General features: G+C 33.0%; 8 protein-coding genes and 2 long non-coding RNA genes across 13 annotated transcripts; 6 read left to right on the top strand and 4 right to left on the bottom strand.

Moving 5' to 3' along the window:
- Positions 1-6491: 6491 nt before the first annotated feature.
- Positions 6492-32651, top strand: LOC105217042 (protein I'm not dead yet). Its single transcript, XM_029043350.2, has 15 exons — positions 6492-6627; positions 6895-7016; positions 28162-28201; positions 28270-28408; positions 28541-28657; positions 28714-28862; positions 29002-29116; positions 29178-29251; positions 29703-29828; positions 29903-30235; positions 30299-30393; positions 30461-30547; positions 30695-30888; positions 30954-31091; positions 31438-32651. The coding sequence occupies exons 3-15, from the start codon at positions 28185-28187 to the stop codon at positions 31576-31578; spliced, it is 1725 nt and encodes a 574-aa protein (XP_028899183.1). The 5' UTR covers positions 6492-6627; positions 6895-7016; positions 28162-28184; the 3' UTR covers positions 31579-32651.
- Positions 32652-44907: 12256 nt separating this feature from the next.
- On the bottom strand, positions 44908-51714 carry LOC105217045 (catalase). Its single transcript, XM_011191851.3, has 3 exons — positions 51527-51714; positions 46363-46884; positions 44908-46296 (listed from the first exon to the last, which is right to left on the bottom strand). Exons 1-3 carry the CDS (start codon positions 51581-51583, stop codon positions 45355-45357), a joined length of 1521 nt encoding a protein of 506 aa, XP_011190153.1. The 5' UTR covers positions 51584-51714; the 3' UTR covers positions 44908-45354.
- Positions 51715-51754: 40 nt separating this feature from the next.
- On the top strand, positions 51755-55309 carry LOC114804548 (uncharacterized). Its single transcript, XM_054228830.1, has 3 exons — positions 51755-51896; positions 52012-52128; positions 52206-55309. The coding sequence occupies exon 3, from the start codon at positions 53158-53160 to the stop codon at positions 54385-54387; it is 1230 nt and encodes a 409-aa protein (XP_054084805.1). The 5' UTR covers positions 51755-51896; positions 52012-52128; positions 52206-53157; the 3' UTR covers positions 54388-55309.
- A 943-nt stretch (positions 55310-56252) lies between these two features.
- Positions 56253-66555, top strand: LOC105217041 (uncharacterized). 3 transcript variants are annotated; one of them, XM_011191849.3, is made up of 5 exons: positions 56253-56367; positions 58762-65181; positions 65240-65368; positions 65578-65981; positions 66053-66555. In XM_011191849.3, exons 2-5 carry the CDS (start codon positions 58779-58781, stop codon positions 66260-66262), a joined length of 7146 nt encoding a protein of 2381 aa, XP_011190151.1. In that variant the 5' UTR covers positions 56253-56367; positions 58762-58778; the 3' UTR covers positions 66263-66555. The 3 variants fall into 3 exon arrangements, with proteins under 3 accessions (XP_011190151.1, XP_054084704.1, XP_028899180.1); XM_054228729.1 differs by lacking the exon at positions 56253-56367 and adding an exon at positions 56400-57071; XM_029043347.2 differs by lacking the exon at positions 56253-56367 and adding an exon at positions 56402-56539.
- An 8186-nt stretch (positions 66556-74741) lies between these two features.
- On the bottom strand, positions 74742-76190 carry LOC128921801 (uncharacterized). The gene is made up of 4 exons (XR_008471106.1): positions 75780-76190; positions 75339-75716; positions 75107-75277; positions 74742-75042 (listed from the first exon to the last, which is right to left on the bottom strand). It is a non-coding gene; the product is annotated as an uncharacterized LOC128921801 (long non-coding RNA).
- Positions 76191-76491: 301 nt separating this feature from the next.
- LOC105217040 (serine/threonine-protein kinase tricornered) lies at positions 76492-81863 on the top strand. Its single transcript, XM_011191848.3, has 6 exons — positions 76492-76710; positions 79168-79681; positions 80016-80225; positions 80286-80392; positions 80458-80942; positions 81007-81863. Exons 2-6 carry the CDS (start codon positions 79217-79219, stop codon positions 81099-81101), a joined length of 1362 nt encoding a protein of 453 aa, XP_011190150.1. The 5' UTR covers positions 76492-76710; positions 79168-79216; the 3' UTR covers positions 81102-81863.
- Positions 81864-86730: 4867 nt separating this feature from the next.
- Positions 86731-91983, bottom strand: LOC105217039 (deformed epidermal autoregulatory factor 1). Its single transcript, XM_011191847.3, has 4 exons — positions 91622-91983; positions 90740-91403; positions 89119-89669; positions 86731-87381 (listed from the first exon to the last, which is right to left on the bottom strand). Exons 1-4 carry the CDS (start codon positions 91748-91750, stop codon positions 87208-87210), a joined length of 1518 nt encoding a protein of 505 aa, XP_011190149.1. The 5' UTR covers positions 91751-91983; the 3' UTR covers positions 86731-87207.
- Positions 91984-92430: 447 nt separating this feature from the next.
- On the top strand, positions 92431-97535 carry LOC105217038 (tudor domain-containing protein 3). The gene is made up of 5 exons (XM_011191846.3): positions 92431-92585; positions 92639-92741; positions 92808-93392; positions 93499-95061; positions 96815-97535. Exons 1-5 carry the CDS (start codon positions 92551-92553, stop codon positions 97121-97123), a joined length of 2595 nt encoding a protein of 864 aa, XP_011190148.1. The 5' UTR covers positions 92431-92550; the 3' UTR covers positions 97124-97535.
- On the bottom strand, positions 97083-99363 carry LOC128921802 (uncharacterized). Its single transcript, XR_008471107.1, has 2 exons — positions 98738-99363; positions 97083-98658 (listed from the first exon to the last, which is right to left on the bottom strand). It is a non-coding gene; the product is annotated as an uncharacterized LOC128921802 (long non-coding RNA).
- Positions 99364-102343: 2980 nt separating this feature from the next.
- Positions 102344-121696, top strand: Pnpla2_3 (1-acylglycerol-3-phosphate O-acyltransferase Pnpla3). 2 transcript variants are annotated; one of them, XM_011191844.3, is made up of 8 exons: positions 102344-102970; positions 116132-116814; positions 116877-117043; positions 118371-118479; positions 118541-118629; positions 118980-119091; positions 119158-119302; positions 120532-121696. In XM_011191844.3, the coding sequence occupies exons 1-8, from the start codon at positions 102811-102813 to the stop codon at positions 120816-120818; spliced, it is 1752 nt and encodes a 583-aa protein (XP_011190146.1). In that variant the 5' UTR covers positions 102344-102810; the 3' UTR covers positions 120819-121696. The 2 variants fall into 2 exon arrangements, with proteins under 2 accessions (XP_011190146.1, XP_054086165.1); XM_054230190.1 differs by lacking the exon at positions 120532-121696 and adding an exon at positions 119523-119662 and having other exon boundaries at positions 102345-102970.
- The last annotated feature ends 200 nt before the right edge of the window (positions 121697-121896 follow it).

The raw sequence follows: 121896 nt of genomic DNA, 5'->3' as shown, positions 1-121896 counted from the left end.
CCCTCCCCCTACTAATTTTTTTGTACATATCTCGGAAACTACTAAAGGTATATCAAGGAAACTTTCTAGAGTCGTTTCTCTTAGGTACTACCTTATACAGTCCAAAAATGGAGGAAATCGGATTGTAACCCCGCCCACCTCCCATACAAAGGTTATGTTGAAAACTACTATATAAACTACTATACTCAATAATGAAAAATAACGCCAGAAACACTAAATTTCACATAAGAAATGGCAGATGAAAGCTGCACTCAAATTTTTTTACAAAATGGAAAATGGGAGTGGCATCGCCCACTTATGGGTCAAAAACCATATCTCAGGAAATACTTGACCGATTTCAATGAAACTTGGTTTGTAATAGTTTCCTTACATGCCAATGATATGTTGTGAAAATAGGCCAAATCGCTTCACAACCACGCCTACTTCCTATATACCAGAATTTTAAGACGATCTGAATCGTTTACATTACAATATATAAAGTAAGCACTAGTAAAGATATCGATGCAGAACTTGCAAATACTACGTTTATAGTGTGGCAGCCCCATTCTAAAAATCGCCGAAATCGGACCATAGGTTGTCAAGGCCCCATATATCGAACATGAGGACCTCGGTACTTCTAACCTAATATTAGGGTTTCCAACTTTCAATGGACTTTATACAATATGTATGACGAATATGTGGGTCAAATTGTGTATTATATAATATTAATAAAGTTAAATAAATAAATTGCGAGAGTATAAAATGTTCGGTTACAACCGAACTTAGCCCTTCCTTACTTGTTAGTATTATGCCCTGGTCGAATTGTGCAATTTATGGAAGAAAATTTGTATTAAATTTGACTTCTATTGCCAATTCAAAAGTTCGGGTTATGGAGAACTTCATGTTAATAAAGTTTGAGTTATGGAAGTTCAACTGTTAAAATACATACACGTACTATGTGTATGTGTAGACAAAAATTAATAAATATTATATGTATATATGTGCATATAATATAATATTTCAATGATATAAGCAATTAAAGCTAAGGAAGGCTTGAACAGCTTATTTACAATGCACACAATGCATTACTACTACAGTATCGAATTAATCTATTCTATTCCATGTCTATTCTGTTAAACAAGACATTTACAGAGGTAGTCAAAATGATTTACACATCGAACGTTTTTTACAAATGTCACAGAAAATGTTTTTTCTTTTTGTTGTTGCAATGCAATAAAACGTAATGTTGTTGTAAAACTTGATCTATTGCTAACGAACGAAGTTAGTTTGGTAAGGATAGCTGTAGATAAGACAGACAGACAGACAGAGAAATGGGCAAATGAACTGATGACTCGCAGTAGTCAAAAGTATTTACACAAATTATTTTTGCGTCAAAAGTATTTACACACCGCAATTTGACCTTTGTCCTAGGATTTTTTTTGAACAAGATTACTGATTGGCTTCTATTGCATTCATGACAAACTAACACAGCCTTAAAATATAAAACTTGGTAAATAAAATGGCGAAAACAAAGGAATTAACGATTACAACTTGATCGAAGACAGTTACTAACTTTAAGACTGAATTTCGACATCGGAGTTAGTTAAAATTTATAGATATTTTAGGAATAATTTTTATAATGTTATTAAAAAGAAGGAGAAGAACAATTGCAAGATTACGAAAATTAAATTTAAAGAGAACTGGGCAGAAACCTGCCATGACTCAAACAAATGTAGAAGATAAATAGGAACTGTCATACAATGATATGCATCGAAACACCATATTGCACGAACAGTCAATGATGCTAAACTGCTTAGGACTTTAAAAAATATTAAGATAAACACCTACGTTGTACATAAAGTGGTCAAAATGAATACATTAGTCACTAACAGCGTTGCCGTTTTGATACAATTGTATCTTCTAAATTTTGAGATTTGATACTTTTTTGTTCACAAACGGCCTATTTTGATACTGTTCTGCTGATAGAATTTAATTTTTTGAAACTATGAAAATGTTAAACTAAAAACAAACCTATTCTGTGGCTGCTGAACTGGATTTTTTTAGATTTAAGGGGAATTGTGAGTCAAAAATGGACTTCTTTTGAAAATTAGTTTTGAACTGAAAAGTCACCAATAAGGTTTCTATTATTTTTTTTAGAGTTTATTGTTAATCATAATACAGGAAAATTTGGAAAATTTTTTTTATGACTTTCAGTTTTCGCTCCATGAGCAAACTGCTGTGAAATAAATTTAAATTAAAAAAAATTATGCTATTTGCAAAAAAATACTTGAGTGTCTTAACTTAACCGCTGATGTAGAAGATCCCGATGATTTCGTTGCTGAATTTAGAATGTGGAAAAGGTTAAAAATCTTTTCTTCAGATTATATTTTCTAACTAAAATTTTGAATATATTTTCAGGAACTGGTTAAATCAAACAAAGAGATCCAAAACTTTTTTAGACGCGTTGAATTGTTGCGATGCAAAAATTTTCAAAAAAGTGCATCGTTTTTTAAAGATTGGAGCAATAATCCCTATATCTGTCGCTTCAAATGAACGCTCGTTTTCCTCACTTCGCAGGCTTAAAACATATTTAAGAAATAAAACTGGAGAAGCACGCCTGAACGGAATGGCTCTATTGAATATCCATAGAGATATAGACGTGACGGAGGAAGAGATTTTAAATGTTATGGCCCAAATTAAAAGAAGATTAGACTTCAATTTCTGAATAAAATAATGAAACATTGTCTTTTTACCTAAAACCACCCCCAAATTTTTTTCCTGCGTTCGCCACTGCTAAGGAATAAATCAAGGTTTACAACCATATAGCATTTTGTTACCCTGTAACAACAACAACAACACGCAAAACCTTTTTCTGTGAAATTTGTAAAAAAACGTCCGATGTGTAAATAATTTTGACTACCTCTGTATATGTGAATATGTACAATAAGTTGGAGTGATAATGTATGGAGAAATTTTTTTTTGTTTCTTAACGGCATAGCTATGAAAAGTTGCCTTTTAATAATTAAAACAAACACCCAAAATAACAAACATCTGGCTTAATGATTTGAGGTGCCCCAGTACGATCGAATATTAAAAAAATTGAATTTTAAGCATTTATTAAGAAAAATATTCTCTTACATTACTCAAATACTATTTACACATCAAACTGTTTTTTTGTATTGAAATAATGCATTTGTTGACGCGATAGCAGCCTTGCCATAATAAAACCATCTCGTTTGTTTTCCCCACAAACTGCACTCGATGCTTCTGTACTAACTTGATGCAGCGCTCCACAGCTTGGGTGTGACATGTTCCAAGACCTTTTGACAAGGTCTTTCAAGGTTTAATCAGCCATATTTAGTTCAGTATCACAGTCTCACCACATAATAATTTAAATGTAACATTTGCCATCGAAGTTGAATGCAGGTACTTTTGCGATCATTATCTGATCTTGCTTTTACAATTCATTGATATGCAATATACATATGTACCTTATAACCTATCTGTCGTCATCAACCATGGCAATGAGAAGATTTTCTGTGTAACCAAAATATCCATTTCGAATACTTTGTCAACGATTGCTTTCATATCGGAAGTGGAATAACAACTAAGGTTAATGGTTCAGCTCCTTTGATGCACAAGGAATTACATTTTATTGTAAAACACATAGTTTTTCCGTCTAAATGTAATAAAAGATGGCGAAGTGGTAACTCATTTGAATGCAATAGAGAGATAAACCCTGATAGATAAACCACTGCGATGACCTGTTGAATAACACCACCTTTGAAACCTATATTCTCTACAGTTCCATCGCTCCCAACAACAACAGCTAATTCACTCAGCTTTATCGACTTGGATTTCAAATGTAATAATATAGTGTTTTTAATATTCAGAATGCTCTCTTCCCGCTTTGTCTTTAGTGTCATTATTGTTTCCTCATATTTCGATCAAATGTATTCATATTGGTATTTGTTTGAGTGCTTTTTTTCTCACCCATAATCACAAATTTCAGTTAAACAATTAATTTCAATATATTCAATATTTAAATAGTATTTTGTAATTTTTTTATTGAAAAATTCCGAAAACTCAGCCGTTGGTGCTACATCTCACTTGACGTCTCAAAAAAGCTCTTGCAGTGGGCAACATAACTCATTATTGGTTTTCCTAAATTCAATAAACCAAAAATATTTCGATAGTACATGGATAGGTCTAGTTTTTGAATGAAGGAAAAAATAAAATATTAAAATTAGTATTTTTGACAGATTTTTAACAAAAAACTTAATTATTTCCAAGATGTGTGCAAAATTTGAACAAGAATTTAATGATTTCAATTGACAAACTAGGCCTTATGGGCGGAACTTCCAACTATTTAATGAGACAAAAAACCCAAATTTTGAAACTCATTAAGTAGGTTAGTAGTTATTTTCATTTGTTTGAACTAATCTGATTCTAAGCTATATTTTTAAGACTTTGTCCACCTCCATTGTTATTGATATATTTACTTTTTAATATGATACCTATCAGATATAAATTATAATTAAACTGTCATGACATGAGTTCTTCATTACGTTATTCTTCCATGATATTTTCGTAATTAAAAAAAATTAATTTAAAATTGTCATTAAATAATATAAACAACTTATGGGATAGAGTATAATGACATGTTGTATTGCATACATAGCAAAGTATAAATACTTATGGAAAAACCTCCTTAATACATATCTATACTATATAAAGGTTAGCTAAATTGTCACTTACCTACTAACCATTGTAAAGAAAAATACTACTATGTATAGAATCCCACATATGTTCGGCGAAATTAGATAAACAAACCTATTTTGAGAACCATTCAAATCATTGCAGAAATAACGAGTTTTTAGAAATTACAGCTATTGATTTTGTATAGTACCCGTACACAATACTTTTTTATTTATTAAAAAATTGTTTTAAAATTACAAAAATGTGCATATCAATTTTTGGTTGCAATTCAAAAGCCTTGGTTATTTTGGAGATAATTGATATCGCAGGCAAATCACCTTGAGGTAAATTTTTCTGGTTAACTGCATATGGCATAATATCATATATGTATGTATGTACATATATATGTAGGATATACTTCATCTCCTTGAACGTCGAACTGTGACAACCTATTATCAGTGCAAATAAAACTGATTTTCATATAAGTTTCTGCTATATAATATGTACATATATATTACTAGTATGTAATGCTGTCAAATAATAAAATCTGCAATTTGACCAAAATGAGTTAAGGCAATGAGCAATGAGAAATATAAACTCAGTACCCGTACTTAACCGAAGTATAAAAGAAAATTGTTGTGAATATTAAGTAATGAAAAGTAATTAAATTCGTTTATGGTTTTAATTTAACATTTTTTTATTGCTCAACAAATCAAATCTATGATTTAACTTTATCCAATAACTATTGTACTAATTAGGGTTTTCCACTAAGTCAAATGCAAATGCTCATTAAGAATCGCACAGATACTGCACTAAAATTTGTTCATGACTTGATTTTCAAAAATCATTACATTTTATTCGATTCATTTTTTTCATGACTGTAAAAGGCGTTCGGATTCATCTGGAAATAAATAGATATTTGGACTTGCGTAAATAAATGCCAATACCTTTACATTCATCTTTGATCTGTAAGTCTACTGTCTCCATTTCAATCAATAAATAGAGCTGGCTTACTTTTTCAACTCTTGATTTCATTTAGATTCCTTGGTTTGGTTGGATTAAGGTAAATCTTGTACGGAAGAGATCACATTTTGTATACATATCTCGTGAACAATTTTTTTATATAGGTAATTATAACATTTAAATAATTAAGTTAAAACTAACTAACATTTAAGACATTCTAAACATCCAACAAGTTCTGGTTAGACGAAAAGTCATAATTATTAGCTGTGGCAACGTGGTGTGAAGGAGTTCCAGAACGAAGGAATGTGCTTTATAGCACTGTTTCACGAGGAAATATATAACATTTCACAAAACACCTGTCCGCTATAAATTGCAGAATCAAAATTATCAAGGGCTACAACATATGGATATTGGAAATTTTTGGTTCATCTGGTATAAGTAAGAACATATCTTGATGCATTTATTGACCGTGTATTTTGATAACTTAGAAAAATGAGATATTTAATAATTTGTGGACAATAATTACCAAAGTTCTTACTTTCCTGCAGGGCATATATTCGAAAATGCGTAGTCGTACATCAAAGCAATACTAAAATAACGTAAAAATTTCTCAAAAATACCATTTTACTTATGTATTTTTGAATAAATACATATGTATGTAAATATGTCGCTTTCAAATACAAATATGCACACACACGTCTACAAATTCTTATGCGAAAACAAACAGAATCATAACGTTATCAATGTGACTCGAATGTATACTATATGCATTTGATTTCTTTGGCAGCTCTTTTGTGTACGATTCTCGCGCGCTCTCGGAGCAACAGTAGTGACAGCTGACGGCGGCAAATGCCGCTTTAATGTCATACCTCCACTGCTGGTTACACCAGTGCCACCAGTTAGTACTTCGCTAACTATCATCGTCTTCGCAGTCGTCGATATTGGCGTCGACACCGGAGCAACGCCAACATCGGCCATCACGTCCGCGTACGTTGTCTACCTGTACTTTTATCACGATTAGCTAGTAGTTTGACATTTGGTAAAATATTTTCCACGTTCACAAATATTTCCCCGATTTTCGTGTGTATACTCAACACAGAAATATGTAAAATATTAGGGACATTTTGTTGTTTGCATTTTTCTATACAATTTATTCGAAATAAGTGAAGCACTTTCAGTGTTTTTTTTTTGGCGCATTCGGTGTTGTCATTTAAGTGAATATAATTTTCATATTTTCTCTCTCCAAAATTCTAGTGAAATTGCATTTCCTGACGTCCAACAAGTTGGTCGATATATTGTGAAAAAGTGCAGTGTTATTTTGTGTGGAGAAGTGCACTTTCGTTTGCACCAATAGCGACGCGTCAAATTAGCGGCGGGTAAGTACAGATTACAGGGGAAAATTCTTAGTGTAATGACTGGTAAAATTGAGGAAAACGTGCAGTTGGTCTATAAAAATATATGTATGTAAAAAAGGTGTTCTTAGCGGTGGGATGTGCGTGTTGGGTGCCCGAGACAGTGTTCAATTGTAAAATATTTGTGTGTGGCAATAAATTCTTACTTGATGAAACAGAAGAAATACTGAGCAGTGGTGAGCATTTTCAACGAAACGTTTATGGTTTTTTCACTTCATATACTATGTATACTAAATATGCCAAGTGTGAAGCTTTGTTAAATTGTTCATATGTATATGTCTGTCTTATAACAAATGGAAATTCTACATCGGTCCCCGTAGTTAATGTGTAATAATTAGTGTTAATTAATTGATTCGACCACTTTATATATAATTGAAATATTATTTTGCATTTTTAGCCTCTATTATTTTATCTTAATGAATCACATAATATGGCACGTGTATATACACATGCTGGCATATAACCACACAAACAATTATTTTCACATATATACGTGTATACGTGCATTTTGTACAATTTAACATATATGTATGTATGTACATATGTATGTATATACAGTAGTCCCTGCCTATTTGAACCTGCGGCTCGGTCAACAAAAAAAGTTTGCATACAAAATATTCAAATGTTAATTTCCATACACAATTGAACTGTGTAGAGTGCTTTTATCTTATGAGCAAATAACCATAACTTTAAATTTAACACGCTCAGTTAGATGGTTACTACTTTATATACAGATATTTGTAAGAAAATACACCATAGATCGTTAATGTTCATATTTGTACATTTGAAAGTATCTACATGTGAATACACAATTCTCCGGCTATATTGAAAAACGTTCTGCGGTAAATCGTGGCGTTAGCAATACGTAAACATAAATACATATGTACTACAAAAGTCAGTATATACAAGCATATGTTAGGGTGAGGGAATTTTTTATTCTTTATTTCTTTGAAAGTAGATAGCTTCCAGTTTAATATTTTCTTCCCTTTAGCGTGGCAAACCACAGTTATTTTTAACTCTATAACATAGATAAAGAAAGTTATACCAAAAACAAAATGCCAAAAATATTCCAATTTATCAAACAAGAGTAGAGTCTTTGACAAGTATAATTGTCACGCTCTTTTAATACCTTTTCGCGTTTCTTAAACATTGCAACTGAACTGGAGAAATCAAAGTTGCTTCTTAAATAAACGGCAAGTTCATGAACCTGCTAGTTCATAGCTGGTCACGTACATAAAAATCCACCAAATTGTGTGAAATTGTGTGAAAGAAACAAATTTGCCAGCAGCAGTAAGAAATAAGTTCATTAAAATCAGCTGTTCGCAGTTGTTGAAAATAAAACATATATTTCACGGTTTGAGTCAAAAATATTTTAATAATGGAACCGTATTTTGAATGCTTATTTACTTTTCTATTTTTTTAAATATAACCATAAGTGCTCTATTTGTCTCTACTACATAGAGTTTCCATACCCATGTGTCAGGTGATTAAATGGGGGCTTGGCCCTTGCTTGTCCTTATCTGAGGACATCAGCCATAAGCGTTGCAATCTTTTTCATAAATAAATACCCTCCCCAATGCTTATACCCATTTGTGCATCGTTTACATATTAACAACAAAGTAAGAAGCACATGGTGTGAGTCGTTGAGACGGCTAAAGTAAACCACGCAATTATTCATTACATTTGCTTTGTTTAAGAGTTTTAATCATTATTTCTTTTTTAATTGGAATGATTTTAATCGTCATTGTGTAGTGCGGTACTTGCTTTCAATACGTAGACATTTCCTACTTATTCATTTTAGCTTCATAAGCTCTCGTAACCCACAAGGCTTGATATCAAGATTAAAATCCACTGTAACGGCGTACAATTGGTGGTTTTTAAATTGGTTTTGTGTTGTAACTCTAAGTAAAAAATTTTAAAGAAGAGTTCAGTAATATGCTTTGACTTTTAGTTTAACATTTTTAAGGAATATTACATTTAGTAAACTAGAAAATCAATAAGAAAACAAAAGTCTGACCGTGATAAAATGTTCAATTAAAGTAGGACTGAGAAATTTCAAAAAAATATTTAGGCAATTTTTATCATTCCACAACTGTTTCAATATTTATCAACAATAAATAAACTACTAAGCTACAAAATAAAATTTCTTAATGGAGGCGTAAAAGCGTTTAAAATATACTTCTGTGGTTAAACAGTGGATAAAATTGCTGAAACTTTACAAATCGGGTCAAAACATATGTATGTATGTATGTAAATATGTATAGTTTTACAGACCTTAAATGTTTGCATAACATTGCGTAAAGTCTTATGTATATGCATATACCCTGATATGTACGTAAATATTCAAGGTAATCTTTTTATAATTTTTGGATACTTATATTTATTTTAAAAATATTTTTGCTCATTCAGTTAAAAGTCTGAATTTTTGAAAAGATAATTTTTATTTAATTATATAGATAGATAAAGCTAACAAATCCCTTACCATATTCATATAGTTTGTTTTCAAATTATTTTTGGATTTAAGTTTGCCATGTAAAAGTTACTATCCATTTCAAACAATGATCACAAGACATTTTTTTTACATTGCGCCTTCATGAAAAAATGTAGTTTGCAAATACGATCGATAAAAGGAAAATGCGTATGTAGCTCCAATTACATCCTACGTCCAATTACATTACGTCTTATTGGCATAATAAATTTCTATAATATGCAATTATAAAATTATTTTCCTGACATTTCACGAGCTGATATTTTAAAATCAGATACATCTAAATGAATCTAAAAGAACCACAGTCAATTTGTTGATTCATTATTTTTTACTATAAATAACTCTTTCATATAAAAGTATATACCTTTATATACTTTAAGCTCAATTATCAAAGATATTAATTTATATGTGTCATCGATCTTACACATCAAAGAAATAATAACAATGCATATTGATAGCAAAGTCTTGAAATTTGAAAATATGTATATTCCAATAAAAATTTATCGTAATCAATACCAATATAGACATATTTTTATTTAAAATATTATTATGTAAATAGGTATATACATATATATTGCGTAAACAATTTTATTGATAATTGAATATTATTTTTTCAACAGCATGTGTCCATATTTGTTAGTGTTTGTGCATGTGTATTTCGCTGATTTCCGTCGTGTTTGTACTTTGGAATGTTTAAGAAAACATCGGTATTAAAATAATAATTGGCAATGAAAGTTCATTCTTAAGCAAATGCAGATGGAATAAATATACAGATTTGTATATAAACCAAAAGCATTCAGCATTTTAACAAAATAAATCGTGCCAAGTAAATAACTTAAGTTTTATTTTTTGCACAGAGGCGCTTACTTTCATTTACTCTTATTTGAAATCTTTACTAAATATTTTTTTATTTTTGTAGTTTTTTTAAAAATGTAGTTTGCAAATACGATCGATAAAAGGAAAATGCGTATGTAGCTCCAATTACATCCTACGTCCAATTACATTACGTCTTATTGGCATAATAAATTTCTATAATATGCAATTATAAAATTATTTTCCTGACATTTCACGAGCTGATATTTTAAAATCAGATACATCTAAATGAATCTAAAAGAACCACAGTCAATTTGTTGATTCATTATTTTTTACTATAAATAACTCTTTCATATAAAAGTATATACCTTTATATACTTTAAGCTCAATTATCAAAGATATTAATTTATATGTGTCATCGATCTTACACATCAAAGAAATAATAACAATGCATATTGATAGCAAAGTCTTGAAATTTGAAAATATGTATATTCCAATAAAAATTTATCGTAATCAATACCAATATAGACATATTTTTATTTAAAATATTTTATGTAAATAGGTATATACATATATGTTGCGTAAACAATTTTATTGATAATTGAATATTATTTTTTCAACAGCATGTGTCCATATTTGTTAGTGTTTGTGCATGTGTATTTCGCTGATTTCCGTCGTGTTTGTACTTTGGAATGTTTAAGAAAACATCGGTATTAAAATAATAATTGGCAATGAAAGTTCATTCTTAAGCAAATGCAGATGGAATAAATATACAGATTTGTATATAAACCAAAAGCATTCAGCATTTTAACAAAATAAATCGTGCCAAGTAAATAACTTAAGTTTTATTTTTTGCACAGAGGCGCTTACTTTCATTTACTCTTATTTGAAATCTTTACTAAATATTTTTTTATTTTTATATGATTCATAAATTTATTCCAAACAGTTTATGATCATTCAATAAATTTAGGTTAAGTTTAGGTAAAGAACTATGTACTAACAACACGTTTTACAAAACAAAGCGAGGCTGAATGTGACAATATATAGTTCACACATTGAACCGCGTCCGTAATAATATTCATAAGGCACTCAAACCTTCACAGCACAAAGTATTGCTGCCATTGAACATTGATCCCTTGGCAAAATGTTCAAAAAGCTTTTTAATGCACATAGAATAATGAACGGTTTCAAGCAAACGCATCGACAAGCATATATGTATGTATGTAATTACCGGTCACCTCATTAGAATTCATTATCAGAATTTCATCTCTTTTTGGAATATGCACATATGTATATGTATATGTACATATGTAGTTTGTATTGCATCTTTTAAAAGGGCAGTAAGGGCTTATAGTGTACATCACCTGTTTGAGCGGGTATGTGCATAGAGCGTATCTTTTATGCACATATGTAAATACGCTGAGGCAGTTGAACTTTCTCTATATTTGTATTTATTTAGGTTTTCATGCATATTTTTTTCAGTCTATTTACAATATACATACATACATATGTTCATATGCAAATAAGGCACACTTGCATATATTTATACATATATGTATATGTATGTAGTATATAATACAGATATTGTATAATATTTCTAAAGGAATACTTATATGTACATACATATGTATAAATCTTAACCCATTAAGTTGCATTCATACTACGGGCAGCGGTACCTAACCTTAAGTAGAAAACTCAAGAATAACTAATTTCACATTTATTGGAAAATAATAATTGTTGGAATCTTAATCATTAACGCTGAGCGTATCAAAGCAATAATAATGAAATAAGGAATCATTATCTCACATGAATGTCACTCACTTCTGTTGTCACATGAGGCCAGAGGTACACACGTAAGGCTGATGACCGATTGCTTCAGTATGCATGAAACACAAATGGTGATGATCGTCCGATTGGAAAATTTTAAGATCTTTTATTATCGCAATTTGCAGAATATTTTCTTATAATATATGTTTAATGCCGTCATCTAATTTAATCTCCATTTGTTTTTTTATGTGTAGATACGTGAATCATTAGACTAGACGACCCACATTTCATTTAAGATAACATAACTACGCAATTAAGCATACGCTATTAGCTGAAGGAAAATATAAGTATTTTATATACATTGTTAAGTTATAGAAATGCTCTTTTCGATGCTGATATTTATACTCTCGCAACAAAAGTTGCTAAAGAGAGTATTATAGTTTTGTCCACATAACGGTTGTTTGTAAGTCCTAAAACTAAACGAGTTAGATATAGGGTTATATATACCAAAGTGATCAGGGTGACGAGTAAAGTTCAAATCCGGATGTCTGTCTGTCCGTCCGTGCAAGCTGTAACTTGAGTAAAAATTGAGATATCTTAATGAAACTTGGAACACGTATTCCTTGGCGCCATAAGAAGGTTAAGTTCGAAAATGGGCGTAATCGGACCACTGCCATGCCCACAAAATGGCGAAAACCGAAAACACTTAAAGTGCCATAACTAAACTATAAATAAAGCTATAGAAATAAAATTTGGTATGCAGGATCGCACTAGGAAGGGGCATATGTGGATGTAATTTTTTTGAGAAAGTGGGCGTGGCCCCGCCCCCTACTAAGGTTTTTGTACATACCTCGCAAACTACTAAAGCTATATCAAGGAAACTTTCTGGAGTCATTTACTTTAGGTACTACCTTATACAGTCCAAAAATGGAGAAAATCGGATTATAACCACGCCCACCTCCCATACAAAGGTTAGGTTGAAAATAACTAAAAGTGCGTTAACTCACTAAGGAAAAACGTCAGAAACACCAAATTTTACATAAGAAATGGCAGAAGGAAGCTGCACTGAGATTTTTTTACAAAATGGAAAATGGGCGTGGCGTCGTCCACTTATGGGTCAAAAACCATATCTCAAGAACTACTCGACAGATGAAATATGAAACAAATGAAATTCTGTATATAATATTTTCTTGACACCCTGATGACACTGGTGGAATATGGGCGAAATCTGTGCACAACTACACCTACTTCCCATATAACTCAATTTTGAATTTCATCTGATTCCTTCACTTTATAAAATAAAATAAATAAAACTTTACACAAATACTGTATTTGAGCTGTGACATCACTTGTGGAAAAATTGTCAAAATCGGACCATGACTTTTCAAGGCCCCTGATATCAAACATGAAGAACGCAGTGCCTAAGGGTAATTTTTCACCGAAAATATAGGTAAATCTCTAAATAAATTGCGAGAGTATAAAATGTTCGGTTTCACCCGAACTTAGCCTTTCCTTACTTGTTTTTGAGTTGTTTTTGAGTTGTAAGGAAGGGCTAAGTTCGGGTGTAACCGAACATTTTATACTCTCGCAATTTATTTATTTAACTTTATTAACATTATATAATACACAATTTGACCCACATATTCGTCATATATATTGTATAAAGTCCATTGAAAGTTGGAAACCCTAATATTAGGTTAGAAGCACCGAGGTCCTCTTGTTCGATATATGGGGCCTTGAAAACCTATGGTCCGATTTTGGCGATTTTTAGAATGGGGCTGCCACACTATAAAGGTAGAATTTGTGCAAAGTTCTGCATCGATATCTTCACTTACTTTATATGTATATTGTAAAGCAAACGATTCAGATCTTCTTCAAAGTTCTGGTATATAGGAAGTAGGCGTGGTTGTGAAGCGATTTGGCCTATTTTCACAACATATCATTGGGATGTAAGGAAACTATTACAAACCAAGTTTCATTAAAATCGGTCTAGTAGTTCCTGAGATATGGTTTTTGACCCATAAGTGGGCGACGCCACGCCCATTTTCCATTTTGTAAATAAATTTGAGTGCAGCTTTCATCTGCCATTTCTTATGTGAAATTTAGTGTTTCTGACGTTTTTCACTTTTAGTCATTTTCAACCTAACTTTTGTATGGGAGGTGGGCGTGGTTATTATCCGATTTCAACTAATTCCATGGTGTGTGGTGGGTTACATAAGAGAACCGACTGCAGAAAGTTTGGTTTATATAGCTTTATTGGTTTGCGAGATATATACAAATAACCGATTTGGGAGCGGGGCCACGCCCACTTTCCCAAAAAAATTACATCCAAATATGCCCCTTCAAAGTGCGATCCTTTATTCCAAATTTTACTTTTATAACTTTGTTTATGGCTTAGTTATGACACTTTATGTGTTTTAGGTTTTCGCCATTTTGTGGACGTGGTAGTGGTCCGATTTTGCCCATTTATGAAAGCAACCCTCTCACGGTCCCAAGGAACATGTGTTCCAAGTTTCATCAAGATATCTCAATTTTTACTCAAGTTATCCGTGACGGACGGACGGACAGACAGACATTCGGATTTTGACTCCTTTCACCCTGATCATTTTGATATATATAACCCTATATCTAACTCGTTTAGTTTTATGACCTACAAACAACCGTTATGTGAACAAAACTATAATAGAGTATAAAAATAGATTTTTGGAGCCCATTCTTAAGGAAGATATTGTATGGTAACAATGTATCCGAATACAGCTTACTGTTTTACTTGCAAAAATATACTTATATTGTTAAAAGGTCAGTTACATTCAGTGCTAATTTTTTGTTAATAAGATCAATTGAATTCCGTTAGATGGAGTCTGTTTCCCGCTTATTGTTTGATATGAGTTGGTGCCGACTTGAGGGCTAATACATTTCGATCTTCATTACTATACACAACGTCATTTGTTTCTTTGTCGTTTCGGGCCATAAGTTAACGTATTATGGGTATTATATAAGTGGTGCTCCATATTTGGCATACTAATCAAGTTGGCATACAAAAAGTTATAAATTCTTATGCAAAGAACTAAAAATTACTGACGTAAGTAAACACATGCAATATACATACATATGTACTTGAAAGTCACCAGTTTTGAAAAAATCAGTTAAAATCTTGCGAATAGATCATATGTTAGACTAGTTATACATATGTACATGCCATTTTATTTTTTAAGAATTCGCAATCTTCCACAAAGAGATCGGTTTACAATCTTATCAATGTATGCGTTGACCATGCAATTAAAAGTGTTGAAAGTGAAATTACTGTTGGCTTGGCAACAAAAGAAAACCTTGATTTATTGATAATTCATTATAATAAACGAAACACTTTAATAGCTTACTTATTTTGCACCAAAGTCATTACTGATAGCGTATGAGGTGATATTTCAATCAGCGAAAATCTGCATGCTCAAGCAGCTGAAGTACATATGAATACGCGCGTTCCCAACGCAATTGCATAATACTTTGTGCGCTGAATTAAGGATGAAGAAATTGAAATAGAATTTGTATTATTTTCTTCTTATCTTAATGAAAAATAATAATTGAAACGAAACTACCAGTTAGTTGTTGTTATTTTTGTTAATTACTTTGATTTGGTTTTGACAGAACACTTCCAATAGGTATGACGCTGCTATTCTGCGTCTGAAAGGAGCTCACGCGCCATCAATTTATCTAGTGTTAGACCTCAAGAGCACAACAATCTGAGTCATATTGAGACGAGAGTGACATTGTTTTAAAGCTTTACAATTATCAATAAGGATGTTCAGACATTTGAGCCTTTTGGAAACTCATCACATTTCCGCAGTGGTCTAAGCGTTTAAATGACAATAAAACCCGGAAAGAAATTGCTGTAAATAATTAACACTGAATTCATTAGAGCAAACCGCATTCATTTCACATCTAAATAAATGAGTTCATATATAAAATAAATTATGAAATTCCACCCGGAGTGCGCGCTGGTTAATAAATAACTTGTGAAATGCCTTAATGCCAAAATAATCCATCTAAAAATAGTAGCTAAAAATCAGCTTGCAAAAAAGTAAATTCACACATCGTCATGTTGGTTCTCCACAGTATTAACTTATATATATATATATATATATGTATGTACATATGTCTGTGTATTCATGCGAAATGCTTAGTATGGACCTAATTGATTTATAAAACGTAATCTAGCATAGTTAAGTTATAAATTTCGAAGCACTTCTGGGCTTTTATATGAGTTTTTATGGTTTGTTAGCAGAGTAATGTTTGCAGAATAAAAACAGTAGATGGCAGATAAAAGTTACTAGAAATGGCATTATACCATATTTCAGTGGGTAATTACATAATTTTTAATGAGACTTAAAATTGCGCGATAATTTGTTGATAAAGATTATTGTTTTTTTTTCGAAGCTAAAAAATTTTTAATCAGTGTTTTTTCACATTTTTACGTTTTTCTAATCATTATGACTGAAATATGAATTCAAAATAGACAGCTTGCACTTTTCGAACAAACTTGCATCAGTCTTTTAAGCGCTAAATATATTTTGGCTTACCTCACATCAATAATTAATAGACTGATGTGCTTTGAATTTAAATGTTGTTTCAATGAACCTAGACCAAAATTTACAAATGCTACTGATCTAAGTTTTGCTTCATACGGTCTGACTTTTTAGATCAGGATTCTAATTATAATTGTGTAGACAGAGCAAAGTCCATATTTCAACCCAAGTAAACATACATATGTATGTACATGCATCAATGAATCAATACAAATAAATTCCAAAATAAATATGGTTGCTTCATATTTTTCAAGAATATTTAACACCGCCAACTGATACCAGGCATTTTAAGTTCTTTTCGAAAACAATCAAAAACATCGTGCCATAAAGCAATCAGTAGGTTTATAAATTTTGTTGATACGAACAATTAGGGTTATTGAAGAGGTCGTCATTGAGATTGATAACTCCACAGAATTGCGTATATGTCACATGTGTACTCGCTAATAAAAATTATTGTTTATTTGTGTCTTCGTCCGTATGACATACCGAACTGCTCATCTGATTCCGAAAAAAATTGTGTCAACAAATTATTTGCACTTGGCGGAAGGTTATAGGCTTAATAAAATTCCGATTTGTGGCGCCAAAGTCTAACAATTACAAAATTTATATTTACAACGTTACTCTATGTATGTATCATTAATGAATTTTAATTTTGATATCTTTGGTTTGCAAAGAACTTACAACATTTATAGTTGTATGTTGAGTGACAATACAATTCTTTATTTAGAGAAACTGAGGATGATGAACAATTTAAGTGTTAATATTTTTATTTATTAAAATTAGAGGTGTCAATGAATTTTCGAGTATGAGGAATACTATATCTGAAGCATTAAACATTCAGCGATCGATCGTTCGATCGTTCATGAATATTTGGATATGCAAAAGAACTGTTAGAAGTTTGTGTAGCGCGAGTTCATAAAGCACCATGATTTATATTCATTGAAAAATGTTGCAAAATTGTTCCGAATATCTTCCGTATTTATCACATACTTCGGGCTTCCTACCCCACGAATGAAGTAATCGCCGAGAATGAGACCTATTTTAAATAATATATTATGTTTTTCAAGTTTAATTACTAGTATTGTACATTGTACGGGGCGATGCTATAAATATTTAACCTCATAACGAAGGCTACCACGTAGGGATGCAAAGATCGTGAAAAGAAATATCGATGGTTCGATTGGTTTGGGTTTGGGTTAATACGAGAAAATGTGTGAAGATGTGAAGTAAAATTTGAATATAATACCTGAGACAAACATTTAGTACATATTGTAGTATGCTTCAGAAACCATATGTGTATCACCGGTGTTCCGAATTTTGTTTGAAAGCAAATGGTGTTCCGTAATACAATACAGTTCTAGAAACCATTGAAATTTTGTGGTGTTGTGAAATGTACTACAATGGATTGCATTGAACACACCGAAAGCTTTAATCTCTTCTGCCACAATCATCATTTTTCTGACATTTTGACATACAGAAAATAAATTAAATTCAAAATAAACTGAAATCAAAAAAAAAATTTCAAAAAAATATGTGAAAAATATGTTGAGAAATAATAATTATAATGGAAAATAATATTTTAAGATTGCTTGAAGTTATAACTAAATCAGGATCAATTTTCGTTATATATATTATATATATACATATATTATTTATAATTATATTTTGCTTGAATTCATTTGTATCAGCTGATGGATGTAAACATAGTACAATACTATATGTGCGTCACTATGCTGGAACATGGTTTCTTGAGCTTTTATTGTCGTACAGATTGTAGTACAGAAACCATATGTCTGTCTTAGGCATAAAACATCGCTGAAAGTAACATCGATAAATCAATGGCAATCGATGTCTTAAAAACATCCCTACTACCACGACTAACTGGAAACGGGAAAAATGGTCACAGATCTATACTACGGCGGAATACAAAAAACTTTTGGGGAAGAAAATGTGCTCTTCCACTGTAATGTGCTGAACACATAGAAGACGACAAGGGACGAGCGACATCTGACTAATATTAAAATACACGCGTTCTTATGGGCACAGATTTTTTGACAACAGCACGACTACGTGACAACAGGCTTGTAGTTGTCGTTGTCGCCAAATTAGAAATGTTTCTAATTTTGTCGACGACAATGGCCGCTGTAGAGCTGCCACTAATATGTGAAATGTAAAATTCTGACCTCATTTTGCCAGCAGAAACTTAAAATAAATCGCCAATTTTTACATTTTTTGCGTAAATAATTTCACTTTAAACATCGCTAATGTATCTCAACGACTTAAGAAATAAATATCAAATTGTCTCGAATTTGGGGTTTTCTACCAATAACCTACCCAATAACCTTTATTACATTAAACAAATTTTATGAACTTAATAAAATGTTATTCCAATTATCTTATAAAAGAATTTCATTAAGGACTCTATGTTACGTTCTACAACTTAAATAGCCAAAAAGGAGTGGATGATAGAGGTTCACCTATGTTCAATAATGTATCCTTTTAATCACTCAGATCTTCTTTTTTGAAAGGAAGAATCATGTAAGTAACTATTGTTAGGTTTACTAGGAATTCAATGCAATTTTAGCTGAGACAATTCAAAATCACCGTATATGTATATACCTCACATTAGCGTTTTACAATTATTTTATTAATATTCCCATTTGATAGCCCTTTAACTACTGTCATATTTAATTAATTACACACATGGGTATACATTTATAAGTATATATATTCAGTTCTGTCAATAGACTTTGCATACTAGTATTTTTATACAGATGTAAGCATTTCTCTAGCTTAATTGGTCTTTAAAATTGCAGTGAAGCAATCATTTTTTATTATGATTTATCGTACAACCTCACATTGACAACCTTATTGACTGACTACACGATTCGAAACCAGCTAAATTCCTTTCGCACCCAGCAGTTAATTAAGATATTAATGAGCCGCATCACAATAATACTTGGACTTGGTATATGGACGATCAGTTGAAGTTAATAGTAGGTGCTAATACTTTTAATTTGGTAACTGCACAAAGTAAAATTAATATATTTCTATTCTTGAGAAATAAATTGAAATGATAAAAAATGTCGATTTAAATTTATTCACAACTGCAAACACAATAACTATTTCGATAATTATTATTGAAAAGTTTTCCACACTTAAAAAAAATCGAGTTATTCAAGTGCTCCGAAACAGTTGTTTAGTATGTAGCTATACTATACCCGATTCGAAGTTTTCACAAGTACCAAAAGAAAAGTCATAAAATTATTCTAACACAGCACAGTGAGTAAGTCATCACATACACTCAGATTACATTATATCTGATTGCGTTCTAACTCAGAAGTATCTGAAAGGATATTTTATTTAACGAATCACCATAATCCACAAAAAATCTACGAGTTAGAGAGACTTCGAGATATAGAATTATACCCAGATTTATTTATTCTTTTTGCATACAATTTTATGGACATACGTTAAAACATGTATTGTGTATAGGGATGCAAATGATGTATTCGTGTTTATGAAACAACGATGATTTTGTCTAAAACCATCGATGTTTCGAATCTAAAAATATTGATGCATCGAGTATGTCGATGGTCAACAGAACACTCGTTTGATATTTCGAGCCATAATAAAGATTTGGCCCACCAAAATATGAAATGTAAACTGTCAAATTTATCTGCAAATACATGTACGGAAGGTTGAAGAGCAGTATAATAAAATATCCAATAGAGATGTGGGTTGATGTAAAAAGTGTGTTTCCGGAGTTGTATAACGAGGCTTCGTAATATTTACACATTTTGGCCACTTCAGTCCCGAGTGAACGACTGTTTTCTAAAGCCAGAACACCTTTCACGCGAAAAAAAATTTAAAATTCTGTTATTTATTAGCAGACACTTAAGTGTAAATAAAATGTATCAACTTAAGACGTAATAACTACTAAGTTTCATTTATGTATGCTTCTGTACCCCATAGCTTTTCATTCTAATATTAAAATACGTTAAAAATGTTCAAAAATTCAAGTTTCGATACATCTTTTTAATGACCGAAACATCGATACATTCATGATGTTTGCATCCCTAATTCTGTAATTTTTATACTCTCGCAACAAAGTTGCTAGAGAGTATTATATTTTTGTTCACATAAAGGTTGTGTGTAAAACCCAAAACTAAACGAGTTAGATATAGGGTTATATATACCAAAGTGATCAGGGTGAAGAGTGGAGTTCAAATCCGAATGTCTGTCCGGATCGGATAATAACCACGCACACCTCCCATACAAAGGTTAGGTTGAAAATTACTAAAAGTGAGTTAATTCAGTAACGAAAAACGCCAGAATAACTAAATTTCACATAAGAAATGGCAGATGGAAGCTGCACTCAGATTTTTTTACAAAATGGAAAATGGGCGAGGCGTCGCCCACTTATGGGTCAAAACCATATCTCAGGAACTACTCGACCGATTTCAATGAAACTTGGTTTGTAATAGTTTCCTTACATCCCAATGATATGTTGTGAAAATAGGCCAAATCGCTTCACAACCACGCCTACTTCCTATATACCAGAACTTTGAAGACGAAGCAGCCCTCTCACGGTCCCAAGGAACGTGTGTTCCAAGTTTCATCAAGATATCTCAATTTTTACTCAAGTTATCCGTTGCACGGACGGACGGACGGACGGACAGACGGACAGACAGACATTCGGATTTTGACTCGTCTCGTCACCCTGATCATTTTGATATATATAACCCTATATCTAAATCGTTTAGTTTTATGACTTACAAACAACCGTTATGTGAACAAAACTATAATACTCTCTTAGCAACTTTTGTTGCGAGAGTATAAAAACACATATGTTTTCTTTTCAGGGCTTGTCGTTAGTATATACATACATAATACACTACAAGCAATATAATTTGTTTAGTACAGGTGAGAGCAGTCTGAAGTTATAACAATTTAGAAAATGTACCAAAAGTAGAAAAATGTACCAAACCTTTCAAACGTTGATAAGTACACAGGGTTTCCTCTATTTGCTTAATTACAGAATATTTAGTGAAATATTTTACATCGTCGAGAATATGTATGAAGCGTTGTTAAAGGGCTGATCATCTGCAAAAGTAGATCCCACTTGGACAGCTAGAGCCAGTCCTTTGTCATACCGCAAACTCCTCAAAATGGATGTCAGAGACAATCAAGTGACGACAAAACGCTTTGAGCACTTTACGTATTTGTACAGGCAACTAATTTATAATCGGGGCAGTTCAACTGGTTCTCCGAAGTTTTACCTGCCATCTCAATCTCCCATCCTTCCATGCAACTTTGGCAACTTGCATTTGTCAGGATATTTAGCCTCACGGCATATAGCCCCGCCGGGCAGTGTTCAGTAAGGAATTCTTTCATTACGGCGAGCTGAACCTTGCTAAGAGCAAATAGCTCATCTCTAACTCCAGAGGCCCTATTATGTTAGTGGTAATATTAGTAAATTTTTATACTCTCACAACAAAGTTGCTAAAGAGAGTATTATAGTTTTATGTCACCAAGAAATGAAAGAGTTAGATATGGGGAGTTGAAATTCGGATGTCTGTCCGTCCGTCTGTCCAAGCAAGCAATAACTTTAGTAAAAATTGAGATATCTTGATGAAACTTGGAACACGTATTCCTTAGCACCCTGAGATTGGTATTGAAAATAGGCAAAATTGGACTACTGCCACGCCCACAAAATGGCGAAAACCTAAAACACACAAAGAACCATAACTAAACCTTAAATAAAGCTATGAAAGTAAAATTTGGTACAAAGGATCGCACTAGGAAGGGACATATTTGGATGTAATTTTTTTGGAGAAGTGGGAGTTGCTCCGCCCCCTACTAAGTTTTTTGTACATTTCGCGTAAACTACTAAAGCTATATCAACGAAACTCTCAGGAGTCGTTTTCTTCAGGCATTGCCTTATATAGTCCAAAAATGAAGGAAATCGGATTATAACCGCGCCTACCTAGCACTAAAAACGTTAAGTTTCATGGTAAAGATGGTACAGAAGAGTTGCACTCAAATTGGTATACAAAGTTTGAAATGGACGTGGCTTCGCCCGCTTATGCGTCAAAAATCATATCTCCGAAATGAAAATTGTCCATATACCAGAACTTTGAAGTCGATCTGATTCGTTTACTTTAGAATACATAAAGTTAAGCACTAGTGAAGATATCGGAAATAAACTTTGCACAAATACTGCATTTATAGAGTGGGATCGTCTTTGTAAAATTGGTCGAAATCGGATAATAAGATGTCAAGACCCCATATAGCGACATGAAGACCTCAGTACTTCTAATAAATTTTTAAAGCGAAAATATAGGTAAGCCTCTCAGATATTTTGAAGAAACTCAGAGGGAATATTATTCTTCTAATAATATGTCGCCAAAATGAGTGAAATCGGATCATAACCCATATACCTATATGCCGAACATGTGAGTCAAATTGTGTGTTACTTATTAAATCCAACAATATGTGGTCACTACCTTCTTAACTCTATCACATTATTTACAGTTATCAGCATCTGATTGGAAACACCGCCAATCAATGTGTATGCTATATTTAGTTTGTTTGCATTATTTACAGAACACACCCACTGCACCTAAGTTTTTTGTTTCGATTAATGAAGCAATTTTCAACACAATAAATTTGCAATTTTTATTAAGCTAACAACGGGTAAAAGTACATTCATATGTACATATATATGTATTATATTCAGTCATGTGCGTAGCTGATGTTCCGCCGGGCATCGGAATTCCTCCGTTGCGTAACCCTTTATGACGCGGCCATCTAAATACATTCAGTGATACAAATCTGACTGTCTGATATTTGTGTTGATATTAATTTTTTTTATTTCGCAAGCATAAATATAGCGACTGATTGTCCTCGCTGCTGGCGGTGAATGTTCTTAGGTAAGCGTTTTCCATCTGAGTTTTGTTATTCGTTAGCCCCTGGCGTCGGTTGGTTATATAATCATACAGAAAAAAATAAAATAATACAAGCATTTACTTATGTATGTATGTACAGTGTATTTTGCACACTAAATACTTTCATATAACATTTAGTTTGCGTACGTACGTACTGAACGCTCACACGGTATTAGAAACGTAAGCAGGTGTCAATAGATATGAACATCTAAGAAATATGTTTACCCAATATATCGAAGGGCGATACGACAACTATAATGGTCACGCGCTGCACATACATACATACACATATACATATAAACTAATGCACACAGTTTACTTTCCACTATGACTTATTCACACATGTGACAACTAGCACGAAACAAATAAATTAATATTATCGACGTATAAGTACATATAGTACATACACACATATAAAATATATGGACATAGTATATGCATATCAGAATTTTTAAATTCCATAGTTCTTTCAATTATCACCGAATGGATCCACGCATATGGGTTTATTTTGATTCATATATACATACGTGTGTATATACATTTGGGTGTGTATATTTGTTGTGCTATTTTTTTACCACTGATTGCAATTAATAAATTGATTTGTGATTGAAATAGTTGCCGGTCAATTGCCCAATTAAGGCGACCTTAATGAATAATTGTGGGAATTAAACTATATCAACACGTAAATCAACCCATGCGTACAGCTGTATGTATGTATGTATGTAATGCATATATGTACATTTGGTTAGTGTCATCTTACCGCCTTTATTTTGCATATTATTATTATTATTTATCAAACAACACATACATATATTGATGTATTTATGTCTCCGACAAACCAAAATAAATTTGGTTTGTTCACTTCCTAATATTTACGTGCAACAGTTTTTGTATTATCTGGTAAATTTTGTATCAGTCAATCAAAATTGTATAAATAGTTTCTGCCTTTTATACCAAAATATATTTTTAACCATTTTTAGTATTTATATCACTTACGAAATTATAATTATTTCTAGTTACACTTATTTTTATTTTACGAAAATAAAAAAAAAAAACAAGTAAGGAAGGGAATTAATATTTATTTAACTTAACTATTTATTTAACTTAATTAATATTATATAATACACAATTTGACCCACGTATTCTTCATATATATTGTATTATTATTGTATTGGAAACCCTAATAATAGGTTAGAAGCACCGAGATCCTCGTGTTCGATATATGTGGCCTTAAAAACCTATGGTCCGATTTCGGCGATTTTTAGAATGGGGCTGCCACACTATTAACATAGTATTTGTGCAAAGTGCTTCACCGATATCTTCACTAGTATTTACTTTATATATTGTAAAGTAAACGATTCAGATTGTCTTCAAAGTTCTGGTATATAGGAAGTAGGCGTGGTTGTGAAGCGATTTGGCCTATTTTCACAACATATTATTGAGATGTAAGGAAACTATTACAAACCAAGTTTCATTGAAATCGGTTGAGTAGTTCCTGAGATATGGTTTTTGACCCATAAGTGAGCGACGCCACGCCCATTTTCCATTTTGTAAAAAAATCTGAGTGCAGCTTTCATCTGCCATTTCTTATGTGAAATTTAGTGTTTCTGACGTTTTTCACTTTTAGTAATTTTCAACCTAACTTTTGTATGGGAGGTGGGCGTGGTTATGATCCGATTTCTTTCATTTTTGGACTGTATTAGGAAGTGGCTAAAAAAAACGACTGCAGAAAGTTTGGTTTATATAGCTCTATTGGTTTGCGAAATATGTATAAAAAACTTAGTAGGGGGCGGGGCCACGCCCACTTCCCCAAAAAAATTACACCCAATTAAAATAATTTTTGACTCATTAAGACTAAACAATTCTTTAACTATGCTGCACTTTTTTAATAGTTGTATTTGAAGAGAAAATCCTTCGTCCATCAGATAATAAAACCTTTCTTAATTTTCATCTAGATCAACTTACAGTAGAATCCCGATTATCCGGATCAAATAAAACCAGAGGTATTCCGGATAATCGAAAAACCAGATAAGCGATTTCAAAGCAAATCAAAATATATTTTAATTAATACATTTTTATTATGTAATTGGTTTTACATGCGTCGTTTAGATATAAAACACGAGCTATAACGATCGTGAATTATGTAATACCTTGATATATATGTATGTAATTTAAAATGTTGACTGAAAATAACTTGTGATTGAACTTTGACGTAATCACATTTTTTTCATTGGGGTTTCAAGTGTATGGGATCCGTCCGATTCATCCCGTCTTTCAAACCACTTAAAAAAACATCTAAAGATTCACAAGTCTCTTCGTGAGATGGTACTTGACATACATTTCTAGTTTCAGTCTCTTCTCTCTTCAACTTCCTTCTGCCTACTCTTCAAATCCTCAATGATTTCTCCATCAGAATAAACTTGTTTTTAATACATTTTTAAATTGGCAAGTAGAGCCGAGACGCTTGTTCCATTAACTAAGAAATATTCTGTTTAGTAATAAGACTACAATTTTGAGTTTCATTAAGAAGTTTGGAATAACCAATTCGCAGAGCGAGAGATCGAAGGAAAATTTTCAGGATAGCATATAATAATAATGTAGATTTCGTAGGGTATTTTTTATTTGTGTTTGTGGAGTTCATATATGAAATGCTCGATAATAATATTTATTTCACGACAAACACCGACTATTGTCAAATTGACCTTTTTATTTATTTTCTTTGTCTTTTTTCAGTAATTATCTCTGTTTGATTTTAATTCTTCGAGAGCTACGACTTTTATATCATTAATACCATACCAAAAGTTTGTAGAAACTGCAAGCAATAACTAAATATAACTACTAAAATTTTGACAATGCAAAAAAATAACTTTAATTTGGCTATTTTAACTAATATTGATAGTTCTTATCTTTTTTATACTCTCGCAACAATAGTTGCTAAGAGAGTATTATAGTTTTGTTCACATAACGGTTGTTTGTAAGTCATAAAACTAAACGATTTAGATATAGGGTTATGTATATCAAAATGATCAGGATGACGAGACGAGTCAAAATCCGAACGCCTGTCTGTCCGTCCGTGCAGCGGATAACTTGAGTAAAAATTTAGATATCTAAGTACACTTGTTCCTTGGGACCTTGGGAAGGTTGCTATTCTACTGCCACGCCCACAAGATGGCGAAACCCGAAAATATATGTATAAGGTGTCATAACTAAGCCATAAATAGAGTTATAAAAGTAAAAATTGGTGTAAAGGATCGCCCCAGTAAGGGGCATATTTGGATGTAATTTTTATGGAGAAGTGGAATAGAATAGATTTTTTTGTATATATACAGTGGAACTTCTCTAACTCGAATCATCATAATCCGCATAAAAACTTCAAGTTAGAGAGACTTCGAGTTATAAAAATTTTCATTAAAACAAAAAATTTTCAAAAACATAAATTTTTCTGTAAAATATAGATTTATACACAGTTTTAATTATTTACTTCGCATAACGTTTTATTTACATACGTTAAAACATGTATTCTTTAATTTTGTTTGTTGCACTTTGCTATTGTTTGGCTCTCGACGACTGTATCCAGTATGTTACATGATTAATGAAATACATAACAGTAATATCATACTTTTTGTTTGCGATATAGAGGGACTCTTTTTAAATGCCCTGACCGAAAAGTTCGATTTATGGAAGCAAATTTGTATGAAATTTGATTTCTAAACGCTCTTTCCAATACAAAAGTTCGAGTTATAGAGATCTTCGAGTTATAGAAGTTCGAGTTATGGAAGTTCCACTGTATTTCACAAACCAATAAAGCTATATAAACCAAACTTTCTGCAGTCGGTTCCCTTACGTACTTATTACTTAAAGTGCGTTAACTCACTATACTCACTATATAATATTTTCTTGACACGTGAAAAATGGGTGAAATGACGACTACTTTCCATACCATTTTGAATTTCATCTCATTCCTTCACTTTATAAGGTACATAAGGAACCAATGAAGATAGCGGAAAAACTTTACACAAATACTGTATCTGATCTGTGACATCACTTTTTCAATGCCTCGGATATCGAATATGAAGAACTCAGTGCTTTAGGGTAATTTTTCACCGAAAATATCGGTAAAACCTTTAGATTGTATGTTATCTATAAATCTATAGCAATAAATTACGAGAGTATAAAATGTTCTGTTGCACCCGAATTTAGCCTTTCCTAACTTGTTTATCAATACATGCATTATAATGTACCTATCTCTAATAATAATTTTCTGCGAAATGACGAAACTATTGTTAAATTATAAAAAAAAATCGAAACAGTATTTTATGGCTTTTGGCGGCAATCAAACCAAATTTGAGTGACGAAACACGGTCTAAACTGAGTTCGAGATTTGGTCGTTGTCTAACATACTATTTATGTCAGTTATTCCTGCAACTTTATCAATTACACAAATTAACTTTATATATGATTAGTATGAATTGAATTCAATATTTAATAATCTACTTTTCTTTTTTTAGGATAAGCACCTTGGAAATTATAAATGGACAAAATGGAAATGTAATATGCGTTTGTGTTTTCCTTTATCTCGAATAAATATCTAAACATCTATTCCAATATCTTTATAGCGAGGTGGGGAATCCTTCAACGCCCCGTACAACATATGCCGAAAATGCCATAAATTTCTTTTCGTTTCACTGGAAGGGTTTAGTCGTGTTCCTAACACCGCTTCTTGCCCTCCCTATTATGCTGATGGACAACACACCCGTAAGTGAAATAAAAAATTTATTCATTTGATATGAAAATTAAAAATTTTGATTAAAAAACAAGTATGCTTTATTTTAAATCATAAAAACATAAAAGATCTTGATTATAAAGAAAAAACTCCAACATTTTTAGGCATATCGTTGCTTGTATTTGCTCTTGGTCATGGCGATATACTGGGTTACTGAAGCCTTACCGCTTTATGTCACTTCTATGATCCCTATAGTCGCATTTCCCATTATGGGCATAATGGTAGGTGTTATTCACAAAAATGTGTCGTGATTGCTCATAATTCGTTTATTTTTTAGGGCTCCGATGAAACGTGTCGACTGTATTTCAAGGATACCTTGGTGATGTTCATGGGTGGCATTATGGTCGCACTTGCAGTCGAGTATTCAAATTTACATAAACGTTTGGCATTGCGCGTTATTCAGATGGTTGGCTGCAGTCCTAGAAGGTGTGTATTTATTTAGCTGATATAATCATTAATATTCAATAAACATATGTAATACGAAAGTGTGTTAAATCACAAAACGGCTTTAAATAAATAAAATAAATTATATATCACCTTTGTCATTTAAATTAATTATTTATAGATTACATTTTGGCCTTATTGCGGTGACAATGTTTATATCGATGTGGATTTCCAATGCTGCCTGCACAGCAATGATGTGTCCAATTATTCAAGCTGTTTTGGAAGAACTGCAATCGGTAATACTTGTTCAATTTAACTGTTTACTTAATATACTTATATATATTTGTATACCTATAGCAAGGATTATGCAAAATGACACAGGAGCCGAAATATCAGGTTGTCGGAAAGAAGAACAGTACCGCTGAAGAGGAGTGAGTTTCAGCCATTGATCATTTTTAATTTTTAGTATTATATTTAGTATTATATTATATATGTATGTAAATATATATATAATTAATATCAGGTATGCAGTTTGATTCAACTTAAAAGATAATAGTCTATATTTAAAATATTAGTCGCAATATCCATCCGTCTGTTCGGTCGGCCAAATTTGGTACATGTTATTCTCATTGAAACCGTGATGTTAACGATGGAAAATGGGCGAAACTACTCAACACAATTCTGAAGTCCAACTGATTCGTTCACTTAGCAATCTATAGTGCCTAATGTACCAGTGAAGATAACGGAACAAAAATGTACACAAACACTGGCATCACTCATTTAAAAAGTGTCGAAATCGGACCATAATAAAGAAGATTGCTTTTTTTTTAATTATATTATGTATTTGAATTTTATTTATTATTATATTTATTTATCTTCCAGACCTCCATACCCATCGAAAATGACATTGTGCTACTTCTTGGGTATAGCTTACGCTTCGTCTATGGGCGGATGTGGCACAATCATTGGCACAGCAACAAATTTAACATTTAAAGGCATTTATGATGGGTAAATAATGCATTTATTTGACATAGGTCTATAAACATTTGTAATGCTTATTTTTTTAACTATTCAATTTACAGTCGTTTCCCGAATTCCGCGGAACAAATGGATTTTCCCACATTCATGTTCTATTCGGTACCATCAATGTTGGTATATACGGGCCTGACATTTGTTTGGTTACAATGGCACTTTATGGGCTTGTTCCGTCCAAAGAGTAAAGAAGCTGAGGAAGTTAGAATGGGCCAAAATGGCGCAGATGTGGCCAAAAAGGTTATCGATCAACGTTACAAGGAATTGGGTCCAATGAAAGCGCATGAAATACAAGTTATGATTCTGTTCATCTTCATGGTGATTATGTATTTCACACGTAAACCTGGCATTTTCCCTGGATGGGCGGACTGGCTCAACGCAAAGTAATTGAGAGTTTCTAATGTAACTAAAAAATTTGTAAATATTTTTTTTTTTCATTTCCTCAGAGATATTCGTAATTCAATGCCAACAATATTTGTCGTCGTTATGTGTTTCGTTTTGCCAGCAAATTATGCGTTCTTGCGGTATTGCCTATGCAAGCGTAAGTTATTGACTTTGTTTGTACAAAAATGGACCGTCATGTTTTATTTCACTATTTTACTTAATAGGGCCGTTCACTACTGCTCCCACACCATCATTGGTCACATGGAAGTTTATTCAATCAAAAGTACCATGGGGTCTTATTTTCTTGCTTGGTAAGTTTGATTTTAAGGAAAATTTGAAAAATGTAAATGTATTACTTATCTAACGTACTTACATATATACGGTGTAAACATAATATTATGATGTGCTTTTTCCATTTAAAAAATCCTACTCATCTACAACCTACGTATATTACATAGGCGGCGGTTTCGCACTCGCTGAAGGTAGCAAAAAAAGCGGTATGGCAGCTATGATTGGCAAATCCCTTGTTGTACTAGAGGGCCTTCCCCACGCCGTTCTTCTATTGGTGGTAATATTAGTGGCTGTATTTTTAACGGCGTTCAGCTCTAACGTGGCAATTGCAAATATCATTATTCCTGTGTTAGCTGAAATGGTAAGCGCCCTGATTTGTACGAATTGATTTCACATTTTTAAGTTAAATATTTTTTTTCTTTTTAGGCTGTGATAATTAAAGTTCATCCTCTGTACTTAATATTGCCAGCTGGGCTTGCCTGCAGTATGGCATTCCATTTGCCAGTGAGTACGCCACCTAATGCTTTGGTTTCTGGCTATGCAAATATTAGATCAAAAGACATGGTAAGTAACGAAAAGTAAATCTGCTTTATTAGATAAAAATAATAATATAGTTTATATTTCAAAAGTATCAAAAAAAAAAACAAATTAAAATAAAAAAATATAATATAAGTAAGCACAACAATGAAAAAACTGCGTCAAAGTAACGCAGTTTTGAAATGCAATCTCAGTATTAATTATTTAAGATTTAATTACATACATTTAACGAAATCATGGGAATAAGGAAAACAATTAAGGAAAATTATTAAATATTATTTGTATTTATTGTATTTAATATATCTTACAATTATATCAACTGTATTTACATTAAATTTGTTTATTACTTAAATTTCATATTATTTCATTACAGGCAATTGCTGGTATTGGTCCAACAATAATCAGTGTGGTCGTATTGTACGTTTTCAGTCTTACGTGGGGTACGGTGGTGTACCCTAACTTGAATTCATTCCCCGAGTGGTTGAATGGAACGGTAGCAGCAACTGCCCATTAATCATCAACACTGCCGTTGGGGTACAGAATTTATGGTGTGCGATGTATATTATCTACTTTTTCAAAAAAATATTTAAGTCCCATATACAGAATGTAAAGTCTTTAATTAACTGAATGTGTCTAAGAAAGCATTAGCTTTTGATACTGTACAAACATAAGTGCCTGCATATTAATGTTTCCTCACAACAATTCTCAATTATAACAATTAGGGCAAGCACATTTGTAAGTAAGAACCTACTATATTGCAACAACTTTGTCTTTGAGATTTTCAACCCCTCAATCATTAAAATAAAATTTCACTTTAAAAGAAAATATTTCCTTAATAATTTTTGCCAATAGCAAAGCAACTAAATATATAATAAATATTTATAATAAATATTTTTATGAATCTGGATACTTAAAAGCAAAACTGATAACGATATTTGCATATAGTATGTATGTATATTAAATATTATAGAATATGTGTATAGAAAAAGTTGTTCTGGTAATTCTGCATACAGTTGTATTTAAATCAAAACGAAACGGAACAGCGTCAACAAAATTGTGAATTCTGAAAACCTCATATCAATGTTACTTATGCGTTTACACTGCATTTATAGTAGGAAGAATTGAAAGTACGAATAGTTTTATTAAAGAATAGTCAAATGTAAAAAACTATTATACAAAAACAAAAATATATACATATATTTAAAAGCAATGGATAAATAGTTAGAAGATGTTCGCAGCATTCGACACTCCTGGAATTGACAAAATACAACAAATATACTAATTATTGGTAATATATATGTATGTACGTGTTGGAGATATATGTATGTGGACTGTATATTTAAAAAATAGACTGAAAAATTATAATAACCACAATTTCAAATTGAAGAAAAGAATGGTGCAAAAGAGTGTTATATTGGAAGATATTGTTGTAATAAAAGTACACGACACAAAATTAATGTATTTTCGCACAACATTGTACTTATATATCTTTGATAAAAGTGTAAATTTGTAAGTGTTGTAATCGTTATTTATTCAGTGAGAATATTAAACAACAAATAAATGCACAAAAACTTGCTATTTTTCTAATTGATTGTTCAGAATTATTTCTCAGAATATCGGAGTACACGGACAAAATAGTGTGGATATGTAAGATATATAAAATGTAACTGTAAAACATCTAACACTATAATGCATCATTTGGCATGGAAAGAACTTATCCATTAATCCAAAATGATACACGTTTGCTGCCCTTCGCCTTAGTAGCATTTGTTTTACTGAATATGTATAAGTACGCAATCAAATTTGACTGCCTACTCCGCAATCATTATTCAATATTTGGTACCAGTTATTTGGTAATAAAAAATGAATTGGAATTGAAATCAAAACACAGCAAATATAAATGAGTATAAAGATTATTATTGTTATGCTAATTATTTTATTTACGCATGCCCTGAATCTCTGTTGCATAGATTTTTAACAGTAAACATTACTAATAAATAAGTAAGGACGGATCAAGTTCGAGTATACCCGCAAGCAGTCCCACTATACGCTATATTTTAAAAGTTAGCCTTGAAAATCGAAATATTGAAATACTTATTTATTGTGAGCCACTAGGAGAAGAGTTGGGTTCCATCAGGACACACATATTGGTAGTGATTCGATAGAAAAAGGCGTCCCAGGTCAGGCGCCAAGTGATTATTACCTGTTCCTGTCTATGGTGAATGGTGTTTCTTATGAAAAATTCGCCGCAGGAGAAACTATTAAAATTCGGCTGTCCCAGTTTTTTGACAATGGCAACGAGGGTTTCTACAAGAGTGACATTATTAAATTGTTTTCAAAAAGTTAACAAGTTGAACAAAACTGTTCATAGCTGACATAAATGGTATCATTCTAACTGAGCTAAATAAAACCGTTACTTTTATTCAAAAATAATAATTTTTGTACTATAATTTATTTTATTATCGTAAGAAATGATTGGTTCAACCTAAATATGAATCAATTTTTTTTTTATAAGGCTCAACACACATCCGATTAGTCAAAAACGTCTTGGACTAATACACAAAACATGTTTTGCTCTAGCGCAAACCAAGCGAACATGCGTTTTTGTCTCGTCTTGTTCTATGTGGGTTGTCGTATATGAAGCTATAGGATGTTGTGATGCACACAAAATCTCTATTTGAATACTTAAAAAAAGTAAAACAAAACATTGAATGAAGTGACATTCGAAAGTAAAAATTATCAGCCAAATATGACCGATGCCTATGCTGAATTTTTTGGGCGATTAATCGGTCGGACTCCAAATATAACAAATAGCTCGATACACCCTAAGTATAAAAGTGTTGGAATAATATATCTCAAATATTAGCTGACGTTATAAAGCCCCCGAATCAATAATAACGCGTCATTCCAGGTTGCTCTCCACCTCATCTTTCCAAAGGAGTGGAGGTCGTCCTCATTACTTGCTAACACCTACGGGTATTGCATCGATTATTTTCTCTAGGGTCTTTTCCAAAATTTGGCACATGGTGAATATTTGGTCCAAGGTGGATTTACCAGGACTAAAGTCTGATCTAAAAGCTCATTTTTTGAATTGAGCAGAGAATATTTAGATTCCAATAATCTCCATAAGCACTAGACATCGATGACCAGATTACCTTCTTGGTTCCTGCATGAGACTGATCCGGTCTTAAAACCGTATATAAGCCGCAACCTTGCCTTTTGTAATTTCGAGCATTACCCCTGCCAGTCATCTTCTAAGTTCATCATATACACGCATTTTGGTGAATGCAAACGCGTCTCGCTTCTCTCTTCAGGTCTCAGTATCTATCCCACCCCGCTAGGGATGCAAACGATGTATTGATGTTTTCGAAACATCGATTTTTTCGTCAAAAAGCATCGATGTTAGCCATCGATGTCTCGAATCTAAAAACATCGATGCATCGATGTCACTTTCAACGATGTTTTATGTCGATGTTTTATATAAAAATTTGAATTCACACCTTCACACTTTTTCGGGTATTAACTCGAAATCCTCTATTTGGATACGCTTTATTACATTGGAATTCGATTTTCGTAAAATACGGAGGATTCGTTAAGGGAATGTGCGCTTGGACAATACTGCGGTTACTTTTATGATTTATTTATTGAGTTAGATCAGAGATTCAAATTACTGCATTTTAAAGATGCTATGGCTAAAAGAAATATGTACATTTTTTTATTTCATAAAAAATTCAATGAATAGCGCTCATACAACGGAATCTTCGGATGACTGTGAAACAGAATACTCGTTTGATATTTGGAACCAGAATAAACATTTGGTCCACCAAAAGGTGAAATGTCAAATTTATCTACAATTACAGGGACGGAAGGTTGAAGAGAAAATGTATCTCGGCTGTTACCCCTACCAATCAGAAGCCATTAGAGTTTGGGCTGACATGAATACAGTGTTTCCGGATTGTATAAATAGGCTTATTAATATTTACACATTGTGGTCACTTCAGTGCCGAGAAAACGACCGGCAACTATCACGAAGAAGTAAAATCGAAAAGAAATGACAGTGAAAAAACTTTCCATGTCGTTAATGCTAAGTGAAATAAAAGGTATCAACTTAAGACGTACTACATTTCATTTATTTATGCTTCCGATTCTGTATCCCTTAGATTTTCACACTAAATTTAAAATAATTTAAAAAAGTTCAAAAATACATCGATGTTTTAATGGCCGATGTTTTTGATTTCGATGGGTTTTGAAGAAACAATCGATACATCGAACCATCGATGTTCCATTTCATGATGTTTGCATCCCTACACCCCGCACGGGGTATGGTCGATCGCAACGTTGCAATGTAGGCAGTCTGTTACACCACGAAACGGCCTCGTTGTACCGACTCTGTTTTTGGCCGATATCCAATTGTTTCTGCTGCGGCAGTACGCAGTGTGTTTGATATGCCGGCTCCTTATATCGAGTTGTTGATGAGTGCTCTCAGAGAGCTTTTCGACGTCGAACCTTCCAGGTGTTCTTTGCTGCACAGTGGCGAGTGCGTCTCTTCGCGTTTTAGTGATCCAAGTCGATCTTCCTTCTACCACAACATGATCGATTTGGTTGCGCGATTTTCGATCAGGCTACAGCCATATAACTTGTGCCACAATCTGGTACTGACTGTTGTGGCGAAATCTAGCCTAGAAATCGACAAACACGATTTTGACATCGTGGGATTCTAGGCGCTCATAGAAAGTCTCTTTGGTTTAAGATCTCAAATTCTTGCATAAATTTGAGTAATCCAAATACTTCAAATATAAATATCTTGAAAAGTAAACGAATCAAATGGAATTCTAACTTCACTTCCACTTTTTAAAACAATCTGAATTTAGTGTTTCTGTAGATACCATCTTATAATCTTTAGTATAAAATTAGATGTAAAAGGGAACTGTTCTAAGTAAGTCTGGTTGAAAATGCTTTAGCAATTTACGTGATACATATTAGAGTCCGACAAATTAATCGGCTTGGCATCGGCATCGACCACAAAATTCAGCATCGTCATCGGCATCGGCCATATTTGACCCATTCTGTCTACTTCTTTTGAATTACAGTTACACTAATTATACTCTCGCAACAAAAGTTGCTAAAGAGAGTATTATAGTTTTGTTCACATAACGGTTGTTTGTAACACCCAAAACTAAACGAGTTAGATATAGGGTTATATATACCAAAGCGATCAGGGTGAAGAGTGGAGTTCAAATCCGAATGTCTGTCTGTCCATCCGTCTCTGCAAGCTGTAACTTGAGTAAAAATTAAGATATCTTGATGAAACTTGGCACACATATTTTTTGGCACCATAGGAAAGTTGCTTTCGAAATGAGCAAAATCGGACCACTGCCACGCCCACAAAATGGCGAGAACCGAAAACACATAAAGTGCCATAACTAAGCAATAAATAATGCTATGGAAATAAAATTTGGTATGAAGGATCGCACTATAAAGGGGCATATTTGGATGTAATTTTTTTGGGGAAGTGGGCGTGGCCCTGTCCCCAAATAGTTTTTTTGTATATATCTCGCAAACCAATAGAGCTATATAAACCAAACTTTCTGCAGTCGTTTTTTTACCCATTTCCTTATACAGTCCAAAAATGACAGAAATCGGATAATAACAACTCCCCCCTCCCATACAAAGGTTAGGTTGAAAATTACTAAAAGTGGGTTAATTCACTAACGAAAAACGTCAGAAACACTAAATTTCACATAGGAAATGGCAGATGGAAGCTACACTCAGATTTCTTTACAAAATGGAAAATGGGCGTGGCGTCGCCCACTTATGGGTCAAAAAACATATCTCTGGAACTACTCGACCGATTTCAATGAAACTTTGTTTGTAATAGTTTCCTTACATCCCAATGATATGTTGTGAAAATAGGCCAAATCGCTTCACAAGCACGCCTACTTCCTATATACCAGAACTTTGAAGACGATCTGAATCGTTTACTGTACAATATTTACATATAGTATATAATATAAACATATATATAGTATATATATACTTTATAGTAAGCACTAGTGAAGATATCGATGCAGAACTTTGCACAAATACTACCTTTTTAGTGTGGCCGAAAATCCGAAATCGGACCAAAAGTTTTTCAAGGCCCCATATATCGAACATGAGAACCTTGGTGCTTCTAACCTAATATTAGGGTTTCCAACTTTCAATGGACTTTATACAATATATATGACGAATATGTGGGTCAAATTGTGTATTATATATTATTAAAAAAGTTAAATAAATAAATTGCGAGAGTATAAAATGTTCGGTTGCACCCGAACTTAGCCCTTCCATACTTGTTTTTTTTTTTACTTTCTTCCCTGCAAGACGGAGGTAACAAACTGCACAAACACAATCAAACTTTTTCAGCTGTTTACACATACAATTACTTACTTACATTTGTTTACAATTTTGAATTGAATTGGAGAAAGCTTTCGTTAGAAAGAGAAAAAGTATTGCCACTGTAAGCATATTGATATAATAATATGCTAAAAGAAGACAGATATGACATTAAAAAAAAAGAAAAACTGAAATTGAAGCGGCAATTTGGCCATTTTATAAAAAAAAATTGACGCTTGAAGAGGTAAGGTTATTTTTGGTTAAATTTTATTATTAATATTAATTGATTTGAATTTTTATGCAGGAGATTTATAAAAGTATTCAATTAAAAAGGTAAGTGTGATTTGTGTTTATCTAATAATTTGTGTGTTTTTACTAATACAGCTTTAATGAAATTGCAAGCAAAATCAACGCACAAAGACCGGGACTTGATACAAAAGAAAATGTAAGTTATTTTAAAATTATCTCAATTAATACCTAATTATTATTATATTTAAAGTGTGTAGGTCAAAAGTGAAAAAAAAATAAATGAATTGGGTATACAAGCGGTTGGTACCTAACTCATTTAAATAAGTGCTTTCGGATGTCAGGGTATCTGCTCTTTTGCAGAATTCTGAACATATTAACCTCAATGGTTAAATATAAAATGATTAATTAATATAAAAAGCTATATAAATATATAAAGAAATATACAATCAAGTGCTAAATTAAAGAATATTAATATTAAAAGAAAAGTGCTAATTATAAGAAGAAAAATAAATATTAAAAGCTTTGTAAATACTAGTAGCCATTGTATATTGCGTAGTTCTATTATGTATTATTTTCCATATACTCATCTTTCGCTTTGTTTTTCTATTTTAGGTGTTAGATACCTGGATGCTGGGATGGAATTTCTTGATATGTTGTTAGCAGGTTTGCGTAAGGTGTATCTAGTCCACACCCAACATTGTTAAAATAAATAAATATATTTAGATTAAGAATAAAATAAGATTATATATCATTTGAATTGTAAAATTAGAACATAAATTGCATAAATATAATAATTTATATATAAATGTAATTTTTATATTAATAACTTGTAAATGTAAAAATTTAATAATAAGTTTAACTGTTTAAGTTTATATGATTGTACTATCTTCATATATGATTTTGTAATGATTGAAAATGTAATAAAATAAATTAAAAAATGTAATAAAATAAAAAAATAATGTAATAAAATAAAAAAAAAAAACAAAAAAAAGAATTGTTTTTACCTGTTAGCGGAAAGATATAACAAATATAGGTAACAAACTGCTAACCAAAATAATGACCCGTACGGTAACAAATACTTCTGTTCTGAATAACATAGGGGTAACATAGGTGCTAACATATGCTTTAGCAGAGGTAACATATATTTTACATGCCAAATATGAAAATATATGATGCCAATAACAGACTGTTAGTTGTCAAAACATGACCAATAGGAGCCAAGTATAAGTGTCATCGTAGAACGGGACCACCTATGCAAAATGTAATTGGATAGAGTGAGAAGAGCATTGAACGAGTAGGGGCATAGTGTTACTTCTTTCCCACCCTTCGAACAAAAGTAACAGACAAATTAATTTTTGCTAATGTTTAGAGTAACACAGCTGTAACATGTTAGCTGAAAATTACCCGTCTTGCTGGGTTGATTTCTTAAAAGCCTAAATACATATTTCATATTTGCCTGAACCAATCATTTCCCACAATGATGATATTAAGTCTTCAAATTAATTATTTTTACATTATATTTATTGTTACGTTATTAATGATCCAATTTATTGCACAGTTTGGTTCAACAACTTGTTGAGATTTTGAAGATAATTTCATAATGCCACTCTTATAGAAACCCTTGTTGCTTTTGGCAAAAAGCTGGGACAGTCTATTTTTAAAAGTTTGCCTTGAGGCAAATTTTCATAATCAACATCATTCGTTATGGACAGGAACATGTAATAATCATTTGTGATATTATTTGTTATACTCTCCTAAAATTGCTAAAGAGAGTATTATAGTTTTGTTCACATAACGGTTGTTTGTGTCACACAGAAATAATAGAGTTAGATATGGGGTTATATATATATAAATGATCAGCATGGAGTTGAAATCCGTATGTCTGTACAAGCGATAACTTGAGTAAAAATTGAGATATCTGAGAGGTTGGTATACAAAATTTTAAATGGGCGTGGCTCCGCCCACATATAGGTCAAAAACCATATCCCCGAATCTACTCGACCAATTTCAGTGTAATTCGGTTTGTAATATTTTCCTTGCATCCCAATGATATTTATTATGTGAAAATAGGACTAATCGGTTCACCACCACAACTTCCTTTATACAAGAACTTTGAAGTCGATCTGAACCGTTTACTTTACAATATATAAAGTAAGCACTAGTGAAGATTTCAGAACAGAACTTTGTATAAATACTGCCTTTATAGTGTGGCACCCCTTTTCTAAAAATCGCCGAAATCGGATCATAAGTTTTCAAGACCCCATATATCGAACATGAGGACCTCAGTGCTTATACACTTTTTTTCACCGAAAGTGTAGGTAAGTCTCTCAGATATTTTGAAGAAATTCACAGGGAATATGTTTCTTCTAATAATATCTCTCCGTGCCAAAAATGGGTGAAATCGGGTCATAACTTCACCTAGCTCCCAAATACCTAATATTAGGGTTTCCAACTTTCGATGGACTTTATACCATATATAGTATATGACGACTATGTGGGTCAAATTGTGTATTATATTAATAAAATTAAATAAAAAAATTGAAAGAGTATAAAATGTTCAGTCACAACCAAACTTAGCCTTCCACTTTTGCCCCCGCCAACGTACTCCACCACAGACCACGCCCACCTCCCATTCAAAGGTTATGTTAAAAATTACTAAAAGTGCGTTAATTCACTAACGAAAAACATCTGAAACACTAAATTTTGCAGAAGAAATGGCAGAAGGCAGCTGCACTCAGTTTTTTTTACAAAATGGAAAATGGTTGTGGCGTCGCCCACTTATGGGTCAAAAACCACATCTCAGAAACTACTCAACCGATTTCAATGAACTTCGTGTAGAATATTTTCTTGACACCCCGCTGACACGTGTGTAAAATGGTTGAAATTACTTCACAATCACGACTACTTCCCATATAACTTAATTTTGAATTCCATCTCATTCCTTCACTTTATAATATATACACAACGAACCAATGAAGATAGCGGAATAAAACTTTACATAAATAATGTACATACATATATGATCGATGGAATCACTTGTGAAAAAATTGTCGAAATCTGACTATAATTTTTCAATGCCCCTGATATCGAACATGAAGAGCTCAGTGCCTAAGGGTAATTTTTCCCCGAAAATATCGGTAAATCTCTAAGATATCTTAATTTAATTCAGAGCGAATCTTTTTCTTTTAATAGAGTGTCTGTACCAAAAATGTGTAAAATCGGGTCATAACTTCGCCTAGCTCCCGTATACCTAATTATAGGTTTTTCAAAGAAACAATGGGCATAATACGTTATAAATCGGTTAATATGTGAAGTAGCTTAGCCACATTAAGTGAGCATATAATCTGAGATATAATGTACATATGTTGTCACCACCAACAATCAGTTCCGGAAGTACCTCACCCCTCATATACTATATTAATGATTTTCGTTATTCTATTGGATTTGCTCTGAATTACATTAAATTATCTGAGGGAGATACCAATATTTTCGGTGAAAAATTACCCTAAGTTACTGAGTGCTTCATGTACGATATCAGGGGCTTGAAAAGTCATGGTCCGATTTTGACAATTTTTTCACAAGTGATGTCATAGCTCAAAAACAGTATTTGTGTAAAGTTTTATTCCGCTATCTTTATTGGTTCCTAATGTATATATTATCAAATGAAGGAATAAGATGGAATTCAAAATTGAGTTATATGGAAAGTAGGCGTGGTTGTGAACCGATTTCGCCCATATTCCACCCGTGTCATCAGGGTGTCAAGAAAGTGTTATATAACGAATTTCATTGAAATCGGTCATGAAGTTCCTGCGATATGGTTTTTGACCCATAAGTGGGCGACGCCACGCCCATTTCCCATTTTGTAAAAAAATCTGAGTGCAGCTTCCATCTGCCATATCTTATGGTGGTTATTATCCGTTTTCTTTCACTTTTGGACTGTATAAGCAAATGGCTAAAAGAAACGACTGCAGAAAGTTTGGTTTATACAGTTTTTTTGGTTTGCAAGATATATACAAAAAAAATTACATCCAAATGTGTCCTTCCCTAATGCGATCCTCTGTACCAAATTTTATTTTTATAACTTTGTTTATGGCTTAGTTATGATACTGTATAGGTTTTCGGTTTTCGCCATTTTGTGGGCGTGGCAATGGTCCGATTTCGCCCATTTATCCAATACCAACCTCCTCAGGGTGCCAAGGAATATGTGTTCCAAGTTTCATTAAGATTTTAAGATTAGATATAGGGTTATATATACCAAAGTGATCAGGGTGAAGAGTGGAGTTCAAATCCGAATGTCTGTCTGTCCGTCCGTCCGTCCGTCTGTGCAAGCTGTAACTTGAGTAAAAATTAAGATATCTTGATGAAACTTGGCACACTTATTTCTTGGCACCATAGGAAGGTTGCTTTCGAAAATGAGCAAAATCGGACCACTGCCACGCCCACAAAATGGCGAAAACCGAAAACACATAAAGTGCCATAACTAAGCCATAAACAAAGCTACGAAAATAAAATTTGGTATGAAGGATCGCACTATGAAGGGGCATATTTGGATGTAATTTTTTTGGGGAAGTGGGCGTGGCCCCGCCCCATACTAAGTTTTTTGTACATATCTCGCAAACCAATAGAGCTATATAAACCAAACTTTCTGCCGTCGTTTTTTTTAGCCACTTCTTAATACAGTCCATAAATGAGAGAAATCGGATAATAACCACGCCCACCTCCCATACAAAAGTTAGGTTGAAAATTACTAAAAGTGGGTTAACTCACTAACGAAAAACGCCAGAAACACTAAATTCCACATAAGAAATGGCAGATGGAAGCTGCACTCAGATTTTTTTACAAAATGGAAAATGGGCGTGGCGTCGCCCACTTATGGGTCAAAAACCATATCTCAGGAACTACTCGACCGATTTGAATGAAACTTGGTTTCTAATAGTTTCTTTACATCCCAATGATATGTTGTGAAAATAGGCCAAATCGCTTCACAACCACGCCAACTTCCTATATACCAGGGCTAAGTTCGGTTGTGACCGAACATTTTATACTCTCGCAATTTATTTATTTCATTTTATTAATATTATATAATATACAATTTGACCCACATATTCGTCATATATGTATAAGGTATAAAGTCCATTGAAAATTGAAAACCATAATATTAGGTTAGAAGCACCGAGGTCCTCATGTTCGATATATATGTGGTCTTGAAAACCAAGTTTCATTGATATTGGTCGAGTAGTTTCGAAGAAATGGTTTTTGACCCACACCCACTTAAAATTTTGTATACCAATTTGAGTGGAGCCCTTCTGATACCTTCCTTATAATGAAATTTAAGGTTTCTGGTGTTTTCCTTTACTGAGTTAAAGCATTTTTAGTAGTTTTCAACATAACCTTCGTATAGAAGGTGGGTGTGATTAAAATCCGATTTGCTCCATTTTATGGACATTATAAGGTAGTACCTAAAAGAAACGTTTCTAGAAAGTTTGGTTGATATAACTTAAGTAGTTTACGAGATATGTACAAAAAACTTAGTATGGGGCGGGGCAACGACCACTTCTCCAAAAAAATTACATCCAAATATGCCCCTTCATAGTGCGATCATTTGTACCAAATTTTATTTCCATAGCTTTAATTATGGCTTAGTTATGGCACTTTATGTGTTTTCGGTTTTCGCCATTTTGTGAACGTGGCAGTGGTCCGATTTTGCCCATCTTCGAAAGCAACCTCCTCAGGGTGAAAAGGAATATTTGTTCCAAATGTACCCACATTTGACAATTTGGAACTTTTTAAAAAAACTTTAATATAAAAGTGTTGTGGCCATTTTCCTAAGCTTTGTTTTTTATAACTTAATCTTGAATATACATTTTATCAAAGTAATGCATTGTTTTAAAAAAATACATAAATTTCTCTAATATAGTTAATCTTCTCTAACTCGAATCACTATAATCCACCAAAAAACTTCGAGTTTTTTCTGTGAAATATAATATACGGGCCAGAAACCCGTGGTATCACCTTTGTTAATGTTAGCAAAGTTAAATGTGTGGTATTTACAATGCTTTTTAAGAACACCTTCGTCGCCCTACATATTCTTATGAACGTTATAGCCGGTGAACATAAATACACTTCCACTATTCGCTCACTTTGTTCCTAATTTATCAAATGAGCGACGGGTCGCCAGGTCGACGCCGTTAACCATTAACCATTAACCATAACATTAGGGATCTCAATAAGATTCGGCAACCAGAAAATTTCAATAAGCGCTTATAGTGTTCTATACATATCTGGTTAAATTATTAATTAACCCTAACCTTAATCAAAAACCAACTTTGGTGAGAAGACAATTCTAATAGCGTTGGGCTTGTTAAAAGAATTTGACTCGCTCAATTACACAGCGCAAGTATACATTACAAACTACATCGCCGCCGAAACCGAAGAGATGCATTACAAATTATCTGAGTGGTCGTCAATCATGAGTATTACTTTGAGGCGAACTCTAAAGCAAGAACGATTAAAAAGTAGATTCCACTATCTGATGGTTGTATAATAATATCTCTCCGATAACTATCTCGCCGATCTTTCTTGCTTCTTCTATATTGAGAACCTAACACTCTCCCCCTCTAAATCCGCGGCGACCCTATTCACCAACTGAACGAAAAAGTACAGGCTATACCCTTATCTCTTTGCTTATAACTCATGACCAATTTTTGTACATATTGAAAGTGTTTCTATTATTCTAACACTACCAACATATGTCCAACTTGCAAAGAGATTTCACCTTATACTAACCACCTCCTTGCAGTCCAACACTGCCGAACAGTTTTTGTTTGGGCGAATCATTATATGACTTTGATTTACACCAAATTTCATGAAAATTATTATATATAATCCTTGTTCTATTTAATCAAAAAATGCAATTTATACTAATGTTATCAGTTGTTCATCAAAATATATTTTTGTTCTTATATAAATTTATATAAATCTAACACTTCATGATTCCAATCCAATCCAATTAAATTAAATCAACTATGAGATAATCAAGAAATTACAAATTTTAAAATACAATATAAAAAAACAAATTATCAAATTTAAAAATTTCAAAAAATAATTCCTTTTATTAACTATGTCTACGGATTGCAAAGCATGTCTCCTAACTATTACTTGGTAACAATGTTTCAGACATTCAGCGTACATTTGTTTATATTGCAATGAAAAGCAGTAGTATTTTTTTTATTTTATGAATATTGAATTTTATTAAAAATGTAAAAAAAGCATACATATGTATATATCTGTACTTGTTTAAACACAAAATTTCATATAACAATATGATTATACAAGCATAAAGGGATAGCGATTTCAATTGATTAAAAAAAAATAAAGCCAACAAGAATTTGCTAATCTTCTCCAATAAGATTACAAATCGACAATTTGAACAATTTAACCAATAAACGGTATTACAATTTGAATTTCAAATAATTTTTCGTTTTTTATCCAATAAAAATAAACATTACAATTGTTTGCCCTTTGGCAGACTGTATCACAGCCCTTTATGTTTTAATAATATATCAAAAAATGTGTCTGGAAGCGACCCGTAACCTCAAAAAAGTTATGTGCATTAGCATTGAAAACATTGAAAATATTTGCAAAGATAATAATTAATTTCAGTTCTTTAGATTTTGGCCGATTTGGCCAAGTTAAGGCCTTCAGTAAGCATTCTACCAAAGTCAGCATGAACTAAAGTAAAGTTCTTAACAGCACGCTCCTGAATAAATTGACTGGCATTGCTCAAACTGTCAACAATGTTAGCTACCAAACGTTGGCGAGCTCTATCATCCAAAACATAAACCCAAAAATCGGTCACCTGGCTATAATTGTCCTCGGTGAAGCCGCTGGTGAAGCGATAAACCTCACCTTGCACAGGGCAACATGGCATCAAGCTCTTTGCACGAGCACTTTCGTCTGGTCCTGAGAACGAATTGGGGAAATAATTCGGAGCACCACCTTGATTATCATTAACACGCATTTGACCGTCGCGCTGATAGTTAGTAACACTAACACGATAAGGGCAATTCACCGGTATTTGCAAATAATTAGGGCCCAAACGATGTCTGTGTGTGTCTGAGTACGAGAAAAGTCGGCCTTGCAACATCTTGTCGGGCGATGGTTCAATGCCTGGAACCAAATGTGCTGGACTAAAGGCAATTTGTTCAACTTCAGCAAAGTAATTGGTAGGATTTCTATCGAGCACCATCTTGCCAAATTGGATAAGTGGGAAATCCTTATGGCTCCATACTTTTGTTACATCAAAGGGATTATATTTGAATTTCTTAGCTTGATCAAATGTCATCACTTGCAAATACCATGTCCAACTTGGGTAATTGCCATTCTTAATAGCATTGTACAAATCACGAATACTATAGTCTGGATCAGTAGCTGATAACCCTTGAGCGACCTTGGGATCGAGATTCTTAATGCCCTGATCAGTTTTGTAGTGGAATTTAGCATAAATAGGCTCCCCTTTACAATTAACCAACTTGAAAGTATGCGAACCATATCCATTCATATGACGATAACCATCGGGAATGCCTCGATCTCCAAACAAAAAGGACACCTATTAAACATATTTTAATATCATTAAAAATTATTAAATTTAATATTTATATTACACATGTGTTACCTGGTGAGTACTCTCCGGACGCAGAGTTAAAAAGTCCCAGAACATATCCGGATCCTTCAAATGTGTTTGCGGATTACGCTTCTGAGTGTGGATAAAGCTGGGAAAAAGAATTGGGTCACGTATAAAGAAAATTGGTGTGTTATTGCCCACCAAATCCCAGACACCGTCCTCAGTGTAAAACTTTACAGCAAAACCGCGCGGATCACGGGCGGTATCAGCGGATCCACTTTCTCCGCCCACGGTGGAAAAACGCACTGCAATCGGCGTACGCTTATGTACCTTCTCGAATACCTTAGCGGCACAATATTTCGTAATGTCATGCGTCACCTCGAAATAACCAAAAGCGCCGGCACCTTTAGCATGAACTACACGCTCTGGTATGCGTTCACGATCGAAGGCAGCCATCTCATCCAAAAAGTTGACATCCTGCAACAATGCCGGACCCCTTGGTCCCACGGTTAGAGTTGCATCCTTAATACCAACAGGATTACCAGCTCCTGTTGTAATTGTGCCCGGAGGTTTCTGAAATATAAATGAATTCAATTAGTACAATACAAATAACAACAAAAAGTATAAATACATTCGTAAACTTCAACGCACTAGACCTTTAGAACTGCGAAATTAAAATGTATTTTATATTTAGATATAATATGTGTGAATAGATGTTATAAATGTTGCAGATACCTGGAAATTCTTTACTAATTTTGAACAGAATTAAATTAAATAAATCTTAGTCCTATGTACAAAAGTGCACACACATAGACGGGGCGTAATGTACATATTTAACTGAATTAAGAATATTGTATTTGCTTACATTTAAGCAGAATGCTGACGAATTCATACAGTGTTGAACGATATATAGTATATGAATGTATAAAGCAATAAACTAAATAATAATCTGATTGTGTTTCGCATTCTGTTCTTTATTGTGTCTTAAGAATAAACTATATATATATGTGTTACAATTTTAAAATTCAAAATATCATACTAAATACGTATATTTTCGTAATGAAATAAGAATAATTTGAATGCGAAATAAGTCGGTTTAAAGATGAATTCATTTCCATTGCATATACATTCCGGTATATGTATGTATATTTACTTATGTGCTATGTAACGTGTGTGTCTAAATTTTTTGGAATATGCACACTAATGCACATAACACATACCTACTTTATGTGATATGTAAATTTGTGAAAAAAATGGTGATTAAAAACTCCTAACAACTTTGATATTGGAATTAACTGTACTAAGAGTTATTATTTCCATCTCCATATATATGTGTTGTGTTTGTTTTGTCACGCCGTGAGATAACACACTCAGATAACACATATAAAACATTGAGATAAGAGCGAAAGCGTTGTACACCCAAAGTATATACACATTTTTATTTCACACAGAAGTTAAAATGTACACACCTATGCATATATTCATGAATATGCCCCCCATGAAAGAATTATATACACATATAGATTACATATATAGTAAGAATTTTTGCATGTATTATAAATCCAAGCAGTAAACTGCACTATCTTGCTTTGACTTTGCCCTCTGCATGCATCTTTCACCAGTTCAAGGCTAGTAAACTTCGACATAAAAATACTTTAAAGTACTGAAGTAAATATCATCTAATAAGAATTATATTATATTGTGTATTTTTCAAACCAAACTTGTGATGATTTCTCTTCTAATTGCAGAAATGAATATGCGCATAAACAGTCTTAAAAATTTTTATATTTTTTGTGAAATATTTTTATTACATATTTATTATATTTTTAATAAACAACTACGTAATTGAAAATAAAATAAAATATTAATTAAAATATTTATATTTTCTAACTTATTGCACAAATCACTCAACACATACAAACATGAGTAGGCAATAATTTCATTTTGTTGAAATAAATCCATGAATTGTGTTTGGGAATAATTGAAAGTGAATAAATCAAAGTAAACAGCGGATTTACTGATAGCTAAAATGAATTTACAATTAATTAAAGTGAATGAGCATTAGCAATGCTATTGTGATATGGAGTTTGAAATTATCACGCTTTGTATTAGTTGTTTTCTTATTTCACCGCACTCATCTTAATGCTGGGTTTATCAACTTCGGTGCACTGCCGTCAGTATAAAGTTTATATTATAAAAAAATTGTTTTGTTATTTTCCCTTCGCTCAAAATTTCTAATTATCTGTGTTACGTATGTGCAAATGTACATTAAACGATGCAAATTGTATAAAGTTGTGAATGTAATTGAATAACAGTCGAAGGTTAAACCGCTGATAAACAGGTTGTATGTTGAAATTTTAAAATTTTAATTAGGTAATCTGCCATTCTTGGTCAATTCAATCAAATTCGTCCAAATGCAAATAATTAGCTCCAGTAAAACCAATTTCGTTCCGAATAAGTATTCACACATACACACATGTATGCATATACATATGTTTGAAAAGACGTGACTGCATTCGAAATTTCATTGCGTGCAGTGACAAAGCCTAAAATGCAAACAATTTTTCAATGCATATTGTATGTGTTAAGTAACTCCATTTGTGCATATGTGTTTCTAAAGCGAGTTCTAAAGCAGCTATTACCAACTGTATGAGACGAAAACTATTTTAACATACATTCCCTCTACCCATTTAGTTCCAACAGTTCTCGCACGCGTACAAATTCGCAAATATAGCGAAGTCACTTGAAAGGAGTTGTAGTTTCAGTCGCAACATAGGCACTGTACACCAGCTTTTCTACTATAGGCAGCCACTAACAACAACAACTAACAGTCAATGTGATTATATATAAACAACTTCATACCAGTTTTTACAATCGTGGAATGAAGTGCATTGACTTTTGTATAAACTGTGCCATGCTTCATTGAAGTTTACAGTACTCGAAGGTGCCTTTTGTGGTTTTGATTTGCGCATTCATTGGTACTGTGACTAGCCAATATACATACATACATACATAGGTGTACATTTTCTAATATTTATAAACATTGGAATTATTTGCTTTAATTTCAAAAGGTTTCACCAAATGCCTATATAATTTGTACTCGCGCATGTAAGAATTCAACAGGTTTTTGTTAACGTTGAAAAGTGCGCTTGCGTAAGTACATAAACATTTAAGAGAACATCACTTATTTCATATTAAACTAAGTGTAATACCTTATACTATATTAAGACATTTGAAATTATATTAATAAATACATATATATTAAATCAAGTCCAACTAATTTGAACATATGATAAATATACATACAGATATAAGTACAAGTGTACTTGCATTCAAAACCAGGAAAACCAATTAAAAGCTTTAACTCTTTGTTAACACTCAAAATCATGACTGGACTTTTTATTTATACATGTTCATAATTTAATAGTCCTCATTAACAACAAATGCAAAACGGTTCAAAACAAAAATAAAAACTTGCGTAAAGCAAAATTAAACAATATTTTTTGCATCCGTTACATATGTGCACACATATGTATATGTGGAGATATTACTGAAGCAAACATTAAAAAATCATTTTATGGATAACTCTTTTAAAACAAATGTACACAGATTATGTATATTTATGTGTATATACGTGTGTTCTTAGCGGGTATACATATGTATGTACAACCTCTGGCCTCTTGGGGTATTATTTGGGCATTACTGTTGTGTGTTATTGCAATAATAAATAAAAATAATAATCTACATTACTAAACTATTAATATATGACTTTCTGAATAAACTATTACCGGTGTTGCCGAACCTGTATCAAAATAATAAAGTAATTACATTATCGTGATAACATACCCCGTACATACATATATATTTTCATAATAAAATATAATCAATATAATTGTACAACTCTATTTCGCAAATTTTATGGCTACTAAGTTAGATGGAGATAACGTACAAAATACGTTGAGATGAAATATAAAATACAAAATGCGATGATTGTGATCGAAACCATTATAAAAATATGACGGCGTTACCATTTAAAAAAAAATACTGTTATTTTCAATACAAAAACATGTATAGTATTGCTCAAAAGACGGAAAACTTAAAACGTTTAAAAATGTGTGAAATTAGTTGACTAAATATGGAATGGTAGTGTTGTATGCGTATATTATGAATTGTGCAAGTCATTGCAAAATAATGCTACTAATAGAAAATAATTGCAAACAATTAACACTAGCAAAATCAACCGATAGATATATCAGATATGAAGTGAATTTTTCAGCTCACACAAAATGGAAAATAAATGTTTAAACTGCAACAATAGCGTAATTCATATTAAGTATTAAACGATTACATACTAACATCGGCATGTATGTGTATTTGGGCATGTAAGAAAAACAAAAATTTTAAATTTATATAAAAAATCTTATTTATTAATTAATAATACATATAATTTTAATGATGTTGAGCTTTACCACTTTTAAAAACTAGTATTAAGCAAACCTTTTTATATACTCGATTTAACTATCATTAACGTATGACTAATAAATTTGTTCTTACGAATATAAAATTGTATTACAAACATAAACATAATATCATTGAACTGTTAACTTAAAATATTTAAGTAGTTTTCAAATAAATAAAAGAAAATATAAAGTCTTAATATTAAACTAAATAAAAATATATCAAATATAAAAAAAATAAACTCTACAGATTAGTTATAACAAAATGTAAACATATGCTAAAACGCTTAAATTGCTTAATTAATTTTAAATCCATTATTTTAATTTTTTATAATCTCTGTACTAATTTCAACATCACGAAATATATTTCACAATATATGTATATTAATAAATTTTTAAAAAATACATACATATAGTATGTAGGATACTAATATTATAATTATTAATTATTTTGTATTCAAACCGAGCAAAACCAACAAAAAAAAACCTTTCCATAATTTTTAATAAAAATATCCAAAGTTGAGACGTTAATATAGACAAAAGAAAAAAATAGAATTAAATGCATATGTACGGTATAAGATAAAAATGCTACTAATTATGATTTAGCCATAGACTCCCTTTAAAAATTTGTTTTTCTCTTTGTTTCCACCCTATTAATACAATCCTAGTATCTTATATGTTTTTGTACTAAAAATTGTAAACATTTGTGTACGTTCTTTCAATTTCATTAAACCCTATCTTGCTACTAACACACTTACCGACAAATTATTTTTATAGTCGATTAGTTGATTTGTGGCTGCGTCGCGATTAGACATGTTTTTAAATATTAAGCTTGAACTGTTAAAAGAATAACAACAGCAAAACCGGCAAAAGGTGCGTAATCTAAATTCACAATTAATATATGCTTTAAAACCGTTCACACACGGAAAATGATATGCAGGTGAAAACTGGAAGCTCTTTTATACTTTCTGACAATCAATGACAATATTTACCAGGGTTATATTTACCCAAAACGGAGTAGATATGACTGTGCTGCCATATAGAAGTAATTTATTTTCATCTATTAGGCGTGGTTCGCAAATTCAATAAAATTTGTGTACAAATCTTTATTTTATATAACTAGTATGTGTAGGTTTGACAATGATTTGGTTTCGATAATATAAATTGATTTTCTTCTACTTTCATGCATTACAATCCTCATTAAAAATACGCACAAACATCCGAAAATTTAATATATTTAAAGTATTAGTATGGAAACTCCTACTAAACGTCTAATGAGAGAAAGAAACAACATATTTATGGAACTTGTAAAAAACTTGTAAAAAAAACGTCCGATGTGTAAATAATTTTGACTACCACTGTATGTATTTAAAAAGACTGGAATGTTTCTATTGTAATAGTGCTCTTTTGGTTTTTCAATATTATATTCATTTTCAGGAAAGCTGTTACACTATTCCCGTATAATTCATGTACATAATTTCTTGCTTTCTTATTGTAGTGTTATTATTATTATTGTAAACATGTCGTAAATCTATTGAATAAATTCATTTCAATATTCAAGATATCAACAAAGTTTTGAAGAATACACATATATCAAGAAGATAAAATAGTTAACGTTGAAATGAGGATAAAAATGAGGCGACAAGGTGTATAAGAACTCTCTTTCTTATCGCAAGTATTATTGGTGAGGGTTTAGAAAAGGCATCATATTAACTATAATTATTTTGTAAACTTGATCCAAATAAAAAATCATCAACAGAATATTGTAACGAAAATGGCACCAGAACAAACTAGAATTGACAATCGAAATCTATAACTTGCCAGATCTATCTAGACATCGATATTCGTAGTTGCCAGAATGTTCGAGTGACGATAACATGCTAGCAATCGACTATAAAAGGGCTGTCGGACTGGCAGCAAGACACAGTTCTTATAAGAGAGTTGTCGAGTGAGGACAATTCTAAGGAGAGAGTTGTCGAGCAAAGTGTAAACAAGTTATAAGTTAGAGTTGTAAAGTAGAGTATTGAGTACTAAAGTGTTAAGTTATAAGGAATTAGAAATAAAGATTAATGTATAGCCATTTAAGTGTGACTTTTATAAACTTTTACAATTGGTGTCAGAAGTGGGATTGACAAATAAAACTCCATAGGAGATAATGGCCAAATTCAGCGAATTAAGGATACCACAACTCAAAAGAGAGTTGGAACAACGAGGCTTAGCAACGAATGGTTTGAAATCAGAATTGCAAGCCCGGTTAAGAGAGGCAATGGAAGAAGAAAACATCAACGTTGACGAATATGTATCAGCTCAATTTTCTTCACAGTTAAAAGAGCGGATGTTGGAAGCGAATGGGTTATCCTCAAAGTTGGAAAAGTAGGAGGAGGAGTCAATGGATGTGACCTCAAAAGAAGCAGACGTGTTAACACAGCAGGAAGCGCACGAAGAAGCGAATGAGGCGCTTATGTCAAGACCTTTGGAAGCGCATGGAGAGATTCTGTTATCACAATTGGAAGTGAATGGGGTGTCTTCACAGCTGAAAGAGGAGGAGTCGATGGAGGTGACCTTACAAAGGGAGGAGTTGTCAACACAGCTGGAAGTGCATGGAGAGTGTATACCATCTCAGGTTTCGGCACAGGTGTGGACGCAGTTGAAGGAACAGGAGGTGCATAAATCGATGCAGGTGATCCCAGAGAAGACAGACGTGTCATGGACAAAAGATTGTGATATGAAGGAACAAGAATCTCAAGATGAAGCTCCAGTTGTGAAACATCCAAATAATGAAGAAATGTATGCAGAACCTCTATTCTCAAAGGCACAGTGGAACAGTTTCAAGTTGGTCGCTGGTTGCTTATATCGAGTGTGGAAAGGCAAAGGAGGATACTGCTCCCGATCTCTCGTGGTTGTTCGAAATGAAAGATCTCCTACAGTTTGCTACGAGATGCACAAAGGTCCAAGTGAAGGACACATAAGAATCACGGAAACCTTGGGAAGGTTGAGGAATCAATTTTGTTGGGTTGGTTGTCGTCAATCAATGAGAGATTGCATTGCAAATGAAGTGTCGAGTTCCAAGAGACATGGTCAGATGAAGCAGTACAGTTCCGGAACGCCATTGGAGCAATTTGCCATAGTTGTAGCTGGTCCATTACCTACCAGCAAATCAGGAAACAGGAATATTTTGTTGGTCAGGACAAATATGTGCGCAATTCGTAGTAAAGAGACTGACGAGATGGTGGACGTGGACATCAAAAGTTGGGAGATGTGCCAGAAGCTATGTGTCCGGAAAATATGTGAAGCTGCATCACATCCACGATTCGATATCATGGTGGAAAGATTCATCCGAAATTTGGAAGAGCATTTTAGAAAGCTGGTGGACAGGTATCGTCACAGATACAGAGGACGTCCATATATCCATGTTCCTGGAATCAACGGCGTAGACCACTGTGAGGATAATTTTTGGTTACTGATTGATTTAAGGTTTAGGATTAATGCTAATGGAGAAAGAAATGCTAAAGAGGACAACAGTGTCCTAGAAGACGAGATGAAAGAAAGAAATACTAAGGGTTTGGTTCTGGAAGTATGTCTAATCGGGACGATCAGACTTAAGTGGAGGGCAGTGTAACGAAAATGGCACCAGAACAAACTAGAATTGACAATCGAAATCTATAACTTGCCAGTTCTATCTAGACATCGATATTCGGAGTTGCCAGAATGTTCGAGTGACGATAACATGCTAGCAATCGACTATAAAAGGGCTGTCGGACTGGCAGCAAGACACAGTTCTAATAAGAGAGTTGTCGAGTGAGGACAATTCTAAGGAGAGAGTTGTCGAGCAAAGTGTAAACAAGTTATAAGTTAGAGTTGTAAAGTAGAGTATTGAGTACTAAAGTGTTAAGTTATAAGGAATTAGCAATAAAGATTAATGTATAGCCATTAAAGTGTGACTTTTATTTGACAATCCAGCGATCGAACTCAGGGTAGAGTTTCAGAGTAAACGGCAGATTTTGGAAATCCGTTACAATATCATAAAATAATTCATTTCGACTGATCACAAGTTTTAATATTTGAAGACAAAATTAAATTGGTTTATATGTTTGAAAAAGGAATAAACAATCTTAGGCGCCTGCTACACGTTCAGTATTTATCGTGATATTTCCTGTATCGCGATATTTATTGAACGTTTAGCATGCAATATTGATGGATCACGATCCATATAACAAAATATGTAAATATTTTGAAATCCAGACCGCGGATCGTGGATCGCGAGATAAATATTGAATGTGTAGCATATTTTGTGATTTACAAGTCCGAATTGGTGAAATACAACAGTGCCAAAATTTTAAAATAAACTTTATTCTAATAAATGAACATAAATTATACTGTTTACAATAGAATCTTTGCCAGAGCTATGCAACTCATCTGCCAAAGGTTTTTTGATAACGTCCAAATATTGGATACAGTAATAATGAATTGCTGTGGGAGCAAAAACAATAGCCAAACATGATTTTCTTAGGTTTTCTTCCGAAATTTTATGAAAAAATTTAAGAAAAAATAAACAAAAAAATTTTTTAATTATTTTTTTTGTATGAAAACACTAACAATATCTTATAAATATTGACGTAATATATATTGAACGTCTAGCAGTCGCGAAGTAATCCATCAATATTCAAAATAGATTGCGATCCAAATATCACGATAAATACTGAACGTGTAGCAGGCGCCTTAAAGGTAAATTTTTTAACTTACCAGAAAATGTAAAACAAAAATCGTTCCGCTCTCCATTTAAATTTTCTTCTATTATATTTTCATAGATAGACATTACTAACATAAACATATATTGTGTTTATGTCATGTTTGTTCCCAAGTTCGGCTTTAAAGTTTAGTTACATATAAATACAAAGTATTTCAAAGTAATGGTTTGGTATAATAACGAAACAATACCACATCAATTAGGAGAAACAACCCATAAGTTATTGAATATAAATTCAAACAAACAAACTATTGGGACCGGATGTCTATTTATAGAACGAACTGTGTTCGGAACGAACATGTAATATGCGAATATGTTTTTAAATTCATTTTAAGGATGAAAGTGTCATTGGAATATCAAACTAATTTGTTAAATATATTGAAAATTTTGAGTGAGATATTCAACCACAGCACTGTGCAAATTTATTGCTAATTTATATTTGCAAGATCCATTTTACTTAATAGTTTTAAAATATATGTAATTTCCTGAGTTGCAAATTCATCAACACTGACCAATTTCATATTCACCATACATGTCATGGTTGCATTTATTTTGTACCCCATTGATTGTAAGTTCTATAAATTGTACTAATTATTACATTGTTTCTTTTGAGAAAACTGTCAAAAAAGTTTTAAGAAATTCACTTATTTTGAAATGTTATTTTAATATTTACGATTGTTTTTGAGTTGAAGGCCATTTTAATTATGCATGGTTTTCAATGCCAAGTTCGACCAGGGTTGTATGGTGTGGAGTACGAAAGTATACATTGGTAACACTGTCGTCATTTTCATTTTTATATCTCGTCGTCGTTGTCTCGTTTTGTGAAAATGAAGCAGTGATTTTAAAGAAAAAGTAAAGATATCTTTAATATATATACGGATTTATAATATTGTTTTAATAATTGTAGTGGTACATATTGCTTGTGATATTTAGTTATATGTTTTAGAATATGAAATAAGTATAATCGAATGCGAATAAAACGTGAAATTCGTCGCCAAAGTAGGCCAAACAACAAGACAAGCAGGCAAGCACCCGATCAAAGAAGACAAGTAGAAGTAGAAATTTTTTGCTTTTGGTCATTGAATTTTCCTCAGTAGCAAGTTGATGCACAACTAAGCAAAGAAAAAAACCAACGCAAAGACAAATCAAAAGTAAATGCAAAGTAAAACGAGTCGTCGAGTTTGTATTGTAATTGTGTCGTGAAGTGAACGAAAAATAGTGCAAAGCATGGAGGAATTAGGAAAGTGGAAGTGCTCAACCATAATGTGTAAAGTGAATTCTAATTAAAAGAAAGCAAGAAGAAAACAAAAATGATTAGGCATTGGTTTAAAAACAAAATGACTAAATAAAAACCAATAAAGAAAAACGTTCTTAGGTTTTTCTTAAAATAATTTTTGTCAACATCATTGAAATATCGGTAATTACTTTTTATATTCCTTGCTGACAGCAAAGTTGCAATGAAAACCAAAACTTGTGTCAGGAACGGCTGGTAGCTGATTGGAGCAAAAGTAAAAGTACACAACAATAAAATCGACAAACTATATTATTGGAAAAGTGTAATGTTAAACGCTATAAATATTTTATTGGGAATAATCCTTTGTTTCAGTACACTGCTAACGTTTATATTTTTCGATAACATGTATGTATGTATGCGTACCACCTTCACAATTAAGCATCAAGGTGATGCTAAATTTTAGCAACTCTAATTGGAATGCACACTTGTTTAGATCTTCAATTATTTTTAAAAAGTTTTTATGGACACATGTTTAATAAAAACAATGACACTATATTCATACAATTCATACTAATTGCTCGAAATTTTTCACTTAAAAATGTATATTGTAATTTTTTGTGATCCAGAGGTCGTCGATTCATATTTTCGGATCAGATTCAACTATATAAATCCACTAAAAATGTCAGAGTAAAATTCATTTGCCAAATTATTTGTTCCAAATTGGTTATACATATATAAATATATTATAAGTTTTCTAAAGTCGCTTGATAAAAGGTTAGTTTAAATTAACGCCACCGCAGCCAAAATTTAATGATGAGTAAGTGCGAACATTAGCGCTGGTCAACCCAACATCGGGGTGTCTTTAGTCCTCATAGGCAAATACTAGCCAACGCAGAAAAATTTTTAGCGCGACCGAACCCCTTTTATTATCACACTAGCTGCGGTGGCATTAATCCGTAAGTACCGGTAATAGTAATTGTAATAATATTAAATAAATGTCAACTGAAAGTAATATATTTGGAATAAAAAAATTAAATTTTGAATTATGATATTGAATGAACGAGACATTTTTTAAATATAAAACAAGTTTACTAAATAATTAAATATTTTATAAATAGAAAACAAAATTGTATTTGATAACAAAAAGAGTTATTAAACATAAAATTAACGCGATGTTAATTATTAGGTAGGACTTCATTATTATTCCAAATCAAATATGCTGAAGAAGTTCTAAACGTCAGTAAAATGCCTGCCGTCACACAATAAAAATAATATAAAACATAATGGGTTCCTCGCTTTGGGTTATATTTTTAGTCTTGTTACCATAAATAATTAAAAATTAACGAATAATAATAGTAACGAAAAATAGAATACAGGTTTGTCATTAGATGGGAAGTAATAAATGTGTTTTTGATTAAAATTCTACATTTATATAGGTGGTTAAGTTTTCGTTCATAATTTGTATAGAGTTAGAATCATAAGAAGTGAAGTGTAAAAAATGTGATAAAAATACCTAAATACAAACGAAGAAAGCAAGTGAAATTCGAGCTTATGCAGCAACGAGCCACAGCGAAATAAGATACTGGTTTTCAATACACATACAGATGTAAATAGTTATAATACCTCGGAGACTTTTTTTCGATGGACAAACGGAAGAAAGTGTCGGAAGAAAGAAAAATTATACAAAAAACGATAAATGTCAAAAACGTTATTAAGCGTAAAACTAACAACATAATTACGAATATTATTCTTCTAATAATATAATATTATTTAAAACAATGAACTTAAATGTGTTAAAAGCAATATTTTATACTTTTTTCTCTCATAGCATTTATTTAATATTTAATATTACACCGATTTATAAAATATTTTTTTTACCTGTGAAAGTAAAGGATTAAATGTATAGTAGTAGTATGTACAATATTTTAGACCTGAAGTATTAGTTTTTGAAATAAGAAACCTAATCTTATAAGGAAATGAATATTATTAACTATATTTTTTTATTATTTAAGATTCTTTAAAGAATATTATGGATCCAAACAGACATCACGAGGTCATTAGTGGCAATGGTGAAAGGCAAAGTGCAATGTATTTTACTAGGGGAATCGATGAGAGTCGAACAAATACTCAATATTATTCGCATGAGAGAGTTATTGTTAATAATAAGTCTTGCATGTGCCCGAACATGTCAAATAATATTACGTGCAATGCATGTCCTTCGGCAGCAGATGGCACCTGGAATTCAGAACGTTCTTCAAGAGTAGATTTTCAAAATTCGGGTCCACCAAGAGAAAAAATCAATCAAAACTCAATATATGCTCATGATGGCAGGCAATTTTTCCATCCAAATACCAACATAACTTACGGTACAGAAGTGATGCCTACCAATAGAGGTATTGTAGGATTACAGCAAGAAAGAAATTCAGTGTCTAATAAAAGTTGTGCCTTGGAGTCGAATTATAATTTCAAGCAACAACTTCAGCATCAACAATCTCACCACCAGTCGCAGACGCCAAACCTTACACAAATGCAAACGCAATCGAATACAGCCAATATAACAAATTTATCACCGCAACAGCTACAACAAAAACATCATCAACATCTAAGTGCAATGAGTAATTATCCTAAAGCGAGTATTTATAATGATGTAGTTAGTTATCATGCAACTGTTCCCGATCACCGGTCGACAAAGACAACATTATACAGTGAGGCAATACCACACCAAAAGTCTGTTGCAACAACAGTGGAAATAATGCATAGTAACAAAATGGATCCTAGTACTATTATTAATCCAAGTAACTCATTAGCTTTGAAAGAACAACAAGGTAGTCCGAACTATGCTCGAAAATGTCCACAAATTTTTGCACACAGCGATCACAGCAATGCGCATACAGGTCATCAGAGCTTATATATGTCAACACCACAATTCAGCTCGGATAAATTTAATAATATTCATGCGCAAAGGAAAATTGTACACGAGTCGGAACTCAAAATTCATGCCTATGGTACAGACGCAGTGAAAGTGAACGAAATACAAATACCTTCTATGAATAATTATTCGCATCAAAGTAGTGGTAATAACTATCATCACAACATTCACGAGACAGTGCACACAGTACAACAACAACAATTAAATCTTCAGCACCAAGAGCCATTGATGAACAATGTCAGCCCACATTTGTCGCGAAGTCAAAACTATTATATGCAAGGTGCCAAGACCCAAGTATCAACCATCTCAGAAAAACCACCGATTACACCAAAACAGGCGCAAATCACAAGCCAGTATTCAAAAAACCAGAAAGCCTTACCATCACACTCCCAAGCGCAAACGTTAGCACTCCCTCATCACCCAGCGAAAACACCGACTCACGATATACTGTTTAAAAATAAAGAAGAAATGTATAGTGACTCTATGCTACATCAGAATAGTGGCCTATTTGCTAACCCATATAAATCGACCTCGCCTTTGGATACCTGTTGTAAGGACGTACCATCTCCCTATGGCAGTATAACTAATAGTTTTAGTGAAAATAATGTACAACATGGTTATTTTAAATATGGTAAGATAGCGAAAGAGACAGTTACAAAAAACAATTTATGTACAGAAAATCAAAATACTCCTCCACCTACGCCAGTACACCGAACGTCTGCCTATAAAGCTCAACCATATTTTTATGAATCACAGAATATAAAATATGATAGCAATGCGCATAATACAAATTATATGTCGCCATCTGTGGCTGTGGCAGCCTCGCCCTCTCCTTCGCACACAACGCCGCCTTCTCACATACAAATGCATCACACAAGTCTAACCCCACAGAGCCAATCGCAATCACCGCCGAATTATACACAAATAGTTCGTCAACAACATCATAATCCAGTTGAAATTCATCGTTCTTCCGTACGCACGCATCAGGAAAGCGCCGCTGTCCATTCAAATCCTCATTATTGTGGTTATGAAAGACATCCACAAAATTCCAAGCCAGTAACGTCTCATTCGTTGGCTATACAATCTTTACCACAGTCGCAACCAATGGATCCACAAATGCAAACTAAGCAAATTCCAAATCTGTCGAACCAAGGACAAAAACAAAATGCTCTAAAAAAATCTCAAGTTCCCAAAACTAATTACCGGGAGCTTATAAACCAAGTAGTTGCAATGAGAAGTGCTACATCGGAAAAGGAACAGGATTTACTAATCATTAAAAAAGCATTAAACTCTGCATCTGGCCCAACAGGAATTCCACCTGTGGATAAATTAGGTCAAAGCGGTCCAGGTCTGAGCAATGGTAGTTTATCTCTCTCCAATACTACCTCTGTGGCGGGTGCAACAGAAAATGGGTTTTTAATGGAAAATGCGCCCATGCCTTCACGCAATGTAACAAAAGTTTGTATTGATTCAACCTTATCAGAATTGCATCAGACAATTAAGGTAGAAGAACCATTAACGCCATCGCCTTTGGATTTATCGATGCGTACAGTGAAAACGAAAGCTGACTCTACCGAGTATCGATATAATCAAGCAATTTTAAAAAATCCACAAGCTGATTATAAGCACACCCTGCCAAGAGTAGATTTTACACCAAATTTTGCATTACACTCGCAGGAAAGATCAGGAGTATCTAAAATAATAATGAGTCAACAAAATCAACAGTTGTACAATTCATCGGATATTACAAGACCAGTAATAGTGCCTGTTGGTACCAAGGTCATTTCAGCACAACCACAAATATCACAGAATTTGAAGCAGTTCCCCCCTGAAAATTCTTCTAAAGTCTGCACAATCACACCACGCATCAGCGCAACTTCAGTCAGTAACGTTAAAACAAATTCTGTAGTATTTAAAAACACAGAAGAAAGCTTGCAGATGTGTCAGATGCGTCCCAGCGTTGTGGAAACAAATCCTTTTGCAACAGTAAAAACGATTAAATCTGAACCGATTTCAGTGATTGGAAATAATGTGCCTGTAACAGCCGAAAACTATGAACCAGCCATTATTCTGGGAACAATATCAAAATCAATTCAGACAACTAGTTCTGAACTCACTTCTGCACCAGCTTATTCTGGTGGTGTTATTAAAACTGCTGATCACATTTCTCCAGTAGATGTAAACCCTACGTCCAATGCAATTAGTACTGCAATATCAAGGGAACAGCGGAATCCTAATTATCTTGGTCGTAAGCGCCATCTTCAAGAATACTCAAATTCACAACGTAATGAACCCGTAGTTAAGCAACAAAGATATCAAGAGCATATCGTTCAACCAAATGCTGAACCAACACCTGTAATTTCCACTTCCACGACGGTTATAGCAATAAATGATCGAGTAGTAAATGAGGAAAGAGAACGAGATGCGAAAATCATGGAAAAGTCAATACAAGCCGAAATTGTTCCATGCTGTCAAAGGGAAAGCTCCATAATTATTAACAACAATGTACCTATCTGTAAAATAGAGCCATTAACGCCAACTATGGATACGCCACCGCCAACAATTCCACAACCTGTTCCAATTGTACCTATCAAAACGGAAGCAAATTTAATAATTGCAGCCCGCATTAGAACTAAAGCGGAACTAAAGGGTTTTACTTTCAGTACACCAATAGATGTACCCAGTACAATTAAAGAGCCCATTAAAATAAAAGAAGAACCAAGTATTGGTTCAACTTTTAACGCAGAGTTACCGTCCATTCCTGGTCTAAACGAAGAATTCGATTCGAATGGTCTCTTAGATAACAATTGGAATAGTAAGTGTACCGATTTCATGGAACAGTTGCTTACAAGTTCACAAAAGATTCATACCCAATGTCGATTTGGTAGTGTGAACATGGATATGAGGTTAGAGAGTCAGATATCTTCAAATGATATCAAAGGATTAGAAACAATGGATAAAACTATGGGAAAGAATACATCAAACGTTAGCATTGAATCAGCAGAAAGCAGTAAATCATGTGATATAATGGATGTAAGAGTCGAAAGTACCATGACGGGAGAACGTATTACAGGCAAATCCCCGGAAGGTCATTCATCGCAGTCAAATAATGTTGTTATTCAGAAAAAGATAAGTAAACAAGATAGAGAGAAAATGAGATTGCAGCAAGAAAAACGTATTGCTGCTCGTTTACAAGTGGAGAGTAGTTCGGAAAGTGACGATGAAATTATTAAAAGAAAATCGGATCGTTCGAAGAAACCACTAAAGAAAGTTAAAGCACGACAAAATACGCACACAGAAACAAATCAATTTTCTGACTGCGGTTGTGATTCTTCCGAGAGTAATGATAATAATGACGGCAAAACCCTTAACAAAGAAGCAACTGCTTTAGAAAACGATGAAACTGATATAAATATGAAATTATCAGCAAAACAAAAATTGCATAATTTGCAGGAGACAACGACAAAAACGGATTTAAAAGGCAAGTGCCCAAGTAATGTCATTAATAATATTCACTCTGTATCAGATGAATCAAAATCTCCCGACGATGCGCAAAAATTAGTCACAAAGTGTATTCGGGAAAAGGAAACGCAGAATACGAACATTGCAGACCAAATAGAAAAGGATATGGCGATAAAATCGGTGCAAAATAATTCTAGATATAAAGAAGAAATCGAAGGAAAAAAAGGTGAAAAAGGTGAAAAGAAACCAAAAGTGCATTTAAAGGTAGGATTAAATACAATGACACGCTCCAAACAGAAACGTGAAATGGAACTACAATTGGCAAATAGCAAAGTATTGCGCAATGATAAGATTATTCGAAATTCCACTACCAAAATTAATTCAATCAAACGAAAATATGTGCGGAAATTTGCTAACAATCAGAGCTCTACGTCGACTGTTGGTAAAGAGCTTTCGAACAAGCAGTGTGATCACGAGCTCTCAATGCGTTTGCGTTCTAGAAATGAGAAGTCAGTGAAAGGTGGCAAAACTGAAAAAGTACCTGGTTCCAATTGTAAGAAATTGAATAAGGCAGCGATTGCTATTCATAAAAGTGATATTCAAAATGGCAAGCCGAAAGATAAAGAAAGTCAATTGCTTTTAGAAGCTTACCGTTATAAACGTTCGCTTAAAATTCCTCCCAGCTTAATTACTATAGATCACCCACACAATCTAAAAATGGCTGCATCTTTACCGGATTTGGAGCGTGAACAAGATCCTTTACTATCCAATACTAATAGAAGTGCTAAATTTGCAAAATCGATCGAGAGATTGCTTCAGAAATCAACACCGAATATCAGCGGGAAGTCCTTATTAACTACTAAAACACAACAAGAAGAACAACTGTGTCATGAAAGGAGGTCAATAATTGATGTGTTGCATTCGCGTGTTATAAATACAAACGTTGCAGCCAGTACAAAGCCCAAGAGTAAAAAATGTGCCAACCTTTATGGCGTTTCGAGCCAAGTTCATAGTGATGTTTCACATAGTGCAGAATCTAGTTCAGTTACAGAACTCTTTTCTATACCTGTAAAAAAAGAGCATGATGAAGAATCTAGTGATGGAAAGAAACGACACTTTAGTATTTTTGAAACAACTGTGTTGAAAACTAAAACACGAACAGAATCTAAAATGCAACAACGAAAAGAGATTATTCGAGAGATTTTCGTAGGCGATGATCGACCAGCATCTGCTCCACCTGAAATTATATCCCAAATGTCTGATGGTAATGACAAAATGACATTCGAACAAAAATACGAACAATTCTTAAAACAATTAAACATTGTAATAAACGATTCTGTGTCTTGCTCAGTTTCGGCATCAACGTCGACCGCGAACCAACATATTAAAGATGAGGAAGACACCATAGCAAGTGTCGGTGTACCTGAAACCGACGATAATAAGTCACTAAACCCAAAAGTTGCCAACAGATCCACCCATGAAATAGATAATACCTCAACAGGCTTTAGAAGAAGACGACCGGGGAAGTACCTACGGCGTAAAGGAAGCTCCGGGTTTGATTACATTCGTAAAAAAAAGAAACCAAATTCAGCTCTATCCGGGAACCAGAATTCCTCTCAAAATTCGCAAATGTTAGCAAAACTAGAAAGGAAAACGGAGGATGAAATTTATGAAAAGAAAGTAAAGACCGAGAGTGATGTGTGTCGTGAAATAAATAAGTGGGTGCTAAACAAAAGCGTTGGGCAAAGTGCAATGCACAAAGCAGCACGTCTAGGTTATATAGATGTTGTTGTTTACTGCTTGGATCGTATGGGTATGAATCCAGATCAGAAAGATAATGCTGGTTATACACCGCTACATGAAGCTTGTACAAAAGGTTGGCTTGAAATTGCTAGGATACTCTTACAGTACGGTGCGAATCATTCAGAAGCGGCGCATTCAGGCATACGACCGTTACATGAGGCAAGTGAAAACGATCACGAAGAAATTGTGCGTTTGCTGCTTTCTTATGGTGCTGATCCTTTACTCGCCACATATTCAGGTTCGTTGAGATTTTGTTTTTGATATTTTTGATAATTATATAATTATAATTACAACAGGTCAAACGCCCTTAATGCTTGCTTCAAGCACTGCTATGAGGGATCTTCTGAACAATCACTTGAGTGATGTGCAAAATGTTGGGACAGATAAAAAACCTTGGCAGTTTAGGGGACCTTGGGATATTTTAGGTGAGTGAATCTCTCTTTCAACATTAAACATTTCTAGTTTAGACTAAATTCTGTAAAATTATATTATGTTGTCCATTTTCATATAGATACGATAATTCGTAGGTGGATTCAACGTTACGACTAAATCAAATATATATTCTATTATTATTTTATAATATATTTTATTTTATAATATACTTTATTTTATTTATATATATTGTTTATTGCAGATTCGTCAATATATGGTTATGATATATTCGGAGGAGCGCCGAATTTTACATGTGATATGAGCAGAGCTCTTAGAAAAAGTTCAATATCAAATTCGATAACGAACAAAAAACAATTAAATTCATTTGTAGAGGTGGGCAATAATTGTAAGACTAAAATGGAAAATTGTGCAGTCGTGCTTGACAATATTGATCGATTCAACTCCGTTCGATTGTACAATGACAACAAACCGGAAATTTTAGTAGAAAATTCAGATAGCGAAGGAGAGATGTTTGAATTTGAAGAAGCCGATATTTTGCTACCACCCTTATATTTACTCAAAGACGAAGGAACTGACAAATGGGTTTTATTGAGTGATTTGTGCAATTTGCTAAAGGTCAAATCTAAAGATACACTTTTGAATAAGGTAATTTATTAATTGGTTAAATACCATTCGAATTTTAGACAAATTTTATATTTCTTCATGTTCTTGTTTAGATATATCCACCATCTTCATCAGCATCTTCCGCACACAAAAGTCTGATGAGGGAACTGAAGATGTCAGATTTCTTGGAGAGAGCAACGTGTTTGCAACTTCTATGCGCTGGGGAAAAAATTAACATTTGCGCTTCAAAGGTTGTTTTAATTAAATACAACGATAGCGTTCGCAATTTATTAGGTGTAAAAACAATATTGATGAAGTTTTAAAAAAGAATTGAATAATTATGTATAAAGAACGTGATACTAAGGTGCTATACGGAAAAGTGATTGAAGGAAGTGTAGATAACCTGCATATTTATGTAAATGTGTTTTAATATAAAAAATGAGATAATCAATGATTATGAAGATTGTAAAGATTGTGACTAAAGCAAAAGAAAAGCATATTATTGTAAATGTATTTGTAAGAAATAGGCTATAAAAATTATGTTTATGACCAAAATTTAATTATAAAAGTGCATAATATTTTCATAATGCTAAAGAGATGCAGTTTTAATACAATATATATGCTAATTTTTATTATAAAAAATAACAGTTTCATTAAAAATACAAAGATACCAAACCTAGTTTATTTGTGTTCCCAAAAATAACTAGACGAGTAATAAAAATTTCGCGTTATATATGAATCAGAAGAATTGACTGTCGAAATTTAATCGATTTGTTTCGTTTATTTAATTCTCAAGAGCATTTTATTCATCGTATGTTTTTAGAATCCCGTAATAATTTGGACAGAGTATAACTGCCTTATGTTTTTTGTTTTGTTTTTTTTTTTGTCACTATAAAATAAAGATAATCAAAATGATCTTTCTTTCCTGCCATAAATCGAAATTTTCGACCAGGGCTTGATACAAAATGTAAACATTCACAATCGAGGCAGAATTTTAAACAAGTCCCTCAATATCGGATAAGGATACCAACAAGAAATATGATATTACGCTTTACACCCACCGATAGAGTTTGGCAGTGCCTTTTAGAGTTTTCGCGCGCTTACAGCAGTTCACTTGTTCGCGGTCCATTTATTTGTTACATCACCTGTTTCTCAATTACCTACATGAATAGTTATCCATGTTCTTCTCGTAATTTGGCTGATGAATTTACAATTAACAAGAAAAAACGACAACTTCGGCTGTACCGAAGCTAATATACCCTTCACAGGTGCATTTCTTTTAGTAACTATGTGTTTAAGCAAATCTAAAGACGTAAGAAAAAGTAAGTAAAAAAAAGAAAACATTTTACTAATTCTTTTTAGCCGGGTTGTTTGCTAGAAATATTAAGGTTATATAGTTAACCGATCTGAACAATTTCTTCGGAGATTATATTATTACCTTTAGCAGTAATCCATGTCAAATTTCGTGAAGTTAAATGCGAAAATTTTCTATACAAGCCATTGATTCCGATCGTTCAGTTTGTATGGCAGCTATATGCTATATTGAATCGATCTGAACAATTTTTTTCGGAGATTAAATTAATTAATATTTCTATGAACAATAACTAACACCAAATTTCGTGAAGATATGTATGTAGTAAAATGCGGAAGTTTTCCATACAAGCCCTTGATTCCGATCGTTCAGGACTGAAGGACTAGTTTGTATATATACAGACAGACAGACAGACGGACATGGCTAAATCGACTCAGTTTAACATACTGATCATTTATATATATACTTTATAGGGCCTCCGACGCTTCCTTCTGGGTGTTACAAACTTCGTGACAAACTTAATACCCTGTTCAGGGTATAAAAATAGCAGCTCATGTGATAGTTCTCTCGTACCATCTAATACTCCAGTACGAGTCTCCGATAGACCCGCTGCCATTATAGCTTCTTATTATTTCATCGAACGGTCGAAGTTATGTCATTGATCGTTCAAAGAACTAAGGTCAGATCAACTTTGCAAGAAGCGGACTGCAGTAAAATACTAAGTGGTTCGTATTTTGACGCAAGGAAGAATAAGACTTTTGTTCGTATTGATACAGAAGGGAAATTTTACAGAAAGGCATTTTATCGGAACAAGGAAGCAACTCGTATTTTGTTCATGTGACGTGTGAGTAGGAGACTGCTAAAAGTATTATTACATTTAAAAACTAAGTCGGTAAAGCAGAGTGAATTAGCTCTTGTAGGGTATTGTAGTGATAATAGGTTTCAAAGATGGTGTTATTCAGCAGGTCATCGCAGTGGTTTATCTGTCAAGGTTTATTTGTCACAGGACCTAAATGCTTTTCGGGCACCATTGGATTTCAATTACAAATTTGTCAAACAATGCGGATAGTCGATTACCGTTATACCTCCAATATTGCATGAAATAACTAGTGGACTGCTTAGTACCGACCAAAAGTATTTATACGAATTAATGACCGCTATCAGTAGTATTATATTTTCTTCATATTTAGCTAATATGGAACCTAAAACCCTTAATTATTCTATCAATCGTTGACAAAGTATCCCAACGAAATGGATATTCTCATTGTCATGTGTGTTGACGACAGATAGGTTATAAGGGATACTGCATATCGATGAATTGTAAAAGCAAAATCTAAAAATTCGAACGTTTAAAGTACCTGCATTCAACTTCGATGCCAAAGGTTACCCTGACATTATTATATGGCGAGACTGTGATATAACTGAACCACGTCTAACTTTAAATATGTCTGATGAAACCTTGAAAGACATTGCCTAAAACAGTCTTCATATTGTAACGGATTTCCAAAATAAATCGTTTACTCTAAAACTCTACCCTGAGTTCGATCACTGGATTGTCAAATAAAAGTCACACTTTAATGGCTACACACTAATCTTTATTTCTAATTTAACAAACTTAACACTTTATTACTCAATACTCTACTTTACAACTCAAACTTATAGCTTGTTTACACTTTACTCGACAACTCTCTCCTTAGAATTATCCTCACTCGACAAGTCTCTTATTAGAACTGTGTCTTGCTGCCAGTCCGACAGTCCTTATATAGTCGATTGTTAGCGATACATCGCCACTCGAACGTTCTGGCAACTACGAGTATCGATGTCTAGATACATCTGGCAAGTTATCGATTTCGATAGCCAATTCTAGTTTGTTCTGGTGCCATTTTCGTTACACTGCCCTCCACTTAAGTCTGATCGTCCCGATTAGACAACTTCCAGAATCAAACGCTTAGCATTTCTTCCCCTAATCTCGTCTTCTTGGACACTGTCGTCCTCATTAACATTCCTTTCTCCATTGGCATTAATCCTAAACCTTAAATCATTCCGTAATCAAAAATTATACTCGCAGTCGTCTACGCCGATGATTCCTGAACAGTAGGCCGATAAGCCAGGAATATGGATATATGGACATTCTCTGTACCTGTGGTGATACTGCAACAAAGAAAATTACAGGATTAATGTTTTAACGTACATATGTACTTAAAACTGTATGTCAGTAAATCAATAGAACTGTGTATAAATCTATATTTCTCAGCTTTTTGAAAAATTGTATGTTTTAATAAAAATTCTATAACTCGAAGTCCCTCTAACTCGAAGATTTTTTGTGGTGATTCGAGTTAGATAAGTTCCACTTTACATGTCAGTATCGGAATCGCAAAACTTTTTGTATTGATTGTACTTGAGGAAGGAGCTATCAAATATAATCTCCGTATTCCATCGAAGCGGACGACGATTAATTAAGTTTTTAAAGAGAACTGAAAACATATTTTGTTCTCGTATAACGTAAATGTAAATTTTCAACCCTTTTTAACGAAAGACCATAAATTTTTAATTGGGTTTATATATGGGCTTTGCGGTGATACGTAAAATGGATTGTAAACAGATATCAACCCCTCGATCCAAGGTTATCTGCACTTTGATTACATACAATTTTTACTTAAAATATCAATGTATTTCTTGGCATTCATTATTCCGGTTGTTGGGACAAGTTTTTCTACTCCAGCTGCAGCAAGGCATCCCCAAAAAGCAAAATAATAAAATGAGAATATTTCGGTTAAGATTATGTCATCTGATTACACACTGTGCATAATTGCATCGAATAAAAAATAGTAAATTTCTTTCAGAATTGTTTAATATAAAGTTGTGCCAACATTTAAACATTTGTCCCGCCTTGGGTGTTATGTATTACGAGAGTATAAAATGTTAGGTTACGCCCGAACTTAGCAAAATGTTACCTAAAAATATGAATGTTTATGATTTTATGTCAGTATTTCCCATTTACCCCCTATCAAGAATACCAAATTGAATTATAAGGTGTATTGAAGAAAAAGTTGATCAGCCCAAAAATTTTTTTTCTCAGAGGCGATATGGCAACTTAACCGTAACTAATGTTGATTGGTTGTTGATCATTATCGATGTGAAATACAGAGAACGTAATGAACTTATGCGAAAAGCATCTTGGAATCGTGTGTCGTGCATCGGTTTTGCTTGATCACTGTGCAAGTAGCGGCGCCGGTGCTGACTGAGATGACACTGGATGAAATAGATGAGGAGATAATGCCGTGATTGCCTTAATTATTAAGACACCATCCTTTGTGAATATATGAATATTTACATACAATACAATATGAATATTTTAGAATAAATTAAACTTAGAGTGGAACTTCCATAACTCGAACTTCGAACTTTTTAATTTTGCGGATTCAATGATTTCGTAGTTAGCGACATCTATTACCCGCGGAATGTATTTATACGAGTCGGTAAGTGAGTTCAATGTGATCGTAAATTTTATTTTCGATACGGATTCAATGATTCCGACGTAAAATTTTTCGATCGAATCGAACCATTTTTCGATCGAAACGGTTCAATGATTAGGCCCATTATGTATGCAGGATGGAGTCATATGTAGAAGTTCACGTAAATAAGGAAAGTTTCTGACTGTCATTCACTTGGGAGTGGCCAGGAACGATTCGATTTTGTATGTGGCTCAAGCAGCTCACGACTTCCGGCTTTAAGTGAGCAGGCGAAACCCGCTTATGTGGTTGTGCGTAGGGTTTGAGACCGGAATATGGTCGGAAGAAAGCATGCCCGACGATTGGAATCTCAGTGTACTCTGCCCAACCACAAAAATGGAGACCCCACAATCTGCGCCAATTACCGTGGGATAAGCTTCCTTAACATCGCTTATAAGGTTCTATCGAGCGTACTGTGTGAAAGACTAAAGCCCACCGTTAACAAACTGATTGGACCTTATCAGTGTGGCCTTAGACCGTGATTGCCTTAATTATTAAGACACCATCCTTTGTGAATATATGAATATTTACATACAATACAATATGAATATTTTAGAATAAATTAAACTTACAGTGGAACTTCCATAACTCGAACTTCGAACTTTTTGATTTTGCGGATTCAATGATTTCGTAGTTAGCGACATCTATTACCCGCGGAATGTATTTATACGAGTCGGTAAGTGAGTTCAATGTGATCGTAAATTTTATTTTCGATACGGATTCAATGATTCCGACGTAAAATTTTTCAATCGAATCGAACCATTTTTCGATCGAAACGGTTCAATGATTAGGCCCATTATGTATGCAGGATGGAGTCATATGTAGAAGTTCACGTAAATAAGGAAAGTTTCTGACTGTCATTCACTTGGGAGTGGCCAGGAACGATTCGATTTTGTATGTGGCTCAAGCAGCTCACGACTTCCGGCTTTAAGTGAGCAGGCGAAACCCGCTTATGTGGTTGTGCGTAGGGTTTGAGACCGGAATATGGTCGGAAGAAAGCATGCCCGACGATTGGAATCTCAGTGTACTCTGCCCAACCACAAAAATGGAGACCCCACAATCTGCGCCAATTACCGTGGGATAAGCTTCCTTAACATCGCTTATAAGGTTCTATCGAGCGTACTGTGTGAAAGACTAAAGCCCACCGTTAACAAACTGATTGGACCTTATCAGTGTGGCCTTAGACCTGGAAAATTTACATCTGACCAGATATTCTCCATACGTAAATTCTTTGAAAAGACCCGACACACACCATCTCTTTGTCGCTTTTAAAGCTGCCTTCGACAGCAGGAAAAGGAGTTGCCTCTACGCCGTAATGTCTGAATTTGGTATCCCTGCAAAAATTAATACGTCTGGTGGTGAACGAGGACAATACGAAATATCTCCTGTCGTCAAACAAACAGTCAGCGCATTCGTAACTGTTGACAGTCATAACTTTGAAGTTGTAGATAATTTCGTCTATCTGGGATCCAGCATTAACAGATCAATGTCAGCCTGGAAATCCAACGCAGAATCACTTTTGCCAACAGGTGCTACTATGGACTGCTACTATGGCAATTGAAAAGTAAAGTCCTCTCTCGACGAACAAAAACCAAACTCTACAAGTATTTCACCATTCCCGTCCTACTTTACGGTGCAGAAGCGTGGACGATGTCAACATCCGATGAGACGGCACTAGGAGTTTTCGAGTGAAAAGTTTTGGTCCCTTAAACATTGGCAGCGGCGAATACCGCAGAAGATGGAATGATGAGCTGTATGTGTTATTCGACGACATAGACATAGTCCAGCGAATAAAAAGACAGCGGCTATGCTGGCTAGGTCAAGTTGTTCGAATGGACGAAAGTGCTCCAGCTCTGAAAGTGTTCGATGCAGTACCCGCTGCTTGAAGCCGAGGAAGAGGGAGACCTCCACTCCGATGGAAGGACCAGGTGGATAGGGACCTAACTTCGCTTGGTATAACCAATTGGCGCCAAATTGCCAGAAGGAGAGATGCGTGGCGCGCTGTTGTGGACTTGGCAATAACCGCGTAAGCGGTGTCTACGCCATTCAAGAAGAAGAAGATTATGTATGTATATTCTATCTAATTAAAAACGCCTATTTAATCTTTTTTATATACAGTAGTTTTCCGAAATAATGAATATTCGTTTTAACGAAAACTGCTTATAACGAACAAGCAAGTTTGTTACATTGAGTATCTTAAATAATGAACATCGGGGATTTCTAAGTACTCGGTTTAACGAACAACACGAAGAGAACATATGTAGAAAGAGTTAAAAATCAAATTAAATCGTGGTAAAATAAAATTTTAAATATAATTTGAAAAAAATTCAAAAGAAATGTGCAAATTGAAAAATGCGAACGAGGAAAGTATTGGATTTGATAGAAAAACTTAAAATTATTGATCAGCAGCAATTTAAGTGGCACTAAAGAAGAAGAGAAGTGGCAAAGAAGAAGAATATCAATTTCTCCAAACTTATCGTATTGATTGAACTTCAGGATGGATCCAATGAAGCGAACGACGTTTGATCAAGTTTTGAAATAGTTAAGAATTTTACGAGTATCAGGATTGAAGAATTATTTTGATCTCGTATAACATGAATTTGCTTTTTCAGCACATTACTTCTTTCAATACAATATTTGAATTGTTCTGTTATGGTTTTTCTTTTTTTAACAAATAATTTTATAAAATAGTTTATCAAACTGCAATTTACGGATATTTAACTAATTTTTATTGAAAAACATATCTCCAAATGAGTACTCGAATTAACGAAAAATTCGATGTAACGAACAGATTTAACAATTAATGTGTTCGTTATTTCGGAAAACCACTTTACACTTTTCAAATTGGCGGAATGGGAAATTCATAAAACCAACCAATTACCAAATCCAATTGTCTGAATAACGGAAGTTATCCTGTCGAAAACGGAAAAGTGCAACATTTCCAGCTCTCAGGAACTTAATAATTTTGTTTTATGTATTGTCAACAAAAAATTAGTCTCTGTGTATAAAGGTTGAATTAAAGGTGCTATAACATAACGTCATATCAATAACTATAGTCATAACCGTAACAATATTTACTATAGTCGATTATTGGTTTCGTAGCCATAAAAGCATTTGTAGTTTTTGTTTTCAATTCGAAAGTGCCAAATAAATCAAATCAAAAAAAATATAATTTTCAAAAAACAAAAAACCAATTTTTATGGTTACCAGGAAAATCAAAATTCATTTGATAGTTCTGCTTATGGTTATGGGCATATTGTTATGGTAACCCATTTCAAACTGGAAACATTGTTGCCCGTAAATTTGGTTCAATCAGCTGTTTTATATGGATAAGGTTATGCACCTATAAGTAAACCTTCAATATTAAGAAAGAAATGAACAACCACACGTACATAATAGTTTAGTTACGTTTCGTCAATTTTGACTTAAGAAATTCAAAGAAACAGAAATCTCACCGATCTTTTGTAATTAACTGATATGTAGTTGGTTTGAAGGGAATGCTAGCGGTCATACAGACAAGTAACATGTTATCAGTAATTGCAGACGCTACCCTGCAAGACAGGGGAATTCTCCGGTGAAATGCCAGGGAGCGGTACCCGCAGTTTCAATGAAAGTTTCTATGCCATTCTTAAGGGCGAATTGACAAAAGTACCCGAAACTATTGTGTACGTGTGATCGTTCATCCCTCTCATGCACATTACATTCATCATTTAGCAATGTATATATACCTCTTGCACAATTTGGGGAATGGTATTGGTACAATCACGGATGAAAGACCCAATACTGCGAACCAAAACTCCACGTGCACTTTCAGTACTGCGACCCACAAAAGCCCAGAAACTACCCAGCAAGTCATGGGTACTGAAACTCCAACACATTCAAAGAAATGAAAGAAAGAAAGCCCAGAAACTATACTCTCTGTTTTCGATTAATTCTACCAAAATCCCAAATGAGAATTTAATAACAAAATCATTAATTATATTACATATTTATTGAAAATTGTATGCCATTTAGGTGTTTATTATTATATTTACTTTATACATCTATTATCGTACTACACTATATACATAACGTAACTATAACGTATTGAATAGTTGAACAATTTTTGCTTTTTGGACAAAGGCTGGAGGAAGACTGACAAATGTCAAATACCCCGTGCGGCCTGGAAGTGTAAGCTGCGCACATTATGTGAGGACTCTTTTGGTTTCTTTCGGAGTTTTTATAAGATCTGTTCTTTCATTAATTTCACTAGTACTAGATTCATCTGGGAGGAGGGTTTCTATAAAATATAAAGTAAAATTTGAATTTTTATAAAGTTTGTAATAAATGTTGGTAATAATTACCTTATGTTTCAGGAATTCTAAATCTAACACGGCACCGTTCAAGTCTTAACATCCATGCTCTTGCTGTAGAATTTCCATTGAACTAATTTCGGTGAATTTATGTCCTTGTAAAGCGATACAACAACGTTATGATTCCTCAATACAAGGTGAAAATTAATCAAAAAAGTCCTCCTAATTAAACATACAAAAAGTTTTTAAATTTCTATGAGCACAAACATTCACTTAAATTTACCCTTTAATTTCTGTGTTTTAGCTGCTAATGGCACGGCCAAGTAAGATCAAAGATACTGAAACTGCTTTGCCCTCTAGCTCATTGGCAAAACCCAGTTGACACACGTCGTGATAATAAACGGTTTCAAAAGCACCTAAACCATGTCGTTCCAATTCTCGTGCTTGTGTTGACCAAAAGGTTTAATTGCACGTAAAAAAGTGACATTAAGCGTAATATCTGGTGTGTGAATGATTTGTGTTCCATGTAGCAGCGTTTGCGTCCATAGTTTTGGATTTGCTTGCAGCACATATTCCATCGCTTCGAAAGTTCTACGCTGCTACAATAAGTGACACCAATAAGTTTGCGTACCTTTAACGCGCCATATGAGGTTTGAAATATCTGTGTGGAAAATTAATTAGAATTTAAGGCAAGATAATATTATTATATTCAACAATTATTTACGTATTCAATGGTTTCGCCATTGATGTTGACCATTGTTGGCTTCTATTGCGTGCTTCGAGTTGATAGTGCAATGAAGTATTACTGTATCACCCTCTTCAATTCCATATTTTGGCCTTAGAAAACTTTTATTTTACGTTTTAGTTATTTAAAAATGCGTGCTTCAATAATTTATACTTTAATTAGGCTGCAGATCACTCAATTAAATAAAACACGCAAAATAATACTTCACAAGCAGCCATGATATAGCTCAAAACAAAACTTGTTCAAACACGAGAACTTTGGTTGTTTCTTTCTATCATTCAGGGTTCTGTATGAGAGAAGAGTTGAGTTAAATGTTTCTGCACATTTTACCCTTTGTTGTGTATGTGTGTATGTAGTGGTGTTATTAAAATTTCTTTGAATGTGTTGGAGTTTCAGTACCCATGACTTGCTGGGTATGTTATACAAAGACTTGTTTGTTTTTATGATTTCATCGATGTTACCACTAGGTTTTTACATATCTCATTTTTACCGGCTGTTAATAATTTTATATTTACATGTAATTATTTATACTAATATTTAAACTGAAACATTTTTATATTTTCATGTATGAAAGCAAATTAGTCAAAACAGAAAATATTCTTAACAATACGTCAGAATTACGACTCAGTAGAATTATTTAGTAACATTATTTAATATTTCTAACTGGCAATGCTTTATGTTCGACTTTCGTATTTCAGTCAATATTTTCATTTTTGTTTCCAACCAGTAGTATTTTTCTTGTATTAAAAATTTGTAACAAAGTACACAAAATTTATTATTCAACGGGGATCTTTATAATTGGCGAAGCAATGATTTCATGGTAGCATTTAATAAGATCCAGAAAAGTGTAAATAATTGGAAAACTGATAGAACCGCTGGCGTAAATAACCATTCATATAAGCACTGCGAAGTAAGTATAGTTGAAATATGTTTTGTTTTCTTTGATTATGATGCAAACATAAGTGATCAGGGCCATTGAAAACTATAGGTATTGAAAAAAGCCATGAAAGTAATATACATATGTATATATGTATATGCTGCCGAAAGTCAAACATACTCATGTGCGTTTTGGTTAAATCATATACATTGTTTACAATGACACTAACATGTACTTATTTTCTTATTATTCTGAATCTGGAATTGTTTCACATTAAATTAGGCATGCACGATAAAAATGGTATAAGCAGTATTATTGCACATAAAACATTAAGACTGAATATATATTATCCGGAGTGAGAAATGTTATGAATGGTATAATTATGGATATTGAATCTCAATAAATGAATCACTATTTTATTAAAGTCCATGCCTTCGTAACAACAGACATATTTATGTATTTTGGAGATTTCTGCAAGTACATATATCAATCCAATTAAATTATCTTACAAAAAAGTTGCTAACTTATTGGATCTCCTTTATTTATGAAATTTTAATATCTCGAAGTCGATTTTAACAAAATATTCAGTATGTAATTATAAACATATTTAAGAAGGAATTTGTTTTTAACATAGGAAGGAATTTTTATCACTGTAACTAGCAGACCCGGCTACACGTTATTGTGGCTAAGGTATACATTAAATTAGTAAATCTTTCAATGCAGAGAAAAAATTCTTACGCATAAAGACGAAAACGTTATAGACGATAAATTTTTAAATTGATAACCATTATTGTAGACCGGTGTTAAGCGTAAATCATCACAATTTGTAAAACTTTGATTTTTTAATCGTATATTGGAGAAAGTAACAAATGACCAAATTTCATAGTTGGCTTTATCTTGGCTTTAATGACTATATTGATTACCTTCTTCACAGCCAGTCTTGTTGTTTTGCAAAGTTTGCTGTTGATTTATGTTACGCAGCATGATGACAACTCATACTACTTTTAATTGCAAGTGAGTGGATATAGTCCAGCAATTTAAAATAGTCTGTGGGGTAATTGAATTCGTCATCCTGGTTTTGTAGCTGTGTCAACTCTCCTTTATAGCTCTTTTTTTTGCGATTTTGCAGACTGGTGTTTCGTTGATTTGCAATTTAGGAGTAATTTCAAGGCCGAATTGCCGTTTGTCTGCCTACTAACAGGTGCAAAGTTGCCCCTATTCCTATTATAACTGGGCGTTGAAAATGAGTGAAATCGGTTCAGGAATTACCTCAACCCTCGTGTACTATAGATGTGATTTTCGTTATTCTATTGGACTTTATTTCAAATTGTGTGTAATAAAATCACATCAATAAATTGCGAGAGTATAAAATGTTCGGTTGTCTTTCCCTACTTGTTACAAAGTGTTTAGGGCTATCGACACAGCCTTATACAATTGAACAATGATACAAATATTTTAACAAAGCAACAATGACAACTTTCAAAATATTATTATTTTTTGTTTTGTTTTTTTTTTTTATAATTTTGTTGTCAATTCAAATAAAATCATCTTCTTGTTATCTTCCTCACAATTTTTCGATATATACATACCTACTTTCTAATCCTTCCCTGGCCTTCCATAAATATTTCAAAACTAAAATTAGCCAGTTCGGTTTGGCCCTTCTCGACTTTTTTCGAGACTAACGACACAAATTGTTTGTATGGGTGATTAGAAAATTGTGGATTTAAGACTTTTTCATGCAATTTTTCTAATTTTTCTCTCCGTAAGAACCATCCTGGTTCCTCTAAAAACATTCTAAACAAAGAAATCGGTTCAGCGGTTCTCGAGTTATGCGCTTAGCAACACATTTTGCGATTCATTTTTATATTATATAATGCTCAACAATTTTTGTTTGAATTCATGAGCATGATTAATTTCTGCAATTGCATTACATCATATTCTGTGTCGATAATACGATTAATTAATACTTTCACTTTTCTTTACGCCTTTGTTTATAGTCATATCAATACATAATATATTTTCTTAAGGTGGAGTCCGAAATGTCATACGTGAAATTTAACCGTTCATTGAAATATTTCGGAAATTGGTTTCCAACTCAAATTAAATTATATAATAAAGCAATGTTATAATGAACCCAATTGTAAACACAAATTTAGAACAAATTTTAACGAAATAAGGATATTACTTTTTATTATAAAAATGAGATGTATCGGATTGATTACCTACATGGAAATAATATAATATATTGACCTAAACTGTCTCTTTTGTTAATAAATTTTTATTGAAATATTTGAATATTAATAAACCTATCCATTTCAATTGAGAAGATTTAATAACAAATGTATCAAATACATCTATCATGATAAACCAAATATTATCAGCCATGACATAAGAAAAACGTAAATCAAAACGATTTTTAACAGCTGATTGTGTAGTTGTACATTACTAACTTATATTATTTTTTAAATGGTGTTTTAATACTCCTTTCAGTTACTAGGAAGTGTGTTAACTGATTGTGCTCATACAAAGTTTTCTAATAATGAGTGCGGACGGTTCTTCCATACGCTTCAGCGACCACACATTGGACAAAGCAACAAAAGCTAAAGTAACTCTAGAAAATTATTACAGCAACTTAGTAACTCAGTATGGAGAACGAAAGCAACGCCTAGCTAAATTAGAGGCTCAGCTGAAGGATGAAAGCCTAACGGAGTCGCAAAGGCAAGAGAAAAGGCTACAACATGCACAGAAGGAAACAGAATTTTTGCGTCTGAAACGATTGCGTTTGGGAGTGGAGGACTTCGAAGCACTCAAAGTTATCGGAAGAGGCGCATTTGGCGAAGTGCGCCTAGTGCAGAAGAAAGACACAGGGCATGTGTATGCTATGAAAGTGTTGCGAAAAGCAGATATGCTTGAAAAGGAACAAGTGGCTCATGTGCGTGCCGAACGCGATGTTCTAGTTGAAGCCGACCACCAATGGGTAGTTAAAATGTACTACAGCTTTCAGGTGAGTTAAGATATCAAAAGGAGCTTTTAGAAAATGGTAATTCTTAATTCAGCATCTTGGGCATATAGGTCAACACTGAATTGCTCTTTCCATAAGATTAAAAATGTAATTTCATTTTTAAATTTTCGTATTTATTATACCCACAAATTGTTTAATAATGTTTCTGAAGTTAATCCTACAAAAATGTTCAGTGCTGTTATATCTCAAAGGTTGACATAGCTATCCTCCTTCATATCTTTCGAGTGACTTTTGTTTTCATAGTTTTTAGAAATACTAAAGTACAGTATTTATTAACTAGAAAATTTATTGTTATTTTATTAATAAAACCAAACAGGATCCTGTGAATTTATATTTAATTATGGAGTTCTTACCGGGTGGCGACATGATGACACTTCTCATGAAAAAGGATACACTCTCAGAAGAATGTACACAGTTCTACATTAGTGAAACGGCATTGGCAATTGACTCAATCCACAAATTGGGATTCATTCATAGAGATATAAAGCCCGATAATTTGCTACTGGATGCCCGTGGACACTTAAAGGTAAATGTTATATAGATGTTTAAATATTTTTATTTTAAATTTAACTATAATATCATATAGCTTTCTGATTTCGGACTCTGTACGGGATTGAAAAAATCACATCGCACCGACTTTTACCGGGACCTTTCACAAGCGAAACCATCCGACTTTATTGGAACATGCGCTAGGTAGTTTCACTTTATAGTGTTCTATACCTCCTTACATATTTATTGATTTCAATTTTAATTTTTAGTCCAATGGATTCAAAAAGGCGTGCTGAATCGTGGAAAAGGAACCGTAGAGCTTTGGCATACAGCACAGTTGGTACCCCCGACTACATCGCTCCAGAAGTATTCTTACAAACTGGTTACGGGCCGGCGTGTGACTGGTGGTCATTAGGCGTAATAATGTATGAAATGTTAATGGGTTACCCACCATTTTGCTCCGATAATCCTCAAGATACATATCGAAAAGTGATGAATTGGCGGGAAACGTTAATATTCCCACCCGAAATACCCATATCTGAGGAAGCAAAAGATACAATCGTCAAATTCTGTTGCGAAGCCGATCGTCGTCTAGGCTCACAGCGTGGTCTTGAAGATCTAAAATCTGTGTCGTTTTTCAGAGGAGTTGATTGGGAACATATCCGAGAACGACCTGCAGCCATCCCCGTTGATGTGCGATCTATTGATGACACGTCCAACTTTGACGAATTCCCCGATGTTTCACTCGAAATACGTATGTTCTATACAATTTTATGTGCATATGTATTCAATATTTCTCATATATTACCTACTTACAGCATCTGCCCCTATACCTCAAGGCAGCGAAATAGCCAAGGATTGGGTGTTCATTAATTACACATTTAAGCGCTTTGAAGTACGAAATTTGGAATGAAATAACTATCTGCGAACTGCTACGTAGGAATGCTTTATTATATTTGAATCAATGATTTAATATCGAACTTGAATATTTTAAGATTGTATTTATTGAGTTTAATTAGACCAGTGTGCATAAATAATTAACTTTATTAATACTTAATTGTTATTTCATATCCAACCATACATGTTAGTGTAGCGGACAGTTTGTGATGATCATTTCAAATCATATTATAAGTATTGTTCAAAAAATGCCTATTTATCCAAGTTTTTTAAGTTGTATTCTATCGAAAATCTTTGTTTATTTTAGATACAAACATAAAAACAATTCTGACTCTCTTAATATCCTCTGCATGGATTATTTAAATGAAAATACTTCACTAATTAGTGCGCAATATTGATAACCGTTGAATAGATCCAGCATCATTTCTTTCAACTAACAAAATACTATTTGACTATGTTTAGCGCGATCCAATTGAATGTATAAACTTAATTGAGTATTTCATTTACAAATTCTAGATATATTAATACGTGTATTTACTGATAAAATAATATGGTATGCACTGCGTACAACCTAATATAAAATAGAGTTTAATTTGCGCTTTTGAGCTAGATGTTACGTATAAAAACGTTAAAAAATGGATTCACTATCGCAAAGAAATTTGAATTATTTTTGGTAATGCAGAGAAATAAACAATAAAAATATGATAACATAAATAACGCAATAAGCAACGAATATGAATTTGCAAAATAAAATACTAGTAATATTTTTTTAACTTTTCATCTTGACCTATATATTATATACAAGTAAGACAATATATATTTTATAGCGCGCCATTCCTCTCTTTTCCCTCGCAATTGCAAATCCCAAGTTAAACCAGGTCGCTCTCAAAGTAATTTTTCCAACGGAGTGAAGCTGCTTCCATCAGCGGGTACTACATCGAACACTTTCAGCAGAAGCATTCGGCGCTGCCAATATTCAAAGGACCATAAATCTTGCGCAAAACTTGTCTATCGAAAACTCTTTGTACCGTCTCAGTCTCATCGTATATTCGAACTTGAATAGCTGTTTGGATCGGAACTTGTTTTTGGATTTTAGTTGAAACCATGCCAGCACAAATGTGTCTCCTCGTACAGGAGAGTCAGAAAAATAGTGAAATATTGTTGATTGGCCGTAAAATAAAATTGAATGTCGGCCAACAAAGTTTTCGACATATTTTTTTAGGATTCACTCGAATGAATAAATAATTTTACATTGCGTTTTTGTATCGATTTAAAGTCGAGATCAAAGTAAAATTAGACCTAAGGCCGCCCTAACTTCACAGCTTAAGAAGCAGTATTAGCAAACGAGAGGACTTCTTAGGCCAGGTCTATCCCTGAATAAGAGATCTCAATGTGGAGATTCGACACATGGTAAATTGCCAAAAAAAACAGCGCACTATTTATTTTCACCAATGATGGTTTGCCACAATATACCCGACTCAGGGAGGAATGGTGGTCACACTACTGAAACCCAACTTGTCGTAGTAAAGACACTGAAGACCTTACCACTCCCGACATTTACTAGCCATCTGTGCTTCGCACAGCACCAACATTGAATTATAAATATTATAAGCAACAAAGGACAGCTAAAAATTCAGATTTGTTTACGCAAGCTATATTACATATTAAAGGTAAAAGTAGGTATATTACTCTAAATATAAAAAATATATTTTTTAATTAATTGCTTTAACATATTTATAAGAAGTACATTAAATGAAATATTAATTATATTATATCAATAATTTGTGTTTTTTAGTTCTATCGAAACATATTTTTTTCCGATTTACAAAAAAAAAATAATTCTAAGCCACCGTATGCCATCTTTACAAACCGAAAGTATTAGAAAAGATGCAACAGTACTTTCAAATTGGAAATATCTCTCCGCAGGAAACTTGCGGTCCATATTAAGCTCAGTACTAACTGATTCCAATTAGATCATTGGACAACTTTCCTTGGATTTGAAATTTTTCTTCCATTGTCTCGAAAGTATCGTTTCCGTTTCCTTAACATTTTCTTTGTATTCATGTACTATAACAGAGAGAAATTATTTAACGGTTGCAATAATTCTTTGTGTTAACTAAATAAGGACTTTGAGAGTGTTTGTATTTTTTATACTCTCGCAACAAAAGTTGCTAGAGTATTATAGTTTTGTTCACATAACGGTTGGTTGTAAGTCCTGAAACTAGACGAGTTAGATATAGGGTTATGTATATCAAAATGATCAGGGTGACGAGTAAAGTTCAAATCCGGATGTCTGTCTGTCCGTCCGTTCGTCTGTCCGTCCGTGCAAGCTGTAACTTGAGTAAAAATTGAGATATCTTGATGAAACTTGCAAGACGTATTTATTGGCACCATAAGAAGTTAAGTTCGAAAATGGGCGTAATCGGATTACTGCCACGTCCATAAATTGGCGAAAACCAAAAACACATAATGTGCCATAACTAAGGCATAAATTAAGCTATTGAAGGAAAATTTGGTATGAAGGATCGTACTATGAAGGGGCGTGGCCCCGCTCCCTACTAAATTTTTTGTACATATTAAACTACTAAAGCTATATCAAGGAAACTTTCTAGAGTCGTTTCTTTTCGGTACTGCCTTATACAGTCCAAAAATGAAGGAAATCGAATTATAACCACGCCCACCTCCCATACAAAGGTTACGTTGAAAACTACTAAAAATTTCATTATAAAGATAGAAGTATACACAATTTTAAATGGATGTGCCCCACTTATGTGTCAAAAACCATATCTCAGGAACTACTCGACCAATTTCAATGAAATTCGGTTTATATAATCTTCCTAGCTTCCCAATAATATGTTGTGAAAATAGTCAAAATCGGATCACAACCTCGACTACTTCCCACATACCAGAACTTTGAAGTCGATCTGAATCGTGTACTTTACAATATATAAACTAAGCACTAGTGAGAATATCGGAACAGAACTTTGAAAACATACTGCATTTAAATAGTTGTATCGCCCTTCTAAAAATCGTCGAAATCGGTCACAGTAGTTTTTGAGTTTATTCATTGCAAACATACATACAAATCTTTCCTCTTTATAATAGTAGTATAGGTTATTTCATATCCCATATACTAAATGGAGCACCCCCATCTTCTTAAAGCGCCCTTCTACTATTATTTGACGAACCCATTCCTTCCGATTTATTTTATACCACATATGTATATCAGTGAGGGAGTGAGATATTTTAATCAAGACATTTTAATCTAAACCTTTCAGCGTATTTCAACCTCTGCCATTCTGCTGATTTTGGATGCTATTCAGTTAATTTTTTTTTTTATGACCTGTAATTTTTTATATTTATAGCGAATGCAAGACGAATCGGAAATTGAAATTGCTGAAACTGAAACGGCATATCGGTTGGGATCATCAGAATGAGAACTTCCTAACCTTCGATATTTCCTTTGATTATAATTGCGTAGATCACATAGTTCAACAATTTTACCTCCAAACGCTTTCCGATGAATGGTTTTGGTTGGTTTAAGTTTCGAAGCATGATTACTACGGATCCAACCTTTAGTCGTAAATTATGCGGTGGTAGAACAGGCACATCCAAGGTCTTTAAAAATTCAATTGGATAGTTGGTAGCTTCATCATCGTTTATTACACAGAAAATATATTTGAATGAATGATGGGTATCAAAGATCTCATTCTGAATTATGTAGTTTAAGTCGTCCCCATCTTTATTCCTGGCAGCCAAAATTACTCGCTCACTCAACCATTTATTATTTTTATACTCTCGCAACAAATGTTGCTAAAGAGAGTATTATAGTTTTGTTCACATAACGGTTGTTTGTGTCGCCCAGAAATAAAAGTTAGACATGGTGTTATATATATGTATATAAAAGCTCAGTATGAAGAGTGGAGTTGATGTCTGTCCGTCCGTCTTTCCGTGCAACGGATAACTTGAATGGGCGAAATTGGTCCACTGCTACGCCTACAAAATGGCGAAAACCGAAAACTTATAAAGCCATAAATTAAATTATGAAAGTAAAATTTGGTACAGAAGATCACATTAGGGAGGGGCATATTTGAGTGTAATTTTTTTTTGGAAATTGGGCGTGGCCCACTTATATAGCATTTTCTTGACACCCAGATGACACGTGTGGAAAATGGGTTAAATCGGTTCACAACCACGACTACTTTCCATATAACTTAATTTTGAATTCCATCTCATTCCTTCACTTTATAATGTATACATAAGGAACCAATGATGATAGCGGAATAAAACTTTACACAAATATTGCATATCATCTGTGGTTTCACTTGTGAAAAAATTGTCGAAATCGGACTATAACTTTTCAAGACCCCGGATATCGCACATGATGAACTCATCGCCCAAAGGTAATTTTCTCTTAAAATCTCTCAGATAATTTAATGTAATTCACAGGAAAATTTTTTCGTCTAATAGTGTGTCTCTGGTCCAAAAATTATTAAAATCGGGACATAATATCTCCTAGCTCTCTAATTGCAGGTTTTTTAAAAATACGGTGGACTTTATTCCGCATTTATCGGTTAATATGTGAGATAACTTAGCAAAATTAAGATATATTGAATATATTGTTCGTTGGTAGTGAAAATAAGTGAAATTGGTTCAGGAATTACCTCAGCCCTCATATAATATTTATAATGATTTTCATTATTCTATTGGACTTTATGCCAAATATATGTCAATAATTTGCGAAAGTATAAAATGTTCGGTTGCACCCGAACTTAGCCTTTCCTTACTTGTTTACACAGTTTATTTACGTTCACGTCACGGGATGGAATAAAAAGTACCCTATGTCCTGCTCATTGTCTAAAGCTACCCACAAACCAACGGTGGTATTTAAATATTTTTTTTAATGAAAGACACTTATTGTGACATAACTATATAGCTGTCGCGATATTTTTTACTATTTAATATTGTAGAATACATACACTTTTGTTCAATGATTAATAGTTTCCGCAGCGCATGCGACGAAAGACTTTCTAGGGCACTTTTTTGCACCTTGGATACCAACTTAATAAAGAAGTTTTAATAAAGATCCCTAATATTTTCAAGCAATAAATATAGCCTATGTTACTCAGGGTGAATGTAACTTTTCAATGGTGAACGAATTTTTTAAATCGGCCAGTTGTTTTTGAGTATGTGAGTATTACAAACATACATACAAATCTTTTCTCCTTATAATAGTAGTATAGATATATCAAATAACTGTTTTATAACTGTTATGTATAAATCTTTACCAATAATTTATAATTTTTTAAGCAATATTTACCCCGTTATAAACGATGAGATGTTGAGTAAAAACTTCCGTTGCATGCATTTAAAGCTTCTCTTTAATCGAATGTCAAAGCGATAATATTATAGTTTTCTTATTGATAATTAATTTAAAAATCACTAAATAATTACGTTCTCACCTTTCTCCGTTGCAATGGATAATGTGCCAGTTTTTAACAAGAAAAGGAGTCAATATGCGATATGCCTTCTCCGAGTTAATTTAAGAGTTTAGTTTGTAAGTCGAGTTTAGTTTGTAATTTTATTATATTACTTATTACTTACCTCTATATATGTATTTATACCCAAAAATTTATAATACAAAATCGCGTCTAGGGTATTTATTTCCAATTTAATTATTTTAACCATTACACACCCAAATTTAAAGATTTCAAGTGCCATGAACAAAACACGTTATTATTATTTTGTTTTTGTTTTTTTCACTACACTTATGTTTATGAATTTGATTTTGAAATCTTTATTAGATGTTGTAACGGCAGTTTTATCCATAAAATAATAAAATGTTAAAAGTTTAACTATGTGCTTAGAAACTAATGAAAATGTATACATAGACGAATATGTATTATGCAATTTTTTTGTTTTCCTTTTTTGTTTTTGTTGTATTTTCCCCATTTTTTGGATATTGGCTTTCACTTTACTTCGTGTTGCGGTTTAAATAAATTTCTTATTTTGTTTGTATTTATTTAGCTTTTGCATTATCCGGTTTTCAGCTATTAAATTCTTTTATCATTTTCAAATGTATAAAGAATTAAAATATGTATACTTTATTATGTACAATTCGCTTAGGACTGCTCATCCACCAGCAGCATAATTTGTTGAGTTGTTGTCTGAGCAGGATTCCTTGTACATTCCACTTGGTGAGCGTTCCAATCTTTTCGTTGACAGAATTCAGAGCAATATGGAGTCTTTCGACAAAGCGAGCACTCGGCTAAAGCTTCTCTGTTGCAATTAGCACACTAAATGGTAAAATGTTTGTGTTTAGTTTTTATTTCAACAAGAGATTATTTTAAATGATTAAGCAATCTAAATACATTTTATAAAATAATACATTTAAATGGAAAAAAATTTGGATTGGTCTAAAGTTAATTTTGTCTTCGCACTTACGAAATATTTACTACTACTCGAAAAGAGAGTTCCAAATATCTTACTTTGTGTAATCTCGTGGAGCCGTATAGAAGTCTAAAATGGCTTGAATAAATGTTTTCTCATTTTAGTATAAGCTAAAGCTTCTCTGTTTCCTGCGATGTATATATACATACATGTAATAAGAATTTTTAAACCATGGGAAAATATGGGAAGTAGGATGCCCAAGACTTTCCCAAATTTATTAAATTCGACACATTCGGCCTTCGAACTAGAGGACTTGGTATTCGACTAACCGAATTAACCGAAAAGGGAATTATTCGAATAATAATATACGGTTTGCACTATTCGGATAGTCGTCAGTCATCGACTATTCGAATAGTGTAAGTTCATTAATTTTCTTATTTTAATTGAAAAAGTTAAAATTAAAACTAACAAAAAACTTGCTTTAAAATATAAAAAATAACAATGATTTCACGGGAACCATTAAGTAATGACAAAATAGTTTTTAACCATTTCAACTGGGCGAATGTATTAAATCAGTATTTTTCATAAAACGTCTATTTTGATATAAGTTATATAGAAAGAAAGCAAAAAAAATCTAAGGCTGTTTGGATTTCAAACCGCAGTAGAACAACTATTCGAATAGTCGTAACATTGTAACATTAATCGCATAACATTAATCACATAATTTTAAGAGCCCTACTTCGAACGTATTGATACATAAATATTTATAAAAGTAAAAGCTCGTTCGTTAATGAACCAAGGTTTTTATTTGTGTCAAAAAAATGCTTGTATTGGTTGAAGTGTTAGAGTGTTAATCTACATAGCTACCTACAGAGATAACATGGAAATGCTTTTCCAACCAATTTTACTATCAATACATTTACAATCATAAGGAAAAAAGTATATACATTATAGTATATAAATATTTTCTTCATATTTCAATGGTGTATAATATTTTTCGATCAATTTATATGATAGGTGATGTAAGGGATCAAAGTTGAATCTTTATAAAAAAAATTTAAAATTGTATAGTTCAAAAAATACTGTTACAATTTTTGGAAATGTGGTATGGTGTATGACTTTTATAGGCTTTTTCTCAATGAAAAATAGTGCTAAAATTAGAAAGGATCATTGGTCTAAAGTTCAAGATCCAATGTGATCTCCTCCTATAGAATAACCACAATAATAGGAGGAGAGGAGGTAATTTATATCCATATTTTTGATTTTTTAGAAGTTACATCCCATAATTAATAATAATTATAATAATGTTAATTTTAATAAATCTGTTTTCAAAATTCAAAGGCATATAGTTCGATATTGGAGACTACTTTCGAGAAAACAAGAATGTACATTTGTACAGAGCACTCCTGTTTGTTTTATTTTGCAATGAATATTATTTTTTTTTACTAGTAAGTCTTCTTATTTCTATTGCTTGGCATGTACGATTGCTTTTTTAAACCTTAACATTTTAATTTTCGAAATATGTCATAACAGCAAATTTAATCACGGTTTACAAATATCTAGGTTTTGGATTTAGCGGGTAGGAGCATTACTAAAACAAATTAAAAGTGGTACATTAGTGTGGACGGAATAAAAAGAATTACCTTTTTTGCAGAAATTATTTCGTTTCCATGCAAAGAACCAGAAATATTGGGATCTTCAAGGTTTCGCATGGCGGCCACTGCTGCATCACGCTCCTTTTGAAGAATTTCGATCTTTCGATCGTATGAACTCTTTAAATCGGTCAGAATACGTTTGAAATCATTTGTGGCCTTCACCATTGTGCAATAGACATTCTCCAGGGTTTTCATTGCTTGACTATTATCCAACAATGCAATGGAACTAGTGTCATTTATATTGACAACGTATGTCTCACGATCATAAGGATTAATTTGAGTTTGATCGACCAATTCGGTCGATGTATCGAGGCTGTCATTTAATGTGGGCCAGGGTTCGTCCTTTGATGTGATATTATCTTCAGAAGTTAAGAAGATATTCTCATCAACCACAGTTGCAGTCTGTGGGGGTTCCACGTTATTATTACTGTTGTTGGGGTTATTATTACGTTTTCGCTTCGGTACCGCATCAACATCAAGATCGGTTTGATTTCGCTTCCGACGTTTGTAAGGAGTAAATAAACGCACGGGACCAGATGCTGCAAAAAAATATATTTAATATTAGTATATTTGAACATATATATTGAAGCACACAGAGAAATATTATTTAAAATTTTTGACATGATTTATTATTATTTATAATTCATGACAAACACCGGAGAGAAGTTGCGATTACTTAGTAATAAGAGACCTTAGCAATTTCAAAAGATTTATATTGTACACTCTTTAATGTAAGCTCAAAAACTATTATTGATTTGAAAAAATATTTTATTTTGTATAACTAAAAAACATAACTTTTTATTTTGAAATTAAATTTATGTAAAGCTCAAGTAGAAACTAACTAATTGGACTGAAGAGTCTTGGCCTAATAATTAGAGAACGTTTTGCTAAATAAAAATAAGACTTTATTCTTCGGTATTAAAAATATTTATGTTGCGTAACAAGCTGAATGACCCGCACTCGCTTTCTCATTTGTAAAAGTTATGATGCATTTAACTAAACATAACAAATATCAGAGAAGGTATTTGAGACCAATAACTCGAGAATCAACAGATGAAGCGTCAGAACACTTTGACAATATTCTATTTAAGATTAGTTCTCTAAGACAAGGGTAGATTATTTCTCTATGTAATACAATCACGTGAACCGCCAATATACTTATTAAATTAGAAACATCGTTTTGAAAATGTAATTTAGTTAGAAAGTTATAGCGGCTGCTAAAATATAAAAATATTAATTATTATATTTAATATTTTCAAAGAATTAAAAATCAAGAATTTAATTTAGTTATTGAAACAATTGCAAAATGGAGTTTTATTTTTATATTGCTGCATGTACATACATATTAATAATTATTAATCTAAAAAATTTGAGTATACACATACGTATGTAAGTGTATTTATTATTATAATCTGATTAGGAACTATTCTATATCAAAATTATTAGTACAAATGAATATATACACAACCAATGTTAAGCTGAATGTGAAAGATGCTAAATAATGTAGAAAATTCAAAATAGTTATGAATATACAAAAATCCATTATTTTTTTACTTCTTAAACTTCAACTTATACCGAAAATTTAATTTAATACTAATTGGATACTCACCAGCTTCATCATCGCAACAAACGGTGCAGCTGCAATTTGTAGCGTGTGGTGTCAAAATTCCATCATCTATTAAGGACTGCAATGATTTTCCACCGTACTTAATAGATCTTTTCCAATCTTTGCTCGACCCACGACCACAAACGTTTTCAAATTCACTGGGCGTATACCATTTGTCCTTGTATTTCACACAACGCCCACGACCGCCAGATCCCAATTTACTGCGGTACAAATCAGCGCCGGTTGTCTTGCAACGAATTGGAAAAACCTCCATATGGGTTGTTTCAGCCCAATTGACTCCTGTCCCCGACCCGCAGCCTGAACCAGCACCCTGATTAGGGTGTTCACTGGTTGCAGTACTATCATGACTGTTATTACTGCCAGAACCGTCGTGATTGATACCCACTCCTCCTCCGCCTCCTGTTGTTTGCTGGATGACAATTGTCTTCAAATCTCCCCCCATACTGCCTACAACAGGACTGCTCGATATATAACCGTTATCGACGCAAAGCATTTGCTTAAAATGCGGTAATTGGTCCGGTGTGATCACATTAAACGATGCTCCTGTGATCATAGATCCTATCGGCAGGGACACCGGTACCGAGACCACACCTCCACTACCGCCACTATTCTCATTAGAGGTCACCATTCGTACTTTAGTATCCAGCTTTTAATTTTTCCAATTGTCAAAAAAGTAAATTAATAAATGCAGAAGCAAACGAGAAAAAAAGAAAAAATTGTGTACACATCAATTGCGCTGTTGAAGACAGAAGGTTGTACGCAAGGGAAAGGGGTGTAAAAGCAGTGAGCGCGGGAAGGGGCTGCGCGCAAACTTGTGCTCAGAACGCCACGCCGCCAGCCCTAATACCAGTTTACTATAATTACCTGGTGACCAGAACTCTCCAAAATCACCTCTTCCTTCACCACATCACGCGCTTCGTCATTGAGAACTCCCAGGTCTTTTACATCTCGTATCCTGCCTAGATGCAACTCAGCAGAATCGACCTGTTCCATCTTTGCACTATACTTTTTTCACACTTAATTTCACTTTTATTTGGTACTTCGCGCTTCTCACACTACTTTCCACCGTATTTTAATGAATTTACGTTAAGTTTAATCAGCAAAGTTTTCAATTCGTTAGTTTTGTAAACAATAAATCACATTTTGCTTATAAATAAAATTTTGTGGAAAATATTAACTGAACATGACATTTCTTGATAACAAAAGGTTTGTTTGATTTGTAACCGCTCAAACAAAAATTGACATTTGGAAGGCGACTTCTTTCAAATTCCCTCATTTCTTTGATGCTACCGTATTTATACCCAACTAACTTTTGATCACAAGTATTGATTTTTTAGCCGAAAAATTGTCACAATTATCCAATAACATGTAGATTAGTTAGATGAACGAAATAAATACTAAATATTTACAAAAAAATATAACAAACAAATTACTCAAGAAAACATTATAGAAAGTAAAAAAAATGTTTCCACAAAATAACATAACTGATTTTCAGTTCAAATTGTGTTCATTATGTTATTATGAGTGGGTTTTGTTGAGTGCCAAATGATTAAATTATGTATAAACATGCATTTTTTACTGTCCGCCCCATATATTTTTATAAAAAATATGTTTGAACTACTATTTTCGGAATAGGACCAATATATACATATAACACTGTAATGATGGGTTGTTGCCTTTATTCAACACTTGTATATGGTGGGAAATTTATTATTACACCATGACGTTGTCAGTTGTATTTTTTATTGTAGAATTACCACAACTTAAAAGTTTTGCAATTTTAGTTATAGAAAATGGAGTTAGGTAAAAAGTTATTGGAGCAGGGCTGGTAAATATAAAAAAATTTAAATTTTGGACATTTTGTAAATGTATGAGTTATAGGCACATAACGGAAGAAGGCATTAAAAAAGTTATTGCTGCTGCCTCCAATGAGGATGGTACGGAAGTCAATGATGTACGAAAAGTTATTTCTACCATAATGAATGTAAGGCTTTATTGTTTGTAAATAAAAAAAGATTTATTGAATATAGCTTCCATTTGCGTCAGACAGATTGATTTTCGAGAAATTGCTGGAGGCGCTCTTCCTAGTAAAAGAGACGATAACATTCCTGGCCGAATTGTTCTCCAATTGCAAAAGACAAGAAATATATCAGCGCCTAAATCTAATGAGGAATCCAAAACCGCTCCAAGATTTTTACAATTGGAATTGACAGATGGGCAAACAACAATTCATGCCTTGGAACTAGAAAATATTTCTGCGTTGAGCATGAATTTGCCACCAGGAACAAAAATTTATTTCCGTTCCGAGCGGCTTCAGTTAATGCAAAGTTTTTTGATTCTACGTTCTTCAGAGCTACAGGTTTTAGGTGGTCGAGTTGAGGCAATGGCAGAAAAATGGGAACTGGCCCGTACTATGTTGAAATATGCCAAAAGTGGTCGCAGAATGAGCGGAGTTAATGGTCCACCGCCATGGATACCATTTGGGAAAAAAGTTGAAAATTCACTTACAAATGATCGTAATTTTAAAAGTTTACAAGCAGTAGGATCAGACGGGAAAGAAACAAAAGAGAACGAGGAGTTCAATGCAATGCGAAACGAAGCAATAGCAGAAGCTAGTAAAACAGGATCTAAAAAGGTATTTAGTATGGACATTGTAATGTATATGAGAATTATATACATTATTGATTACGTCTTGTTTGTTTATTCTTGTTCTATACAATAATTATTTTGAATATTTCTAGGTCTTTGGCGGGGGCGGACAACAAATGCTGGATCATAATGTCAAAAAGATACTCGAAAAAGGTTTTAGTGAGGAAGATGCGAAACAGGCTTTGCGCACCACTAATAATAATTTGGAGCGAGCCCTTTATAATTTAAAACGTCGTGGAGAAATCAAACGAGCAGAAGAGAACGTTAATGGCAATTTCAAAAATACGCAATCTAGTACATTTATGACAGCGAAAAGTAATCGCGGAGTACCAACAAGAGAAGTGGGGTCTGGAAAACGTGGCGGACCTCCAGCAAAAGAAGAAGTTGTAGCGAAACCAGCAGGAAATGTATCTCTTTTTGATTTCTTAACGGATAAGTTACCAGTAGATGCTGGATTGATAAATCATGCGACCAATTTGACATCTTCTACGAATATTTCGGAAGATTCGTCAAGATCAAATAAATTTGAAAAAATTAGGAAGGAAACCTCTAAACCCAGTAATAGTGAAAAGAAAACAAGCCTTGACAGCGCTGTCAATTCTAATTCTAACGCTATTCGTCCAAGGTTTGAAAATACTATGTCCAGTAGTTTTGCGGCTAACCGTTCAGTTGGACCAGTAAATGTACGTCAAAGAAGTGAACGCGGTAATACTAATATCAAGGGAGGACGAAACTCTAATGAACGTGTCAAAAGTACATCGATTTATAACCCGTTTAAAGACCCTCCAAACGATCGTCCTAATGAGGTTATTCGTTCTTCCGGAGGCCTTCCCTCCGTTAATAACCAAAATGCAAACCAAGGTCGTAATAACCGAGTATCATATGAACGAGGAAAAATTATTAATTCTTCGGGTGGAGATTCATTAGAGAGTGGAAAGGGTAATTCTGCAAACAAGCGTGGAAATGAAAAGCAACAACAGAGAAACCATGGCGGTACAGAACGTATCGGTGGACACAATGATCAAAGAAACCGCTTTGTCAACAAACGAGAAAATATCAATCAACCCCAAAACAATAATTCTGATGGTAAAAATGGTGGTACAACTAAAAGTACGGCTACGCAAAATTCAAACGCTAGTAATGCATGCCAAATGAATAAATTAATTGAAGATACTTCTAAATTGAAAATTTCTGATCCCGGTCGAAGTCCCGAAACGAGCAGTAACACAACTGTTGAATTTCGGTCTAACTTGCAACAATCACCGAGTGCTTCTCAAAATTTTGGATCAAGTCAGCAAACTAACCAATTACAAAGCTCTACACAAGCTAATAATGGTTATTCTTACGACACAAGTAAAATAATTGGTTTTCAAAACAAGAAAACAAATGAATTTGCTATGACCTTGTTAAAGAGCCAAGGGTTAGGTGCATCAAAATCCGCTTTAGGTACTCAACAGCAACAACAACCATTGTCAACCCAGTTACAAGCACCGTCTCAAATGAATACTTATGTCACCCCTACAAGTGACTACTCGGTTCCCACTCCACAGACAGTGTCAGTACCCATCCCCAGTCACTTTGGAATGGTTCAAGGTGATGGCTGGCACTGGAAAGTTGGAGATTTATGTTTTGCCAAATACTGGGATGATGGACGGGTAAGTTTTTAAAGATGGATTAATATTGTCAAATAATTAAAAGGTTTAGGAAGCAAACTAAGAGTACTGGTGGGACTATACACGGGCCACTGTAAGCTCAGGAAACACCTACACAAACTTCAGGCTTGGTCTCATCAGAAACATGTCGCTTCTGTGACAGGGAGGCTGAAACTCCTCTATACCTACTATTAGAATGTAGCACTTTACAGGAGCATGAGCAGAAACAGAATTTTGGGACTTACCATCCCAATTGAGGGGCTCATCGACTCGTTCCTAGCACCATTCTGGAATTCATCAGAGTGCTGGGGCTAATGTAGGTGATGTAGACATCGGGAGGGCACACAGGTCGCAGTGCATTCCTCTATATTTCATTTGGCTTCTGCACAGTGATTAACATATACAAACTCCCGTATCAGATCATCTGCCCATAATCATCTCTATTCAGACTCCTCCCACGGGTTTTTCCTCGGAATATCCTTTTCTTTCTTAATTTTTAACGAGGCTCCATACAAATATAGGGACTCCTTTAAAATTATTCCTTGATAGTTCACTTTTAAATTTTGTATTATGCCCTGGTCGAAAAGTTTTGTTTGTAGAAGGAAATTTGTATGAAATTTGACTTCTATTGCCAATTTAATAGTTCGAGTTATGGAGAACTTCGAGTAATAGAAGTTTGAGTTATGGAAGGAAATTTGTATGAAATTTGATTTTTAAACGCTTTTGTCAATTCAAAAGTTCGAGTTATGGAGATCTTCGACTTATAGAAGATCGAGTTATGGAAGTTCCACTGTATCTCTTTCCACGAATAGTGAAGACACTTTTAGTCTTGTTACTCCCAATCTTCACCCAAAACTTAGACGATGTATTTGACAATCTATATTTGTTCACTCTGCCAATCGGATTTTGTAGGACTATTGGTGAAAATAGATTTTTTTAAATGCATTTCCTTAATATCCATAAAATCAAAAGACTGTTTGCATTTTAATTTACATGCCTTAAGGGAGGGGTCTGGGTTTTCACTTTCAAAAAATCGATTTTTTTGTTTTATCTTATTGTTTAACATTTCAATAATATGTCCTCAAAATTTTCCGATCTAAGCAATATTCATGAAGTTATTGTTTAATTAGTCTCGGGGGTCTTTAACGCTCTAACTCTAAGAGTCTAGTTTTTCTCAAAACTACTTTTTTGAAGTCCGTGTTCACTGCCATTTGAAAACTACTCGACCGATTCATTTCAAACTTGGTACAAATTTTCTTCACATAAAATACCTCCCCCCTACGTTTAGTAATTTTTTTTTTAAGGGTGTTTCCCCCCCTGAAATTTGCGGAAATTTTAGTCGAAAATAACGGTTCACACTTTAGATGGCCGCCAAAAATTTTTAAATAAAAAAAATAATAATCAGAGAACGTTGGGGTGAAGATTTGTTTAAAATTTAACAAAATTTTTATGGTTTTTCATTTGCGGATAATTTCCGGCCGAGTTACAGTGAACACCGCAAATTGTTTTTTTTTTTTTTTTTCAAGACGTCCTTGGGGAAGCTCTGTCACGGGCTAATGGTTTAATATTTTTGCATGAAAAATCTACAGAACATAGTCAAAACTATGCTCAATAATGTATAGAAGGTTTGAATAAAATTCCTTAATCGATATTTGATATAAAAAATCACAAAAAAAGTGTTTTTTTTTTGCGCTGAAACCCAGACCCCTCCCTTAACATATATTTTATACTTTAATAATGTTATTTTATATTTCAGTATTATGAAGCTGAAGTAACTGCGGTGTCTGAGAAAACATGTGTAGTATTTTTCCTTGGATATGGAAATCACGAGGAAGTTCTAAAATCTGATTGCCTGCCTATAACTGATGGCAATCATTGTCCTGTGAATAATTACAACTGTTCCATCCCATATCAGCAATCTCCACAAGAACAGTCCCATGCAATATCACCAATTAATTCATCTCAACAAATGCAACAGGGAGCATATCAACGAGGCGGAGGGGGATCGCAACGTTTTCGAAGTGAAAGGCAAATGTATGTCCCACCACACAAACGTGAAAATTGACAGGTATTACAATATCAAACATTATCAACAAATGTGCATGTGACGCAGCATCCTTAAACATAAAGAAACAGTTCATTAAATATGCCATTAGAAGACCGGCTACTTAAATTTCTTCAAAGGGTCTTTGTTGGAACAAATAAAATAATAAGGTTACCAAAGGCTTGTTAAAGTCAGAAATATGGCATGATGTAAAAATTATACATGAGTTAAAACAAGTTCAGATTTATTCACATGATTCAAAATTCTTTTAATTTAAGCAATTATAAACTTTGAACATGCATCTGAACTTAAATGATGTGTGTATGCTAAAAACTAAAAATCGATCTGTTTAATTTACAAATACTAAACGGCAATGATTAACCTAACTGGCATAAAATAGAATGCAAATAAAGAACAATACAGTCAAAGCAAATATTGTTTGTACTTATTACATCATTTGTACCTTGTTACAGCAAAAATTGGATGGTCTCATCATGTTACAAATAAAGCATTGATCCATATCTGTTGATATATATGAAAAGATCCAGAAGAAAATGAAAAAAAAACAATAAAGGGCGAAAAACAGTCCCGATCGTACTGATCATAAAATTCCAACTCTACCTAGTCGGCTTCTAAGGTCAGGAAAGCCTTTCAACCGTCCCGCGTACAATCAGAAAAGTAAAACTTCTTAAGCGTCTAAAAAATATGAAAAATCAACCTCTGAAAGCCAACTGTTTCAATTTGCGGAAGGGTACATTTCTTGGAGTATTAAATGATTATGTTTACTGATGAAAAACGTTTTAATTTATAGGCACACCATGGCTTTCAATACTATTTTCATGATTTACACAAAGAAGAAATGTGCTTAAGACGCCATCGTAAGTGGGTAATTGTACGGGATGGCTTCACGTTTTATAGGGGTTGGTCACCATATTCTTCGGACATACCGCAATTAAAAACGTTTGCGTTAGCTTGCATGCAAAGATTAAGAAGGAAATCAATACGAATATATAGAATCCCTTTAATTGCAGCAAAATTACACATGGAGATAAATTTCGCTAAACTACATAGACTTCATCCATCATTCAACGCATACATATGTATGCATGAATTTATTGCAAATTAGGAAACAGTACAATTTACAATTTTCAATTTAACCTAAATACGTCTAATATTAACACTCACTTAAAATTTAAAAATTAGCTATTTTTCTTTCAAAAATAAATTACTTTAAGTGCGCCTATGCTAAAGACCAAGAAAAGATGCCCTTATTGTAAACTGCTCTAAATAAAAAAATACAATTTTGTTAAATTTGTATACATTTGAACATTATCCCTGAAATATCATTGAATAACCAACACTTTTGCAGATTAGCTTATATTTAATTGAATCCAAAATAAAAGTTCATAGCCGAATACTATTGTAAGAACGGGTGCATCTAACCTATTGACGAGGAGTGATCCATTTTATATACTTATTTATGCGAAATAAAAGTTAAAATGCAAAGACCGAAGCAAACATTGTCACAGCCTGCAACAACATTTCAAATACAACAACTGCAAAGGAAAAACAAAATTGTTTTGAATATTTAACTAGATGACAACCTCGTCAAACGGTTTGAAAATAGTCCAATACTTCGAAAGACCGCGTTCAAACGCGAATACTGTTGTCTGGGCAACTACTGATTTGCAGGACCACTTTCACACAGGCAACTCCTGTTGCTAATTCTCGGGCGATTCCCTTTTGCAATTCTTGTTCAACGACTCTGTTCTTGTCTTTTTTTCATTCTCTTTCATATAATTTTCTCAACTTCATGTACGCATCGTTTCCAAACAAAAAGTATATTTCATTAACTAATTTTTATCGTTATTCTCCATTTTCTAACAGTTTTAATTATATTATGCATATTTCTATATGTATTTGGAAATTACATACAAAATTAAATGATTAAATTCAAATTTTCAAATATAATGTATACATTAATTTTAAAATGTGCGCAAATGCAACACTGTTACGTAGCAGCGAACTGTTACGAATAAGAACACAAAGCGTGTTGCCCGAACACAGCGGACTCGGCGCGATTCTCCTCTCCTCGTCGCCCCTCTCTTATAAAACTAAGAATTGCCGCAACAAGAATTGCCTGTGTGAAAGGCGTCTGGGAGAGGAACAAGAATGATATAAGACAAGATTACGACAGGCTGAAGCGTTCACGACCCACGAATGGGAATAGGCAACAGAAGAATTGTCAAATGGAAAACGGAAATGTGAAACATATTGAACCAAATTGAATAATGTGCAGATAAAATATCACAATGAACGTAATTCTTAAAATCTTCATTTATAAAATGATCCAATATAATAATGCATATTCATAATTAAAATTATATGTTTTGTTACAAAAAGTTCGCTGTTTTGCCAACTTTGTTGGTTGGAAAAGTGAAAAAAATTCTTTATAGACGACTTTTTTTGTACTATTGTTGTTTAATTCCGCCATTGCGGACTTCTTTTTCAAGTTAATACATTTTTCTCTTAGAATTTTAAATAATAATTAAGCACTAGCCTTGACTTCAGCTCTTTGTTTTGGTTTTATTGTTTTGTACCACCGTGCAATTTTGTTTTGCTCGCGTGTTCGTGGTCGTGAAAGTTGTCACTCAACAGGAACTCAAAACCCAAAAAAGTTAACTGTAAACGTCTGTCGCAATCTTGTCTTCTATCATTCTTGGGAGAGGAGCTACAGGGAACGGAAAATCGCGCCAAGTGTCTGCAACACTTGGTAGCAGTTCGGTACGACTTAAATCAGGATTCTTTCTCATTTTGAAATTCTTAACATGGTTGCATTTGCGCATATTTTCAAGTGCAGTACAAAATAAATAAAGTAATTGAAAATTTGAATTTTATAATAGCAGTTCGATAGGAAAAGCGTTGGATAGAAACCAATCGAACACAATATCCAGATGTTCAGGCAACAAGACCGCACTAAATACCCTATTACGTATGCGGAATGCCCAATTTTCTTTTTCAATTTTTCATTTTTTACTCCTTAGTTTATAGCCATACAATTTTTTGAAGATTTCGCATATTCTCTTGTACTAATTCAACTGGAATAAATATGCTGTTGCTTTCACATATACGTTTTTGACAAGCGATCAGCGGCCAAAGATATCGAAAAGAGAAGAATTGGCAAATACATATACAATTGTGCAAAATATAGACCCCTTTCACACGGGCAATTTTTGTCGCGGCAATTCTTAGTTTTATAGGAGAGAGGGCGACGAGGAGAGGAGAATCGTGCCGAGTCTGCTGTGTTCAGGCAACACGCTTTGTGTTCTTATTCGTAACAGTTCGCTGCTTCGTAACAGTGTTGCATTTGCACACATTTTAAAATTAATGTTTACAATATATTTGAAAATTTGAATTTAATCATTTAATTTTGTATGTAATTTGCAAATACATATAGAAATATGCATAATATAATTAAAATGTGCTAGAAAATTGAGAATAACGATAAAAATTAGTTAATGAAATATATATTTTTTGCTTGGAAACGATGCGTACAAGAAGTTGAGAATATTATATGAAAGAGAATGAGAGAAATACACGAACAGAGTTGTCGAACAAGAATTGCTCGTGTGAACGCAAGGGGCGACAGCAAAAGAGAATCGCCCGAGAATTAGCAACAGAAGTTGCCTGTGTGAAAGTGGACATAATAAAAATATACACTACTGGAAAAAAAGGGATAAAGAAATCCCAAATTTTTGGGCAAATTTCAACAGGCCGTAACTTCGAAAGAAATGGTCGTACAAGAAATCGATTAAGAAGGAAATTATAGCTCCAAGTGTCTAGTTTTTGGATTAGAACTTTAAAAATTTTTAACCTCTGCGGTTTTTGAGTAATCGTAGAAAACCCAGCAACAAAAAAATTTACAAAATTTTTTTAGTTTTTTTTTTGTCTACGGGCGTGGAAAATTTTTTTTTAGCTTAACCACTATAAGGATCGGATACTTTGTTCATTTAGCTTTAATTTGGTTTTTTGAACACCTCGATACATCCACTTTTCGCCGAGATATCGGTCTTCAAATGGAAAAGGATCATTTTGTCTTTGATTATCGATATCTCAGCAACCAATGATCGCACAGAAAGTTAAAGGTGGGTTTCAAGAACTTGAATTAATTCTCATTAACGACTAGCAATTGCTTTTCCGAAAAAAAATGTTTTTCTTATTGTCACTTGAATTTGAAAATGCAACTAAAAAGGGCTTTTGGTGGTTTTTTGGAAAATCGAGCGCTAGATCCAAAATATTGAGGTAACCACTAATGTTAAGTGTGCCTTTTACAGTTCAATATGTCCACAAACACCCTACAAAAAAATCAAATTAATCCAGCCAGCCGTTTTTGTGTTTCACTCGATCGAATTTTTGAAAAAATGAGAAAAAATCGTTTTTCGTGCTATATCCACATTTTTGCTCCATAAAAAGCTTAAAACAAAAACAAAAAAAAACAAGTTAAGGAACAAGTTGTTTGCGATTTAGGAAGTTTCGAGCAACAATATTGTCGTCGAACTTCTTGACAATTGCCCGATAATCGCTGGCATTAGAAACTCGATGGCGACCTTGTCCGGGGCGACGATTGTATTGGTTAGTCTCTTGGTATCTGGCATAAGCTCGAGATACGACGGATTGACTTACACCCATCCGGACAGTAACTACATGTTGAGCAACTTATACCTCCGATAAATGTCGTCTAACCATGATTGAAAATTAAAAAAGTAGAAAAATTTCAATTCTGACCAAAAAAATTAAAAAAAATTTCGACGACAACCTTTTGTCAATGCGAATATTGTTGCTCGATACTTTCCCAATCGCAAACAACTTGTTCCTTAACTTGTTTTTTTTTTGTTTTTGTTTTAAGCTTTTTCTGGAACAAAATTGTGGAAATAGCTAGGAAAAACGATTTTTTCTCATTTTTAAAAGTTATGAGTTTCCCGTGTGAATGTAATGGGTGACATTAAAAGAGAATGCTGATAACTTCCGACAATAGTGCTTTCGTTTGCATTCGGAAACCTAGCAGCGAATATGAAACAACACAGCAAGTCACAACTACCGAAAACTACTTCTTCATTGTGAACTATATGAATTTGAACATAAAAATAACAGGATGGCAATATCTATTTGAAACGGGGTGTTGCCAGCAAGCCAAAATGTCATAGGACAGGTAGGCGAAGCGTAAAGCGAATGATATAAATATTAGCAACTATAAAGAAGAGAACATTCGTCCGCTTACTTTTGAGAACATTAAACCAAATTATTATATACCACTTTTTCGGAACAAAATAATACGCCGAACTTAAAAAGTGATCAATTTTATACTGATTCAATATTATATTACGATTGTAGTACTCCTCATTATTATATACCATTGTAGAAAGGTGGAGAAATATTGCGAAAGTGCGACGAAAGAATTAACGCTAAAAGCGAAGAAGTTTAAAGCAATTTGGACATTTGTTGAAAGTGTTGCAGTAAATTAAAATACTTGTATCATTGTGGTATTAAATTAAATAAAAGTAAAGTAATTGAAATTAGGTGGTTGTTTGCGAAAAAAAGACTTGACCTAACTCCCCTCTCCCCGCGCGGGCCCTTGGGTTGGCAATTGGATTATTTAGTTGATTAAATTCTAAAACTTGTCCTCGTGAGGCACTTTCTATTAAACAAAAATGAATCTTTCATTTGCTGGATGTGGATTTTTAGGCATTTACCATGTAGGTGTGGCAGTATGTTTCAAAAAATACGCACCACATCTTTTGTTGGAGAAAATTGGAGGAGCTTCTGCTGGCGCACTTTCAGCATGCTGTTTACTTTGCGATTTGCCGTTAGGTAAGTGATGTTTTATTAATTTTAATATACCTTGTTAAATTCATTTTATTTCATGTATGTGTTTGGTGCATTTATCTGAATAGAGTACATTGCTATACATTATTAAATTATTTGTTCCCCTTTATATGTGAATATTGTTATTCCTAACAAAATTGGTGTGGATTTTTTCATTCAAGCAATTAACTTAGTTTAGTAGAATCAAATCTGTATAATACATAAATTAAATTCCACTATTGTTACAACGGTCGAAAGATACGTTTTTTTATTGAAAAAAAGAGCTAGATTTTTGTTGAGAAAGAATATATCGGCAATTCGAATATAAAATAAATTTGACTCGAACCTAATGAAATATATGTATGTATGTCATTATACTCTCGCAACAAAGTTGCTAAAGAGAGTATTATAGTTTTGTTCACATAACAGTTGTTTGTGTCACCAAGAAATAACAGAGTTAGATATGGGGTTATTTATATATAAATGATCAGGATGAGTGGAGTTGAAATCTATCTGTCCGTCCGTGCAAGCGATAACTTGAGTAAAAATTGAGATATCTTAATGAAACTTGGAACGCATGTTCCTTGGTACCGTGAAAGGTTGCTTATGAAAATGGCGAAAAATTGGGTCATAACATCTCCTAGCTCCTAACCTAATTATAGGTTTAAAAAAAAAAACGGTGGGCTTTATTATTTAAATTATATTATTATATAAATTATTTAATTTACAGCTATGCAAATGAATGTTGTACTAATGGAGTTTTAGAAATTCCATTTATTTAAAGTGCCTAGGACTCGGCTACCTTCAAGATCACTGCATATGTATGTAGATAACTATGTGTTAAATGCATACTTTGAAAATATCAATATTAACAATACATACAAATATGCACACCTACATAAAATAATAAGTGCAATAATAAATATAATGTCTTATTATTGCTCTTTGTTCAAATAACACTTAATTTCTTTGTGCTTTTTATTGTTTTATTACCAAATACATTATTTATGCACACATCTATGTAAAACGATTTGAAACGAGTGTATTTAGGTATCAGTGTAAAGTTCATTTTTTTGAAATATGCATTGAAAAAGAAATGAATCAGACGTAAAGCGTAAGGTGTAAGTTATATAAACATATGTACATATATGAACACTGTATATACATATGTAAATCTAGCTGTTACTTAATCAATTCCAATACATTTTTTAATAATTCAAAGGTATTTTTGTATGTTAAAAGAAATTATAAATTTAGACATGGTAATAGGCTTTGTCTGTAGCAGCCGCCAAGGTTAAACGGGTGTTAATGAACTTATCGTTGCTTGTTCGTTGCTTTGCTTGTTTTTGGCCAAATACAATTCAGTAACGATGCCGCAGCCTACATATTCCCCAGACATCACCCGTGTAACTTTTTCCTATTTCCAAAAGTAAAAGATGACAAGAAATCGCTGAAAGAGCTAATACTATCCCAAAATTCGAATTTGAGAAATGTTTCGACAATTGGAAGAAGTGAAATAATCGAATGTGTTCAATTTTAAAGGCGATGCATTAATGTAGATTAATATTTTATTTGAAATTCTAAACATATTCTTTCTGCACACCTCTATTCAATTGTATTTAAATGTGTTAACATTAACTAATGCGTTTATGATAGCAGTATATGATCCAATATAATTCAGGGTCCTAGATGAATTGATAGATTTTGACTTCTAAATGGTAAGTCATTCCATTCTAACTGTATAACCTTATCGCTAAGCTGGTAACTGTCACTTATTTGAAGGTTTGTTACTCCTACGTTATGTGTATTCATACATATTTATATTTACATTCACACATTTATACATACATATGTATGCCAGATGATCTGATCAGCATTTTAATCAACAACAGGAGAACCTCAAAAATAGATCGAAAGGTTTGCATTGACGTCAATAATTTATACATTTTTATTATGTAGAATTGTATTCAATAAAAAATAATATGCGTACCTATGTGTAAATTCCAATCTATTGATTTATACATACATTTGTATACAAATGTGTAAATACATCATATATAAATACATATGTACATATATGTAGATCTATACATATATGCTTCAGATTTTCGTATGAATGCAATTTCCTTCTGTGATAAGAATGTTCTACTCTGTGCTTTATTTTATTCTATTTTTCTTTTATATGTATAAATACATACATATGTCACAAAGCATATACAAGCATGCGTATGTGTATATAAAAATAAACACACAACACAATGTTGCTTGGGGGGCAAAAATAAATAAAAGTTCGCGGCCTCAGCAAATGGATTTGAAATTATCAGTATACTTCTAATTAAATTGAAACATTATGTGGAGCGTAAACTTCGCATTGTTTACGATTTCTTATGCGTACGCACATACATATGTATGTAAACTATGATTTTTTTGAGGTTAGGATTTTCATGCATTAGTATTTGACAGATCACGTGGGATTTCAGACATGGTGTCAAAGAGAAAGATGCTCAGTATGCTTTGACATTTCATCATGAATAGACTTACTAACGAGCAACGCTTGCAAATCATTGAATTTTATTACCAAAATCAGTGTTCGGTTCGAAATGTGTTTATCGACAAATTTTGTTCAGCGATGAGGCTCATTTCTGGTTGAATGGCTACGTAAATAAGCAAAATTGCCGCATTTGGGGTGAAGAGCAACCAGAAGCCGTTTAAGAACTGCCCATGCATCCCGAAAAATGCACTGTTTGGTGTGGTTTGTACGCTGGTGGAATCATTGGACCGTATTTTTTCAAAGATGCTGTTGGACGCAACGTTACGGTGAATGGCGATCGCTATCGTTCGATGCTAACAAACTTTTTGTTGCCAAAAATGGAAGAACTGAACTTGGTTGACATGTGGTTTCAACAAGATGGCGCTACATGCCACACAGCTCGCGATTCTATGGCCATTTTGAGGGAAAACTTCGGAGAACAATTCATCTCAAGAAATGGACCCGTAAGTTGGCCACCAAGATCATGCGATTTAACGCCTTTAGACTATTTTTTGTGGGGCTACGTCAAGTCTAAAGTCTACAGAAATAAGCCAGCAACTATTCCAGCTTTGGAAGACAACATTTCCGAAGAAATTCGGGCTATTCCGGCCGAAATGCTCGAAAAAGTTGCCCAAAATTGGACTTTCCGAATGGACCACCTAAGACGCAGCCGCGGTCAACATTTAAATGAAATTATCTTCAAAAAGTAAATGTCATGAACCAATCTAACGTTTCAAATAAAGAACCGATGAGATTTTGCAAATTTTATGCGTTTTTTTTTTTTAAAAAGTTATCAAGCTCTTAAAAAATCACCCTTTACATACATATAAATATAGTGTAAAATATTGTAGAAAATTTAATATTAATTTCATTATAAGAATAAATTAAATATTGTGAGTCTGATCAAAATATGATCATGAGCCATATTATATTACTGTCAAAAAGCCTATATTTTTACGCTTTAGTTAAGTAATAGACGATTTCTCTATGTAGTTATATATGTTTTTATATACATACATATCTTCTTATTGATGGGCGTAGACACCGCTTACGCGGTTATAACCGAGTCCACAACAGCGCGCCATTTATTCCTCGCGTTGACAGTTTGGCGGCAATTGATTATACCAATTGAAGCCAGGTCCTTCTCCACCTGCCCCTCCCAACGGAGTGGAGGTCTCCCTATTCTTCGGCTTCCACCAGCGTCTTCGATGCAGTCATCGAACACTTTCAGAGCTGGAGCATATTCCATTCGAACAACTCGACCTAGCCGGCGTATCCGCTGTCTCTTTTTCGCACCTTATCAGCCGTCGTATTTGAATAGCTCGGCCGGTAATCCATTGATCGATTGCCGAAGATTCCTTGTGTTTGTTGAAGTGTGCGCTTTCCTGCACAAAGGCGGGTTTCGATCGATCGAGCCAAGTAGCTTGATGTTTCTTCTTATGCTGGAATCTAGTACTACAGATGACCATATTTCAAGCCCCGGTAAAATCGATCAGCCTCAGCCCATTTGGCGATGCTTCATCATGGAGGCTAAAGTTTCCGACTATTGGGCCAAAGACATCTTTTTTACCCACCCAGTATAGTATCATAGGCACGTTCTAGGCGCTCATAGAAGGTATCTTTCATCACATCGTCCTTCCCTTCCGTCAGGGCGTGGGCGCAAATAAGCGATATGTTGAAGAACCTCGCTTTGATGCGGATTGTGGGTAGACGTTCTTCCACCGGAGTGAATGCCAGTACTCGACGACGGAGTCTCTCTCCCATCACGGATCCCACACCGAATTTGAGCTCCTTTATATGGCCGCTGTAGTAGATGTCACAAAGACCCACCTTCTTCCGTCCTTGTCCTGTCCATCGCATTTCTTGGATTGCGGAGAAGTCAGCCTTTACTCTTACGATGACATCAACCAGCTGGGCAGAGGCAACTTCCCAATTAAGGGTACGGACATTCCAGGTGCATGCCCTAAAATCGTAGTCCTTAATACGTTTGCAGTGGTCGTCATCAAAATTGGGATCTCTCATCCGAGGCTGTTGTTTTGTTTTCATTGGGGGATTTTTTATGTGGTGGGTCCCAAACCCTACCCACAACCGCATAAGCGGAATTCGCCTTCTCACTTTAGCTCGCCTTCAAACGGATGCCTGTTGGCTACTCACAGGATACTTGGTGTAAGGAAGTCGTGAGCTGCTTAAGCCACATGCAAAATAATCGTTCCTGGCCACTCCCAAGTGAATGACAGAAGGAAACTTTTCTCACTTACGTGAACTTCTACATATAACTCCATCCATCTCCTTTATATATGTACATCTCGATCATTTAGATGAATAGTGTCATAACTCAAAAGCACGATTTTTGAGTGGAGTATGCAGAAATGTGCGTTATTTCATCATCCATATTGTATACAAATTTCATTCCAATGCGTAGAAAAATAAACCGTGAAAGAAGAATGTGCCGTTATTAAAGTTTTTATGTTGCATTATTTTTTAACCACAACAACGGCACAGCTCGGCAGAATTAGGCATGGTTTTTTTCAGAAAGAAAGACATATTTTGTATTACAACACATATTGTCATAGGGCGAATTTGATTTTCTTTTCAGAAAGAACGACATATTTTGTGTTAGAACGATATTGGCGAAGAAGTGATCAAATTTTTCAATTTCTTTCTGACGTTTAGTGAGTTAACGCACTTTTAGTAATTTTCAACCTAACCTTTGTATGGGAGGTGGGCGTGGTTATTATCCGATTTCAACTATTTTATTCGTTTGCGAGATATATACAAAAAACCTATTTGGGAACGGGGCCACGCACACTTCCCTAAAAAAATTACATCCAAATATGGCACTTACCAGACGATCCTTTGTACCAAATTTTACTGTTATAACTTTATTTATGGCTTAGTTATGACACTTTATGTGTTATTGCCACTTTGTGGGCGTGGCAGCGGTCCGATTTTGTCCATTTTCGAAAGCAACTCTCTCACGGTCCCAAGGAACATGTGTACCAAGTCTCGTCAAGATATCTCAATTTTTATCAAGTTATCCGTTGAACGGACGGACGGACAGACAGCCATTCGGATTTTGACCAGTCTCGTTAACCTTATCATTTTGATATATGTTTATAACCCTATATCTAACTCGTTTAGTTTTATGACTTACAAACAACCGTTATGTGAACAAAACTATAATACTCTCTTAGCAACTTTTGTTGCGAGAGTATAATTATATTACCAATAGCGGAGAGTATGCAATAATAGAATGTTTAGAATATGTCAAACTACGCTTTGTTCAACGCAATAGCGCTTTATACAACCTCGACAGTTATTAGGTCGTGCATACATATATATGCACATCCATACTTAGTAGTTAACGTTAAAAGTAAGCTAACAAATATCTACCTTAACTAATATATATACATACATTTGTAGTATGTGTGTATGTGAGTGCGTATGAACAAAATTTAAAATTATGTACACTTATGTAGATCTATTAGTATATGTATGTATGTATGTATATGTATTCGCAAAAATTTGTAAACATTTGCCTGCGGATTGACATTCCGACTAACGACCTGCATTATTACATTATTTTTCGAAATTTGTAAGTATTTGCTAGAAAATTGTAGTTGCTTCCATACATAACCTGTTCAACATGAAAATATTAAAGGGGCTCGTCTCGGGTGTGTGAAGGCATCGATGAGAAAAACAAGAATCTACGCACCAAGTTCTACAAGTCGGTGACTAACGAACACATGAATGGTTTTACGAAGCATACAAATATCCAGATAAGAAACAAAAAATAAAAATATACCCAAAAGGCCGAAACGTGGGCACAAAATGAATGTAGCAAACATGTATGTACATACATATATTACGTACAATTGACTACACGTGTTTATGTATATGTATATATGTCAGCAAGCGATCATTTCTTCACCAAGCAAGCATTAAACGCTCATAAAAATAAACTTGTAGAGATCAACAACGCCAAGCAAGAGACAAACATATGGAAATGACACACCTCTTTTTCAAGTTTGCGCTGCTATCGTAAACAACAGGCTGGTTCTGCCTCGTGCCCCTTATGTATTCGTATCGTAAATGTAGGCGATTGTATGCTCATCGAACAAACCTGTTTATGGTTTGTTGTTAAAATCCATCTGCGCACATGTGAAAGTGCGTATGTTGTTAAAAAGGGCAGATACATATACATACATATATGTACATATGTACATTTATACAGAAATAGATATGAAAATACTTATTTTCATAAATACTTTATTGCGCAGCCAGCTAGGTAGATATACTAGATAGATACATTAGTATGGAGTATGTACATATGTATATACGTATGTATGTATGTATGTACTTATATTTTGTAAATGTGACACGCAACAATTGCAAATAAGAACAAATACACATTAACATTAGCTGTTTTCGATTCACCAAGCGTTCTCTAGTAGCCAATCAAACAAACTATACTAGATGTTCAAAGGTTAGCGCTACCATTGTGAATGGTAGAATGTATTAAACAAAACTTGAAGATAGTTATAGGTTCTTAAGTATAGAAGTGATAGAAATCTGTTTTTTTTTATTATTAGCTTCAAAAAAGGATTCGACTTAATTTCCAACAGAGACTTCTATGTGTAGCGATCCATATTACCCCCAATAAAGGATAATATCCCACTGCAGAAGCCGCTACAGTTCACTAAACACTTTACACTGCCGCCAACCTACTTCACAATTATTTTAAGTACTTTGGATCAAGCACAGCGTTAGTTTTTAATTTGCCATCGTTATTAAAATTTTAGAACTTTGACTCACTTGTAAATATAAGCTTTTTTGAAAAGTCCTTCCTCTTTTCTTTACGGTCATTGCCAATTCTAAACGAAGTTGGGGGTTTGGGGAAAAATAAGTAGCAACTTCTGTGGTGATCTCTGTTGGAACCCGTAATCGGATATAGTTTTTCTATTGTTTTGGGAATATACCCTTTTGTGATGTATTTGGCACATGTTGAGCTAATTTAAAGTACTGTCGCTCTACTCTAGTTGAACATTTTTGAATTTTCAACGCATTATTTTTTTCGCCAAGCATTCGCTAGAAGCCAATCGAACAAACGACACCAGATGTTCAAAGATTAGCGCTGCTATTGTGAATAGTAAAATGTATGAAACAAACAATAACTCGAATTTCTATAACTCGAAGTTCTCCATAATTCGACCTCTTGAAGAGGCAATAGCGTTTAGAAGTCAAATTTGATACAAATTTCCTTCCATAAATCGAACTTTTTGGTCAGGACATAATACAAAATGTAAAATTTTACCATCGAGGCAGAATCATCTAACAAAGGCATGGGTCATAGACGTCAATAGCTAATAATAGCACACTGCAACAAACACTTTATGCGAAGTTTATAAATAGAACAGTGTATAAATCTATATTTTACAGCTTTTTGAAAATGTATATGTTTTAATGAAAATTCTATAACTCGAAGACTCTAACTCGAAGTTTTTTTGTGGATTATAGTGATTCGAGTTAGAGAAGTTCCACTGTAATTAATATTACTAACATTACTATAATAAATAATATATTAATATATAACAACATTATAATATGTCTATAATTTAAGTTTTACAGTTTACATGCTTTACCTACCGGGCCAAATTGGGTTTCTGAAACATCATTATGAATAAATTATTCAATGAACAGTTAGAACGCTATGTACATAAATACTTACATAAATATGTATATACACTAAGCACGCTATTTTGTTTATATAACATATAATGTTTTTAGTTCGGTGAACACGTTTTGGTTAGGTTTTCTTTAACATTTTTGTTATTGATAGGCTATGTTACATCGATATCAAAAACCTCTGTTCATTTGGTGGTTGAAATCACCTTTGTTTTGTGCGTGCAGATGGTATATTAATATTAACAGCCAGGTGTAAAAGTTTTGGTCAACAGATACATACCTAAATATTTATATATGTATGTATGTATGTATATATTTATATACAGTTGAACTTCCATAACTCAAACTTCCTTAACTAGAAGTTTTACATATCGCTCATTTACATGAATAGCGTCACAACTCAAAAAAGTCGATTTTTCAGGAGAGCGGTTTAAAGTTTTCAATTGTCTCTTTTTTAGCAAATATAGAAAAACGCCATAAGCCGATTGAATAAACTAGTGGCATGAAAAAAATATAACAAAATGCTGAGCATAAGTGGGCTAAATATTAGTGTCCGACCGATAGCCAATTTTTGGCCGAAGCCGATGCCGATTAATCGGGCAGTTGGTAAAGTATCGGCCGATGCCGATGTTGATGCCGATTCTTTTATGAACAAATTTGTGTAGTTACCTACTAAAGTATAATAACAAAAGAAAAACAAAAACAAATAACATCACAAAATAAGTAAAAAAATCAGTTCATTATGAAAATTTGTTTCAAGGGAAACTTTTAAAAATTGGCTATCCTAGTTTATGCCAATAGCAACAATTGTTTCTATAAGAGTGACATTATGAAATTATACTCAAAACTTCAACAAGTTGTTGAACAAAACTGTGCATACTTGAAATAAATCGGATCATTCTAAATAATGTAAAATAAATTTAAAACAAAAGTAATGAAGTTCTTTATACTAGCCTTAATATTATCATCGTGATGAATGATTGGTTCAGGCAAATATAAATCAAACCGTGTTTTATAAGGTGAACAGAATACTTAATATTTTAAGCTCAGAAATCAAGAAAGTAAGTAAGTGCAAAAGAATTGGAAAGAATCGACTAAGGATCGGCCAAATATGGCCGATGCCGATACCAAGGCCGATTAATCGGTCGGACTCTACTAAATATAATGTACAAAAGGTTTTTCTTGGCTTTAAACGTGATCCACTTTGAATTATGTCGTTATTTGTGCCACATAAATTTAATTCGCTGTCATAAGTTAAATGTGTCGAACTCTTGAATTGGCAATAGAAGTCAAATTTCATAAAAACTTCCTAAAAAAAAAAATCTTTCCAACAAAATATAAAATTTTACTAAACTTAAAAGACTTCCTCTTGGAGACGAATAAAAAAATTGCATTACACTTATGGCAAACGTGAAGAGCCAAACAATAGCAAACTGTAACAAACAAAATTACAGAATACATGTTTTGACGTTTGATCACTTAATGTAGAATCATGATGGCGTATACATTCAAATATAAATGTATACTAATTTGTATATACATACATATGTATTAGGGCTCTTAAAATTATTCAAATAACATGAAAATCGATTATTCGAATATCCGGTTTGTAACCGTTCGTATGAATATTAACCGATTAATACTATTCGAATAGTTGCAACATTGTATGTTGTCTCATACTACGACAACGAGCGGTTAATGGAATAGTCGACAACTTACGACTATCCGAATACTTCAAACCGAATATTATTATTAGAATAATGCCCTATCCGGTTAATTCGGTTAGTCGAATACTAAAAGCTCTAATATGTATGTATATTTATACTTTAAAGAATCAATGCTTTTGATAGTTAAATGGTTATCAGCGTACTTTTTATACTACTTTTTTGATTATCCACCTTATTTTGATTTATTGCGATTGATAACAGCCACTTAGCGTATCTCGTGAATTTCCTTAAATATAAAACCTAAATAGGTGTACCAATTAAAATTTTCCTTATTTTTTTATTTCAAATAAATCATTTTAAAATCTTTATTGAATAGCTATATGTACAATTGTGGTTTTATAAATGTACGTATGTACATTGGTCTCCATTGCTATTCAAATGCACTTTCTAAAATTTAATTATTGTTAGTTCAGTTAATCCATAGCGTCATGTGACAAAAAGTTTCCTAGTATAGGTAATGTCATATGTATTTCGTAGAAATACCATAACTTTGGAAAAATAATGCTAAGTAGATGAATACAAATTTGTATTGCTTATATTCAATTCGGGTTTATTTGTATTTTTATTTTGCAATTAGTTCATTAGTTAATTGATATTTACTATATGTATATGAACATATGTACATACATACACATCTATACGAATTGTTATGCCACTAGACGATAAAAGCCCACAGTAAATCTATGTGAGTACGAGAATAGTGTATGTAAATGGGCTCAAGTACAAATATAGCCACAATTATAATAAAAATATTTCATATGAATGTAGTTACGTATCCATGTTCCTACATACATTTGTTTTGCAGTTATTATTATTGTTTGCTTTTAAGCGTAATGTCAACAAAACAATTTCCTTGATGTAAACAATCTCTAACTTTATTATTGGCGAATATTTCTATATGCTGCAAAAAATGTCTGAATAAATATGACGTAATAGTTAAACAACAATAGCGGAGGTTTTCTAAAAATTAATGTTTTCGCTGTACGCACCTACATACATACATACAAATGTGTTAATTACATGTTGACGTTTAAGATATTAATGTCCTTAATGCTGAGATCGTAAAATGTGAACTGAGTCATTTATATGACTTTAGGTCTGTAGTTACAATCAATTTTAACTTCTATCAAGATTTGACTACAGAAATAGTTGAATACTAAAATAGTTGTTTATACTAATAATATAAAAAATACTTTCATTTCGACGGTTTAGTAAACCGTTTAGAATCTGATTTTCGGTGTTGTAACTTTAGACATAGAATAACTTAATTTAAAGTATAATATTTATTTATAGAGAGTTTAGATCTATCTGTTAATTATTCTTCAAAGAATCACAATTAGATTTTATTTATACAATACTATATTTATTTGTATATTGTAAAAATAAATGTGTAAAATTCTTGATTATCTACTATGATGACTATGCATAATATAGAAATTTGATCTATTATTAATATGTATATACATGTATCTATTGGTATAATTCTGGGAAGTTAAAGACAAATTTATTGTATTTATGTATGCAGAAATGCTTACCTATTTTCTGCAACTGTACATTTAGATATGTATGTATGTATGTATGTAACTTTAAGTTGATTTTCAATAGTGAAAACTATCGATAACTTTATTACACTTGATAATGAAACTATTTATTAAATAAATACCTTATCGTAATATTTACAACTCATGTGAAAACATATACACCTGTGCTTGTGCGTATACATTTATCACTATTTTGGGTTTTTTGCAAATTGTTTTGATAAGATTTCCGAGAAAGAAGCTAACTAACTTTACCCTCAAGTGAAAGAAAATATTTATATAATATATAATACTACTGCACAACGAGTAGTAATTGCTAACGCAACTATTTTTCACGTTTTGATGTCCTTCGATATGACAACTGTCAAATATCTGTCTTCTGATATTATATTCTGTGTGTAATATTTGTCCAAAAAGTGCGAAAATAATATTTAGCTCATTATGCATATAATCGATAAGTTTTTACAACATTATTATTGAGTTAACTTTAAAACTTTTTTAAATGTAATTGGCAAACAAATCTTCCATTATTCTTATGTATCAAATAAATACATAAATAAAATAAAAATTAAATAGTTTTTTAATGATTGGATTAATAATTGGTATGAGTCGAAGATTTTTATTGACCATTGAAAATTTTCTAAATGAACCTCCGGCTATAAACGCAAACGTACATACATATGTACACATGTGTTAAAATTGCAGATTTGACACACATACCATAAATGGGTCGTGTTGAAACACCTGCGGATATTAGGGGGGAACAAAAACCAAAAAAATCGGGAATGTAATACATATACGTATTTTTATACTCAAACCCACCATCATGGAAATGTGTACATATATACAATAATAAAAGATAAATATGTTAATACATTAAACCAAATAACACATTAAAGTTAGTTGTTGGTCAAAAATAGTTATCTAAGGCAAGCGCCACTTGACAGACAATACCAAACCTCCGAGTATATTTCTACCATGGAGAAGTTTCTGATAAATTCCACTGTATTATACAGCTAATGAAGTCTTAAATCAGTACTTTTTTCTATAGATTGTTTATAGATCGATATGCGCAAATATATGTACATTAGTAGGTGTGATTCCAGTTCATTGACGCCATAAAATATTTTAATAATTCACCACAGTCATAATATTTAATTCCGTAAATTAATAATATGATTTGCGTCAATCTTTCTTCTCAGTTTTTTTTTATTTTTTTGGTACAGCCACGGATATGTATTTGTGTCCATTGTTATCAGTTATGAGAATTGAACCTATCTCTCAATCGAGTAAATAAATATTCATATGGATGTTGGACAAATATTATTGTGCGCAAAATAGGACTTTTCAAATTGTACGAGTATACTTGTATGATGTAAACACTTTTTCCTATTTAATTAATAGATAGAATAATTTAATTGTTGACAATGGTCAAAAGAAATTAAAAGATGATTAAAAATTCCTCCATTATGTGCTGTGAGTGCTGTTTCACATAGTACATACTTTATTATATAGGAAGTACATTACACCAATGCTGATCTTTATTTGATTTAGATTAGAATACATTTAATTACTTGCTTTGATTGATAATGCAATAATCTTAGCTCCTAATCAAAATTTCCATGCGAACTGTAAATTTATAATAGTAAATTAACTAATAAATTTTTATTTTATTTACCATTTGCAGGCAGCATGACATCTGACTTTTTCCGTGTTGTCAACGAAGCTCGCCGTCATTCTCTGGGCCCTTTTAGCCCTTCATTTAATATACAAACTTGCCTATTTGAGGGTTTACAAAAGCATTTGCCAGAGGACGCGCACAAACGTGTTAGCGGACGTTTGCATATCTCCATGACTCGAGTGCATGATGGCAAAAATGTCATAATCTCTGAATTTGAGTCACGCGACGAACTTTTGCAGGCCTTACTGTGTGCATGCTTTATTCCAGGCTTTTCGGGTATATTCCCGCCTCGATTTCGTGGTGTACGCTATATGGATGGAGCCTTCTCAGACAATTTACCAATATTAGATGAAAACACAATTACTGTGAGTCCGTTCTGTGGCGAGAGCGATATATGTCCACGTGATCAAAGTTCGCAACTTTTTCATTTGAATTGGGCCAATACGAGTATAGAAATATCGCGACAGAATGTTAACCGTTTTGTTCGTATACTTTTCCCACCACGTCCGGAATTTCTTTCAAAATTCTGTCAGCAAGGTTTCGACGATGCGATGCAGTTCCTTCATCGTAATAATTTAATCAACTGTCGTCGTTGTGTGGCGGTCCAATCAACATTTGTAGTATCAGAAACCGTGGCACAACCACAGGACTTTGATCCAGAGTGTAGAGAATGCAAAAAGCATAGAAACGTGAGTGTAATTAAATGAATGTAGTCATTTGTGATTTGTATAACTTGTGCATGTTAATGTAGGACGCTTTAAGCTCAAACATGCCAGAGACTGTATTGGATGTCATTCAGGATTACATAGAGCAAGCTAATAAAGGATTGGCGAATTGGATATTTAAACATCGTGGAATAAAACTTTTGTCATTACCAGCAACAGTACCGTTAGACTTCTTTATGGCAACTGTTTCCAAGTAAGTTGTATTATTCAATTCAGTATTACATATTATTCAGATTTGTCACAAGCCCCTTGAATTTATTGATAGCATTTCGATTATGATGCTCAATACTGTAAATAATAATAAAACATTTGTATTTAAATATATTATGTAAATTTGTATATATTATATGAACGTTTATAAATTATTGTTCCTCTCGATACATACATACGTACGCACACATAAATATATATTTAGATTTTATTTATTATGGCAAAATGACATATAATTATTTCTATTGTATTTAATCGTTTAATTCTAGAACAGTGAAGCAGCTTCCAAAGCCATTTGGGAAGACATTTGCGAGCGCTTAACTCATAGTCAAACTTACAAGTTTAGTCAAATTTACTTTAATTGCATACCCATAAATTAGTTAATTGAAAGTAGAATTATATACATTATATTTTGTATAATAAACGTGCAAATGTCGAAAACAATTACAAATGTGAAATATTTACATATTTTAATTGCAGCTTAACATCAAAGATAAATGTGAACTTATATCGAATATTTACAAATTTCATTGAACTAATTTTTTTATTTCTATTATTCGTCGTTCTACAAATGAAAGGAAATTTCATGAAAATTTTAAATATATCAAATATAATTGAATTCTTATATATTATTTGGGATAACATTATCATTTCAGAATTCGATGTTAGTTTTAATTGATAACTTACACTTCATACTTTCATTTGGATTTCCTACTATAAGCTAAATATTTTTTTCTCTCTTTGAATTAAAATTTAATATACATATGTATACACTCGTGTCGATTGTATACGGGGGTTTGTAAAATATTCGTCGCCTGTTTGCCATATAGATGCACCTGTATTTATAATATTTTAACATGAAACATGCAAATATTGAAAACAAATAAAATTCCTTTTTTTTTCAAAATGCTATACCACAAGTTATAATTTTCATCGAAATAATTCAGTCAATATCATCATGCTGAGAACATGGAAAGTATAATAATTCAAGTCTCATTATATCGTAATCACGAATTTGCAGCTGTAAAATTGTGCGTTACAGATTTAGGAACACGAGATTTTGAGTATGAAATTATGAAACGGTAAATGTAAATGACAGACGACTGATTATATAAAATTCATTGGCTTACCAAATTGGCTTGGAAACTTCACTTCTGCTTAAGTATATTTTCTTATTATTTGAATTTTCTGAATCTAAAAGGGCAAAATAAAATATCTAATCAACTTCAAAATTTATCAAAATTAAATTTTTCACCAATAAATTTTTTTCCGCTATGTTTGCACACTCCTCATTTATCTGCGCTTTATAGGATTACAACACTCACACCGAAATTGAGCAAACACATTCGCCACAGGATAGAAACTATTTTAAGAAGATTAAATGATACTGTACACACCCGCATTCTAAGCAAATTCACGGTAAATTATGAATAATTTTTACAGAGTTTACAAAACTTAAATGTTTTTATATTGTAAATAGATCTGTGAACCGCCACACTTCGATACGACAGGTTTACTGCATTCCAAACGGCTATACGGACCAAGAGTATCAATATTAGTTGATGAATGGTAAGTCTCTACAATAGATAATTATGGTCTTACAAGTACGCCTGAGCTTCGAGAATAAAATTAATATAAATTTCAGTAGACATTTTCATCATATCGAAAAAAGATCTATTCTTTTAATTTTTTTTCTTAATTAAATGAGATATTTATTATACACAACAAAATTACTAAATGCAATTATCATATCAGTTATAAAAAAATTACTGCTTAATAGAACACCGATTATAACTTAGGCATTGACAGTCACTACGATCAATTTAGTTTTATGGGATATGATTTTGATCTACATTATGTACATCTGTATATTAAATTCCACATTTGTATGCATATTAAATTTATACACTTTTTTTCAGTGGTGCACCTTCGATAGAAGGAGATGTGGACAACTATGAACATGTTCTCAGAGTAACTACTCATAACGATGCACTCTATGCCTATTACTATACCGACGATCTTACGAATAAAGTAAGCATTTTTGAGAAAATATTACTGTATGAAATTTTCTTTAATCCATCCATATCCATTTTTCAGGTCAAAGTTACAGAAATATTTGAAATTGACGAGGAAGAAAAACTAGCAACCGATCCGAAATTATTCGAAGGCATCGTTGAAGATCATCCAAACCCACATCAACATCATCATAATGTTGTTAGTGAATGGAATGGAATAGAGTCTGGTATGAACATAGTGCACTTTTAATCCATATTTGAAGTTCATAGGCAAAGTATACATTTTGTTTTGATTACTTCAGAATGGAATTTAGTATCAATAATACAAATCTCATATTCCCGAAATTCGTTTCATCGAGTATCACAAAATAACTTAACTAAAAATATTAGTATCTTTTGGTTAACACACAGATTTCTTCATTTTTGTTGCGTTTTTTTCTTTTACAGTACAAGTTATACCCAGCATACCAGAAAGTCGTGAAGATATTTTTTAAAACAAATTATCCCGACAACTTAATTATTAAAGTTACGCTGACAATTTGTAGATCAAAAATATTGTTTACGGTATTAAATAATACATGATGGACAGGTAAATTGGCTATCGATCGATAGAATTTGGTAAAATTTGAAATTTTTCTGTTTTTTTTGACATTTTTGTTTCTTTTTTATCATTTGTATTTGGTACTAACTGTTTGCATTTGTAGAAAATATATCTTTAGTATTAGTCATGTTGTTCATTAAAATATATATTTTTACTCAGTTTGTCTAACATCTCGCCAATCAAACTACGAAATATGAATGTTTATCAGTATGTGCCTTGTACAATCTGCTTCACTGATTAAAATTTATATCCAGGAGCTAAAATTCTGTTGTATTGTATTATACTGTGCAAAGTAATAAAAAACATGCTAAATTATTTTAGGGTGTTATTGTCCGTCGAAAATATTGTTAGCTTTCGTTAAAATCAAAATCGAAAGTGTTTTTTGTGGAAGATATTTTGTTTATATTTTATAGTTAAATTAATTTATTAATATAAAGTAATTATCGTATAAAAAAATAATTGAGGCAAAACGCGTCGATCAATAAGCCTTTCGCCTTATTTTGTACAGAATACAAGGAGATTTAGAGGATTTCTTAAAATGGAAATATAAAAACTAAAAAATAGTTACTAAATTTTGCGTTCCACGGAAACTCCATAAAATATTTCAGCAATGTTTTCGAATCAGAAAATCTGTACACATTGGATATTAAAAGTTCGGTATAACTAAACTGGACTCGCTTGTTTCTATTTCGTTTGCATACATCTGTAGTATATTTGCTCAGACCACTCATTAGTAGAATTTGTTTGCAATTTTGGTTCGTAGACTATGCACACAGCTCATAACTCATTATGAATTATAATTCGTTTTTAATAACTATATATTTATTCATGTGTATATTATACTTATTTCCATAGCGTTTTATATTGATGAGTACGCGACTAACCAAATGCCTTTCAAACGAGACATTATACGAAAAACTTCGACAAATAAAAATACGACTGGATACGAGAATGAAGACGAATATGCGATTATTAATGATAACATTGTTGGCGAAGAAATCGAAAGTGAGGTGTTCAGCGACCCAGAAGTTGACCACTACTTTGGCACACAACAGCAAAGAAATAATAGAGATGGAGTAAGAGATTTCTCCAAAGTTTTTGATGGCGGCAAGCCCGACAGTTTTCAAAGGCAATCGAGATGAATTATGAACTATATATAGCTATACTTCCGATGACTTGGATATATAAGTATACAAGCAAATGGTTGTATTGTTCTTGCCTTTAGTTAAATATATTTATATTAATCAATTTTCGAAGATATTGGAAGTTCAATTGTTAGCAAATGGAAAATATCTTTCAAATACTATAATTTGAAATTAGGTTCGTTAAAATATATAAATGAATCAATTATAATACTATTAAATATAAGCATTGTATGTAAGTAATTATATCTAACTATTTAGTAACGGTTTTTATTTATTATATCCGAAACAATATTGTGGACTTTCGAAACTCATAAATGTAAAGTATTGTATTTTTATGCCATAATAGGTGAAGGTGTCCTATATGCGCAACCACCGGGACCTGATGATTTACAATTATTTGCGTATATTCGACACAATCTTCACCACCATGTTTAATAATCGAAGCAGTCTAATGCTTTGCATTAATAACTTTGAAAGTATACTATTATTGTGCTATATTGGAATAGAAAATATTTTTGAATTTAAATATGAACAGTTAAAAAAATGTATTACTTAAATTTCAGGAAGTTTGTAACCTTGAATTCGATTTACTCAGTATAGCAAACACAAGGCTGATCACCTAGTGATTATATACTTCGTATTTTGAATCTAACTTTTTGATATTACACTATATCGGAATATTTAACTATATATTATTTCAGAAGTGAAGTAATGTATTCTTATTTTAAGAATTTCGGGTATATAGATTCTCTTAAGACATTTTCAAAAATATGTAAGCCAGTTTTCTAACATAAAATATATTTATTTCTTAAAATGAGTTGAAACTTATTGCTGGCCTATACGCTTAAGACAAATAAATCCATATTATATATACACACTAAGTCTTTTATTGTTTCTCCGCTCGCTATCTTTGAACGTTGCGTTCTTATCAAAAATTGTATTATGGATGCAACAAAGCTAGTTAGGTTTTAGACAAGTATTACTACGGTGAATCCCTGAAATTACCTCAGCAAATCAACAGAGATTTCTTGTAGGAACATAATATACATATAACATTATATTTAATATTTTAAGA

This window comes from Zeugodacus cucurbitae, chromosome 4, assembly GCF_028554725.1.
Source record: "Zeugodacus cucurbitae isolate PBARC_wt_2022May chromosome 4, idZeuCucr1.2, whole genome shotgun sequence".
NCBI classification, from domain to species: Eukaryota; Metazoa; Arthropoda; class Insecta; order Diptera; family Tephritidae; genus Zeugodacus; species Zeugodacus cucurbitae.
Note: the sequence above shows the minus strand (reverse complement) of the source record. Positions and strands in the feature narration are given on the sequence as shown.

Bases quoted from the DNA above. Each gene is read 5' to 3' on its own strand.
- Pnpla2_3 (XM_011191844.3), top strand. From the start codon at position 102,811: ATGAATCTTTCATTTGCTGGATGTGGATTTTTAGGCATTTACCATGTA. The intron at 102,971-116,131 runs GTAAGTGATGTT...TACCATTTGCAG, and splicing joins ACTTTGCGATTTGCCGTTAG to GCAGCATGACATCTGACTTT. The intron at 118,630-118,979 runs GTAAGTCTCTAC...ACTTTTTTTCAG, and splicing joins TCAATATTAGTTGATGAATG to TGGTGCACCTTCGATAGAAG.
- LOC114804548 (XM_054228830.1), top strand. From the start codon at position 53,158: ATGGATGTGACCTCAAAAGAAGCAGACGTGTTAACACAGCAGGAAGCG.
- LOC105217041 (XM_011191849.3), top strand. From the start codon at position 58,779: ATGGATCCAAACAGACATCACGAGGTCATTAGTGGCAATGGTGAAAGG. The intron at 65,369-65,577 runs GTGAGTGAATCT...TGTTTATTGCAG, and splicing joins GGGACCTTGGGATATTTTAG to ATTCGTCAATATATGGTTAT. The intron at 65,982-66,052 runs GTAATTTATTAA...GTTCTTGTTTAG, and splicing joins AAGATACACTTTTGAATAAG to ATATATCCACCATCTTCATC.
- LOC105217039 (XM_011191847.3), bottom strand. From the start codon at position 91,750: ATGGAACAGGTCGATTCTGCTGAGTTGCATCTAGGCAGGATACGAGAT. The intron at 89,670-90,739 runs GTGAGTATCCAA...ATTTTTTTGCAG, and splicing joins TTGTTGCGATGATGAAGCTG to CATCTGGTCCCGTGCGTTTA. The intron at 87,382-89,118 runs GTAATTCTTTTT...TTTACCATTTAG, and splicing joins AAATAATTTCTGCAAAAAAG to TGTGCTAATTGCAACAGAGA.
- LOC105217038 (XM_011191846.3), top strand. From the start codon at position 92,551: ATGGAGTTAGGTAAAAAGTTATTGGAGCAGGGCTG. The intron at 92,742-92,807 runs GTAAGGCTTTAT...TGCGTCAGACAG, and splicing joins TTATTTCTACCATAATGAAT to ATTGATTTTCGAGAAATTGC. The intron at 95,062-96,814 runs GTAAGTTTTTAA...TTTATATTTCAG, and splicing joins AATACTGGGATGATGGACGG to TATTATGAAGCTGAAGTAAC.
- LOC105217042 (XM_029043350.2), top strand. The intron at 30,236-30,298 runs GTAATTGAGAGT...TCATTTCCTCAG, and splicing joins GCGGACTGGCTCAACGCAAA to AGATATTCGTAATTCAATGC. The intron at 30,394-30,460 runs GTAAGTTATTGA...TTTACTTAATAG, and splicing joins GCGGTATTGCCTATGCAAGC to GGCCGTTCACTACTGCTCCC.
- LOC105217040 (XM_011191848.3), top strand. From the start codon at position 79,217: ATGAGTGCGGACGGTTCTTCCATACGCTTCAGCGACCACACATTGGAC. The intron at 79,682-80,015 runs GTGAGTTAAGAT...AAAACCAAACAG, and splicing joins AAATGTACTACAGCTTTCAG to GATCCTGTGAATTTATATTT. The intron at 80,226-80,285 runs GTAAATGTTATA...AATATCATATAG, and splicing joins ATGCCCGTGGACACTTAAAG to CTTTCTGATTTCGGACTCTG.
- LOC105217045 (XM_011191851.3), bottom strand. From the start codon at position 51,583: ATGTCTAATCGCGACGCAGCCACAAATCAACTAATCGACTATAAAAAT. The intron at 46,885-51,526 runs GTAAGTGTGTTA...TTTATATTTCAG, and splicing joins ACTATAAAAATAATTTGTCG to AAACCTCCGGGCACAATTAC. The intron at 46,297-46,362 runs GTAACACATGTG...TATGTTTAATAG, and splicing joins GTCCGGAGAGTACTCACCAG to GTGTCCTTTTTGTTTGGAGA.